The 143,381-nt window shown below is 44.1% G+C and overlaps 2 protein-coding genes across 4 annotated transcripts; one reads left to right on the top strand and one right to left on the bottom strand.

Annotated features, from left to right (window-relative positions):
• Positions 1-34,921: 34,921 nt before the first annotated feature.
• Positions 34,922-38,971, top strand: NXPH3 (neurexophilin 3). Its single transcript, XM_069542416.1, has 2 exons — positions 34,922-35,112; positions 37,489-38,971. The coding sequence occupies exons 1-2, from the start codon at positions 35,059-35,061 to the stop codon at positions 38,191-38,193; spliced, it is 759 nt and encodes a 252-aa protein (XP_069398517.1). The 5' UTR covers positions 34,922-35,058; the 3' UTR covers positions 38,194-38,971.
• Positions 38,972-56,262: 17,291 nt separating this feature from the next.
• Positions 56,263-138,528, bottom strand: SPOP (speckle type BTB/POZ protein). 3 transcript variants are annotated; one of them, XM_069603681.1, is made up of 12 exons: positions 138,228-138,408; positions 136,958-137,062; positions 94,812-94,857; positions 77,093-77,236; positions 76,339-76,460; positions 74,304-74,455; positions 74,051-74,178; positions 66,401-66,578; positions 63,453-63,508; positions 62,864-62,986; positions 58,782-58,924; positions 56,263-57,524 (listed from the first exon to the last, which is right to left on the bottom strand). In XM_069603681.1, the coding sequence occupies exons 4-12, from the start codon at positions 77,168-77,170 to the stop codon at positions 57,380-57,382; spliced, it is 1,125 nt and encodes a 374-aa protein (XP_069459782.1). In that variant the 5' UTR covers positions 77,171-77,236; positions 94,812-94,857; positions 136,958-137,062; positions 138,228-138,408; the 3' UTR covers positions 56,263-57,379. The 3 variants fall into 3 exon arrangements, with proteins under 3 accessions (XP_069459782.1, XP_069459783.1, XP_069459784.1); XM_069603682.1 differs by lacking the exon at positions 136,958-137,062 and having other exon boundaries at positions 138,228-138,528; XM_069603683.1 differs by lacking the exons at positions 94,812-94,857; positions 136,958-137,062 and having other exon boundaries at positions 138,228-138,528.
• Positions 138,529-143,381: the final 4,853 nt, after the last annotated feature.

Raw genomic sequence — 143,381 nt, 5'->3', positions numbered from 1 at the left:
AAATAGATGGGGAAACAATGGAAACAGTGTCAGACTTTATTTTCTTGGGCTCTAAAACTACTGCAGATGGTGACTGCAGCCATGAAATTAAAAGATGCTTGCTCCTTGGAAGAAAAACTATGACCAACCTAGACAGCAGTATTACAAAGCAGAGATGTTACTTTGCCAACAAAAGTCCGTCTAGTCAAAGCTATGGTTTATCCAGTAGTCATGTGAGAGTTGGACTATGAAGAAAGCTGAGCGCCGAAGAACTGATGCTTTTGAACTGCGGTGTTGGAGAAGACTCTTAAGAGTCCCTTGGACTGCAAGGAGATCAAGCCAGTTAATCCTAAAGGAAGTCAATTCTAAATATTCATTGGAAGGACTAATGCTGAAGTTGAAGCACCAATACCTTGGCCACCTGAAGCAAAGGACTGACTCATTTGAAAAGACTCTGATGCTGGGAAAGACTGAGGGCAGGAGAAGGGGACGGCAGAGAATGAGATGGTTGGATGGCATCACTGACTCGATGGACATGAATTTGAGCAGACTTCAGGAGTTGGTGATAGACGGGGAAGCCTGGTGTGCTGCAGTCCATGGGGTTGCATAGAGTAGGATACGACTGAGCAACTGAACTGAACTAAGTCTTAAAGTCAGATCTTCCAACTTTGTTTTTCTCCTTCAGAATTAAATTGGCTATTCTGGGTTTTTTGCCCCTCCATTCAGATTTTAGAATCAGTTTGTTGATATCCACAAAAAACTAACTGGTATTTTGATTAGGATTGCACTGAATCTGTCGGTCACACTGGGGATAATTGACAGCTTGACAAAATTGAGTCTTATTATCTATAAACATGGAATATCTCTCTATTTAGTTCTTCAATATCTTTCATCAGAGTTTTGTAGTTTTTGTCATATAGACCTTATACGTATTGATTTATACATAAATATTTCATTCTAGGGGATGCTAGGTAAGTGATAGTGTGTTTTTAACTTCAAATTCCTCTTGTCCCTTGGCTGAATGTAGGAAAGTGATTGCTTTATGTATATTAACCCTATATCTTGCAACCTTGTGATGATCATTTATCAGTTCCAGGAGTGTTTTTGTCAGTTATTTCAGATTTTCTATATAGATGATCATATAATCTAAGAAGAAACACAGATTGATTTCTCCCTTCTTAATACTTTTTTTTCCCTTCTTTTGTTTCGCTGCATTACCAAGGACTCCCAGGACAATATGGAAAATCAGAGAGACAGGGGCACCCTGGCCTTGTTTCTTGTTCCTTAACAGGAACAAGCGTTTAGTTTCTCATCATTTAGTATGAGGTTAGCTGTAGATTTTTTGTAGATGTTCTTTATCAAGTAGAGGAAGTCTCTTTCTATTTCTAGTTTACTAATAGTTTTTATCATGAATGGATGTTGACTTTTGTCAAATGCTTGTTTCTATGCCTATTGATGTGGTCACATGATTTTTCTTCTTTAGCCTGTAGATGTGATGGATTACATTAGTTGATTTTCAAATATTGAACCAGCTTTGCATATTTAAGATAAATTCCATTTGGTCATGGTATATAATTCTTTTCATACGTTGTTGGACTGGATTTGCTAATATTTTGTTGAGGATTTTTGCATCTATGTTCATGAGAGATATTGGTGTATAGTTTTCTTTTCTTGTATTATTTTTGTCTGGCTTTGGTATTCAGGTAACGGTACTCTCATAGAATGAATTGGAAAGTATTTCCTCGGCTTTTATCTTCTGGAAGAGATTGTGTTAGTAGAAAACTGGTATAATTTCTTCCTTAAGAAAAGTAAAGTAAAAAAATTCACCATCTGGGTGAACCCATCTGGGACTGGTGCTTTCTGTTTTGAAAAGTTATTAATTATTAATTAAATTTTGGTAATAGATATAGGTCTATTCAGACTGTCTGTTAGTGTTCTCAGTGCTTTTGAACTGTGGTGCTGGAGAAGACTCTTGAGAGTCCCTTGGACAGTAAGGAGATCAAAGTAGTCAATCCTAAAGGAAATGAATCCTGAATATTCATTGGAAGGGCTGATCCTGAAGCTGAAGTTGCAATACTTTGGCCACCTGATGCGAAGAGCCAACTCTTTGGAAAAGACCCTGATGCTGGGAATGATTGAGGGCAGGAGGAGAAGGAGACAACAGAGGATGAGATGGTTGGATGGCATCACTGACTCAATGGGTATGAGTTTGAGTAAGCGCTAGGAGTTGGTGATGGACAGGGAAGCCTGGGATGCTGCAGTCCATGGGGTTGCAGAGTTGGACATGACTGAGTGACTGACCTGAACTGAATATTCCACTGTCCTACAGTTTGTTTATCCATTCAGTTGTTTCTAGAATTAATTTTTATTGGAGTATAGTTGATTTACAACATTGTGTTAGTTCCCGCTGTACAGCAAAGTGAGTCAGTTATACAAATACACACATCCACTCTTTTTTAGATTCTGTTCCCATATACGTTATCACAGAGCGCTGAACACTCAATTGTTGAATGAAACATTTGCGCTGTCTCCAGATTTTGACTGTTACAAGTAAGGCTTCTATGAACTTTCATGTGTGTCTGTCTTTCTACATTTGCTTTTCTCTTTGGTCGACACTGCAGAGTGGAATGATTGGATGATACGGTAGGTATATATTTAACTTTTAAGAAACTGTCAAACTCTTTTCCAAAGTGGTTGTACCATTTTACATTCCCTCAACAGTGTATGAGAGTCCTAGTTTTTCCATATCCTTGCCAAGACTTCGTATGATCAGTGTCTTTTCTTTTTAATTAATTAATTTATTTTAATTTTAGGGTAATTAATAATTTGAGCTTCTTTTTTAAAATTAATTAACCTATTATGTTGTGGTATCTCACTGTAGTTTTAATTGGGCATTTCCATAATGACTAATATTGTTGAGCATCTTTTCATGAGCTTATTTGCCCTCCATATATTTTCCTTAAAAAATATCTCTTCAAATCTTTTGCCCACTTTTTATTGGGTTGTTTGTTTTCTTACTGTTTTGAGAGTTCTTTATTTATCTGTAGATACAAGTCCTTTATGAGATAATATGCTTTATAAATATTTTCTTGTGTTTTTAAAAATAAGCTTTTAATTTTAGAATAGTGTTAAATTTACAGAAAAATAACGCAGAGAATTCCCACATATCCCACACGCAGTTTTCCCTGGTGTGTTAATGTGATACATTTGTTACAAGTAATAAACCAATTGTTATTGTTCAGTGGCTAAGTCCTGTTCAACCCTGTGTGACCCCCATTGACTGTAGTCTGCCAAGCTCCTCGCCATGGGATTTCTCAGGCAAGAATACTGGAGTGGGTTGCCATTTCCTTCTCCAAGGGATCTTCCCACATCAGGGATTGAACCTGTGTCTTTTGCATTGCAAGTGGATTCTTTACTGCTGAGCCACCACAGAAGGCCAATAAACCAACACTGCTATATTAATAATAATTATTATTATTATTTTGGCCACACCACACGGTGTGCAGGACTTTAGTTCCCAGACCAGGGATTGAACCTGAGATCCCTGCAGTGGAAGGGCAGACTTAATCTCTGGACTTCTAGGAAATTCCCAGATTTCCTTACTTTTTATTTAATGTCCCTTTTCTGCTTCAGTATCCCATCTTGGACACTATACTTAGTCTCCTTAGACTTCTTAGGCTGTAACAATTTCTCAGACTTTCCTTGTATTAATAACCTTGACAGTCTGAGGATTTTGTAGATTATCCCTGGTCAAATATTTTGTGGTGTGTCCCTCCACTGGGGTTTGTTTAATGTTTTTCTCGTGATTAGACTGGGGTTATGGATTTGGGGTATCATTTTTATCATACTATATCAAGGGTATGTTAACGTTGATCACCTAGCCAAGGTTGTTTGTCACGTGTTTCTACTGTAAAAATACTCATTTCCCCCCTCTTTCCATACTGCATTTTCTGGAAGGAGTTCACACTTAAAGGATGGGAAGCTATGCTATACCTCACAAGTAGGATATGTATTATTTAGACTTCTCTGCATGAGATTTGTTTCTTCTCCTCTATTTACTTACTCAGTAAATTTATTTATATCAGTAGGGACTCATGGATATTTATTTTCTACTTTGAGCTATAATTCAACACTGCTTCACTTATTCTGTTGTGCAGTTTTTCCCAGCTTTGGCCACTGGGCTGTCTTTCAGTTTGGTCTGGGTTCCTTTGACATGTCTTCATGACTGTGTGTGGGGGGAGGCTGCCTTTTTGTGTGTTTTGTTTTGTTTGAGTAGTTTCTTTCTTCTGGCACTGCAAGATTCTCCAGGCTCATCTCGTATATTTCCCGTCCAAGTCCTGCGTGCGTGTGTGCTCATTTCGGTTGTGTCTGCCTCTTGGCGACCCCATGGACTGTGCCTTGCCAGGCTCCTCCGTCCATGGGATTATCCAGGCAAGAATACTGGAGTGGGTTGCCAGGGGATCTTTTCGACCTAGGGATCGAACCAGCATCCTGCATTTCTTGCATTGCAGGCAAATTCTTTACTGCTGAGCCAGGAGAGAAGCCCATTCATGGCCTAAAATCAATTTTCTAAAAATCCCTTGTTCCTTTCATTGGAGAATGGTATTAGAAACCAAGATCTGGGCACTAAAGTGCTCATTTCTAATAGTGTGTGATTGCTTCTAGGCTGTCTCAGTTGTTACAGCAAGGAAATATATGTATACAAATCCATGTATATAGATATGCCTATACATATTTCTATATATAACCATCTGTATCTATATTAAGTTGAACATGAGTTTATACTAATGTCTCTAACTGTAACCCACAAATCATTCTGTCATTCTAGCCTCCTCTCCTTGCTTACGTTTATCACTGCATAGTGAGAAATCCAGCTTCTACAATCCACTATCCATTTATGTAGCTGTTCAATCCCAGTATATACACATACCAGAATAGAACTGTGAACCTGTGCCCCTGCAGGAAATAACTTTACCAGCCAGAACCCCGTACTAAAGTACCATTTCTTCTGACTTTAATCCTATTGATGGGACTCATTCATAATCTCCTCTAGCGAGGTTGTTTCATACATTCATTAACAGATTATTTTGTCACAATCTGCATTCTTTTATAGCTGAGCTTGGGCCTTCCCAGGACAGAAGTCCCCATCATGTCCCTAGACTGCCCCCCTCTTGTTTGTAGAAAAACTTTAGCCTCCTAGGCCTTCTCCAAGTTCCAAAGAATAAATTTAATCAGAAATGTGAGAAAAACCCAAAAGAAAGGAAAACAGTCAAACAAGGCAAAATAATAATAATTTTGGCATTAAATAAGCTCAAAGACCTTTAGTTCGTCCTCATGGGCTATAGACAGTATTCTGGGTCATACACTTTGAGCAGTTTTGCAGATACTGAAACTCTCACCAGGTGGATAAAGTTTGCTGATCTCAAGCCATAGACCCTGATCTAGAAGGTTGGAACTAGAAGGTTGATGATGCTGACTCCTGATTACCTCACCATCAACCAATCAGAAAAATGTTCTTGAGTTGATCACACACTTCCCAACCCCTTCCCTCATCCTGTCTTTACAAACCTTTCCTTGAGAGCCATCAGGTCTTTTAAGCACAAGCTACCTGGACTCCTTGCTTAGTGCCCTGCAATAAACACTACAGTTTCCTTCACTACAACCCAGTGTAAACTGACTTTACTGCACATAGGTGAGCAGACCTGATTTGGTTCTGTAACACTTTCCTGAGATTGCTTAGTTCCCCAGATGAATTTCTAAATTTGCAAGCAGTATGGTTTACTCTTTGTGCTGTAAAGTAATGTGCATTTAAAATTAACCCATGACCTTTCTTTCATCACTGAATAATACTCCCCTGGATAGATGTGCATGGTTTCTCTACCCATTAACCCATGGAAACATCTTGATCACTTCCAGTTTGGGGCAATTATCAATAAAGCTGATAAAAACATTTGTATGTAGGTCTTCGTGTGGACATAAAGTTTCAAGTCAATTGGGTAAACACATAGAAGTGTTATCATTAGATCAAATATTTAGCTTTGTATGAAACTGCCAAACTGTCTTCCAAAGTGGCTGTACCACTTTGCATTCCCACTGGCAATTGTTTCTTATCCTTGCCAGCAATTGACATTATCAATATTTAAAATTTTAACCATTCTAATAGGTATGTCATTTTGTTTTAATTTTCAATTAAATTTAAATTTTCTTAATGACAAATGATGTTGAGTGTGTTTTCATATCCTTATTTACCATCTGTGTGTTTTCTTTGGGGAGGTATCTGTCCATATCATTTGCCCATTTTTTAATTGGTTGGTTTTATTTATGTCAAGTTTTAAGAGTTCTTTGTGTATTCTGGATACAAGTCCCTTTTTTTATACAAGTCTTTTTTTTTTTTTAATACAAGTCCTTTTTCAGAAATATGTTTTGCAAATACTTTTTCCTAGTCTGAGGCTTGTCTTCTCATTGTCTTAATGGTGTCTTCTGAAAAGATTTTTATTTTGATGAAATTCAGTTTATTAACTTACTATTTTATGTATCCTGGTTTTGATGTCATATATAAGAAATCTTTGCCTAACGCAAGATTATAAAATCAATGACCTTTTATTAATGTTAATAATTAACATTTAATTAATAAAATTAAAACATTTTCTCATGTTTTCTTCTAGAAGTTTTATAATTTTAAGTTTTATGTTCAGATCTATGACAAATTTTGAGTTTATTTTATATATGGCATGTTATGTGAATCAAGATTTTTGTTTTTTGGCTGTGGGGAGTTTTGGACATACAGATATCTGATCATTTTAGCACCATTTGTTTTAAAAACTACACTTTCTCTATTAAGTTGCCTTTGTAACTTTGTTGAGAATCAGTTGCCCATATATGTTGGTTATTTTTGGACTCTATTCTATTCCATTGATCGATTTGTCTATCTTTGTGCAAATACTATATTGTCTTGATTAGTCTGTCTAGTCAAAGCTACTGGTTTTTCCAGTAGTTATGTATGAATGTGAGAGTTGGACTATAAAGAAAGCTGAGCACCAATTGATGCTTTTGAACTGTGATGTTGGAGAACACTCTTGAGAGCCCCTGGGACAGCAAGGAGATCCAACCAGTCCATCCTAAAGGAAATCAATCCTGAATGTTCTTTGGAAGGATTGATGCTGGAGCTGAAATTCCAATACTTTGGCCACCTGACGTGAAGAACTGACTCATTTGAAAAGACCCTGATGCTGGGAATGATTGAAGGCGGGAGGAGAAGGGAGCGACAGAGGATGAGATGGTTGGATGGCATCACTGACTCAATGGACGTGAGTTTGAGTAAGCGCCAGGAGTTGGTGATGGACAGGGAAGCCTGGAGTGCTGCAGTCCATGGGGTCACAAAGAGTCAGACACGACTAAGTGACTGAACTGAACTGAACTATAGATTTATAAGTTCTGAAATCAGGTAATGTTAGTTCTCCAACTTTGTTCTTTTACAAAGACAGATTCAGAGTGATGCTCGGGCTACTCATTGCTATCACTGAAGTAAGACCTTCCTGCATAGTCTGCCCAATACTGCATGAATTATGAGTTTTTCCAGCCAGGCTGGTGGAAACAGGTGCTATTCCCAGATGGACACTGCTGTCTAATCCTTTCGGATTCTCTTTCCCAGCTGTTGGTAGTTTTCTCAACCGCATATGCTGACTGGTTCTCTGTCTAACACTCAAGAGATTCTCCTCTGTAGATCTAGCGGTAGCCTCTGAGCAGGTCTCTCCTCTCAGGTGCCCTTTCCTGTGACTCTAGACTCCTTGGCCTGCTTGGACTCTCGTGTCCACTTCTCCTCTCCAAGAGCCCCTCAGGCTCTGCCTCAGTCTCTCCTTGTGCATGGCCTGAAAACCCTCTCTAGGCCCAGCATGTGGTTTCCCATTTTGTCCAGTGCCTTGATGACCTTCCTTCACATCTGTCTGGTTGTTTGGGGTCGTTTTGAGGACAGGCAAACGCAATCTGTATTACACTATCCTGGGAAGAAGCTAAAGGATTTTAATGTCTCTGGCTCTGTCTGACCCAGGAGCTCAAACTCAACTGCTTGCAACTCTGTCTGCTCTGAGAGACCAACAAAAAAGATAAAGAGAGGGCTTGCATGTGGCCCAAGCCAAGCCAAGGGACCCTGCCAGACGCTCCTAGCTCCCAGGAAGAGCAGAAAAAGTGGGCAGAACTGGGCTTTGCTGGGTTGAGAAGGGCCTCTTCCCTCCAGAAGACTGAAGGGAGACCCTGTTATGTGAGAGGCTTGCCTCTGGAGGGCTCCCAGGAGCTCAGAGCTCCCCCCAGTGCCCGTGTGGTGCCAAGGACTGGGGGGGCAGGGGCGGTGTCTCAGGGTGGACACCTTGTGTGCTGAAGGTTCTGGGCGTGGGACAGGTGCAGCCCTGAAGTGTCAACCTGGCGACTTGCTGAATGTGCAGAAGCCCAGGCCCCTGCCACCCACCAGGATGGAGACTAGGATTCAGTGGGGCTGGGCCTCTGAGTCCCCAGTGAGTTTGTGGCAGCAGGTGGTTTGGGATTCCATTCTGAGAGGCCACGGGCATCTTTCATCAAGAGTAGATGAGGCTTGGGGTGCACAGGCAAGTGTGGAAGGAAGGAGGCCAGGTAGACAGGCAGAGGTGCGCTAGGAAGGGGGCAGCTGTCGGCACCCCTTTAAAGTCTGTTGAGCCCTGGGCTCCCTCTCATCCCAGATCTTATCTCAATGCTGGCCCCGGATGGTGCTTTCTCCAGGGTACCTTGGGATCCCTGGGGCAGGAGGAAGGGCAGATCAAAGGGCAGGCGCCCCAACAAGGGAACCTGAGATGGCTTCTTTGTCTGCACCCCAGCAAGGCCTGCCCTGAGACAGGATGGATGGGAGCCCTGGGCCAGGGGGTTGGGAGGGAGTGTGAGCAGAGAAACCAAATCCTGATGCATTCACTGTGGACAAAGGGAAGGGCTTGCAGAGGGGCTCAGCCTCCTCTCACAGCTGCTCTGGCTGAAGGCTTCCGGCACAGTCTGGGGACATCTGGGTCAGTTCTCTTCAGAGGCAAGAAGGACCCAAAGGGGGTAGTGGTTTGCACGCCTGTCGGTTGGGGACTTAGGCCCACTCACTAAACCCTGCTTTTAGCTGATTCGAGAGGGGCCCTAGGAGCAGAGCTGGGGTTAGGAGGAGTAGGAAGCAGCGCCAGCCCCCCATCCCAGACTCTCAAATCCCAGACACCCCCGACATCACCATCCTCCTGGGAAAGCAGCCTAGCCACTTGGGTGTAACTCTAACCCCAGGCTTGGGGCTCCCCCACATCTGGAGCCCCAGCTGCCGACCCACCATGGAGGCTGTGAACTCTTCCCCCCAAGTCTGCCTGGTCCCACCAACAGAAGAAAAGCCGAGGGAGCAGCAGCTGTCTCCCTGGGGCGTCGGGGCCACAGGCGGGCGCCGGTGCTCGCTCTGTAGGGGGGTGAAGGGGTAGGATCTGAGTTTCACTTGCTTCTATGGTAATTTGGGGCCTTGCAGTTGGTGTTAAGTTGGGGGTGTATTGGGGATACAGTTAACCTTATTGTAACTTTGGTCTGAATTCAAGGAGACCCAGAGAGACTAGGACCCTCAAACCATATACCCCTGCCCCTCTGCAAGACCCCTGCTGGTACCAGTTGGATTCCACATAAACTTACTGGTCCAAGCACCCAATTCAGCCAGGCCAGGTCTGGAGGTGGAGATGGGTGGAGACTGGGCAGGGAAAACCCAGCGGCAGCGGGGGTGTGAAGGCCTGAATTCAGTCCTCTCTCCTCCAGTTTTCTCACTCCCCTTGACCCTCCCCCTAGCATTCTGCCTGAGGCTGGTTGTTCTCAAGCCCACCCAGGCTAGTTACTGAGTAACAAATTATCACAAATTCAGCAACCAACAACAGTGCATTTATTATCTCATGGTTCCCACGAGTCAGAATCTGGGTCCAGCTTAACTGGGTGCTCTGTTTGGGTCTCACAGGCTGTAGTCAGGGTGTCTGTCCGGCTGCTTCCTCCGTGAGTTCGGCCTCTTCTGAGCTCACGTGATTGTTGGCAGAATTCAGTTCCTGAGGCTACAGGGCTGAAGTCCTGATTTTCTCCCTGGTTGCCAGCTGAAGGCTACTGTCAGCTCCCAGAAGCTGCCCACACTTCATTGCCATGGGGCCCTCTCCCAGCCCTCTCACTGCAGGACACTTTCCTTCTTCAAGATTAATAGGAGGATCTCTCTGACCTCAGTCTCTCTTTGGGGAGCTTTTATCTGATTAAGCCAGGCCCACCCAGAATCAGCTCCCTTTCAATGACTCATCATCCACTGATTTGGAACCTAACTATAGCTGCAAAACTTCATTACCTTTTTCAAATTCTACCAGATTCTGATCATGAGCGAGGGAGGGGATTATATGAAGGTTTGACTCACTGAATATCCCTCTTAGCCCTGCCTCTGCCACATCAGCCACTGAGGGTCTTTGTAAGGTGACTACCCTTCCTCCTTCTGTAGAGCTCCGCCATCTCTGGACTGTGGCAGCAAGAGAACCAATTACCTGGTCAGGGACCTGTGTGGACTCTTCTTTTCTTGATTACCTGTCAGCAAAGGGCTGAGATGTGTACAAGGCAAGGCATGGGGAGGGGCGGGGGGAAGTGGCAAGGCTGAGACCCATCGCTGGAACTCACATCCTCAGGGATGAGGCCAACCCCATAAAGAAGTCACTTTAGGAAGCTTCCAAGAGGAGGGATGGTCTGAGCTGACTCCGGTGGGATTTTGAAGGCAACCAAGCTTGGGAGTGGAGGAGAAAGGGCTGCTCTGGCTGAGGGACAGGCTGAGGGAGGTGAATTTGGGGAACAGTGTGCCTATTGACAACAGGGGCTTTATTTGTTTATTTGACCACACTGAGGCAGTGTGGGATCTAAGTTCCCTGACCAGGGATCAAACCTGTTGCCCCCTGCATTGGAAGCAGAAAATCTTAACCACTGGACCACTAGGGAGGTCTCTACCACAGGGCTTTGGCTGGAGAGATCAGACTAGAAAGCAGATGCAGGAGGGCTGAGAACGGCAGGCTGAGGCGGCTGTGTAGAGCCACAAACCTGAACCTCCATGAGCCGGGGGCGACACGACAGCCTGCCGTGACCACATCCTGGGAGGCCCGCGCCCCTTTCTAATTTGAGCCCCCACTCCAAGCCAGACACACACGGCTTGGTGCTGCGAACACAATATTGAATCAGCAGAGCGGGGATTTCAGGGATCTGAGAGACACAGACGCTAACCAAATCACCAATTCCATCTGGAATACGAACTCAGAGGGGAGAAAAGGCTGTCGTATGAGCAAAGACCTGGTCCCTGACCAAGTCTGGTGAGTCCGAGGAGGCCACGGAGGGTGAAGGTGGCTGGGTCATCACACCCCAGCAGAGAAAAGAGAAAGCCGGAGATTGGGCCCGGATTCAGACTGAAAGCAGCTGCCCTGTCCCCAGTTCTCGCCCTCTCTAATAGCAAAGGCCACCAGCACGTGCCCCTCCGGTGTGCCCAGCTCAGGGCCCTCCCTCTACCTTCACACGCTGGGAAGGAAAAGCCCTCCTCCCTGGGCACAGAGCCCTCCTCCCCGGGCACAGAGCCCACAGCGGGGTGTCCCCAGGAAGTGAGAGCCACTCTGTGTGACCACAGCAGGCCCAGGGCCCTTCCCCACCGCCTCGATGCTCCGCACCCCCAGCCCCAGCTGTTCTCACGCCCCATCGCCCCAGACGCAGCCCCGAGAGCTGCACAGCTGGTGGCCTGTGGGGCCGAGGGCCTGCCAATAGCCCTGGGAAGGAGGGCAAAGAAGGGACACCTCAGACAAACAGAGCTGGCTCCCTGAGCCAAAGCATATACTGCTCGCTCGGAGGCCTGAGTGAGCAGGCTGGCCAGGGGCTGGGCTTAACCCTTTCCCACCCAGCAGGGCTCCATGGAGCCCCGGGTACTCTCATCTCTGCCTTTCCCCTGCCTCCAGCCAGATGTCTCCACCCCTCCACCATCGCAGCAGACTCCTCTGGCTGGACAAAGGGAGTCCTTCCCTGCTCCCCGTGGGGCAGATTGATTCATTTTCACAGAAGCAAGACACGGGTCTTGTCCCCAAGGGGCCAGGGTCTGGAAGTTGTTTCTGCTGTTTGACCTTGCTCCCTGTCTCTGACTTGGTCACTGGCGTCCATCTGCTCCGGCAGCTGCTGACTCCCCTCCCCGACTGGCCCTGATCTCCAGGCAGAGGAACAGGAAACATGTCCGGGAAGAGCAGGGGCACAAGGGATGGAGGCAGGGTCTGGAGGCGGCTCCAGACCCTCGGTGTCCTGAGGGTGTTGCCTTGTTCTGGACGAGGCGCAGGGCAGCAGGTGAAGCCTGCACCCCCATCTCAACCCCCCACCCACTGACAGTGTGTCCCTAGACAAGCTGCCGAGGTCTCTGCTGACTTGTGTGTCAGATGGGCCAGACTGTTGGAGCTGCCTCCCCAGGGCTCCCAGGAAAAAAGAGGCAGTTCATGCAAAGCACCGCTTAGCCAGAGCTGCTGGCTGCTGCTCAGACGGCAGGGCCAGAAAGCTCCAGGCAGAGATGGAGTCTGAGCCATCTCCAGCTCACTCGCCGGGGGCCGGGGCCGGCAGTCCTCAAAGGAGATCAACCCCAGCTGTGACAGGTGATATAGGAAGGTACTCAGCAGGGTGAGCAAGCGTCTGGATGGATGGGTAGGAAGCAGAGTGGGGAAGGCTGGGTGTCAGACAGCGGCTGTTTGTCCATCTCTCTGTCTGCGCCCTGGCGAGCAGATGGAGACTTAAAGGTAAGTAGGTGCCAGGCCCTGCACCCAAGACAAATACTCAGAGAGACACAAGGCTACAGGAGCAGAGAGCAGACATCCTTCATCCTCGGGTGGGCAGAGGGAGAAGAGGCTCGGGGCTGTTGGAGGGAACGTGTGACTGGGACGAGATAAAGAAGCCCTGTGAGACCAAGAGTGAAAGGCTGTGAACGCCAGACAAGGAGCTGGAAGTGCGGAGCCATGGAAGGTTTAGGCCCAGAAGTGATTGTTCAGATGTGGGTCTTGGAAGGACCACTCTGACTGCCGTGAGGAGAAGAGATGGGAAAGGCTGGCCTGGGGGTGGCAGGGAGTCCAGATGGGCCAAGCCTGTAATTTTTGGAGAAAAACCAGTAGCTCCTGGCAACTGACTGGACCTGCAGAGGGGAGAAGACCTAGGTTTCCCTGAGCTGGACTGTGAGTGTCCCTGCCCTGTTCAGTCCAACACTTCTCAACACGTCTGCTGGGGGCCAGAGACAGCCGTGAACAAGCCAGACGTGGGCCTGATGAGGGCCTCGAGGAGATCCTAGCCAGTGGGGGAATCAGCTGTTATGCAAACTGCGCTGGGAATGCTGGCTTCTGAATTACCGCAGGGATGGGGATGGGCTGTTTGCTTTAAACTTGAGCTCCCTGAGGGCAGGGGCTGTGTCTCCCCTTCACCCTGGAGCTGCCTCAGGTCGGGGAATGTTTTCTCCATGAGGCTGGAGGCTCGCTGAGAGAGGCTCTGCTTCCTGTTGGCGCTGGGGCTGTGGTCTGGCAGCCAGGAGCCTGGCCGCTCCCCACACCTCCCGGGAGGCCTGGAGCAGAGGGAGCGGGTCATGTCCTCCTCCAATGCTCTCCAGCCACCCACCGCTTGCCAGGGAGCCCACAGCTCCCGAGGTGGCAGGGCCACCCCTCTATCTGAGAAGGGCCCCTCGGGGTGTGACCAGGCCAGGGGAGGGTCAGCTCTCCACAGGGGGTCTCCGCAGGGGTCGCCGCCCTCCCCGAGCTCCACCCTTACCTGCCTATTCTCCCCCAACTGTAAGCTCACTCAGCAGCCCATGGCAAGGGAGACTGCTAAACGGGGCCAGGTGGGAGCTGGGCTGAAGCCAAAGGCCTACACGCATCCTCAGGAGGGGCTTGAGGGCAGGACCAGCATGGAAGAAGACACGTGAGAGGCTGCCAGAGCAGGGAGGGTCTAGAGCCAGGAGACAGAGCCTCTGCCCTCAATTCCCAGGGGCCTTGGGCAGGCCCTTCCGTCCTATCAGCCTGTTGACCCACGAGGTGACGGGCCTGGGTTAGTCGCTGCAATCCCTCTGGGCTTCACTTTTTTCTTTAACTTTAAAAAATTCAAACAGGGACAATACATCTTGGAAAACTGTAAGATTAGGAGACCTCCTGTGAGAGCCCCAGGAAGCCCAATGAGAGGAAATGCTGTGCAGCGTGGGGGAGGTTTGAGGCTGACGCTGAGGAAGCCTTCCTGGGAAGAAGGAGCTTGAGTCCCTGGACAAGCCCGGGGTCGCTGCTGTCCAGGGCTCCAGCTGCCTGGGCAGCGGGAGGGACCTGTGAGCAAAGCAGTGTTGGGAGATACCTCTGCCCTGTCACTGGGATAGCAGGACTCTGTCCTGGTCAGGCTGGATGTCCAATCCTGGCCCTCATGAGATCTGACTTTCGACCTTTGGCTTAATCATAGAGTGAGGTTGTTTGTCCAGTCACCCCACACCATTAAGATTGTGCGGAGTCCAGTGCTGGCTCTGAGCAGGGCGGGAAGTCTGTCTGAGGAGGAGGCACAGCCTCTGCCCTCAGGAGCCCAGTGGAGGGGCAGTTAGCTCTCCCCCAGGGAAGAGACCTGTCACAGGGACAAACGACCTGGGAGGCAGGCGAGCCCCTCACCCCTCCTCTAGGGGCAGCTGGAGCCTGAACTGCATGTGAATCTGAAACTAGATCAGGGAAGAGCTGGCAGCATGCCTGGCAGTGGCAGCAGTGTTTTGGGGAGCTGGTGAGGGTGAGGAAACACCGTGAGTCCCCCTGTCCCTGGCCGTCTGCAGACAAGCCCTTGGATGTAAGGGACGAGGGCTGGGTGGGAGAGTGTGCACTGTGGGCAGATGTTCAGGCCTGGGAGAGGGGCGTGCTGGGCTCTCGGTCCTCCATGCTGGTGAGTGTGCTGCACGCAGAAGATGCACGAGGCATCGGTGACGATGTGAGGTGCAGGTGTGTGCACTGCTGGGGCAACACGTGTGGGTGAGCCAGAATGCAGCCCACAAGGGGAGCAGGAACTGGGCCAGTGTCTGCCCCGTGAGGTGGTGCTGGGAAATCTGCCCCTGCTCCCTGGACCTCAAGGCCCCTGCACACAGGGAGGGGTCGGCAGACGGCTGCGTAGGCGCCCCCAGCTCCACCAGTCTGTGCTCTGAGCATCTGCTCCAGGGGAGCCCCAGGGGCCCTGCCCGCCCACTGCCAGGCTTTCTGTCTCCCCTTGATCCCTGGCCTTGGCGCCCCAACAACTGTGCCTGACCAGCAAATGCAGACTGAGCCAGCTGTTGCTGTGACATCCATTCTCCTTGGTGGGCCTGGGCGCTCCCACCCAGCTCCCCTAGCTCCTGTCGCCCACCTCCCTCCCAGCTACACCCACATCTGGGAATTAGGCAGGGTGACACCTAAAAGCCTCCAGTGGCCGTGGAATCCCAGGGGGTTCTAAGCCTTAATCCACGAGCTGGGAGAGACCAAGGTAACAAGAAGTTCTGCTCCCAGCACCCTCAGAGCCCCACTTTCTCTGCCCCAGGGCTCGGAGGATTCCTGGGGCACCAGCCCAGAACAGGGAAAAGGCGCCTTATTTGCATAGCACTTTCATCTGATTTGCACGTGCCTCCTGGTTTGGTCATTTCTAAGCAACCCTAGAATTTGGATCTCACAGGATGCTGAGCCGTTTCTAGGAGCTAGCTTCTCTCCATCTCCCACTACCCAGGTGCCTCCTAAAGGATAGTCACATGAGCGTCCCTGCAAATAATCCACCTGCCAATGCAGGAGACGCAGGTTTGATCCCTAGTTCAGGAAGATCTCTTGGAGAAGGAAGTGGCAACCCACTCCAGTATTCTTGCCATGGACAGAAGAGCCTAGTGGGCTATAGTCCATGGAGCCGCAAAGAGTCAGACACAACTTAGTGACATCAAAGGACAGTCACATGCACAGAACTCTCCCTCCACTTAGCTGCACTTGCACATAGGCACAAGAGGATAGCAGCCTCCGCCTACAGGCAGAAATGCAGAGTCCTGGGCCCCAGCCCTGTGCACCCTCACCATTGGCCCACGGAATATACACTGAATATACACTCACAAGTGTAACTGCATACTTCTGTCTTCACACGCACTCAAAACTCACACACATTTGTCTACACACAGCCTCAGGGCACAAGCAAACACAACTCAGCTTCACATAGGAGTTGGGTGGGTTACACACAGTCTCTGTGCCAGGGTGGGCTGCCAGTGAGGTGCCCTATGCAACAGATCCCACCCAGCCCCTGAGATGGGCAGGACTGGCAAGGGCACTGCTGTGTGACTGGCTGGGAGGAGACAGCGCAGCTCAGGTGGCTATTTTTAGTGGCTTTACCACCAGCAGGTCCCTAGGATACACAGTCAATGTAGCAATCCTTTAGTCAGAGGTTTGTCTTCCCTGAAATATGGTTTCATCCTGCATTTGCTATACCATTTCTGGTCCCCCAACCCCAGGCCTCCTGCCCTTATTGGTCCCCGAACAGCTTCCTTGGGTGGGCCTGGCTTCTGACTTTATTCACCCTACTCCCTACCAAGCACACCTCCCTGCCTTCTCCAACATGGACACTCAACACCTTCGTTCGTGCCCTCTTCCTAGGTGGGCTTCCTTCCCTGTTCTCTCAGCACACTTCTATACATCCTTCAAGTCCCACCTTGAACGTCACATCTCGGGTGAATCCTTCTCCAGTCTTACCAGGCAGAAGTAATCTCGTTCCTCACTCTGTAAATCCAGAGGCAGAGCAGGGGGTAGAAAGACACAGTTGGCCCTGGATATCTGTGTAGAGGATGTTTAGGGGTTCAGAGGCTTTATTTGAAAGGAAGGGCAGGGGGCTTTTCAGAAAAACATAATTACATGGTGAGTGTCTGGGTGTAAATTATATTTTGTGTTTATTTTCGGGGAAGAGCATAGACACCAGAATCAGACAATGCTGCTTCGACCATTTCTGCTGTGCACCTTTGGGTGAGTGTTACAGCCTCTCAGGCCTCAGTTTCCTCATCTGTAAAATAGTCTCATGGGGGGATTATGAGGACCCCATTAGAGCTTAAATATTTATGGCTTAAATTCTCATTTCATTGAACAGTACAGAATAATTTGGCTCAAAGGATTTTTGCTCACTTCTCTGTCTCCCCACTGGACTAGAATTTCCTTTACAGCAAGGGTTATGTCTCCATCTACAAAATGGGGATAATAATAGGACAGACCTCATCTGCTTATTGTTCTTGTTTAGTCACTAAGTCATATCCGAGTCTTTGCAGCCCCATGCACTGTAGCACTCCAGGCTTCTCTGTCTTTCCCTGTCTCCCTGAGTTTGCTCAGGGACTCACGTCCATTGAGTCAGTGATGCCATCCAACCATCTCATTCTCTGTCACTCGCTTCTCTTCTTGCCCTCAATCTTTCTAGCATCAGGGTCTTTTCCAAAGAAGTTGGCTCTTTGCATCAGGTGGCCAAAGTACTGGAGCTTCAGCTTCAGCAACAGTCCTTCCAATAAATATTCAGGGTTGATTTCCCTTAGGATTGACTGCTTTGATCTCCTTGCTGTCCAAGGGACTCTCAAGAGTCTTCTCCAGCACCACAGTTTGAAAGCATTAATTCTTCTGCACTCGGCCTTCTTCATGGTCCAACTCTCATATCCGTACATGACTACTGGAAAAACCATAGCTTTGACTAGATAGGCCTTTGTCAGCAAAGTGATGTCTCTGCTTTTTAATACATTGTCCAGGTTTTTCATAGCTTTTCATCTGCTTATAGTGAGGATTAAACAAATCAATTCATGCAATACACTTAGAAGAGTTTCCTGGCACTACTCAGTATTTACTATTATAGTTATGACTACATACCTGATTTAACTCCTACAACAATCTTGTGTTGGAGATACTGCCTTTCCACTTTGTAAGTGGAAAGTGGACTCAGAACATTTAGGGGCTTCCCACGTGGCACTATTAGGGGCTTCCTCGCCAAGGTCACACAACGAGCAAGTATCAGAATCTAGATTTTAATCTGGATTTGGCAGAGTCTTAATCATGGGTCAGGATGTGACAGTTCTGGGCAGACAGATCAAATGTCCAGCCTAAGACTTCCTGACATAGCTTATTTGCCTAAGTCCCCGCCCCTTACTGTGTGGCCCATAGGCCTGTGTTTCATCTGGACTCAGCAACTGATCATAGCGTGGGGTCCAGGCTCAGAGAACCAGATACTCGAGTTCTGTGGACGCTAGTGTGACCAGGGCTGTAGAGAGGAAGATTTGGTTGATAGGGTCGCAGTGATGCGCGGGGCACACCCAAAACCTCAGCTTCAGCAAACCGCTCAGGGTAAGGCGATGCCGCAGCGCCCTCTGTTGGCCAGAGGATGTGGCCATCTTGAGCGCTCCGATGATGAGGGGGGAAAGAGATTGCTTGCAGACGCTTGCTGTCCAGTCGCTAAACCTTGGGCGACTCTCTGCAACCCCGTGGAGTGCTGCACAGCAGGCTTCCCTGTCCTTCACTACCTCCCTGAGACAGTGAGTCAGTGTCACTATCTCGCTATCACTGAGTCATAATAACTTACCGTCTAATCATCTCATCCTCTGTCACTCCCTTCTCCTGCCCTCAATCTTTCCCAGCATCAGGGTCTTTTCCAATGAGTCAGTGGCCAGCGTATTGGTGCTTCAGCTTCAGCATCAGTCCTTCCAGTGAATATTCAGGGTTGATTTCCTTTAAGACTGACCTAAAGGAGTTTGATCTCCTCGCTGTCCAAGGGACTCTCAAGGAATGCAAGCTTCCTAGGGCCCTAGGAGTCAGTGCCCACTGAAGTGGTCATCTGAGCTGGGAAAACTTTAGTGACTCCTACATCAATCCCTATTTTGTTGCTGGGAAAACTGAAGCCAAGAGAGGGGAGATGGTTGACCCCCCCAAAATAGCTGGGGCCAGGGACTGGATGAGGCTGGCTAAATCCCAGGGGTGGTGTCACGGAATGACCTAGGCACCCTCACCGGTCAGGCTCCCCACCAACCACCCCAGCACAACCTACAGACCACTCCAGATCTCCTAGCTCTGCCCCTTCCTCCTGCCCCTTCTACCCAGTCCCCTCTTGTAAGAATTCTAGAATCTCCTTGTCTTGTCTCTTTGCCACCATATTCTCCAGTCCTCTTCAGAAGCCCGTCTCAGGAGACTGCCCGTGCTCTCTTACAACCAACTTCTCATGTAAAACCTTCAGGTTTTTTCTTATTTTTACCCCCAGGAAATGAAAACTTTAATTTCTTTCTTTTATTTTTTTAAATTAACTTTATTGGGTTTTCTTTTTAATTACAAACCACCATACTACATGTTCTTTGTAACAGCTAAACAAACCACAGTTATCTAAAGAAAAACTTGATAAATTTCTCCCTCCCTTTCCAGCCCCACACCCCTGAGATCACTAACGTGGCTGAAGGAGGGCTGTCTTGCCTTATTGTTCTAAGGCTGTTCACTAAGCAGGTAGGAAGAATTGAAACCCACTATGTGCTGAGCCCTGTGCTAAGCCTGGGCTACGGGAAAACAAGACAACCACGATGCCCACTGCTCTCATGGGGCTTACATTCTAGTGATGGGGAGACAATAGAGAGTGAACATTTCAGATAGTAATGCAACCTCTGGGTGGGGGTTGGGGCGAATGGTGGGGTGATGGGTTGGGAGTGATGAGTTCTGGGGCAGGGACCAGGCTGGTTTGGGTGGAACAGCAAGGGAAGGGCTCTTCAAGGAGGGACGTTTGAGTTGATGCCCAATAGAGGGCGCTGTAGACCACTGTTTGAATGTTATTCTAAGGGCACCAAAAAGCCTCTGAGCATAGGAAGGGGTTGCACAGAGACCCCTTGGAAGAGTGGAATGAGGCTGAGCCAGTATGGCTGACAGGAGACAGAGGAGAGAGAGAGATTTCTTTTTTCAGATGTTCCTTCTTTTTATGTAAAATGGGCTCAGACTATATACATTTGCTCGTCTCTTTTTCCTTCCAGCGCTTTAGTCAGAAAATGCAATTCTAGTTCCAAAGGGACAGCAGTTCACACTCTGAGCAGCCAGCACCCCACAGATGCCACAGCCCCGGCTGTTAATCAGTCTTTTAATTTTTTCAATCCAAAGGGTAAAAAATACATCACAGGGATTTGAACAACAAAATTAATAAAGTAGTATTGGATTACAACCCAAAGCATAAAATAAATATACATGAGTCCATAGTGGTTTTAATAAATGATTGAATAAGTTAATAAAAGGGGAAAGAAGAATTCCAGGAAAATGATGCAGTCAGTTCATCCTAGAAGAGGGGCTTTTCATCCCTCCCTCCTTAACCGTGGGCTGCACATAACCACATCCTTTTAAAGAGTAGAGCATGGAAGAGGCAGGCTAGGGAGTGAGGGATAACTACAGAGAAAGAGCCTGACAAACGCTGCTGCAGCCAGGTAATCCAGGTCAACATCAACTGTCATAAGGCACGTTGACATTATTTGTTTCTGAGTCCAAACTGGCTCAGTCTGTTCACTGCACAGTTCAGTTCAGTTCAGTTGCTCAGTCATGTCCGACTCTTTGTGACCCCATGAATCGCAGCACGCCAGGCCTCCCTGTCCATCACCAACTCCCAGAGTTCACTCAGACTCATGTCCATCAAGTCAGTGATGCCATCCAGCCATCTCATCCTCTGTCGTCCCTTTCTCCTCCTGCCCTCAATCCCTCCCAGCATCAGAGTCTTTTCCAATGAGTCAACTCTTCGCATGAGGTGGCCAAAGTACTGGAGTTTCAGCTTCAGCATCATTCCCTCCAAAGAAATGCCAGGGCTGATCTCCTTCAGAATGGACTGGTTGGATCTCCTTGCAGTCCAAGGGACGCTCAAGAGTCTTCTCCAACACCACAGTTCCAAAGCATCAATTCTTCGGCACTCAGCTTTCTTCACAGTCCAACTCTCACATCCATACGTGACCACTGGAAAAACCATAGCCTTGACTAGATGGACCTTGGTTGGCAAAGTAATGTCTCTGCTTTTGAATATGCTATCTAGGTTGGTCATAACTTTTCTTCCAAGGAGTAAGCATCTTTTAATTTCATGGCTGCAGTCACCATCTGCAGTGATTTTGGAGCCCAAAAAAATAAAGTCTGACACTTTCCACTGTTTCCCCATCTATTTCCCATGAAGTGATGGGACCAGATGCCATGATCTTCGTTTTCTGAATGTTGAGCTTTAAGCCAACTTTTTCACTCTCCTCTTTCACTTTCATCAAGAGGCTTTTTAGTTCCTCTTCACTTTCTGCCATAAAGGTGGTGTCATCTGCATATCTGAGGTTATTGATATTTCTCCAGCAATCTTGATTCCAGCTTGTGCTTCTTCCAGCCCAGCGTTTCTCATGATGTACTCTGCATAGAAGTTAAATAAGCAGGGTGACAATACACAGCCTTGATGTACCCCTTTCTCTATTTGGAACCAGTCTATTGTTCCATGTCACTGCACAACAGGCCAGTAAATCAATGAGTTGTTGGGGCAAGTAACAGCCACTTAGCCAGCAGACCAAGATGGCGGACTAGTGTCCCAAAGAACCGTCCGGCCCAGGTATGGACGCTAGCTCCCTTTCTGGAAGAGAAGGGACAGTGAGGAGGTAAAAGCAGGAATAAGTTGCTCCAAATAACTCCTGGTTCTAGCCAGACCCTGGAGAGGATGTGTTCATTTCTTCTTTCTTTCAGCCATTCACAGATAGACCTGGTCAGGATACTACCTGATTACTAAACAAGGTATTTTAGCTTCATGCTCAGGCCAGGGAGGCAGGGTTCCCAGAGATGAGACATTATGTATATTTTAAGTTATAGGCAACATCCTTTCAGGGATTAACTTGTAGAAAAAAACAATAGAATACAGAGGTACAAAATAAAAGAAAGAGATCCAATATGGAGTCAGATTTGTTCTTCCCTAATATATATGTGGGCTTACCTAGTGGCTGAGTGGTAAAGAATCTACCTGTCAATGCAGGAGACGTGGGTTCAATCCCTGGATTGGGAAGATTCCCTGGAGAAGGAAATGGCAATCCACTCCAGTATTCTTGCCTGGGAAATCCCATGGACAAGGGAGCCTGGCAGGTAACAGTCCATAGAGTCTCAAAAGAGTTGGACACAACTTGATGACTAAACAATTGCAAACGTATCCTTGACATGATGTGATGAGAATGGCACTTCACTTCTGTGGTCAACCTCCCCAAAATGCATAGGCCCAGTCTATGAGAAAGAGAGCAGACAAATTCCAGCAGAGGGTATTCTACAAAAAATAATAATAATAATAATAGCCTGACCATACTCCTCAAACTGTCAAGTTATCAAAAATAAGAACAGTCTGAGACTAAATGTAACGAGGTATCCCGAATGGGATCCTGGGACAAAACATGGTAAAAATTAGGAAAATCTGAATACAAGTATGGACTTTAGTTAACAATAATATATCACTATAGGTGACTCAGACAGTAAATAGTCCACCTGTAAGAAGGAGATCTGGGTTCAGTCCTTGGGTCGGGAAGATTCCCTGGAGAAGGGAATGGCTTCCCACTCCAGTATTCTTGTCTGGAGAATTCCATGGACAGAGGAGCCTGGTGGGCTAAAGTCCACGGGGACACAAAGAGTCGGACATGACTGAGTGAATAACATTTGTGTGTAACAATAGTATTTCACTGCTGGTATCTTTAGTTGCAGCATGTGGGATCTAGTTCCCTGACCAGGGATCAAACCTGGGCCTCCTGCATTGGCACCAGAGAATCTTAGCCACTAGACCAACAGGGAAATCTTACTATTGTTTCATTAATTGTAACAGATGTACCATGCGAATATAAGTTGTTAATATTAGGGGAAACTGTATGGGGTGGGGCAAGGGATATCGATGAGAACTCTCTGTACTATCTGCTTAATTTTTTTCTATAAATCTAAAACTGTTCTCATGCAACTGACAAGGGCTTAATCTCAAAATATACAAACAGTTCGTGCAACTCGCAACAACAAAAAACATGAGCAACCCAATCGAAAAACAGGCAGAAGACCCAAAGAGATATTTCTCCAAAGAAGACATATAGGTGGCCAACAGTCACATGAAAAGATACTAAATCTTGCTAATTATTAGAGAAATGAAAATCAAAACTACAATGAGGTGCCACCTCACACTGGTCAAAATGGTCATCATTTAAAAATCTAGAAATAACAAGTGCTGGGGAGGATTTGGAATAGAGAGAACCCTCCTACATTGTTGGTGTGACTGTAAACTGGTGCAGCCACTATGGAAAACTCTATGGATGTTCCTCAAAAAACTATAAATAGAACTACCGTATGATCCAGCAATCCCATACCTGGGCATATATCCTGACTAAACTATACTCAAAGAGAAACATACATCCCTATGTTCGTAGTGGCACTGTTCACAATAGGCAAGACATGGAAACAACCTAAATGACTGGATAAAGGAGACGGAATACTATCAGACATAAAAAGGAATGAAATAATGCCATTTGTAGCAACATGGATGGGTGGAGATTATCACACTAAGTCACAAAGACAAATACCATGTGTTATCACTTGTGTGTAAAATCTATAACGAAAGCTGAGTGCCAAAGAATTGATGCTTTTGAACTGTGGTGTTGAAGAAGACTCTTGAGAGTCCCTTGGACTGCAAGGAGATCCAACCAGTCCATCCTAAAGGAAATCAGTCCTGAATGTTCATTGGAAAGACTGATGCTGAAGTTGAAACTCCAATACTTTGGCCACCTGATGTGAAGAGCTGACTCATTTGTAAAGACCCTGATTCTGGGAAAGACTGAAGGCAGGAGGAGAAGGGGATGATAGAGGATGAGATGGTTGGATGGCATCACTGACTCGATGGACATGAGTTTGAGCAAGCTCTGGGAGTTGGTGATGGACAGGGAGGCCTGGCATGCTGCAGTCCATGGGGTCGCAAAGAGTTGGACACGACTGAGGGACTGAACTGAACTGGTATGTAGAATCTAAAGTATGACACAAATAAACTTATCTACTAAACAGAAACAAACTCACAGACATAGAGAACAGATCTGTGGTTGCCAAGAGGGTGGGGAGATGAATTGGGGGTCTGAGATTTGCAGATGCAAACTATTAAGTACAGAATGGATAGCAAACAAAGTCCTTAGTGTACAGCCCAGAGAGCTATGGTCAATATCCTGTGATAAACCATAATGAAAACGAAAATGAAAAGGACTATATATATATTATTGGAGAAGGCGATGGCACCCCACTCCAGTATTCTTGCCTGGAAAATCCCATGGACGGAGGAGCCTAGTAGGCTGCAGTCCATGGGGTCGCTAGGAGTCGGACACGACTGAGCGACTTCACTTTCACTTTTCACTTTCCCGCATTGGAGAAGGAAATGGCAACCCACTCCAGTGTTCTTGCCTGGAGAATCCCAGGGATGGGGGAGCCTGGTGGGCTACCATCTATGGGGTTGCACAGAGTCGGACACGACTGAAGTGACTTAGCATATATATATTATATATACAAGTATAATTGAATCACTTTGCTGTACAGCAGAAATTAACATAACATTGTAAACCAACTATATTTTAATAAAATAAATTTTTAAAATATCTATCTCATTGTTTTAAATTGTATTTCCCTGACTCCTTCTGAGGCTAAATCTCTTTTCACATATGTGTTCTGTCAACTGCTTGTTTCTACTTCTGCCCACTCTTTTATTTTTTTGCTTTTTTTCTTATTGGCTTATAATTTTTTTCATAGTAAGGCTATTAACCCTTTGTTACACATGTGTGGCAACAGTATTTTTGGGGGGCTGTGCTAACAGTATTTTCTTAAGTCTGCTGTTGGCCTTTCTGTTTGTGGAAACATATGTCACCCAGAAAAATGTTCTTCTGTAAAAAACAAAAAATCTTTCTCTTTTGTAAGACTTCTGAGTCTTCTGTCCCTGCAAAGTTAAAAAATTATTCTTCTAATTTTTCTCCTAATATTTTTAGCTTTTATTTTTCACCCATCAGGGATCTATTTTGCAGGTGGTATCAGGTGAGAGGGGAGGATGTGGCTTTATTTCGTTCCAGATGGACCATCGATATTGGCAGCATCATTTATTAAATATACAGACTTTGCCACTAACTTGCCATTCCTCTTTAACGGAATATAAGTTGCCATGTAGAGCCTTAGATCTGGGTCTGGGAGACTGTTCTCCAAGCTGTCATCAATATCCACCTCAAGAACCCACACCCACCTTCTCCTTAAAAGCTATAACCCCCTGCCCCACTCCTCCCAGCTGGAATCGCCCTTATCCCCACTTGACCTCCCTTACCCCCAACTTGACCTCCTACGGAAGTCATTCATTCAAACCATACGCTCATATATCGCGCTCCTCCTGAGTGTTAGGCACTGGCCCAAAGAAGACTGCCCCTGTCTTCTAGGAATTCACAATCTGGGAAGAGAAAGGAGAACAAAGTGAGGCCAAGTAACTCTGAGGGAATATTGATGGGAGAGGTGTCGATTCCATTTCGGAAATCTTCAAGAAGGGCATGACACTGAGGTGGGTGAAGGGTCCAGTGGTGAGCAGGCGTTCACCAGTCAAGAAGGAAAGAGCTGCCAGGAGGCATGAATAGTGTGTACAAAGGCACCAAGGCAAGGCAAAGCTTGGTATGTTTGGGGAGATGCAAATGGTTCAGAGGCCCCAGAAAGGGGGTGCTGGCAGAGAAGAGAAAGTAAGGGGCAGGCTGGCATGGTAAGTCTGAGACAGACTGGGACCTAGGACCTGGGACCCTTCGCTGCAATGGTTGCATCTGGACAAAATACAGGGACAATATAAGGGACAAAAAATTACTGCATGCATGCAGAGTTGGAACAAATTATGGACAAGATATAAAAAGGCCAAAAAAACCCAGTTGCCACTTTTGAAGAGCCCAGAGCAAGGACAAAAGCAGGGTACCCTGCATGCCACTTGCACACACCACCAAAGGGGTAAGCAAGTCACCTAAGCCACCCCTCAGGTCTGATCCCTGGACACACTCCTACCCTCACTGCATGTAAGGAGCCAGCTTACCCTTCCTAGGTGAGCAAGCAAGCAGGGGGACCTGTTACTTGTTCTCATGCCCCCTTGCTGCAGCAGGGCCCCAGTAAAGCCTGAATTTCTTGTCTGGCCTCTGGTCAATTTCTATTGATTTAGGAGGTCAAGAACCCGCATCGGTAACAAGCAGGGCCAGAGTGCTCACAAGTGTGCTGCAGCGTGTCTGCCTTCTGCGAAGCACAGTGTGGCAGCCAGCGCACCAACTCTCATATCCCATCTCCACATTCTACCTGGCCTGTCATATACTTACTACTTTGCTTTCAGTTGGGCTTCCCTTGTACCACAGCTGGTAAAGAATCTGCCTGCAAAGCAGGAGACCCCAGTTTGATTCCTGGGTCGGGAAGATCCCTTGGAGAACCTATGGGCTACCCACTCCAGTATTCTTGGGCTTCCCTGGTGGCTCAGACAGTAGAGAATCTGCCTGCAGTGCAGGACACCTGGGTTCGATCCCTGGGTTGGGAAGATCCTTTGGAGAAGGGAATGGCTACCCACCTCAGTATTCTGGCCTGGAGAATTCCATGGACTGTATATCCATGGGGTCAAAAAGAGCCTTCTGAGTGACTTTCACTTTTGCTTTCAGTTAGCTAATCTTTTTCCCTAAAATAAAATCATTTTAAAAAGTCACTTTGTATCACCTCCATAAATGGGAAACCAGTATCCCTTGCTATAAATAAAATAAAATAGAAGAAGAAGCCTTAAATGGAAACGTATTTCTACAAAAACTAAAATTGTTCATCTGTACTATTTTTAAAAAAAAAAAGGAATATCCCAGCCAACACAACAAATACTTCACATTAGGACACACTGGTGTGCTGAGTGAAAGAATGGGCTGCCTGGGTCCAAATCCCAGCTCTGAAGAGTATTAGCTATGGATCTCTGGGGAAGCCACCTTATCTCCTGAAGTCTCTGTTTTCCCATCTGTAAAATGTGGCGATAATAGAACCTCCCCCACTAGGGACTGGCCACAGCCTGAAAGGGACCTTAGTTGGGCAGCTCTCAGGAAGGGTCAGTGCAGCTGTGAAGAGGCAGCAGGAAGGAAGCCAAGGAGGTGTTGTGTGATTAAATGAGAGAATTTGGGTACCATTTCATGAGTGTTCTCAATATGCCTTGGCTAGTTTGAGGCTGTAGGAAGTCCTCCAAGGATATGAAACAGAAGACCATCTCGTTTGTATCTTTCCTTTGACTCTGGAGTAGGTTAAGGAATGACTGGGAGAGACCCATCCAGGCTGCTGTGGTCCTAATGAGCAGGGATGGAGTCCTGAAGCCTCCAGTGGGTTGGAAGAGATGCAACTGGACATCAGGAAGAGAGACTGGGGGTAAGGCTGGCACCAAGATTCTAGCGAGGTAGATGATGGGGCCCTTCAAGGAAGGAAGAACACAGGAGGCAAGACCATGGTCCAGGGTGTGAGGAGTATGATTCTGTATACGTGGAGTTGGCAGCCTGTGAAATCCCACATCCAGAGTTGGCTGATGCAGGGCCTGACATTCAAGGGTGAGTAGGTTATACCTTTGGGCCGAGGTCAGTCCTCGCCCTTCAAGCCTGAAAGGCGGCAGAATCTCCCTAGTCAGGTGTGGGCACTCAGGAAACACCTCCATGGCGTCCTTCCTGCGGCCTTTTCACAGCTGCACTGATCCTTCCTGGGAGTTGCCTGACTAAGGTCCCTTTCAGGCTGTGGCCAGTCCCAGACTCATCTCCCAGTGTACCGCCCTACATTGAAATCTGGGAAGGGCTGGGGCACTGGAGGGGAGCAGTGATGACCCCAAATGGGGTGGAAAGAGAATACTATGGAAATCTTCCTCCTGAATTCTCTGGGGTCTCATTTGGCTCCCACTCCAACCCTGCCCCTTCCTGAGGGCCCCTGGACTACCCCTGCCCCATCTTTAATCGGCTTAGGAATTGGAAGGTTTTGATCCCATCTCCCCAACAGAAACCCAGGTCAGCGCTGCTCTGGGAGCCCGTCACCTCTGGGATCACCCTGACAGTGTCTGCTCCACATCTCAATGCCCCCTAACACTGCCCGCCACTCCCCCGCACCCCCACCTAGGGGTGCCCAAGAGTTTAGATAGGAGTTCCTTAAATGGAGGGGAGGTCCCGGTAGTCCTTCCTTCCACCGCTAGGCGTCACCATCGGCCTGGAAATGGAAGGCGCAGCCAGGCCCTCTGGACGCACGCCTGGGGGGCCGCGGGCCCCGGCTAGCTCTATGCCGGGTGCCAGGGACCCTGCAGGAAGGACGCCTCGACCTCCGGAGGGCTGCCATTGGGTGCTCTGGACCCAGTGTCCGTCGGGGGTCCAGAGGGGCACGTGTCCCGGAATTCTGGCCGCTGTGACCTGGAGTGGAGACGAACTGGAGGGCCAGGGCGCATGTGAGCGTTGGAACCTGAGGGCGCCCCGCCTCTCCGCCCACCCTGCGCCCCTTCCGTGAAAAGAAAGTGGAATTTGTTCAGTTACGGATGTTATGCTGACCCTTTCACAAATAAAGAACTCGAGGCTCCCTTTCTGTGCCCAGGTGGACGCCCCCTCTCCCTGACTCAGTCGCGACCATAACTACCCCAGAGCCGCCTCCCTGCCAAGCTCCTGATCCGACAGCGACGTGTGAACACCTGAGGTTGAATGAGTAGCCGAATGCAAATATAACGACAGGTGGCACTCACTGAGCACTTTCTATGTGCCAGACGCTGCTCCCAACAAGCTTATACGTGCATACTGTTAACTATCCCCATGAACAGGCTGGGCACAGAGAGGTGAAGGCATTTACCCGTCACAGTGACAAATGAAGGATTGGGACCCAGGCAATCTGGCCCGAGAGCTCGATTGCTCAACAACGCCTCCGAGCCGGACAGGCCCTCCCTTGGCTTCAGCAGTTTCCACCAAGCGCTTGGGCGCCAGGCTCTGGCGCTAGAGAGAGACAGAGGAGCACAGCGGGCGGGTGCGGCGTCATCTTCCTGGCGCGGCAAAGCGCCCCCAGGCGGCGCCGCGAGTGACCACCAGGCGGCGCGCTGACCCCACTCGCGTCCCACTCGACACGCCCGCGCGGTCTCCGCGTCCTCCCGGTGGGAGCTGGCGCTGACCACGGCGACCTGGGGCCAGCCGACAGGTGGAGAACAGCTGACCTGGTGTCAGGTGTGGGGTCCCTGCCAGGTGCCCCGCGGTCTAGCGGCCCAGGGCCTGTTTTCTTCCCCTTGCTTCTCACCTCCGAACATTCTGGTTTGTACCGTGAAAGGAGCACAGGCAGACTCCTTATGTTCAAGGGCTTCACTGTTTACAAAGCTCTTTCCACCAGCTCAGTGCAGACAAAAGACCGAGGTACTCTGTGCCCACTGGGAACCAGATGTTCTCACCCTCGCAGTCCTCACCCGGAGAGAGGGGCAGTGCCAGCTCCCTAGACTGGCAGTGCCAGCCCCCCTAGAAGACAAGATGTTCTCCCAAGATCACCCACACAGCCAGTCTCAGGGCCAGGCCCTAATCCAGGGATCCTGGACCCCACGTTCTTACCCTTTCCTCTCAAGAAAGCACGCGTGGGTGTACAGCCACGCAGCCACGTGTAGAGCCCTCCTGGGTGGAGAGTCCCTTGAGAGGCCGGGGCACAGACAAAATGACCCCTCAAAGAGGCAAGCACAGTGTGGGATGTTAGTGGGAGCTTCCCTCAGGCCTCTGGGGCCGGGGGATTCCCGCCTGCTTCCTGGCCCCCCTGTTCCCGCTGCGGTCACTCCTCCCTGCATAACTGGCCCTGGCATCCCACTGTACCCTCACTGTCCGTCTTTTGGGAGTCCCTCACACTCTCACCTCTGATAACTCTCGAGGTTTGCACACCTCCCAGCCTGAACCTTCCAGTGGGACCTCCACCCTGCACCCAGCTCTTCACTGCGCCTGAGCACCTGAAGCAGTTAACACCGCCTGTCCAGGGCAGGGCACTGCAATCTCCCGCAAACCTGCCCTTCATCCTGTGTCCCCGGGCTAGAAAGCTGGGGGCATTTCTGACTCCTCAACCACTGTCCTAGAGCCTAACTCCTCTTCATCCCACTACTTACATGTCTTCCAGGACCATCCCCTCCTCTCCATCCCCAGGGGATCTGCCCTAACTCAGGACACCAGCACCTCCAGGCTCCTAGTATCATCCACTCTCTTAAATCTACTGCCAGCAGAGTGATCTTTCTAGTGATCATTCTAAGTGCAAGTCTGCTCCCTGTTTAAAACTTGTAAATTAGAAGTTTGTAATACAAAACATCGTAATCATAGGACAAAACCCAAACCTTTCACCAGCCCTGTAAAGCCCTGGGCCATCCAGGCCCTGCCCATCTCTTTGCCCCCTTCTCACTCCCCACTCCTTCACTGCCTTCAGCTCCTCCAAAGCACCAAACTCTTCCTAGGCTCTGAGCCTTAGCATGCGCTGTTCCCTCTGCCTGGAAGGCCCCTCCCTAGCTTGATAGCTGGCGAGGCCTCCTCACCCTTCTGATCCCAGCTGCAACCTCACATCTCACAGACCTCCCCCTGACCAATTCCAGGGAAAGTGGGACCCCTCCTTAGTTCCTCTCTCACTCAAAACTGGCTGGTCTTCTTCCTTCACACCACTTGTCAACATCTCAGAGCTTGTATTTTCATATGCTTAGCTATTTACTCTCTGTCTCTCCCAGAGCCCAAATTCTCCACTTGAAGGACTGCCATCTCTCAATCACAGCTGTACCCCCACACCCAGCCCAGGACCCAACATAAAAGTAGACATCCGATAACTATTTGTGGAACAAATGAATCTTTCATCTTGTTCTCATCAGAACCCCATTCCCAGCCTTTCTTTCATCTCTGGCCTTTGCATGAGTTGCTTCCTCTACCTGAAAGGTTCTTTCCTTCTCCCACCTCAGCTGATCCACATATCATAAGACTAGTTTCTCTAGGATTTGTCCTTGGCCTCCTCATTAGAATTAGGGTTTCCCTCTGGGCTCCCCTGGTTTCCTCTAATAGCATTCTATCATAACACTCAAAAATTGCAAATTTCCAGGTAAACAGGAGAGATTGTTAGCAACAATGATCTACTCCCGCCTCTCCCGCGACCTCTCCGCTCCAGCTGGCTCAAGGGCATCCATTCTCTGCCTTTCAAACCATCAGGAGCCCCATTTCCTATTCATTCAATAAGCACTGATCAGGCACCCCTGTGTTTTTTTTTACTGCAGCACTGGAGTGGCAGAGAGGAGGGGAGGGATACAGACAGGATTCTTCCAAAGGTGAGACTGAAGCAAGTGAAAGCATCAGAAGTGCTAAGCAAATGCCCAGCCAACCCACATCCAGGGTGCAAGAAGGCACCAAGGAGGCTGGGGGCCAAGGGCAGGACTAGCACATTGAGTTCCACCCTCTTCACTGAGCACCTGCTGTATGCCGGGTGTGACGGGTGAGAGGGTTAGGGATATGGAGAGGTGACCCTGAATGGCAGACACATCTGGGGTTAGTCACCTCCAGCACAGCTGTGCAAAGGTCACTGAATTTGTGGTCTGTCTTCCCATCCTGGGAGCAGCTGGAAGAAACAGTGTTGGGGCCACTTCCCAGAGGACCCTCTGCCAAACCCTACAGTCTCTTTTATGCCAGGCTGCTCTGCTCCTGTGAGCTGCTGCTCATTCCCTCTTTCTTGACATTCCCCACACATCAGTTTATCAAAGTCCAGAGGCCATTACCTGGGAAAGGGGCAAAAATGCATGGTCCTGAGCTCCCGTCTGCTGACCCTGGAGTGGGACCTGGCATCCGCATGTGTACAGTTGCCTCAGTCTGGCACACTCATGTGAGAGCCCCACTGCTTCTGTTGCTTCTGGGATCAGCCCACAAACCCTCCTTGCCCCTGGCTGCCAGCTTCTGCCCTCTGCCCACCCCTTAAATCCATCCAAGCCCCTTGTTCTACTTGCACATCCACACTCTAGTACCCCAGGCTAGACTCTGTTCTGCCTTTGGTTGGCTAACAGCACCCAGACTTGACTTGACCAAAGCCAACCCCCCGGGAACCAACCTGCCTCCCCACCGCTGGTAATGCCCACTTCAGAGAGCATCCTGCCTACTGTCCAAGCCAGAGACTTGGTTATCAGACTTGACTCCCTGTCTCCCTTCCTCCCTTATTTCAGCAACAACTCAATCCTGATCTGCCTCCCCAGCATGTTTCCAGTCTCCCCGTCTCTCTCACCCCAGATTGCATTTATCCCCTAACTGGTTCCCTCCAGAGCACTAGTCTTTCCTCTTTCTTGTGAATTCTCCAAAACGTTCTAAAATGCAAATCTGACTATAATTACCAGCCCCCCTTAAAACCCTTCAAAATGTTTTCAAGGTCCTAACCCCCTTGACCCACAGGAAAGACCTTGGATCAGCTGTTACCAGCTTCCTGCTCCAACTTCTTCCCCTCCCCTCTGAGCTCCAGTAACAGCAAACTGCTTCTGGTTCTAGCCTCCAGATCTTAGACCATTCATTCGTCCTTTGGCACCACCTCCTCCAGGAAGCCATCCCTCTCCACCCACACCCACACGGTCCTTGGAGTATACGTACTGACTGCTGGAAGGATCTTTCTACTCACCACACCGAGTTATAATCATTGATTTTCATGTCTCAGTTCCACACTAGCCAGTGAGATCCTTGAGGGCAGGGATGGAGTTCCATTCATCTGTGTATCCCAACCCCTGGCCTGGTGCCTGGCACCAAGGACAGGCTTGGCCAGTGGTTGATGGATGAATGCGGAGTGGAAACTTGAAGGAAGAGAGAGTCAGTCAGGAAGGACTGAGAGGGCAATGAGGGCAAGCCTGGCAGGAGGCTCAGCCAGAGCAAATGTGTGGGCAGCAGAAAAGAGCTTCCCTTTATCGCACGCCATGACTGCCCGCAGCCACTGTGCCTGCACCCTGCTTCCACATTCTGTCTCATTTAGTTCTTGCAACAACAGATCAGGAAACTGGCTTCAGAGAACCAGAGCAACCTGCCCAAGGTCACACAGCCAGGCCCGGAATGGAATCCAGGACTGTCTGGCCTGAAAATCTGTGCTCTTTCTGCTGGGTCACACTGCTCTCCTGGGGATAGGACCTTCTGGAGATGGACAAGGAGTGGGCCCAGCTACGCCTCTGCCTAGCTGAGCGCCGGAACCAGCTGCCCACGCTCAGGCCAACAGCTTCTTCCTCCCAGCCGGACCAGAGGCTCAGAGGCCAGACAAAGATTTATCTGTTCCTTCCTCCCCTGGCTTTGCTGGGGTGGGGGGTGGTCTTTGATTAGACATGCACACCCCCCACCACCCCCAGAGAAGGGCTGCTGTCTCCTGTACTGCCCAGGGTGCCTGGGGAATGCAGGGGGCCCTGTGACGCTGTCTGGGTTCTGCAGAATCTGTCTCCCTCATCGCACTTGGCCCAGGCTGATATTAAGATTCATCTGCATTCCCCATGCACCCGCCTGGCAGATGGTGGGGGAGGAGGCTGGGTGCGTGCTGGGGGCTGCAGCCAGAGACCAAGCTGGGCCTCGAGGGCCACAGCAGAGTGCCCACCCACCCTGCCCCATGGGCCAAGCCCAGGCTGGGGCTGTTCCAAATGCTGGGGTACCTCCTCAGCCTCACAGCCTGTGAAAAGTGCTGGGTGCTGGGACTTGACCTTTGATTTTTCTAAGGACTAAAGGGGCCCTGCAATTCCAAGAAGACAACGTGGAGATGTGGGGCAATGGGGGATGGGCCCCACTTTGCAATCTCGAATGAGGGTCTTTTTCTTCCTTCTTGCCCTGGAGGGTTGCAGAAACCTGAGACAGATACCCTGCTGGCATAGGAACCCCACATCCCTCATAGGAAGGGCAGAGTGAAGAATGGAGGTACAGCCTCCAGGGGCCTTGCTCACCTCACTTCTCAGCTTCTCAGGAGGCTTACCCTTGACCCCAGCCCCAGATATCCAGCCTGGCCCCTAGCTGCCTTTTCATCCCAAGACTCCAGTCAAGTTTCCTGTCACAGCGACTGGACTGAGAGGTACTGGGGGGAGGTGGGGAGGGTTATCCCAGCCCCTCTGAGTAAAGCAGAAGAGGATAGGAATTGAGATTATAACCAAAGGAGTTCAGGCTAGACACCCAGAAGAACTTCCCCCAGCACAAAAGCAAGTCTTGCAGACAGAGGTGGACTTTGGGCTGTGGAGACGGAAGGAAGACCTTCTTTTCTGGCTCTCTTGTAACGGGGTTTGGGAAAAATAATCTTTCCACATTCCAGGTCTCTTGGGGTTCAGGGCAGGGCAGCAGATTCTCAGTGCTCCTTACCAGGAACAGAGGCCCTGCTCAGGGTTGGAATTAGTAGGGTTCCTATCCCCGAGGTCACCACCCTCTCCCTGCCTCGCGGAGTGAACTCCGCCCCCAAATCCTGCCCCCTGCGTCCTAAATCCCCGGGTTGCGGGCCGGCAGGGGAGGAGTTAACTGCGGAGGTACCGGCTGGGCTCACAGTACCTGCCGCCGCCGCCGCCGCCGGTGGTGGGAGGGACGAGGAAGCGGGAGCCGCCTGGGCGCCAGGAGCGCTCCAGTCTGGCGGGAGGCAGCGCGGGTAGCGGCGGCGGGGCTTGGCGCGGCCAGGGGCGTCCGCCAGGGGGCGCGCCGCGACGGGGCGGGAGGGGCCATCTGGCCCGGGGAATTAGCTCTGGGGCGAGCGCGCGCGCGGGTCCCCAACACATCTGGGCGAGAGCGACGCCGCTGGAACCGAGGGGGCATATCTGCGGCCGCGGAGCCACCGCGCAGCTGGGGCCCTTCGAGGCGGTCGGGGCGCACATCTGGGGCCGCGAGAGGGGGCCGCGCCGCGCGCAGCTGGACCGGGGAGGGGGGCGGCGGCTGCACAGCTGGACCGAAGGGGGCGGGGTCGGTCCTGGGCGGCTGGCCGCGCGGAGGGCCGCCGGGGGCCGGGGGACTGGAGCATGGGACGGCGCGCCTGAAAGAGCGAGCAGGGGTGAGGAAGGGCCTGGGACCCTGAAGGGAACAGACGCGAGGAAGGGGCACGAGAGCAAAGGAGGAAGATGCAACTGACTCGCTGCTGCTTCGTGTTCCTAGTGCAGGGCAGCCTCTATCTGGTGAGTGATCCGCGGGGAGCGGCGCGGAGGGGCGGGGGCTGGGAGGACTGGGGGAGAGCGCGGGATGCTTCCGAGCCCGAAAACTTTCTCCCTTCCCCCCAACATCCCGGGGATGGAGGAGAAGCCTCGAGGCTGGGGGAGAGGGCGGGTCCGAGGCCGGAGACTGTACAGGAAGGGTTAATAGGGGCGGGGAGAGGGTGCTGGGCTGGCCCACCTACTCGGCCGCTGGTGGCGGGAGGTGCGACGGGCACGAGGGAAAATGCCCGCAGACGTCGCCAAGGGTCACTCGACCTCTTCCCGGGCCCCGGGCCGTGCGGAAGGGTAGTGGAGGGTGGCTGTGGAGCTGATGATCTGCCAGGGTAGGGGGCATGGGCTTTTCCGTGACCTCGGGGACGCGGAGGGACCCGGAGGGCCCCGCGCTCTGGGGCCCCCAGCGCACGAGCTGGCCCAGGCGGGGGGTGGCCCCCGCGTCCCTCGCTCCCGCCTTCCCTCCCGCTCCCTCCCTCCTTGCCTGTTGTTTTCCTCTCCTCTCCCGGCTTCGCGCAGCCCGAGCCCCACAGGACCTGGGCAGGCGGCTCCCGCCCCGGGCGCTCGCGGCAGCTGAGCGGAGCGCCCGAAGCCCGCTCCCCGTGCGCTCGCTCGCGTCTTCCTGGCGGCCCAGGACGCGGGGAATCCACACCAGACCCCAGCTCAGGGCGCGAATCCCCTCCGACCGACCGCCACCTACCAATCCTGTCGTGGAGAAGCCTCAGAGCCACATCTGGGTCTTCTCAAAACAATAATCCCCTTTGCCATTGTGTGGAAGAACCCTTCCCTTGTCATATCTCCCCCTAGGGCCCTTCTCTTCATCCTCCAGACATTCAGCTGTGACCCCCGCCCCCTCAGGGTTAAGTACACGCACACGTCTTCTGCCTTGACCCCAGCCCCGCGGCCCTCCCCTCCTGCTGTCCCTTTCCCCCACCCTTGGGTCCTGGCAGGCAGGGACACCGCGCACAACCGCAGACATGGCCAGGGCCAGAACAGGGGACATGAAGACCCCGAACCCCTTTGTAGCCGTGCGTATGACAACCTCAGGCATTCCACATCCTTATCCCAGGTCCCAGCAAGTCCAGATGCTGCCCAGCTGTGAGCTGGTGCACCTGGCGCTGGCTATGAGACACAGAGGGCCTTTCTTGAAAAGCTGAGCATACCCACGCTGGGCAGCTGTCCTCAGGGAACCTGGTCCATTCCCCGGTGCCCTCCTGAGCTGTCCTGTGTTTGAGCTTGTCAGGCTGTCCTGCTGACCCTCCCCACAGCTCCTTTAAGAAGGCTCCCCAGATGTTGCCTGTCAGTAGAGCGGATGCCGCAGAGGCCATCCGAGCCTCCGCAGAGCTTTCCAGAGATCCAAGATGAGGGTAGGGTTTGGATAAAACTCCCATAGAAGGACCCATCTGGTCTGAGAGCCTGGGGGTATAGTGGATTAGGAGGACTGACCCTGAGGGACCTAGTCTTGTGGTGATGTACACTGTGAGGCTGGTGTCCCCATCTGAGAAATGGGAATAAGAAGAGCTCCCTCCTAGTATGTCGTGTCCTGGCATGTTATCATCAGTGGAGTTTGGTTATCCTGGTTATGGAACTCACCCAGGTCTCCCTCAAACCCTCCCATTAAAACCTAAACCGCATTTGTGCTTGAGAGAGAACTTCACTGGGTTGTTTTCTTCTCTATCCTCTGTTGGTTCTCTTTGCCTCTGAGGGTAGAAACTCCCCCAGTGCAGGAATGGCGTCTCATTCAGCAGACTAGAAAGTTCCCGAAGGCAAGGGCTGTACCTCCCCTGTCAAACGAGGGGCTCTCTCAGCAGAGAGATGGAGCACCCCGACCTGGCTTGGGGCTCTTTGAAGGCAGACAGTGTACCGCCCCCATTAGCCTGGGAATATCACAGAGGTGGAGACTGTATCTCTCCTAGACAACAACTGCTCTGTCAACGGAGGGGTGTACTGCGGTCTGATGAAGGCTCTCCCGAGATCAGGAGCTGGGCCTCCCCCTTTAGACTTGGAGCTTTCTTAAGAGGAGAAGCTGGGTACCTCTGCAACCTTGGTCCCGGGAGAGAATTCCCCACCATCCTTCCAGACTTTGAATAGTGGCCAGAGGCAGCACAGTGGTGAGAGGAGCTAGGCATGACCTGAGTGTCAGAACGTGAGATGGAACCATGACACAGGCCAGAATGCACACCCAACCCCCAGTGTAAGTGAGCAATGTGCCGGGGCCCCTCGGCCCCAAGTCAGAGTGGAAGGGAGGGGCAGAGAGACGGTGCTGGTGGTAAGGAGTGGTGGGCTGGAATTCCTGAGTCCTCAGAAGGAGGACCCAGGTGCTCACTCTCCTCCCAACTCCCTCTGCAGGTCATCTGCGGCCAGGATGACGGCCCGCCAGGCTCAGAGGACCCTGAGCATGATGACTCTGAGAGCCAGGCCCGGCCCCGGATGCCTCGAAAGCGGGGCCACATGTCCCCTAAGTCCCGCCACATGGCCAACTCTACTCTCCTAGGACTGCTGGCTCCACCTGGGGAGGCATGGGGGGTCCTTGGGCAGCCCCCCAGTCGCCCAAACCACAGCCCCCCGCCGTCAGCCAAAGTAAAGAAAATCTTTGGCTGGGGTGATTTCTACTCCAACATCAAGACGGTAGCCCTGAACCTGCTGGTCACGGGGAAGATCGTGGACCACGGCAACGGGACCTTCAGTGTCCACTTCCGACACAATGCCACAGGCCAGGGCAATATCTCCATCAGCCTCGTGCCCCCGAGTAAAGCTGTAGAGTTCCACCAGGAGCAGCAGATCTTCATCGAAGCCAAAGCTTCCAAAATCTTCAACTGCCGGATGGAGTGGGAGAAGGTGGAACGGGGCCGCCGCGTTTCGCTCTGCACCCATGACCCAGCCAAGACCTGCTCCCGAGACCACGCTCAGAGCTCAGCCACCTGGAGCTGCTCCCAGCCCTTCAAAGTCGTCTGCGTCTACATCGCCTTCTACAGCACGGACTACAGGCTAGTCCAGAAGGTGTGCCCGGATTACAACTACCACAGCGACACTCCCTACTACCCCTCTGGGTGACCCTGGGCAGGCCACAAAGGGCAGGCCAGGGCTGGAAGGACAGGCCTGCCCACACAGGAAGCCATCTGTCTGGATACTGGGCAGGGAAGGGAAGGGGCCTCAGGCAGGGAGCTCCGGGGTGGAGAGGAGGAGAGGCCAAGTGTGGCCAGAACCGGGTCTCAGGTGGTGGGGAAGGGGTTGCAGGTGCTGGCCCCAACCTGAGGCTGTGGAGCGAGCAGGACACAGGAGCGCTGGCCAAGGAGTGGGTTCTCTGGGTGGCCTCACAGGGCTTTCCCACTGAGCGACAGAAAGATGCCGGGTCCAGGAATCCCCTGGGGCAGGCAGACCAATAGTTATTGAGAGGAGCCTAAAATCTTGGCTCCCTCCTTGCCATCCTGAGAAAGAACAGCAATGAGGAGATTATTTCGTCAGTGTGGTCCAAGTGAGCACCGCAGGATGGTCGAGCTGGGGCGTCCTGGCAGCCAGCAGCAGGAACTCTCCAGCCCCACCCAGGGGGCAGCCCTGAGCCCCGATCCTGGACTGTGGTCTGAGCTCGGCTTGAGGCGGAAGTGGTGACCCTTGGAGTCTTTGATGTTTTGGCAGAGAGGGAACCTGCTCCTAGCCAGGCCTCCCCTTTCCAAAATCGCTTCTCTTGCCATTCCTCCCCACCCCACCCTCGAGCTGAAGTACCCCTCTGTCCGTAAGACAGGACAATGGCGATTCTCCCAGCACCAAGGCCACAGGTGGAAGCCTCCCGTGAGCTGCGTGTTCCTCCCCCGTCCTGCCCCTGCTGGCTCCTCTGGGAGTGACCTTATCCAGCAAGTGAGCCTTCCACAGCCAGCCTTGCCCATCAGCCCAGGGCTCGCCTGGATAAAGATGCTGCCTCCCTCGTGGCCTGCTCAGGGTGGGCGAGGCCACACTGTGGTGGGTGTGCTGGACCTGTCCCGTAGTGTCTGTCTGTGGGGGTGGGGGTGGGGGGGTGGGGTTTGTGAAATCACTTGATGGTCGACTTGTGTGTGCAGACTCTTGTTCACCGAGCAGGGAATAAAGCTTTCCTGGATATCGGACTCTGAGTTGTTGGGGACAGGGGGGTGGGGGGAGAGCCCCAGGTGCCCAGTGTCTGGCCGGCGTCTCTCAGATGTCAGCAGGACATTTCCTGAGGCCGAGCTGCAGAGCTCCAACAGCTGCTGGAGCTGATGCTCCAGGGCTTCCCTCCCCGCCCCCACCTAGCCCCAGAAGCTGGGCTGATGCTGGGTGGGCCTGGCATTTGCCAAGCACCTGGGGAGGAAGAATTAGCAGGTGGGTGGGCCACACAGGGTGGGTGATCCTGGTCACCTTCCTGGGTTGCCATTTGGGTGGGCCCACTGGGGTACCAATGCTCTGTCAATATTTGCTCTGTGGCTTTGGGCAAGTCCATTGTCCTCTCTGGTTCTGTTTTCATTCTTCTCTATAAAATGAGGAGCTTGCCCAGCCCAGAGGTTCTCAAATGTGATTGGGCTTCTGAACCAAGAGGGCTGTTAAAGCACAGACTTCCGAGTTCTACCCCTGTTTCTAATTCAGCAGGTCTGGAGCGCAGCCTCAGGAGTTGCCTTTCTAAGGAGAAGCGAGTGCCCAGGTAGACACTGATGCTCCTGGCCCAGGGAGCACACTTTGAGGGCCGCACACGTCCTCGGAGTCCCTTTGTGGCCCCCTCTGCGGAAGTCTCCTGGGAAGGGTCCCATCAGAGAATCGGGTATTTGGTTTCCAGTCTAACATGCTTGGGGAGGAACAGGCCGGGGCGTTGGGGGAGGACAGTAGGAGCTTGGAAGCGGCTATCTCTGTGCTCTGGCCCACAGGAGGGCACCTCATCTGTGAGTCAGCTGGGCCCTTTGGGGGTTCATGAGGGGAAGGCAGGAGCCAAGGTCGTGGTGCCCCCTCTGGAGGCCACTCGAGGTCTGCTCTCCTGGGAGGGCGGCACACAGGCCCCCTGCCTCCTTTGCGGCCAGGTAGTCGGAGTGAGGAGAGTCCTAAGGTGCTCTGGCCACCCCAGCCTATCTCCCTTGCCCAGCAGCACTCAGCACAGACTATGCCCTCACAGCACAGAACAGAGCTTGTGGGGCCATAGAAACCATCTTGCTGTCACCCCAGGTTGTAGGAAGTGACCCAGGAAGGGCAAGTGACCGGAGCCCATGCTCCCATCCCAGCCGCTTCCCCACCCACCACACTGTGCTTCCCAGGGCCTCTCTCCTCAGCAGAGATTTGAGAGCTCTTCCATGCCTCCCACTTCCTTCCCACCCTGGGGACAGGGGCCTGGCCTTGCCCTTGGGGGTCTGGGCTTGCTGGATTCTGCTGCATTGTCCCACCTGTGGACACACACTGGACACCAACCCTGAGCAGCTCCCTCAGCCCTGTGGCTGTACTGGGCTCCTCCCCCGTCCAGCCTGGCTGAACTGTCAGCAGGGCTGGGGGCACTCTGACCCAACCTCTCTGGCTCCTCTCCTCCTGCGGAGAGCCAGATGCTGCCGACAGCTGGAGGGCTGGCCTGCCTGGCACACATTCCGCCTGCACAGGGGTGGGTTCATTTTAATAACTTCATTTCACCCGTGTGCACACTCTGCTGCCGCATCCCTCCTTTTCCACCTTCCCGGTAACCGGCGGCTCCTCTCAGTTAAGATCTTGCTAACAAATTTCCTCCCGAATCATAATTCTTTTGAAATAGTCCTTGCGCCCTGCTGATCTTGCAATCACCAGACACTTCTGCTCCCACCCCCGATCCCCACAAAGGGTAGGACACTAAGCATCTGGCTATGAAGGTGCCAACCTTTGCCCCCTTGATGAACAATGCCTAGGGCATCTGCCAAGGAGATGAGATGGACCCCCAGTTCCCAGCAAGTGCTTGGACCACTCATGCCATTCAAAACTCACAGGAGAGCAAATTCTTCAGGAACACACCTGTCTCCTGTCCCAGAGAGAAGCTCTAGGTGCGTATCTTTGCCTACACCCTGCTGCCGCTGCCTGCTGTTCTTGCGGCCCTGCTCTCCAATTTGTTCAACTTGGCTGGGGAGCCAGCCAAAGGCACGGGCCTTATCTCCTCCATTTGAGTGGAGCCTCTGGGACAAGCCCTCCAGACTGGGGGCTCTTTGGGAACATGATTTGTAAATCCCCGCCAGCCTGGGGAGCCCCTGGGGCCAGGGTCTGTACCTCCCAGGTCAGACTGAAGAGCTTCTGATGCCAGGATCTGTGCCTCCCTCATCAGACTGGAGTCTCTCTGAGAGCAAGAAATGCATTATTGATGCAGCAGGGAAAGCTTGTTCTTTTTTAAGTATTGGAACAGCTGGAGGTGGCCTCTGCCCTCATCCTGGTGCACATCGAGGCAAGCATCCCCTCCTGAGCCTCAGCATCCCCATCTCTAATGGGGTGAATCTTCCCAGTGGTCTGTGAAGCTAACAAGAGGGAATACATGTCAACTGGCAACGATGGTGAGTCTTCCTTTTGGTGACGCTTAAGGCAAAAGCAAATGGGTGCCTGGGCCCCTCCTCCCTCCTCTCTCCACCCTTCCTCCTTACCCTCTTCCCAGGGATGAGCAAGCAGGAACTGAGTCACCCTCTTTCCCATCCTTGGCAGGAATGCTGGTGACCTTGCATATGGCAGACTTCTGTGGTGAGGCCCATTGCTCACAGATGACTGAGGTGGTAGGTGGGGAATCTGGGGAAAGGTGTGTTTGGGGGTGGAGTGGCCAAGGTTCTGGATTATCAAGTGGGTATGTGTAGGGGGTTGTGGGAGACACAATGAACCAGTTGCTCTGTGCTGGGAAGTGATCCAATGTCAAGGTTGGGAATAGGAGAGAGAAATGTTACTTCCAAAGGCTCTGAGTCCTTTGGTACCGCCAGGAAAACCGGGGGCTGGGTGATGGGTCAAGGAGAGGGACCACCAGCCTCGCTAGATGGAGCCAAGATCAGCTGTGGGCAGCACTTGCCCTTTATACCAAAGTCCTGGAGAGGCAGCTGCTACCATTTCCAAGGCGCAATGCCACAGGAGACTGGCACTCAGCTGGGTGCTTGGTTCTGGTTCCACAGGAGCCTGGTTTCCTGTTGGTCTGCCAAACTCAAAGGCTGACCTGATAACAATCCAAGCCAAGGTGTCTCGTTCAAAGCCTCCCAGTTCATTTCAGAGCCACTTGGCTAGATGGTCCCAGGGGAACAAACAAGCACCTCCTGAACCACAGAGGCTACCAAGGAACTGCCAGCATGACAGTTGCAGAAAAATGTGTCTGGACCCAACTTCTGAGTCTGTAATTTACGAGCTAGGTGCCCTGGACAAATGACACAATCTCCCAGAGCCTCCTTAGGTGAATATCTAGGGGTCTCCCTTCCTTGGAACATTGTTGGGAAGGTTAAATGAGTTGCTCAACAAATGTTACTTTCTCCTGTTTGTTTCTGGATATGGGTTTGTGTTCACTTCAGCCTTACTCCTAGTGTGGAGAAGTGGAAAGGTCCCAGGCTGGAGGTAGGAGACTTGGGTACCCATAATGCATGTGGCAGAGACCACTAATATCTGTTTCCCCTTTCTACATACTAATAGTAATAGAATTCCCCATTTTACCTGGGCAGTTGGAGGTCTGAAAAAAAGATTTAATTTCACTGCCTCTCTTGCACCTCAATGTGGCCATGTGACTTAGATCTAGCACGTGACATGTGAGCCAGTTACTTGGCAACTTCCAGAAATCTTAAGACTTTGCCCCTTCTTCTTTATTTCATCCTGCTGCCTGGACTATATTGCTGAAACTCTGTCATCTTAGACCAAGAGGGATAAGAGCCATACCCTAGAAGTGGCAGACCAATGAGCTGGAAGAAGACGCTGATTCCTGAAAATGTTCCGGAACAGAAATATCATATCAGGGGCTTCTCTGATGGCTCAGAGCTAGAGACTCTGCCCATCAATGCAGGAGACACAGGTTCGATCCCTGGTCCAGGAAGATCCCACATGCCACAGAGCAGAGCAGCTAAGCCCATGGGCCACAACTACTGAGCCTGTGCTCTAGAGCCCACGTGCTGCGGCTGCTGCAGCTTGCGTGCCCTAGAGCCTGTGCTCCACGCCAAGCCACTGCAACCAGAAGCCCACTCACTGCAGCTAGAGAGGAGCCCCCGCTCACCACAACTAGAGGAAAGCCTACACAGCAAGGAGGATCCCACGCAGCCGCATAAATAAATAATTTTTAAAAAGAAATATCACACCAGTCCTAGGCTCCTACCTTCAGACTTTTAGGTAAGACAAAAATCAAAATTTTATCTTAGTGGGTCTCCATTTCCAGCAGTTAGGTCTAGCCCCACTTGATTCACAGGATGTGGTTGAGTGCTTCACTTCTAAGGCTCTCATCTGTAGAAAGGAGAAAATGCTCACCTATCTTCCCACCCTTCCAAGAGGTTCTATCAACTCACAGGCAAGAAGGAACTTGGGAAAGCTCTGGTATTCTGCCCCCTCTCTGGCACTGAGGGGCATAGCCACCATTTGGCGGGTATAACAAGTTGCTGCCGCATTGCAGGAGGCCCCTGAGAAACCCAGAAGGATCCTGTATCCCTCTCTGAAAGGCCCCTCATCCCCAAAGTTAGTCCCCATGCGTCTGAGTCCCTGTCCACATTTAGAGGTTGGTGACATACAATCATCGTTAAGGGCCTGACTGGTCCCAGCCAGATGGGATCCTAATTTAATTAAAACCCTTTAATTACCTGCAACAACACAGCTCTGGAAGTCCAATGCAGAAGGGGGCATGTAATGAGAGGTGGACTGTTGACAGAGTAGGGGCTGCCCTTTCATCACTCTGGGGACCTGGGCTTGTAGAGCGTTTCTCCCACAAGGGTGGGCACAAACTGAATGGAGCAGCCTGTGCGGCCTATGCTTCTGGTGTGGTGAGTTGACTGCCAATTGGGGAGCGAGGCAAACCAGGCCCTTGGGGACAGAGTACCAGGCTCCTGATCCTGAAGCTGTCAGTGTTGGTTTTGTGTTTATACTGAGACCAGCACAGGCTGTATAAGCTCCGATTTGAGCTCCCCAAACCAGTCTGGGTAGGAGCAGGCATGGTTCTAATTTCTCCTGAATTGGCCTGGCTTAAGAAACAGGGGCACTTCTGCTTCCACCCAGGAAAAGCAATGCCCCTGTGGACTCAAAAGGTGTTATCCACCTGGGGAGGGAGATGAAAGGGGGCGACTCAGGTAGGCTGCAGAGGGACCATGTGGTTTCTTGGGGTCTAGCAAGGAGCCCCCTTCCCCCAACTTGGTGCTGGCCCTCAACTGGCTTCTCCCTGTGAAGGCAGAAGGCACTGGCCCAGGCCAGGCTGGAGCCTGCCAAGCCTTGGTGGGGCAGACTCAGAAACCTAGACTCCGTGAGTTGGGCTATTTTTAAGCCTTGTGGATATAATACATTAATACCCTTCTGTTCTCCCTTAGTATTTATTCATTCAACAAATATTGTTTAATAAAGCCTCTGAAAGTTCCAGCTGGTCTCCATGGGGCCAGATCATCAGGGGAAGAGGTTTCAGTTCACACTTGAACCAGAGCCTTAAAGGACATATTCTGCTGTGGTCAGCGTGATGTCAATGGCTAGGATTGAAGCAAGAAACCTCAAGAAGAGGAAAAAACTCAAGGAAAAAAGTAGGAGCCATGAGTCCCCACCACTCCATACCCAAATGTTCTCCTTTAGAAGCTGAAGCCAAGAGCACTGTCGTTGAAAATGTTCCCCAGTACCCAGGCTCTGGCCTTCCCATCTTCCTCCTCCCGTCCAGCATCCAGCCTCAACTCTCCATTCCACCTTGCTTCCTCTCTTATCCCCCGGCATCCACGGTCCTCTCAAAAGAGCCTGCTTCTACCTTTGACTCAGGTTGAGTCTGGAGTGCTATGTAACTGCCAGCTTGGGGACTGTCCCAGCAGGAAAGTAGGTGTGGCCCCAGATTAACTGGAAACTGGACACAGGAGCTGTCATTCCCCATCAGATTGGAGACTCGTGAGGGCAGGTCCTGTGCCCCTGTCCACCTGGCCTGGAGGCTCCCCAGAGGCAGGAAGGCCTTCCTTTGAGGCATATCTGCTCAAAAGTGTCCTGCACACATCCTCCCCCTGGGAGGTCATCCCTGATGGGCCTCATTGGATGGTGCGCTGAGGCGTGATTACAGCCTTTGCTCTGCCAGCTTGGGAGAGGAAGTGACAACGGGGGGACAAGCTGCCGCACTGTTCTCACTCCAGCAGCCTGGGTCCTCCTGGCTGGGGGAGAGGGTGTGCAGGGAAGGTGAGGCAGCATGTCAGTGCTGGCACACCCCTCCTCCCACCTGTCCTGTTAGCGTATGCTGTCTTCTCTAGAACAGTCTTCAGAGACCTAGGTTATCTCCGGGGACTCAGTGAGGGGCATTGTGCGTCACAGGAAAAGCCAGGGTCTTTCAGCTCTTAACCCAGTACCTGCTCTTTCCTGACACCAGGCTTCCTCACCCCTGATCCTCTTCGTGACTTGAGGAGTGGTCCCACCTGGGGAAGGATGGTCTGTTCAGCCCCAGGGAGATTGGGCTCCCCCACCTTGGGGTCAGAGCAAGGCTATTCCCCAGTCAGGATGTGACTGGCTTGGTTGCCATGTGACCTTGTTCTGGTCCCCTCAGCCCTCTGGGCCTGGATGGCAGTTCTTTCCCCCACCAGCTCACAAGTTTCCCTCAAGGAACAGCTCTGGTGCAATCGATCTGGTCCATGTAGGACTGTTGCCATCTGGCTGGGCTCACAGGCATGGGGGAAAAGGGCTGATTTTTCGTCTGTCCAGGGAAGGCTGTGGAGGGCAGCACTTGATCACACCAATGCTGGGGTCAAGTTGCCTGGATTCAAGTCCTTGCTCTGCCACTTCCTAATTGTAGAATTTTGGCAAGTTATTGGACATCTTTTTGACTCCTTTCCCCATCTGTAAAATGGGGGTGATCTTTACCTGTCAGAGGGCTGCTGTGAGCTGGAAGATGTAAAGCAGTTGAACTGTGTTTGGCACAGCTGCCCTGAGCACAGTCCAAGCCTGTAGCCCTCTGAGCCTGGCCAAGCCTGGGTACAAGGGAGGGAGAAGAATGGCCATGGGCGGGAATGTGCAGGAAGAAAGATCCACAGGGAAGGTCAGAAGTCTGTCCTGTCTACAGATGACGACACATATGAAGGAATCTACTGATTCTGGTTCAGAAGCAGAGCTCTTGGTTGCGTTCCTACTGCTCCTTGGGCCCCAAATCCCCCTTCCACACTCCAGAAGCCCTGGGGTATTTCCCCCGGGACTTTGATTGGTAGGTACAAGGCTTGGGGAATGCAGGTGGCCAAAGGGTCTTTATTTAGAAGCAGAGTTAAACTCCCAGAGCAGTCAGCCAAGCGTGCTCCCAGGGCTGATGCAGCCTCCTTGGGCCTCTCCTACCTCACTTTGCCCCACCCCCATCTCATCTGTCTTGATCACCTCCACCCAGTGGATCAATTTCTCATCAACTTGGATGGTCTGTGGTCCCTCGCTGGTACTCCCGGGAACTGGGTGTGTGAAACGTGCCCATTTCAGACTGTACCCTGAGGGTGAGTCCCTGAGGACTGGGCCTCTGTGACCCATTTCTTCCACACTTCGAGAAGGTCCAAGGGCATGAGGTAGACATGGGGCCTGGCCGTAAATCTTGTGCCTCACAGATGGCTCTGAACTCTATCATGGGAGTCTTTCACAGGAACAGAGAGAAGGGAAGACACAGGTCAAGAGGCAGCTGAAACCCTGCCCTGTGGCATCTGCAATAAATGAGGAGGATGCTGTTTGGGGAAATTAGGGGTAGGTGGAGGATACTAGAGTGTGGAAAGGTATATAAATGCCCCATTTACCAGCCTTGGCAGCTCCCAGGCCAGGGGTAGGAGGGAGCCTGCTCTGCTCAGTCAAGCTCTGCCATCTGCTGCATCTCAGTGGAGAGCAGCACTGGAGGGCTCGTTGTAGGCAGAGTTTCTTTTTTTTTTTAATGCGACAGGATCAGGCTCAAGATGTCACTCTAGTGAGTGGTACTGGAGACAGGAGAGAGAACTGTCTGGAAAACAGGGGAGAAATAATAGAAGCTTCCATGCTCCAGGAGGAGGGAAGGTCAGAGAGCAGAAAAGGAAGGGAAAAAGAAAAGAAGCCAAAATGGAAAATTGTGTTAAACAGAAAAGTGGGATTGGATTAGCAGGTATGCATCATCCGTCACTCCCTGGGCCCTCACGAGGCAGCGGCCATCCAAGACCAGGGCTCGAGGGCCCCCAGGTTACTGACATCCTCTCCCCAAGCCCTGTTTCACACCCCCAAGCTGAAGTGCTTCTGTCCTGCCTCTTACCTTCCTCTCTGGAATGCCCAATATCAAGCACTCCTAGCTTTTGGCAATTATAACAATGACAGTGGTGACTGTAAACGAAGAATGGAAGAGCTGATCCAGGTGACTGAAAGGCTGGTGCTGGCACTCTTCCTGAGACTCCCCCCGTTACAGCAGGTGAGGGCCTCAGAGCTTGCAGGATGTGGGGCTGGCCAGTCCATGCAGGATGCTCTTCCCACAGGTAATTCTCCCTCAGAAGATCCCCACACTCTCAAAGGGGCCCACTTCAGGGTCCCACTGCAGACTGACATTCCATTTCAAGAAATCCTAAACAGCAATGGACTCAAAAGGATACATATGGCTTAGGGTAGGACCAACAACAGTACCCAGCAATAACAACGACATCAGCAGCAGTTTACTTTCCTGGAGCCCATGAATGGCAGTTCCCATGTTAAGGACTTGATATATATTTAACTCATTAATTTCCCATGGGAACTCTATGAAATATACCCATTTCACAGATTAAAAACAACAACAACAACAACAACTAAGGCTTATACTTGCAGGCGCTTTGGCCAAGATCATGAGTGGTGGCAAGAGATCAGAGCCAGGCTCCTGAACACCAACCCTGGCTGGACCCCCAGTGCTGCCTGCACTCTAACTCCTCCCCAGCAACTAGTTCCAATCACACCCCCACCCCCTTCCCAGGAATTCTCTGCCACTAACCTTATCTCCTACTTAACACATGACAACATGTAAGTCACCAGATACAACCTTGCTCAACTTCCCACTGAGACAAAGCCCCTTTCTGCAGGACTCTCCTCCCACCCAGAAAGGGTGTCCCTAGTCTTTCTACTCGTGCCCACCAGCCTGCTTCTCCTCCCAGCTCTCTTGGACTTCCTGCCCAGATGATCCTTTCTCTGCTGGATCACAAAGCTTTAACTGCTTCCTCTCTACTGGATCCCTCCTGGTGACTTGAAACATGCTTCTCTCTCTCGTCCACACAATAGGAAAAATGGAACTCCTTCCTCTACTAATTTTCCTCTTTCAGTTTTGCCCCGACTTCGTTTTTCCATCACAGCCATACCTTGAAGACTTGCTGTACTCTCAACTCCCCATGACTCACCACTCCTCACCTCGCCCCACTCAGGTCCCTTCACTGAAATGGACCTGGCTGAAGTCACTAATGACTTCCATGTTGCTAGCTCCAACGGGCAATTTTATTCTTATTCTATAGCATTTGACACTTTTAACAGTTTTGTATTTGTCCCCTGACATGTATTTCAATTTCTAGCCAATTCTTCTCCTCCTTTGTGGTATTTTTTTTTTTAAACCAGCCCTAAAATATAAGCGCTTCTTAGGGTTTACTCCTGGACCTCCTTCTCTCTTTACTCTGTACTCCTTGATGATCCAACACACCAAGGGCTTCACAACTACACCTCTAAACCAGTATATTCCAGAACCTTCTCTCCTCTGAATCCTAGGCTTGTAAATTCAATAGCTGGCAAGATACCTCCATTTGGATTTCTCAAGGCATCTCATGTGAAACTCAGGCTTCCCTGATAGCTCAGTTGGTAAAAAATCTGCCTGCAAACCACGAGACCCCAGTTTGATTCCTGGGTTGGGAAGATCTGCTGGAGAAGGTATAGGCTACCCGCTCCAGTAGTCTGGAGCTTCCCTTGCGGCTCAGCTGGTAAAGAATTCGCCTGTAATGCGGCAGACCTCGGTTCCCAGAAACTTCTCTCCTTGGAATCCTAGGCTCACAAATTCAATAGCCTGCATGACACCTCCATTTGAATTTCTCAAGGCATCTCATAATCAACAAGTAAAATGAAATTGATCATCCAGTTTCCCTGCTTATGTTTCCGCTGGTCTCTATTTGGGTAACCTAATCACCTCTGTCCTTTCTCTATCCAATCATCAAGTTCTGACAGATCTGTCCCCTAACCTCTCTCTAAAGTATCTCTTCTCCAGCTCTGCCATCTCTGTGGCTCAAGTTCTATTTCTTGCCTTCTTCCATCCCCACTCACATTGTTAACTTTTCTACACTCAAGCCAAAGTTCTATTAAAATGAAAATCTTATCATTCCCTCCTCCTTAATAAAGTGCTTCCAAGATTTCCCCACTGTTCTTAGCATAAACACCCAGACTCTGAATGTGACCTTTGAAGGTCCTGCCAAGGTCTGGCTTCTAACTTGCTGTCACACCTCTCCATATTCCAGCCACTCAGTCTTCCCTGGGTGTCCAGAATGCAAGCACCATGCTCCCTCCTGACTCTGGGCTTCATGCAGGTGACTTCTTGTGTGTGGAATGTGACTCTCCAACTTTACCACGTTGACAGCTCTTCATCCTGCAGCTCTCACTTCCAAAAGTCGTCGTAGGGAAGCCTTTCTGGGTCCTCCAGAAGAGATTAACTGCCTACTCCAGGCTCTCACGGTGCCTATACATTTCTTTCAGAGCCCTCCCCACGGCTTGGTGTTATGGATTTGTGAGATTATTAAGGGCCTTCTCTCTCCATTAGACTGTCAGGTCCAATGAGGACAGGGAGCAGTTAGTTTCCTACTGTTTATCCCTAGAAATTAGCATAGCTTCTGGCACATCACATATCAAATTTTTAGCAAAGAAAACAAAAAGGGCTCTAAAAATTAATTTTTAAAAGGCCAAACCCATGCAAGGTTCTTAAATTCTGGTGGGTGCAGAAGGCCCTGGGGACTATCCATTGTATGCTGACCATGCTCAGATGCCTCTTTAACTTTTGTTCAGAGGTAATGAAGACATGAAGGATACCGCGTGGAGACCACATCCCTGGAATGACTTAAGATTACACTGGAAAATTTACTGAGGGCTGTGTGTGCGCCTATTTTCCATTAGTGTGTCGATAAACACTTTCAATACCTCTGAGAGATAGAAATAAAAGTATTTATTTACCCAGAGAGATTAAAATGTGTAATATGACTATTGGTTCATGTATCTTCATGCATCAATGTCAATCTATCTATAAATTTCCAAAGAGGCAGTACTTCATTTTACCATTAAACTAGTAAGTGCATTCTAGAGTGCTGCAGGATAACAGGAAATAAAGCACAAAGAAGCTGCAGGACAAGCTTGTAATCACACCAGTGGTATGCTGGGAGCTGGTTCACATTGGCTCCATAGAGCCAACTGGGAGCTGGTTCACACTGGTTCCATAGAGCCAATTGTTGAGGGCTGGTTGTTAAACGGTCAATTAAAAGTCAAACTGTATTAATGTACAACTAACAGCAAAAGTAATGAATACTCAAAATTCATCTTATTTATCTTACACTTTACCATTGCCTATGGATTGAGGAGGAAGCACAAGCTGGAATCAAGATTGCCGGGAGAAATATCAATAACCTCAGATATGCAGATAACACCACCTTTATGGTAGAAAGTGAAGAACTGAAGAGTTTCTTGATGAAAAGTGAAAGAGGAGAGTGAAAAAGTTGGCTTAAAGCTCAACAGTCAGAAAACGAAGATCATGGCATCTGGTCCCATCACTTCATGGCAAATAGATGGGGAAACAATGGAAACAGTGGCAGAGTTTGTTTTTCTGGGCTCCAAAACCACTGCAGATGGTGACTGCAGCCATGAAATTAAAAGACGCTTACTCCTTGGAAGGAAAGTTATGATCAACCTAGACAGCATATTCAAAAGCAGAGACAACTTTGCCAACCAAGGTCCGTCTAGTCAAGGCTATGGTTTTTCCAGTAGTCATGTATGGATGTGAGAGTTGGACTATAACGAAAGCTGAGTGCTAAAGAATTGATGCTTTTGAACTGTGGTGCTGGAGACGACTCTTGAGAGTCCCTTGGACAGCAAGGAGATCAAACCAATCAATCCTAAAGGAAATCAGTCCTGAATATTCATTGGAAGGACTGATGCTGAAGCTGAAGCTCCAATACTTTGACCACCTGATGTGAAGGACTCACTGGAAAAGACCCTGATGCTGGGAAAGACTGAAAGCAGCAGGAGAAGGGGATGACAGAGGTAGATGGTTGGATGGCATCACTAACTCATTGGACACGGATTTGGGTAGACTCCAGAAGTTGGTGATGGATAGGGAGGCCTGGTGTCCTGCAGTTCATGGGGTCGCAAAGTGTCAGACATGACTGAGTGACTGAACTGAACTGATGGACTGAGGCTATATACATCTACTGTTATCTGTTTGGTGGCAGTTAATTGACAACAGGGAGCTGCGCTTCCCCTTCCAAGTCTGCATCCAGCAGTATCACTTTGAAGCTTGAAATGGCCACAGTGGGAGTATTTACACTGGAAACTGGCAAGTACTACCAACCAGGGCTTGTATTTTGGGTAAGTGAATATTATACTTTTAGTAGCACACCACTGAACCAAACCACTACCCACAGAAACATTTTAAGGGTCTATAATAAATGTGAAGCCAACTTTTACTTGGAGGATGGACAGGATAAAGTATAGAAACATGTCTGTCTTCAGGAAATCATTCTCAAATCTGTGGGTTTCCCTGATAGCTCAGTTGGTAAAGAAACCCCTGAAGGGATAGGCTACCCACTGCAGTATTCCTGGACTTCCCCCTGGTGGCTCAGCTGGTAAAGAATCCACCTCCGATGCAGGAGACCCGGGTTCGATCCCTGGGTTGGGAAGATCCCTGCAGAAGGGACCGGCCACCCACACCAGTATTCTGGTCTGGAGAATTCCATGGACTATATAGTCCACAGGGTCACAAAGAGACACAACTGAGCAACTTTCACTTTTCTCAAAACTGTGTAAGGGTTGAAGGTAATTGTTTTCTCAGTTTGAGGCTGTAATTATTCTACAGACATGATTTTTGTTATAAGCCATCAGCCACTAAAGTGTCTGTAATTTTATGGAACCTGTACACCATTACTTCTAGACAAAAGTGTTGACTAAATTGAGACATAAGTTCTTAAGAGTGGGAGAGATTCCCTTCCTCTCTCCCTGTGAAACTTCTAGAAAGAGTAGCTTATAGTCAAGCCATGTTTGCTTACCTTCTCATCAGTCTTGGCTTCTGCTTCCACCACTTGACAGAAACTGCTCTAAGGGAACCGCTGACCTTATTGCTAAATTCAAGTTTTTCAGTCCTCGGTGCTTTGACTTTCCGGCTTTGTTTCTGTGGGCCACTCCCCTCTCCTTTGTTAGACTGGATTACTGTAGTGAAAATCCTACTCGCCCACAAGCCTAGCCTAGCACAGTGTTTGGCACTTTCTGGATGCTTAGGCATCATTTGTTCAGTCAGTGGCCTCAGTATCTCACTTCTCTGGATATGTTTATCTCACACATGAAAAGAAGATGAATTACGTGGGGACCCCCTTTTATCCCAGCAGTTTGTCAAGAGCTCATCTTTTAGGGTCTTGAGTTGGCTAAAGCTCACCCCATTTCAACTGAGCATTATGAGCTGGTGTGTCCACTGAGGCAAATTCTTAGATTTTTCACTTTTCTTTGGTCTGCAGGCCTATGCCCCAAAACTATTCCTTTGCCTTCTGTTGCTTCTTGGCCAAAAGCCAGGGTGAATGACCTTGAGGATGTTACATTATCACCTTGGGATGAATGGGAGTTGCACAATCCCAAGACAAACGGCAAGTGCTCAGAACTCTGCTATTCCCATACTTGAGTAATGCTTATTTCATCTTAAAATGTTTTCCCCCCAGAGTTGATCCCCTTCAACTCCTTAGTCATTTCTGTTGCTTGTACTGAATTCTCTCAAGTCTAAGATTCTCTTGTCCTAGAGCTGCAGGAATCAGAACCAAACAATATTTCAGATGCCACTTTCCACTCCAGCATTATAGGATTTACAAAGGGGGAGTGATTATCTTGCTAATGGCTTAGTGGCATAAAGATCCCATCAGTGAACAACATTCAAGTTTCTGCTCTCATCTGGAGGTGAAAGCTGCTCATTTTCCCAGCTCATTTTCCCAAATACTGATCATCCTACATTTGCTTCCATGCTCACTGTCTCCAGGAGGTGTCCACCTATTGGGTCAAAGGGCCCAGTATGGCACAGTCACTTCTGAAATCAAGAGGGGAAACACATCCACTTTGTGCATAAACATTCATAAAGAGCAATCTAACAACACTCACCTGAATGTTGGATTAGTCAGCTAGCCATTAGAAACGAATCTGAATGATCTAGGGCAGAGTTCAGGGAAAAGTCATGAGATAAAGGAAACACACAGGCCCAAGCTGATTAAAAAGATAATTAGTTGTGGAAAATAAGGTTGGGTTCCAGCCAAGAATTTTTCTTTGACAACGATAACCCAAAGGATCCAATACAGTCATGTTGGGGGGATTTAACTGCTGCTCTTTTATAGGAGCTGAACACCCAGAACAAAGCAACAGTCAGTTTCAAAGTGCAGCTCAACTCTCCACACCCCCACCCCCTGCCAGTTTGTTGTTTTGCTCATAAACATACAAGCTGTTTCCTTTCATCTGCACAGGCTCATACAATATGGAGAACCCACAATAGGTTTAAGCCAGAATTATAAATGACTGTGCAGAGTGCTGGTCAAACCAAAGATCTTTTGGCCTAAGAAAGAATCTTGAGGTCCCTGGCTGGAATCTAAAAAAGAGGAGATAGAGAGGAACCTTTTAAAGACCTAAATAGGCCAGCAGACAAGTAAGTGATAAGGAAAAGCAAAACACCTCTTACCTAAATTATTAAATGCCATAAAGGTGCCTGAGATGCCTAATAATCAATACAGGTTTAACCTTCACTTAAGGAATAAGAAAAATGTTTCGTGAATGGCCAATTAGAGGGAGCTGACAAGGAAGGAGGGGAGTTGGGGAATGATGCCAGATAGTATTTGGACCTGAAACTGCAACTCCAAAGGTTCTGTGAAACTATGTGCTTGAAATATTGTTTTGATAAATAAGCCATATCCTAGTGGAATTTAAATCTCCAACTGTTCCACTGGCACGGACATCTCTGCAGTGACAGCACATGCCCCAGATTGTGGAGTTAACTTGAATTAAATTTCAGATGTGGGGGAGCTAAAGGAGAGGGTGGTGGCAGTGGGAGGTTTACAAACAGTATGCTGGGGCTCTGATGTTGTCATAACCAGATGGCTTCAACTGTATCATTTAAACAAAAACAAACATGTCCAGAAAGGATGACGATAGCAGAAGCATCGAACCGCTTCACCTGTACCCAAAGTCCTAACCCCTCTGTTTCCATAGTAAAGCCCATAGTGGAAATCCCATAAACACTGGGAAATCTCAGAAGAGACCTTTATCTTGCCAGGAGCCTGGTGACCAAATTGCTACCCTCCTGAAGACACAGTCCCTAAACCCAGCAACCCCCCAATCCACAGCTTTCTGTGAATGAAGAAAAGCAAATCTGAAGCCCGCTTTGTCCTCCTGGATCCTGAGTAACAGGCCAGCTGAGGCACCTTTATAGAGTTTTTGCTCTTGCTATTCCCACACGAAGAAGCTTTACCTCAGATTTCAGATATGGAACTTCCCCCAGTTACTTACACAATCTTTTCAGGGTATCATTAGAACTCTTATTCAAGTTGTGTGACCGTAGGCATGTCCCTCAGGGTTTCAATTTCTCTCTTCTATAAAATGGGAAGATGTTCTCTCTTACTTGTCCTACCAAACCCTTCAAGCTGTTGGGAAGTTCAAATGAGATATGTTATAGGAAGGTTTGCTGAAACCTAAGCAGTGTTGAGCCAGTGCAGTTACTTGAGAGACAACGTGGGTAGAGGAGATCCTGGGTACACCTCAGCCCCCAGCTCCGTGTGCTCATCTGGAAAATGAGAACTCAGGAGGCACAGGAAGGCAGCCAGGACATGGAGAACTGGGCACTTGCTCACACAGGTGACACTTAGGAGGAAGCCAAGAAGTGCAGAGGAATGGTTTCTAATGAACAAATCCTGCCTTTGATTATACTGATAATGTGAAGTGAAGTCGAGCTGCTCAGTCATGTCCGACTCTTTGCGACCCTGTGGACTATAGCCTACCAGGCTCCTCCGTCCATGGGATTTTCCAAGCAAGAGTACTGGAGTGAGTTGCCATTTCCTTCTCCAGGGGATCTTCCTGACCCAGGGATCGAACCCAGGTCTCCCATATTGTAGGTAGACGCTTTACCGTCTGAGCCACTAGGGAAAGATATACTGATAACAGTCGTATCTATTTCATTTCAGGAGGGACAAGATAAAATGAAAACTGGAAAGTCTGCAAAGGCTAAAGTCACTGGAGAACAATGGAAGGTGAAATGCTTTGAGTCTCCATCTAAGGTCAAATAATACACACCTTGGCCCAATGGCTGATGGTTCTCCAGTGTACCCCTCTGTCCTGTCCAACACTGCCATACGAAAGCAGAGTGGGAGCTCCAGAGCACTCTTGTGAGCTCAGTGGGAATTCAGATACTAAGTTTTCTGAAAACACATCCAGTCAGTGACAGAACCAGTCAGAGATAAGAATTTCCCTTTATTAAATCTCCACATTCATGTCCCCTTGATACTTTATAGTTAGTTAAGGGAGATGGGGAGTCAGGTCTTAAAACACACAGGGTGCAGAAAAGTCCACTTCTATTACTTGCCTTGGCAGTAGGAGCCTGATCCCTCATTAGGATGTGGACTGTGAGACACTCAGGAAAGACAAGGGACGGGCAGATGCTGGAAGCTCACAAAGGAAACTTGAGATTAGGGACACACAATGAATCCCTATTGGTTAGACATTTTGAGCAAGTTAAAGGATCAAACTAGGCCTTCAAAATCCCTTAAGGAATTCGGACCCCAAAGACAAGCCAGGTGAGTCAAACAAAAGACCAGAGATACCACACAGTACAAAATAGTAATTATTTATATTTTCAAAAAGAAAAAAATTTAACATTTGGAAGTTCTCCCCTGCAGGAAGAGGGGTGAATTGGAAGGAACAGGACTGGCTCCTATGCAGGCGGCAAGTCAGGTACAAACAGCTGAGCAATCTTGGGCTGGGAGGTTTTTCACATAGCATTAATAATAAAATTTCCTTTTCTTTTCTCTTCTTTTTGCTCTGTTATTGTTGTGTGTATTTGTGGGTTTTTTTTTAGAAAAAGGAGTGGGGGAGATGAAATAAAATCAGAGAAAAATGCCAAAAAACATTTTCCACAATATCTAAAAACAGAGAACCATAGTTCTTGTCAAGACAGTATGAATTCTGGATAAACTATTTTTTCCAGTTTCAACACCAATAAAGATTTTTTTCCAAAAGCTACCACATCAGAACACTCATCTTCTAGGTCAAATACTCTCCTTCCCCTTTCACCTCTGCTGGCCATTTTTCATCAAAGGGCAACAGGACACATTCTGTTCTTGCAAACAATAAGTGCTAACCACAAGAGAGCTCTTCTGATAACTTGCATGTGAGGAGTTTTCACAAATATCCAAGTTTTAGCACAGCTGGATGGACTAAAATTTCTCTCAACATAAATACTACTGGAATCCACAAACTGATTTTTGAGAAATTCTGCAAAAATCCTTTCTTCTTTCCTTTTCCCTTCTCTTAAAACTACATGTCCTTTTTAAGTTTTCTTTTTGCTCCAGGCACCTGACGATTTGTTCTGCTCAGTCAGATGCAGACAGGTTTCTCCAAAGTACCACCGCGGGGATGTCCTCAGGGCCAGCGCCTAAACTGAATCCCCACAGTATCAACCTTGGCCAGGCCAAAGGGGACACAGTGGCGCAGCAACAGGGTTTTCATTAGGTAGAACAGCCCCAAGTCTTGGGCCCTTCCCTCCCCCCACCCCCACTTCCCCCAAGTTTATTTAGTGCTGTATTAAAAGTCTGGGGCCACAATGCAGTCTTTTCCCCCCACAATAGAGTAAAAGCTCCACAGATTGCGCTGTCTACCTGGTGGTCAGTGGCAGCCATGATGGCTGCTGCTTCTGGAAAATAAACGGAGTCTTACAACCGGCAGGCTCTTAGGACTGCTTCAGGCGTTTGCGTGGGGGTCCCAGAAACGGGCACTGTGCTGAAGCCAGAGAGCGGTACGCCTCAGCCACCAAATGGGGATGTGACACCACCATTGACTTCCACCCGGAGGTCTCCAAGACATCCGAAGCATGGCTAGGAGAAACGTGAGAGATGGGTTACCAAAGGAGTATGCGAAAGATGAGCGAAACAGCCATCTAGAGAGCCCAGTTTCCCAGGGTTTGCTGTCTGGGTGTCAATGCAAGACACACTCAGACAGAACCCTTAACATGCAAGAGAATTTGCTTGTTAGACAATAGGTAGACAGGTGACCAGGTTATGGCTCTTGTAAGCCTGAAAACCAGAACTTTGAGCCACTATATTCTCAATTACAAAAGATGAAATGTTCTTCAGGCTTTTCTCTAAATCATCAAGGCTCTTTATATTCCTGATAAAGAGCAGGAGTTCTCTGGGTCAGACAGCTCTGAGTTTCCATCTGGCTTTGTCATTTACTAGTCCCATAACCACAAAGAAGATCACAGCCTGAGGCTTATTTGGTTATTGAAAAAGAGAGGCCAATTCCCGCACTTCGTTGAATGGTTAACATCTAAAAAGCACCAAGCAAGTGTCCAGTACAGAGTGAGCACTCAGGATAAGGAACATTTTGCCTCCATTTGGTACTCCTTCAAAATAGTCCTTCAGCCTTACAGAACATGTTTCCTTGTTTCAGGGCATTTTCTGTGTTAAATAATGTTTACTCATCTACCCTGCAACCTCTTAGACCTGTCTTACTCCAGTATGGCTATTGTGGGGGCTTCCCTTCTTGAGGTTTTTTCCCAAACTTTTGCCCCTCATTAGGCAAAGCAGAACATAACCCACTGATAATTACTTCCCACTGAGAAAGTAATATGGCCAGGTCACTTGTCATTTAGGAAGAAGGAACAGATGTACTGGAATGGATACTTCTTTCTCAAAACAGTATTCCAAGATTTCATCTCCTAATTATGTTTTCTCTTTTCCCCATTCTGCGGTCGACCACTGGACACCCTTACTAACTCATAAAATCCATTTCTGTTTTCCCAGAGATCTGCAAGTCTTTTTGTAATAAGCTGGTGAGTGTGAAGTAAAGATGCTATTGCTTTGGGGGACAAAGGTTTTTCAGACCAGCGAGTTGTCATTTTCATCAATTCTCATCCTGCAAGGTAGTAAAGCACTTCACTCACCAATCAGATTAGACTGATGAAAGCAAAGCCATTTTTCACACTGTCAAGCTGAAGGAAAAGACAGACACTCTCTACTTACTCCTGAAAGCTTAATGTTACTCATCTGTTTCACACACCAATTCAAAGTCTTTATTTTTCACTCTCTAGCTAACCCAACTATCCTGAAAGAACTTTGAAGATGGCAACTCACTAGTTGATGAAATCCACTGCCTGAGTTTTCAACTGATCTGCGCTGTGGAGGTCAGCCAGGATGAGAATTTCTGCGGCGTTCTCCACGGAGAGATTACTGCAGAGAGCATCCTCACACATGACCTTTAAACGCTCCAAGGCGTACTGTAAAACACAAGCGTGCTGCTGTCAGAACAGGAAAGGCTCTGAGCTGATTGCTACTGAAGTAGTTTTCTTCAACCATACCATCACGTAACTGGATACCGGAATAAAACTCTACAGACCATGAAAAGGCAATTATAAAACATAACCATACGCTGAAGGCTGAAATGAAGATGGCTAAAATAACTTGCAGAGCTGCCACTCAAGTTCTAAAGTCTATTAGAAAAACAGCAATATGGGACTATGCAATAGACCCACATCTTCAAGTTCTCCCTTACCCTGACTACGATTAAAGTCTCTCTTAAACAATCACCACCTACCCTTACAATGAGGTATTTCTCTGCTTCAAGTCAATCGGGACATTACATTTTAAATTTCTGCCATCCTTTTATTTAGAGCCAGACTAGGGTGCAGCACTGCCTTTTTACTTAAGTACTGTCACCAGCCCAGCAGGATATCGGGCTGTGGAAAGGAGCCCTGTGGTGACTTTTACCAGCATCTCTGCCAGTAGTTGTTCCTGTCAACCAAAGGCCTCCTTTTCAATAGAAAAGGACAAATGGAGCCCTATTTTATTGGGGTTGAGGTTAAGATTCTGAGGGTAGAAGAACAAAGCAAGAGAGAACCTGGATTTAGTTTCAGTCTTAAAAAACTTCCTGTTTTTCAAGTAAAGGGTATAAGTAAATGTTCTAGAAATGAAGGTCTAGGTTAATATTGGGCACATCTAATCTACTTGATATGTTTTGATGCAACTGAAATATATCATGAACTTACTAAGAAATTTCAGGGCAAAGAGGGAAGATGGGGAAAAAAGGAGGCACAAAATAAAACTGTCACTAATTAGTTCACAGGAGAATGATTTGGTCTGAGGGAATCCACAGTCTCTGTACAGGTCCCATTTTAACGGCCTCAGAACTCAATGACACAATACTCCTCTGGGCTGAATCATGACAATCAAACCAGGACAATTTTATTTTTATGAGTTCTGGGTGAGGAGGCATATCTGCCGGCACTGTGATCTCCTGCAGCAAAAAGAGAGTTTTATTGGTTTTGGTGCAGCTTTAATTTCTTACATTTGAGTAACTGGAAAACAGTTTCCATGGAAAACAGGAATGACACTAGACAAGAAAGAAATTAGGTTGCCATTTTTGTTTTAGAAGACTGGAAAAAGTTGAGTAAATATTCAGTCTTCACTCAGTGCTGTGAAGAACATTCATCTTATCCTTTTTCTCAATGTATTCTTTTAAAAGGACTTTTGCTGTGAATAGCTCTGATCCCTGCTTCATAATTAGACAAAAGTAGCCATTTTTGTCCCTTGGGGACAGCTTTTTTTTCTTAATTATGCTTCTGAAAAACCTGCCTAATGGCAGTACTTACCCAAGAGGTTGAAATTTTGTCTCCTAGGCCTGGGCAACGTGTTTTGTTTTGTTTTTGGTCTAATTACACATGTCCCCAGGAGACTGGAAAAGCTCAGAAGAAGCTGTTTTAGTCTCTTGGGTAAATTCTAGATGTTTAGATCCTTCCGTGAAAATTTATTATTCTGTTTTCCTGAAGCTCACAAGGAGGTGTAAAGGTAGAAATGTTTTAAAATAAACTTAGAGCGAAGATTATCTTATCTAATGCAAAATTCTGAAAGGAACTTGAAAAATGAACTCTTCAGTTACTTCTCATTCATAAACTTAAAGCACTGCTGTGATTCAACTGCTTTTCTTACACACTGCACTGAAAATACCACCTTGGGATGTCAGTTCTGGCTGATCCCATGCTCTCTATACTTACAGTAAGTTCCCAACAGGCTCTCTGGCTGAGGAGCAGGAATGAAAGCCCAGGGACACAGCTGTCTAAACCTGGCTCTGAGAGTGTACAACTCTTAGTACTTCTGTCTGAAAACTGGACCTTGTGATACTATTCATCTTTACAGGAGCTGTATAATGAGAGGGGTAAAAGCCTGGTATGTATAAGCACAAGTGACGGCTTCACTGAAAATCAGAGGGCAGGGAATTCCTTGGTGGTCCAGTGGCTAGGACTGCAAGCTCTCAGGATGTGTCCAGTATTAACCAGAAGTTCAAACATTTATTTATACCCTCACCCAGAACTCTTCCTGAGGTCCTTGGTTCACAATCTGATTGGGGAACTAAAATCCCACAAACGGAGTGGTGTGGCCAAAAAACTGCTGCTGTTAAGTCGCTTCAGTCGTGTCCGATTCTGTGCGACCCCACAGATGGCAGCCCACCAGGCTCCCCGTCCCTGGGATTCTCCAGGCAAGAACACTGGAGTGGGTTGCCATTTCCTTCTCCAATGCATGAAAGTGAAGTCACTCAGTCGTGCCTCTTAGCGACCCCATGGACTGCAGCCTACCAGGCTCCTCCATCCATAGGATTTTCCAGGCAAGAGTACTGGAGTGGGGTGCCATTAGAGGGCAAATGAGGCATAATCACTATAAACTCAGTTTATGAAAACCAGCCATTTGAGCCATGTGTTCTACTTTCCCAGACCTCACAGCGAATGTTTCCTTTCTGTTTCCACTGAAAGCCAAGTTTTCTCTGGTTAGAACTGAGCTAGCCCGGAAGGGTACAGGATGTTTGCAAATGCCTAATTATACTTAAGAAAGTTTTGCAAGTTGATAAAACAATACAGTTATTATTCAATCCTCTCCACTGGAGGCATTGATTGGGTTTATGTGCCTCATCCTCTATAAACACGGCAAAAAGATCATCAGTAAAGATAAAACCAGCACTGTAAACACATTTTCCTCAGGAGTGTAAAGGGAGGAGGAAGGAGATGACTCCCCTGAGTGAATCCTGCAAAGCCTCTAGTGCCTTCAGGTCAGAGACAGCTGGGACCCTCAGGCAGCCACTGCAGCAGCAGGGCAGGAAAAGGAGGCACTTGCAGCAGAGACCACCTCTCAGAGTCTACTCCTGGCTGGGCTTATGCCCTTTAACACTCTTGCCTCAACTGCTCCCCAACAGAAGAAAAGTTTCCACGGGATAAACAGCAACTGTTTCCCCCACCCAATCCCCCCATTTCCTCACACCACAGGGCCTTGGAAGAACAGGTCACTGCTCTCGCTGGTGTATCTACACAATGAAAGTCAGTTTCCCAAACTGTGTTTTGGGGAACACTAATCCCTGGAAGGGATCCTTGAGAAAAGTGATTCTGGGTTAATGAAACTGGAGATATCTGTTTACCGTATTCTTTTTTAGAAAACACACAGTGCACACTAACATACTAAAGGTCCTGAGAAATGTGGTTGTAAAAGAGCAATATAAAAACCCCAGTTTGACTTGAGTTTCATTAACCTTTTCCCCACTCAATCCTGGGAATCACTTGCCTGTTGTTTTAGTAATTACAACAATTCATTAAGGCTAAGATCTATATTATTATTTTTACAGTTTTACATTTCTCAAATCAAAAATGTGTCTCACACACACAAAAAAATGTGTCCCACAATCAAAGTGTATGTTTATGGTAGAAGTATCTCTCTTACAATTTTGAATATGATATATTTCAATAACTTCTTAGGGAAAAGCTGCAAATGACCAGAACACTATGTAAAAGTTATTCTCTTACTGACAAAACTTAAGTAAAAGTTAATGAACTCAAGAACATTTTTGTAAACTACAAAGCCAAATCATAAATCCAAATGTTAATCTGAATCTTTCAAATCACTGAGTTAAATTTGAGATGGGCAAGAAAGAGAGGTAAACCTCACTTCTTTTCCATGGTGAGGGTGACCATATGATTTACCATTAAAAGGAGGACACTTTTGAAAATAAAAAGGGTGCTACCGATAACTGCTGGAACACGAGTATGAACCAGGACTGTTCTGACCATACTAAGATATACGCTCATCCTGCCCACAAAGCAACATAAAAGCGCAGTCACGAAGCTCAAGAGGCCACCAAAACTCCTAGTCTTGTTATTATTTTCCTATTCCTATCTCACCTTGTCAGCTGCTGCCAGCAAATCATCAGCCATTTTGTCGAGGTTCGGCGCCTTCCCCGTGTAAATGAAGCACATCATTTCCTTAAAAACTTCAGGCTCCACATCATTGATTTCAACCCGATTCTATGCCAAAAAAATTAAAAATGAGAAACATTCCAACAGAACAAAATTCCTAAACAATCTTCATGATTTTAAGTTCTGAGGAAGAGAGGAGATCATATCATTTAAAATCTAACATCAACAGAAACTCCTCTATGCTCTATTTGATTGTTAATAGCCTTTTCTGCCATCTTATGTACTACCTCTGCTTTCTCAAATACACAGCAAGACAACTATATCTTTGATTTTTCACATTTCTTTACAAAACACATGCCTAATACCCCAACTCAAGACTATTTGAATGATCTGCTTGGAACAGTGAGTCTGCTTTACCCAGAATGCTTCCAGACCACCTCTCTCTGCTTTTAGAAATTGTCTGTTCAGGGTACTGTACAAACAACAACCAGGAAAATAAATCTGCTTCCAAATTGGGAAATAATCTGATTCTAGCCACCTAGCTGAAAAGACATATTTCTACCCTGTTACATACCTTTTTGCTTTCCTCCATTTCATGTTCAAACATGGCACTAAAAACTGGAGAACGAGCTATGAAGTGAAAGGAAAACAGACATAGATATGGTTATCACACCAAAAGCTCTTGGTTCATCTGTTATAAAGGAGAGATTGTTTTTTGGCCATGCAAAGTGGCTTGTGGGATCTTAGTTCCCCAACCAGGGACTGAACCCAGGCCCACAGCAGTGAAAGCATCAAGTCTAACCACTGGACAGCCACAGAACTCCAGGAGAAGAGACCATTTTCTTTCCTATCCCACCGCCAGAAATGGTCTTTTATATTCATTATGCCAGAACTATAAAATTCCTTTCTTTTTATATCAATGAGTGAATAATTATACATAGGGGGAAAAAAGACCACTCCCGTCAAAGTAATTTATTAGCTCCACTGCAACTATGATATTTCAAAGAGATTACTCAAATTACCTATGTTAGATGACAATGATATCCTCTGGGTAGATCTGGGGGTTCAAATGGAAGGTCCTTCAGGGTCTAAGCAGGGTGTCCTGATACCTACGTTTTTGTTTGGAACAGCGATACCTACTTTCTCCACTTCCAGAGTCCACATAGCAAGGAGGTCAAGAACAGGACTAAAAGGCATTCATTAACTACATGAAGTACAGACTTATTTATGACTGCTCCTTAAAGCCGTGCATTATCAACAGAGATTATCACCCCAAAAGGTGAAAACCATCTCAGGTACCACAGTCATTTATGGCCCTTCAGATTTTAACCCAATAGGACAAAATCTTATTCCTTAATGTCTCTTAAATGTTTTCCTCAGGGGTGGGAATCACAAAGAAAGGTTCAGAAACAATGTTCTAAACAGTGTGTTCTGATCCCTCTAGACATCCCTCTTTGGACACTTCCTCTTTATTAAAAGCACCAGCCCTTTAGTCTTCAGCTTCTGTATGTATTTATATAGTGCCTCACAGTGCCATATATACATATATATTACCACGCCCATTCTAGTCTAATGAACACTATGAAAAATCAGTAAACACAATTGCAACCATAAGAGTAATGAAATGGCTGGGAACTCAAATTTTATCATGTTGTCCAATAAATCAAGGATTTTGGTGAAAGTTGAGACTTTCCATCTCTACCTAAGAGAGAAGGAACAGATGAAATATAGGAGTTTCAGCTAACAGGTACCCAGAACTTTGACCTAATTTATGACAGAAAAGGTTAATTTTAAATTTGCCATTTTCTAACCATATAATCTTAACCCTCTAAACCTCAGTATTTTAATCTAATTCCAAAAGAATATCAATCCTCACTGTTCTTATCTCTGAAAGGTTATAGACTATACGGTACTATATAAATACATCACAGAAGCTGAAGACTAAGGATTGGTGCTTTCTGCAAGGATCCAAAGCCAAGAGATGCCTATAGGGGTCAGTGGATAGACAGAAGCTGATGTTAAATCACCTAGGGAGATTAAGTAGAGTGAAAAGAGAACTAAGGCAGACTCTTAGGGAATAACAATATTTAAAGGGTGGGTGAAGAGGAACTGAACTGAACTGAAGAGGAAGGTCACACATTAGAAGTAGCCAGAGAGCCAGCAAGAGAAACCAGGAGTCAAATAATACATAAACTGAAAAGTTCCTCAAATTTAGGAACTAGCAGGTCAATATAACTTTGGAAAACTGCTTTTGTGTCATGCAGGTGAACTGAGGATAAGTGTGAAGAAAGAGTCGAGAGAGGTAATATGCTAGCTCAAGAAACTTAGCTCTGGAAAAGAGAGAGAGAATAACTAGAGGGAGAAACTTGAGCATGATTTAGCCTGAGGGCGAACAGGCAATAAGAGAAAGAGATGACGAAGATATCATATAACAAGGGTGTAACTGGCAAAGTAAGGCTTCTGGAAAGGCAGTGTGTGAAACGGAACAGCTGCAGAAAGTACCGTTTGCTTTGGACACTCCTCCTCCACTGAGAATGCAGAGAAAATGCAGGTAAGGGGACAGCCAAGAGCCAAGAGATACAGGCCTCAATTTTCTCCTGGAAGCAGCAGCAAGGTCATTTTTCAGGAGGTGGAGATTAAAGGAAGTGGTAAAGGTCTCAAGTGTCTATTGTTGAGAAAAAGAAAGGGAGCTGACTAATATCTGTATAAAGAGGTCTTGGCAGTAATGTGGGTCTGGCTGAGTGTGGAGACACTAACATAAGCGTTAATGACTTCCTTTAGCCATTCTCAGTACCATTCAGCTGAGAGGGGGCACAGTAGGATGGTTAGATTGAGCCAGACTGAGGCTTTGCCAGGTGTGCATTTTAGAATGACAAGGCCGGGGGTCTTGGTAAGAAATCTGTTGCCTGAAGGTTCATGTGATTTCCTCTCACTTATCATGGCCTGAATGTAAGTTTGAAAGCTATGCTTCCCTGTGAGGTAAAGGCCATCAGTCTGCTTTATCAGTTCCCTCCTGGGAGTCAGTCTTTCTGGTCTTAAAGACCAAGGGCCTATTATTAGAACAAGACCTGATCTTCCATGTCACTGGGAACATTCTCATTCTTCTATTGTTTGTATGCAAGAGACGGCTAAAACCTCCAGGGCTGGGGACTTGGCTATGTGGTGGTTTAGTCCTGAGTCCAGAATCTTCTCCATTACATCCTAAGTCCTTGTCTAGGGGCTAATACTTGCTCTTAACCAGTGTTTGGACATCTAACCTCGAGGCGCAAAGGCATCTAATACACATCATCAACCGTTCCTTGAAAATGGTGGTCTGAGTCCACTACAGAGAGAAAAGCAAGGTAGCACTTTATGGAAAGTCTTTTTGGTTTTGACAACTAATGTCACCACAATATAAAAATATGTTTAGCTGAAGTTTTTCGTTACTAGTTCAAAAAGTTTAAGTTATTCAAAAGGTGATTATGCTGTCTACTGGTTTTCCCTGTTTAACCAAAACGAAACTCCCCATGAATAAATACCAACCTGCTAAGATAGCTTTGTGAGCCTGGAATTCCTGGCCAGCAACACACAAACAACAGTCTGTGAACCGGGAGTTCTCCCACAGTCCTCCTAACTCGTCTGCCAACCGGCACTCAGGAACCTTCACCATATTCATGGTATTCTGGCCAGAAATGTTGACGGAATCTTGCACCACACTCACCTGTGAAAGACAAGAGAAGACAGTCCAAAGCTTTTGTTACCGGGAATTTCCGTCCCAGCAGGAGGAGAGATGACTTTCACCTTGCTGTTGCAGTACATTTAGAAACTAAATAAAAATTTAGTCATATTCTCTTGGTTTTTAATCACGGATTTATCCTCGATGAAGTAGTTCTTAACTGTCATAATCATACTATCCTACAACATCTCAAGACAATGAGGAGAGAGCCCCACAAACTCCTCTCTTCCAAATGTCTCATAAGCTATGCCTTCCCTGCCCTGAATGTGTGCTGGCCGCTCAGTCGTGTCCTACTCTTTGCAACTCCATGGACTGTAGCCTGCCAGGCTTTTCTGTTCATGGGATTCTCCAGGCGACAATACTGGAGTGGCTTGCCATTCCCTTCTCCAGGGGATCTTCCCAACCCAGGGATTGACCCCGGGTCTCCCGCACTGCAGGCGGATTCTTTACCATCTGAGCCAACAGGGAAGTACCTGGTCAAATCACCACAGGGAAAAAACAGACAGAAACAAATGTTGAGCCTTAAATATTTACCTTATTTTCCCTAAGCAAAAGGTTAAATACAAAGAACTCCTATAGAAACTCCCGTTTAAACTCTCTTATAAGCCTAAAAGCACTTCACTGATTTCCGCTGGGTCTAGAACATAAACATAAAGTACAGCTTCTGTTTTTGTTGCTGTTCAGTCGCTAAGTCATGTCTGAGTCTTTGTGACCCCATGGACTGCAGAAAACCAAGCTCCTCTGTCCTCCACCATCTCCTCAAGTTTGCTCAAATTCATGTCCGCTGAGTCAATGGTGCAATCTAACCATCTCATCCTCTGCTGCCCCCTTCTTCTTTTGCCTTCTATCTTTCCCAGTATCAGAGTCCTTTCCAGTGAGTGGGCTCTTTGCATCAGGTGGCCAAAGTATTGTTGCTTCAGCCTCAGTCCTTCCAATGAATATTCAGGGTTGATTTCCTTTAGGATTGACTAGTTTGAGCTCCATGAAGTCCACAGGATTCTCAAGAGTCTTCTCCACTACCACAAATCAAAAGCATCAATTCTTTGGTGCTCAGCCTTCTTATGGTCCAACTCTTACACAGGGCATAATAACTGGTATTTCCTCACCAACGCTAACGAACAGGACTGAGCCTGGAAGATCTCGGGTAGTGATAACTGGGTAGGTATTCCATATCATTCACATGCTTATTCAGTCACTTGTGACAATGACACATAAGATGATTGGCTCCAGCTAGGTATCCTCTTATAGCTTTGGAACAGAATGATGACGAGTTTACAGAGAAATCCAACCGGCCACTTGGCTTCAGCAGCAGCCCTGTTTTAACTGTTTGGTCTAAAGAATCTAAAACCCTGGTACTTCTAGATAGGTCAATGAAATTCAGATAAATGTGTTAGAATACAAAATACAAGGACTGAGGCTTCCCTGATGGTTCAGTGGTTAAGAATCTGCCTTGCAATGCAGGGAAAGTAGGTTCAATCCCTGGTCAAGGAACTAAGATCCAACACGCCACAGAGCAACCAGGCCTGCACGCCACAACCATAGAGACCATGTACCGCAATGAAAGATCCTGTATGTCACAGCTAAGACTCCACAAAGTCAGATTAATTAATTTACAAAGCCACAGGAATTTATAAATGATATAACACATTATAAGATAAGTGTAAATAACCCAGCTGAAGATGAGACCCAACAGACCTCAGTGTTCTGCCTGACAACCCTAGCTATGCTTCCTCTTCTACATCATATTAGGTTAGAAATGTTAAAAAGAAAGAATTCACAAACCTTGAGAATCAGCTCCCCACTCTTGCTATTCCTATGAGTTAGATGAGAAAGACAGCTAAGGAACATCCTAAATGACTCAAATTTCTTTTAACCTTCAAGATGCAAGTCATCCTTTAAATGCAATCATAAACCCAGACATGGTTAACGCCCCATCCAAATGGACTGGCGGCCCCTTCTGTATAAGAGTGAGATGTTTACTTCAGGTCAAGAAGTTTATTCGATTGTCTCAAACTGGCTGTTATGGTCCTGAACAATGAAGAGCTGAGCTAATTGATCATGAATGTGCTCAGCATTAGTAGCACATTTATTAGAGCCAGAATATAGTATTATTTTAACAGCCCAGGACCCAACACAAACCACCCCAGAGACTGTCCCGTGTCAGATCTCCAATCTGGTTCAGCAACTTTCTCTTATTAACATCCTTACTTGTTTGATATAATATTAACACCAAAAGTAGAAGCAGCCTATTCCCATTTTAGCTTCAAAATACTGCTGATTTAAAAATGAACAAACAAAACACCAAGGACATGCCCAATTAAATCCAACTTCCTCAGGAAAGGCAGGAATCTTACGGGATGGCCAATGAAAGGAACAGAGAATACATCTGGCACTGGGCTCCTAAGCTTGAATTAAACCAGTCTGACAGGAGCCCAACGTCATCAACACTTGATGGCAATTTACTAGACTGGGTAAAATGAACTGGCAAGAGCTAAGCTGATTTTCAAACTATGGTTACCAGTGGGCTCTGTGCTGGTTACATGTGTACTTGGTAATGAGTGGGGCCCAAAGCCAGTGACTCCTCTCACTGGGGTAATTCCTCTTTCTAGACTCAGACAGGAACACAGCAGGAAGGAGAATGTACCTTTACTGTCTGAGCCAGACTTGTTCTGCAGATATATGGATGCCTGGAGTCTCCAGAGCTCTGAATGTCTGGCACCTCTTACCAACATTAAATACGCTTAATTAAAAATAAATTTTAAATGGCATTCACAAATGAGTCTTCAGAGCCCAAACTTTTAACTTAGAAAGGGATTGTTTTCCTCTGCAAATGATGATACTAAAATGATACCATTTTGAGAAAAACTAAAGACTTTTTTTTTTTTAATGTTTATAAAGTTGACTATGGAGACTCATTCAGAATTGCAGCTGTGAAGACGACATTTATGTCGTCTTAGACATGATGCATGAAAATGTCTCAGGAAGGCTCTATAACCCTCTAAATTTCAAGTTGTAAAAGGATCTCACTTTTAAAGTCAATTCTTTTCCTTAAAAAAAGAAAATTTCATCAAAGATTATGTCATTTCTTATATATTTTGTCCAAACATAGAAAGTCAAGGTAAAAAACATTGGAAATACATTTTTAACTTCCATATAATTGAAACAATCTAGAAAAATAGACTGTATATAGACTGTTTATAGCAGCAGCTGACACTTTGCCAACAAAGGTTCATATAATCAAAGTTATGGTTTCTCCTGTGGTCATGTATGGATGTGAGAGTTGGACCATAAAGAAGGCTAAGCACCAAAGAACTGATGCTTTCAAAATGTGGTGCTGGAGAAGACTCTTGAGAGTCCACTGGACAGCAAGGAGACCAAACCATTCAATCCTTAAGGAAATCAACTCTGAATATTCACTGGAAGGACTGATACAATAACTGAAGCTTCAATACTTTGGCAACCTAATGCAAAGAGCCAACTCATTGGAAAAGACCCTGATGCTGGGCAAGATTGAGGGCAGGAGGAGAAGGGGGAGACAGAGGATGAGATGGCTGGATGGCATCACCAACTAAATAGACACGATCTGAAAAAAATCCAGGAGACAGTGAAGGACAGGAAAGCCTGGTGCGTTGCAGTCCATGGGGTCACAAAGAGTTGGACACGACTTAGTGACTGAACAACAACATAGCAGCAGCACTACTTCTAATCAAAAGACTAGCAACTCTCTAAACGTCTATCAGTAAGAAAGAGTAAACCAACCAATCAGATGGGGTGTGGATATACAACAGAATTCCGCACAGCATCAAAATCAATGAACTATAGTTACATTCACAATGTAAATAAATCTCAGAAACATAATGTGAAAACAGCAGGTCCTAGATGGCTACATACATCCTGAGACCATCTTCATAAAGCTCAAAACAAGCAAGCCTAAGCAATATATTGTTCAGGCATACAAATAATAAACAATGGAATGAATAATAAATAGCTCAAAAGAGCTATTTATTATCACTGTCTGAGTAGGGAGACAACAGGTTTAAGGGATAGGGAAGAAGCATATATAGGTCGGTTCTAAGTTACTGGGGGTAATGCTGGGTTGGGTAGGAGATTTACTACATTATCATGTTTTATAACCTATAATGACAGTACACATTAAGTCACCATTTTTGTAGGTCAAGAACAATCAATTATTATTAGCATTTTCTTTCAACTAATATATACAAATAATCCATTAATAAATAGTAAAAGAAAAAATAGACCAACATATTTAAAATTTGGCAAAAATATATATTCCCAGGCTTTGAAGAGATATTGTTTGTTAAGGAAAGAGACATTTTAATAATTAACTAGTATCTGGATATTTCATATGGTATTTAATATTTAAACTTTAATTACAACATTACAAACAGGAACTGGAATCTTCTACCTGTCAGAGGCATATACAATGAAGATGGAATACATGGATCTTTACTGCTAACAGCTACCTGCTTTCAGTATAAATAAAGAGGATCAACAAAAGTGAAGCATTTCAAGTAGATTTTCTGTGGTCCAAATTATAAAAGAGAAAATTAAAAGTGTAAAGCTTTCATGATTCTTTCATTACCAAAGAAAACTCGGTAGAGCCCATGTTTCCTGGGGTGAATGGTGCTCAGCTCCACTTTAGCGTAGCACGGCAGACTAGAGATGGAAAGTGGAGAGCTGCTACCAATTTGCTGCACAATGTCAGGAAGAATTACCTGACCTCCCTAGGCACTGCTTCTCCCCCAGTAACATAAAATGAATCGAAAAGAACTAACCCAGCTCAAAGGACTGTGATAAAAGACAATTGAGGGAATGTGTTAACTAAGCAGTATCAACTTGGAAAACTCACCACATTTCCTAACAGTCAGAAAGAAAGATCAATAAGAACCAAAAGTGAACCCAGTGTGGCACATTACAAACGAGACTACCCATTCGGCATTTTTCATCAGCTTCATTAACGGTTATACAGTTATACGGAAATACAGCCGAAACACACCAAGGTGTGATTCTCAGTCCTTCACCTTAGGATTCCCTCTTGTGGCCTCTGGGAACAGACCAAAAATATTCACGAAACAGCTGTACTTATTACATCAGGACAGGACAGAAGTACCTGAGCCAAAAACTGGGTAAGGAATAGAACAGTGCAGTACTCATAATTTAAATTTGTATGTGGACATCAACTTCAAAGAGACCTCTAAATTTTAAGAAAATGTAACTAAACCAATAATAAATAAAAATATAAATATGAACAAAACAGACTTTTTAATAAATATTCCATTGATAGAAGGGAGCAAAGGTCAAAGGGACAGAATTTTCACCAAAGGATGATCTAGCTCTGAAATGCACTAAGAACTTAGATGAGCTGCAGACATTTTTAAAACCCACACATCCAACACACACCCCTACGCAACTGTCTTGCAACGCTGAACGCTACTAAGTCCACAGAGAGTCTTGGAACAGAAACGAATCTCACTAGGCACAAGCCCAAGAACGAGAAGCAACACTCAGCACCTGTGGCCAACAGAGAAGTGTGAGAGGAACAGATGGCACACCTGGTCCGATGGTAAGAAACCGATGGCATCAGCAGAACCCAGCCAGACGTTTCCCTGCTCAACATCTCCTCATTTCCAAAGTGTCATCTCACTTCCCTTCTAAGTCAGTAAGGCATTTCTAAACTTAACCACAGAATTTCTCCTAAGAGAATTTCATAGGGGAAGCAAAGAGAGAGTGCCTCAGACTCAACCACAGGATGAGAAATTGCCAAGTGAGGGCAGGTCAACTGGTTTCCAAATCGAGAATGTCAATACAAGGGCTGAAGCAGATGGAATGGATCTGGGTGGGGTGAGGTGCGGGGGAGAGCATGTAAGAAAACGCTGGACGCACTGTAGACTTAAAAATGTGGCAATAAAGGTTCTGGTATTGCCTAAGACACCAGATGCATTATTTAGAGGTGATTTCCTTCAGAGAATAGTTCAAAGATTGGCTTTCATTTCCAACAGAAATTAGAATAAACTATTTTAAATTTTTTCTGAAATACAGGATCTCTAAGGTGGGTGAATATTCAATTGATAGTCTGTTTACATAACATTCAATCTCACACAAAACCACCCAATTGTTCTTGCTTTCATTTCTCCACTTGGGCAATTGAGTATGATCTCTAACTACTTGGATTTATGTAGAATTGAAATTCCAAGATAAAAAATGACTGCAACATTTTATAAAATTTAACTGCAACTTTTTATATATTTTTACAGATACCTTCACTCTAGTATTTTATTCCTTTTCACTTAGCAATTAAAAAGGAGAAAAGGTAGCTATTATGCAAACTACATTTTATGTATTCAGTGTAGTATTTTAATAAAATATACCTCACAGGTTTACTAATCATCAGCAACTCTATGAAAATATTCAATGAGCTGTGACTTGGAAAAGAAGCCAGCTACTGCTGGCCAGGCTTCTTCTACAACAGGGCAAGACTCCTAAGGACACCTTCCCCACTGTGCAGGTGGCGACATGCTATGCCTTTGGAGCTATTGTTAATGTTAACTTGCACTGTGGGCCTATTATTTGACAGAGTACACTGTTAGTTGGGAAACTTGCCTGCATCCTCCCCATGAAAGCACAGGAGACATTCTCTTGGTGATATTGATCAGGAATACAAGGAACACCAACATCCCAGCTGACTAGAGGTTTTACTCGTTTCTTACACTGTAAGCTTATTAGTATTTATAAATGCATTAATAACAGCATGAAACGACTAATTAGTATACACTCATTAAAGAAACCATTTTCCAACTCACTCTCAAGGAATTTTATCTCTAGGCTTCTCCTATAAACCTGAAAAGGCTCTTTAGGTCATTGGGGCTCTTATAAGGCTTCTCCTAAATGACTAGATAACCCTCTTCACTAACAATGACTTAGCTTTACATAACCTCCACTCTAAAAATAAATGGTTCTTACCTTCCTATTTCACAACTTCTTCAGCAAGACAAACCAAAGACACTCAACAACTGATAAAAGTCATCTAGTTCAAAGAGGAAAAAGAAAGTGCTCTATCAAACACACGTGGATCTCATATTCAAGGAGGAGCCAGAAAGCTCAAGGAATAAATACACTCATCCAGTTGCTGGTCATTCTCCTCAGTGTAAAGTAATAGTCCTTCCAAATGCTTTCTGAAAAATTTTGCAATGAAAAGCCAGAATCATGACCCAAGATAGTACATACACAATCTTTGTTTTTCAGAAGAGTAACAAGTGGAAAACTGAGCTGCCCAACAACCTTGAAAACACGGCACAGCTTTCAGTCGTGTCAATAATATTCGTGCAGCACCACTCCACTTGGGGATTTTCTCACTCTCCATCCTTGATAACAAGACATCTACCGATACCCATCAGGTCTGGGAACTGCTACTCTCACAGCAGGGTAAAAGGACTCACCTCACAGAAGAGGGTAAGCTTGTCATCAGGAAGAAGCCCATTGGCCTCATCCAAGAGAAAATCTCTACGGATGAATTTTTTGAATCCCCAGTCTTTCCCCTGCACAAACCTATATGCCCGTTGACTCTCTGGAGTGAAAAAAAAAAAAAGTTATATTTAGGGTTACTCAAAAAAAGATCAAATCAAATCCACAACTTGTCAATGTATAAAGTTGCTGGATGTGAAAACAGAGTCAAACAAAGATAACATTTACCCATAGCTTTGGTTTCTTCTCCCTTGGCATTCAGGATGGAGAATTTGAATTTTGCTCGAACTTCACTCTTTGGACAGCTGACGAGTAACAGGTAAAGTGACAGGTAATCTTTGCTTTCTTCATCTAGTCCTTTTGGGTTTACCCGCAAACACCTGCCCAAAACAGAAGGAAAAAAAGTCAAAAGCATCCACGTTTGTAGGCTCATGAAGTGATAGGAGGCAACTGGAACATAAGAATCAACAGGAGATGTTAAAAAACAAACCCAGGCCCCACAGCAGGATGTTTTGACTCAGTTAAAGGACTACTTAGAAATCACTTTTCTAGAGCAACCTGAGGCACCTTTTAAAAAGTAAACAATAAATAGGCATCTTAGAATCTGACAACACATCCCTTGCATCTCCGCCTCTTTCCTCATAATCTCCCAAATCACTTTTCCCCCCTAAAATATTTTGAAATTCAGTCAAGTCTCAATCTATTTTAATCCTCAATCTCAGGAAAACCAGCCCCTTATTTTTTTGGGACTGCAATGAAACCAGGAGGAAAAAAGTCAGTGAGCCTTTCAACACCAATTTGGGAGAGAAAAAGAACTCTAGAGAAGTAAGTAATCTTTTATAGATATTTTATCAATCTGGCGATAATACTCTAAGATTAAAATAAAAGAGGCAATATGGAGGAAGCACAGACAAAGGTAAACTCCCATTATGCGGGGCAGAGTTCCAAGTCAGACTTCTAAGTAGAGTTAGCGATGCCAATCTGTTACCAATGGATCAAAACAAAATTCAGACAGAATTTAACAGGTTGAACTCAGTTAACTTATAAATGTCATTAGCTGAACTGCATGTGGTTCAGACACTGTTTTACCACGTATAATACATAGGCCATATGCATCCTTAGGCCTTGCCAGTATTATGACACCTCTCTCAAACAGGTGGCCCAATTCACTGCTTCTCTGGAAAGTGCATACGCCAGACATCACAACACATTGTGCTGAAGATGTTAATTTAAATACAATGCCTAAGAATGCTTAAATACAATGCCTAAGAATTCTCTCAGCACCTAGTAATTCACTACTTAATGTACATGGCCTACAAATACTAAATGAATGGAAAGTCATTGAACTTTTCAGTGGGTTATCAGAGGTCAAAATGGTGGTTCACAGACAAGTATCCTGGTCTTTGTAGAGTACATGGTTTTATACATAACAGCCTGCTCCTCAAGAGAAGACAACTGGAAGGAACTGACCCACCCTCCCAGATCCTATTTCCCTTGCCACAGGGATCAACTGAGGGAACCTAGATCTAAACCAATCAGTGCACGTCTGACACATTCTTGGCCACACAGTTCACAGCAAGTTTTAAAGACTTTTGGATGGTAGTGGAAGATGCCCATTGCTACTGTCAGTCAACTTTTAACTACAAGGGAAGATAATCTTGAGATGCCAAAAAAACAGTGTGGAGAGCAGGGCAGAGCAGAGAGTGCTGGGGTCCTTAATCTAACCACTGGGCTGGCTCTTGGATCAAATTACCTTAAAAGATATCCTATACCCTGGACATTCAGTTACAAGTAAATAAACCTCCTTTGTTTAAAAACAGGCAATCTAAAAATCAAGAGATATTACATTATAAAATCTAGATTTTCTGTTCTTCTTAAAAAATCAGAGAATCTGACAATGGTGAGACCTTATTCACATGTGGCTATCGTCAGGGGGAGCTGAAGCCACCACTTCTTTTAGGACACTTAACTAGTTTGCAAAGTGGTCAACATTCACATCAGGTACGGATATTATTTACAGTACTAGCCGTCTTAACTCACTGACTTTACAGCCATTTGAGCTTGCTGACCTCGATATACTCACTGAACTAATTCAACAAACATACAGTGAGTATCTGTTATGTATCAGACACTGGGGAATAAATAAAGAACAAAACAAAGTCCCTGCCATCAAGGATCTTACGTTCCAGTCAGTCTTCCATGAAGCCAAGCAAAACAGGTAACTTTTAGAAACATTTTTACAGCTAAATGTATTCTTCCTCACCATTTCAGTTTATCATTGGCTCCTGATGAAAAGGTTGAACTTTTAATGACTTCACCCATTTCCTCCCGGCAAAAGCTAAAGTTATTGATGGTCCACATGTAGGAGAACTTCACTACCTTGATCTGTTGATAGAAAACCAGGAAGTAATTACATAGGAAGTGAGCAACCTGAAAAACAGGCTGGAGATCAGATAATTTCCCCCTCCCTCCCTTTGCATAATCCCATAGGAAGACAGCACTGTTCGGCCAGCAGAGAGGCTCAGCCTTTTCCATCCCTCATCTACATTTTAAGAAATCTCACAGTGATCAACTGCTTCCACTGCTTTTCTTTTCAGTTTCTGAGAAATACTGGATGGAAAGTGAGAAAAGCACAGACAATGTTGGGAAAGCATGTGATTAAGCCACTCCTAAAATGAACCTCTGCTCAGAGCAGTGTTTAATGATTTAGATATTGATACCACTGCCTGGGGTTGCAAATCTCAAACCTAGTTTCCCCTTGAGTTGCCCAACAAAGTCACTCATTACCATCAAGGAAGATGTAGAGAGTAGATCTAGTTTCAAAGATTCCCCTCCTTCAACCTCCTGTGAAAAACAGTGGCCTAGGCCATTCAGATTCCTCGTAGAAAACCAAGGAACGGAAAGCTGACATGTACTTTATCTATTTGACATGTATGACTCAGAGAAAGCAGGAAAGCCAACATAGAAAACAAACCTGATTCCTTTCGTCCACCGAAATCCTCCCAAGAAGCACCTACCTGTGTGTAGCACCAGCTCTCAGCCACAGGGCCACTCGACATTTCTGCCGGAGGTGGAGGACTTGGAACCCTTGACATCGCCAGTTTGAAGGTTAAACAAGATTTCCGAAGTCAGGGGACAAAAACTTCTATTGTTTCTTCACCCTGGTTGATGCAAGAAGCGAGAGAATTTTATTAGCATACTACCCTACTATTTCCATTTGACCTTCCAAAGACTGGAACCTTTGTCTCCTGCCTGGAATGCTTTCCCGTTAGCATTCAAATGACTCCTTAGCATTCAATGTTAACCTCAGAGAACATCACCTAACCTAAGGCAATCTCCTCATCACAAGGATACAATCCTGTTTTAATTTTCTGCACAAAACTAATTTAATTATTTATATAACTTATATATAATTTATATAATTATAAGATAATTAATATTATCTTACCAAATGAATTTACTTAATGGGTACTTAAAGTAGGGTCTTCCTTGATGGCTCAACAGGTAAATATGCCTGCGATGCAGGAGTCACAGACGACACGGAGGAGAATGGCACCCCACTCCAGTACTCTTGCCTAGAAAATCCCATGGACAGAGGAGCCTGGTGGGCTACAGACCATGGAGTCACAGAGTCGGACACGACTGAGCGACTTCCTGAAGAGTTAACAGCATGGTGGACCCCACACAGCTTTACTACTGACTCCTCCCCTTGGGGGTACAAATACAAATGCTCCTAAAGGAAAATAACCTTGTTACCTTTCCAACTACTGTCTATCTTCTACACATCAGTGGAAACTTATTAATAAGAATAGTCCTTGGGAGGAAGGTTCACAATGAGGGGACCAATGTATACCTATGGTTAATTTATGTTGATATATGGCAGAAACCAACACAGGATTGTCAAACAATTATCGTCCAATTAAAAATAAATTTAAAAAGAATAGTCTTCTGTTTCTTAACCTACTGTTAGCTGCTCTCTCGAAGGGTAACATTTACCCATCTTAGATGTGTTCCTTTCTATGTAGCATTAACGACCTCTCGTTACACTTCACCAGTATCTGATTTTCCAGATTCTTCTCCTTGCCTTCTCTGTTTTCTGATCATTCCTCAATATCTTTTTTTGGATTCTCTTACTTCACTGTTGTTCCCATGGTTTAATATTGAATCATTTTCTCAAACTACATTCTCTTTTGTGGTAATTTTATCCACAACAGTGTCAAATTTCTGTCTTTATATAAATGCTTTCCACATCTCCAACTCTGACCTCTCTCATAAGCCTCAGACCATTCCTAAATAATTGCTACACATCTCAACAGGGTGTCCCAGTAGCAAACCAAATCCAACTCAAAACTCTCCCCTTCAGGGTCTTTCTAAACATAAAAGACATTAAAAACAGTGGTGAATACAATTTTTAAGTACTATGAACAAAGCCAAAAACAAACAAAGCTTACAATACATGGCAAAGAGTTAGCTGTATTAACATAAGAAGTAATATATAAATTGTTTTTACAAAATAAATAAGAAAAAGACCAACTATCCTATGAAAATACCAGCCACAAAAAGTAAATAAAATAGCTCTTTGTTTAAACACTGTATATCTTTCAGGTTTGGAATGGGTTCAGGAATTTCTATTTGTAACAAGTCTGGACATGGAACAAAGGACTGGTTCCAAATAAGGGAAGGAGTATGTCAAGACTGTACATTGTCAGCCTGCTTATTTAACTTATATACAGAGTACATCATGAGAAACGCTGGGCTGGATGAAACACAGGGTGGAATCAACACTGCTGAGAGAAATATCAATAACCTCAGATATACAGATGACACCACCCTTATGGCAGAAAGTGAGGAAGAACTAAAGAGCTTCTTGATGAAGGTGAAAGAGGAGAGTGACAAAGTTGGCTTAAAGCTCAACAGTCAGAAAACTAAGATCATGGCATCTGGTCCCATCACTTCATAGCAAATAGATGGAGAACAGTGGAAACAGTGGCAGACTTTATTTGCTTGGGCTCCAAAATCACTGCACATGGTGACTGCAGCCATGAAATTAAAAGACACTTGCTCCTTGGAAGGAAAGTTATGACCAACCTAGACAGCATATTAAAAAGCAGAGACATTGCCAACAAAGGTCCATCTAGTCAAAGCTGTGGTTTTTCCAGTAGTCATGTATGGATGTGAGAGTTGGACTATAAAGAAATCTGAGTGTCAAAGAAATGATGCTTTTGAACTGTGGTGTTGGAGAAGAGAGTCCCTTGGACTGCAAGGAGATCCAACCAGTCCATCCTAAAGGAGATCAGTTCTGAGTGTTCACTGGAAGGACTGATGTTGAAGCTGAAACTCCAATAGTTTGGCCACCTGATGCAAAGGACTGACTCACTGAAAAAGACCTTGATGCTGGGAAAGATTGAAGGCAGGAGAAGGGGATGGCAGAGGATGAGATGGTTGGATGGCATCACCGACTCAATGGACATGAGTTTGGGTAAATTCCAGGAGTTGGTGATGGACAGGGAGGCCTGGCGTGCTGTGGTCCATGGAGACACAAAGAGTCGGACATGACTGAGTGACTGAACTGAACAAGTTCCCAAGTGACCTTGATGTGCTGGTCCTGGAATGTTTTGAGAGCCACTGCCCTAGAAGATCCCAGGGACGGGGGAGCCTGGTGGGCTGCCATCTGTGGGGTCGCACAGAGTTGGACATGACTGAAGTGATTTAGCAGCAGCAGCAGCAGCCCTAGAAAAACTGCCCACAGGCACAAGAAGACATGGACAAGGTCGTTCAATGTGGCAGTTATAAACAAACTGAAATCCAGTAAGAGGGAAACAGGTAACTAAATGGGGTTATTTCCATACAATGGAAAACTATTTCAGTATTTAAAAGCAATGAACTGCACCAAGGAGATGAGATCAAACACAATACTAACGAAAAGAGAGTTTTGGAATGTCTTGTTCAGTACATTATTTACACAAATTTAAGATTTATATATTATTTACAGATATCTGCATACAGTTCAGTTCAGTTGCCCAGCCATGTCTTGACTCTTTGCGACCCCATGGACTGCAGCACGCCAGGCTTCCCTGTCCGTTACCAATTCCTGGAGCTTGCTCAAACTCATGTGCATCGAGTTGGTGATGCCATCCAACCATCTCATCCTCTGTCGTCCCCTTCTCCTCCTGCCTTCAATCTTTCCCAGCATCATGGTATTTTCAAATGCGTCAGTTATTCGCATCAGGTAGCCAAAGGATTGGGGTTTCAGCTTGAGCATCAATCGTTCCAATGCATATTTAGGACTGATTTCCTTTAGGATGGACTGGTTGGATCTCCCTGAAGTCCAAGGGACTCTCAAGAGTCTTCTCCAACACCACAGTTCAAGAGCACCAATTCTTCGGTGTTCAGCTTTCTTTATGGTCCAACTCTCACATCCATACATGACTACTGGAAAAACCACAGCTTTGACTAGATGGAACTTTGTTGGCAAAGTAATTTCTCTACTTTTTAATATGCTATCTAGGTTGGTCATAATTTTCCTCCCAAGGAGCAAGTGTCTTTTAATTTCATGGCTGCAGTCACCATGTGCAGTGATTTTGGAGCCCAAGAAAATAAAGTCTGTCACTGTTTCCATTGTTCCCCCTTCTATTTGCCATGAAGTGATGGGACGGGATGCCATGATCCTAGTTTTTTGAATGTTGAGTTTTAATGCATACAGTAGAAGTGAAAAAAAATCAATGACAAGCTATGTAGCAGATTCAGGATGGGGGAGCAAGAAAGAATGAAGTTGGGAAAAGAATGCAAGACATTTCAAGTTGATCTCTCAAGTTTCTTTTAAAATTACAACGACCTAAGGCAAATATGACGATACAAATGTCATTTAATTTGGGATAACAGCTACTATTGTGTATAATATCCTCTGTACTGTTCTACTTTATCTTTAAAATATATTAATTGCAGGAATAATATAAAAAGGATATACTTATTTCATTATATCATATATTGTCTAGTTTATAATATACAAGGAAGAAATTTCTTTCCCGAACTCCCAGTTTATTTTTAGTTAGGGACTGACAATATGAATCTTATAAATGTCTGTGTTGTCCTCTGTGCTTGACTACTATGAAGCTCTGAGACAAATCTGTCTTGAAACTACAGGCTCACATGCTCATTCTATAGTCTATTATATGCTGCTGCTGCTGCTAAGTCGCTTCAGTCATGTCCGACTCTGTGCAACCCCATAGACGGCAGCCCACTAGGCTCCCCTGTCCCTGGGATTCTCCAGGCAAGACACTGGAGTGGGTTGTCATTTCCTTCTCCAGTGCATGAAAGTGAAGTCACTCAGTCGTGTCCGACTCTTAGCGACCGCATGGACTGCAGCCTACCAGGCTCCTCTGTCCATGGGATTTTCCAGGCAAGAGTATTGGAGTGGGTTGCCATTGCCTTCTCCGATATTCTATATAGCTCATATTATTACTGTTCAGTTCAGTTGCTCAGTCATGTCCGACTCTTTGCGACTCCATGAACTGCAGCACTCCAGGCCTCCCTGTCCATCACCATTTCCCGGAGTTCACTCAGACTCATGTCCATTGAGTCCGTGATGCCATCCAGCCATCTTTCATCCTCGGTCGTCCCCTTCTCCTCCTGCCCCCAATCCCTCCCAGCATCAGAGTCTTTTCCAATGAGTCAACTCTTCGCATGAGGTGGCCAAAGTACTGGAGCTTCAGCTTCAGCATCATTCCTTCCAAAGAAATCCCAGGGTTGATCTCCTTCAGAACGGACTGGTTGGATCTCCTTGCAGTCCAAGGGACTCTCAAGTGTCTTCTCCAACACCATGGTTCAAAAGCATCAATTCTTTGGCGCTCAGCCTTCTTCACAGTCCAACTCTCACATCCATACATGACCACAGGAAAAACCATAGCCTTGACTAGACGCACCTTAGTCGGCAAAGTAATGTCTCTGCTTTTGAATATGCTGTCTAGGTTGGTCATAACTTTTCTTCCAAGGAGTAAGCATCTTTTATTTATTTATTTTTTTAGCATCTTTTAATTTCATGGCTGCAGTCACCATCTGTAGTGATTTTGGAGCCCCCAAAAATAAAGTCTGACACTGTTTCTACTGTTTCCCCATCTATTTCCCATGAAGTGATGGGACTGGATGCCTTGATCTTCGTTTTCTGAATGTTGAGCTTTAAGCCAACTTTTTCGCTCTCCTCTTTCACTTTCATCAAGAGGCTTTTTAGTTCCTCTTCACTTTCTGCCATAAGGGTGGTGTCATCTGCATATCTGAGGTTATTGATATTTCTCCCGGCAATCTTGATTCCAGCTTGTGCTTCTTCCAGTCCAGCATTTCTCATGATGGACTCTGCATATAAGTTAAATAAGCAGGGTGACAATATACAGCCTTGCCGTACCCCTTTTCCTATTTGGAACCAGTCTGTTGTTCCATGTCCAGTTCTAACTGTTGCTTCCTGACCTGCATACAGATTTCTCAAGAGGCAGGTTAGGTGGTCTGGTATTCCCATCTCTTTCAGAATTTTCCACAGTTTATTGTGATCCACACAGTCAAAGGCTTTGGCATAGCCAATAAAGCAGAAATAGATGTTTTTCGGGAACTCTTGCTTTTTCCATGATCCAGCGGATGTTGGCAATTTGATCTCTGGTTCCTCTGCCTTTTCTAAAACCAGCTTGAACATCAGGGAGTTCACAGTTCATGTACTGCTGAAGCCTGGCTTGGAGAATTTTGAGCATTACTTTACTAGCGTGTGAGATGAGTTCAATTGTGTGGTAGTTTGAGCATTCTTTTACATTGCCTTTCTTTGGAATTGGAATGAAAACTGACCTTTTCCAGCCCTGTGGCCAGTGCTGAGTTTTCCAAATTTGCTGGCATATTGAGTGCAGCACTTTCACAGCATCATCTTTCAGGATTTGAAACAGCTCAACTGGGAATTCCATCACCTCCACTAGCTTTGTTCATAGAGATGCTTTCTAAGGCCCACTTAACTTCACCTTCCAAGATGTCTGGCTCTAGATTAGTGATCACATCATCATGATTATCTGGGTCGTGAAGATCTTTTTTGTGCAGTTCTTCCATGTATTCTTGCCACCTCTTCTTAATATCTTCTGCTTCTGTTAGGTCCATACCATTTCTGTCCTTTATTGAGCCCATCTTTGCATGAAATGTTCCCTTGGTATCTCTAATTTTCTTGAAGAGATCTCTAGTCTTTCTAGAGATCTGCTGTTTTCCTCTATTTCTTTGCATTGATAGCTGAAGAAGGCTTTCTTATCTCTTCTTGCTATTCTTTGGAACTCTGCATTCAGATGCTTGTATCTTTCCTTTTCTCCTTTGCTTTTCGCATCTTTTCTTTTCACAGCTATTTGTAAGGACTCCCCAGACAGCCATTTTGCTTTTTTGCATTTCTTTTCCATGGGGATGGTCTTGATCCCTGTCTCCTGTACAATGTCATGAACCTCATTCCATAGGTCATCAGGCACTCTATCTATCAGATCTAGGCCCTTAAATCTATTTCTCACTTCCACTGTATAATCATAAGGGATTTGATTTAGGTCATACCTGAATGGTCTAGCGGTTTCCCCTACTTTCTTCAATTTGAGTCTGAATTATTACTGTACTATAGCTTTATTATTTTCTTAACACTGTAACTAATTTTGCTGTAAGTCCTTAAACTGTTTACTCTTTTGATATGTTAAGTATTTCTGGAAACTGCCTCAAATCCTTCATAGAAAGAGGTATAAATGAATAAATTTCCCCTGCCCCTAAATCACTCAACTCATACACATTCAGTAGCTACTTAAGTAATAAGCATGGAAGAGTATTAATAAGATATAGGGCAGCCTCACGGAGTAATACCACTAGTATTATTAGTCCCTACTGGTTTAAACACTATCCTACATGTGTTTATAATTAAAATATCCCATGTAATGACAGATGAAGTTAAGACTTATACACATGATGTGCTATTTTACTTAAGCCAGCAAACTAAGCACTGCAATGGCCTTTGGGTCTCCCTGGTTTATGCAATTCAAGATTTCATGATAATATCAAGAAAAGAGACCTGTGATCAAGATAGGCTTGCACTTGATGGAAAACACATTCTCACCCCGTGGGCTGCAGCCTGCCAGGCTCCTATGTCCAGGAATTCTCTAGGCAAGAATATTGGAATGGGTAGCCATTCCCTTCTTCAAAGGATCCTCCTGGATCCAGGGATGGACCCTGGGTATCTCCTGCATTGCAGGTAGATTCTTTACCATCCGAGTTACCAGAGAAGCCCATTTATTTGTCTAGTAGTAAACGCATCTTAGGTAGTTTTATAAATCCAGTTACCATTACTGCTAGTAGGAACCAGAATGGAATTTCAAAATTCCCAATTAAAACTATCTTTTGGGCAGGCTGGCAATGAAGATGTGAATTTTACACGTTAGTTAAGAGCATAAAACTTGGCTCTGTGGGTGTGCAGGCTCAGCTCTATATTGATGGATCATAAAATACTAATTTTAGTTTATTGTTAAAGATTAAAAAATACTTCAAACTTACCTAACAATTAATAATTTAGGAATTCTCTAGGCCTAAGAAAAAAAACAAGCTTAAAAGCCAGCTTATTTTAATGGATTAACTATTGCTACAGAGCTATGGTCCATTATCACAACCAGAAAATAAAATACAACTTGTCTTGGCCATTGTTTCCTATCTTTTTTGTTTCTCATTTATTCTGTACACAAGTCTTTGTGTTTTTTTTTTTTTAAATAGTATCACCCACCCATCTTCCAATTGTTTAAAAATGTCTACCCAGCAGTCAGCAGAACTAGAGAATCAGTTTTAGACTCTAAGGAGCTCTAACCACACTACCTGCCAGAAGGGAAATTGACTAGGATAGCACAGCCCTAATTAATTTCACTCAGAGTAGGCACCATGTGCAAACATGTTCATCAGCAAAGCAGCCTGGTGGTACATGAACTCTTCAGCACTTCATGCCAATTGCCACAGATGCCCAGCAGAAAAACAGTTTTAGAAAAGAGGAGGTCTATTTGAGGGTCATGATCTGAGAATCTTTAGGAGACAACAAGCATCAACATAGACTGTTCGTGGCTTCAAACAAGTTAAAACACGACTTCCCAAGTTCTCTAACAAGAAATTTATTTTCCAAAGCTTAGCAAACTTCCCAGTATGCTGACAACTCGGAGGCTGAATGTATCTGTTACATGCGTGCTGAGCTGCTTCAGTTGTGTACGACTCTTTGCGATCCTATGGACTGTACCCTACCAGGCTCCTCTGTCCGTGGATTTTCCAGGCAAGAATACTGGAGTGGGTTGCCATTTCCTTATCCCAGGGGATTTTCCCAACCCAGGGATCCAACCCAAGTCTCTTATGTCTCCTGCACTGGCAGCCGCGTTCTTTACCACTAGCGCCACCTGGGAAGCCCTATCTGTAATACACTACCATTTATTTTCCTGTTCACTCTATTAAATCCTGACCTGTCAGTCTACTCTTCTGAGTGTATCTTCATTCTATAAGATGAAAAAGATTGATTATTTTTCCCTTCATTGTGAAGACATAAATCAGTAATTCGAACTGAACTCTTATGTAATCAGGATACTTCCCAATAGTGTAACCTGTGGTATATGCTAGAGCTAGGCTAGACATTCTCTGCAAAATGTTATACAGATAGCTTGTGTAGTTTTCTTTTTTTCTTTCTTTTTAGTGGAAAAGGGATTCAACCCTTAAGGATTTAAAAAAAAAACTTTTTATATTGTATTGGGGTTTAGCTGATTAACAAACAATGCTAATAATTGAGAATTCCAGGTGAAATTATCAATGCTAAAAAATGATAATTTCAGGTGAAGAGCAAAGGGAATCACCCATACATATATACATATCCATTCTCCTGACAGCTTGTGCAGTTTTTAAATCTTTTATTCCTTATAAGCATTCTTCCATCTTTAATCTAATCCAATCATCCAGAGAATTAAAAAAAAACAACAAACAATTAATACAGGCATATCGCATATATGGTATCTTTATATCCATCAGTCTTAAAATTACAAGATAAAATTATGGAGATACTGGACTGAATCATTGTTTTTGTAGGCCAAAGACAGTCAAAAATTGGCAATTTCATATGGTTTAATACATAAACATGCACAAGCTAGAAGGCTGGGAATATGGCTTCTTGCCAAAGCATAGTTTTTTAGGGACTTTTTAAAAACCTGTAACTTTTTTTTTCATGGTTTAAAGCCTGGTACAGTTTCCAAATAAGGAAAAATACCAATGTCGTTAACTATTTTAAACTTGAGAGACGTCTGCATTTTCCAAAACAGAAGATGCCAAAAGACTGTTCACACACACACACAGAACTATAGAAAGACTTGGGTATATTCATTTTTAAGAAACTGTTGGGACCTCAAAGGAGTGTCTGTATTTCTTCTGTTACATATCCTCAATCATATACAGCCCAGGAGGTAGTATCTTTCTCATTACCCTATAAATTACAGGTCATACTGATTTCCTCTGCTGCAAGGTTTGAATGACTTTTGAATATCTGTTATGAGTAAACTTTTTGCAGTTCAGTCTAGTTGGTGCCCTGCTTAGTCGTTCAGTCATGTCTGACTCTTTGCGACCCTATGGACTGTAGCCAGTCAGGCTCCTCTGTCCACTGGGATTCTCCAGGCAAGAATACTGGAGTGGGTTGCCATGCCCTCCTAGAGCGAATCTTCCCATCTCAGGGATCGAGCCCAGGTCTCTCGTACTGCAGGTGGATTCTTTATCATCTGAGCCACCAGGGAAGCCCTCAATGTAGTCTAACAAAATACTAAATGCACTTAAAAACAAAAAATTTAGAGACACTTCTTAAAATGAAACTAGGGGCAATCAAGAGAGATTTCAATCAGCAAAGGAAGACTGGGGTTTCTCATGTCTCATATTAGGTACACGCTTTCTAAAATTTACAAGTTAAAGATGACTGCTTTTTTAAAAAAACCTGAGATATAACTGACATGTAACACTGTATTTTTTTTTAATCCTGTAACACAGGGATTTAGAATTGAGTGACTCTAAAGAGCAAGAAGAAAAAAATCAATAGCGTAACAGAAAAATAGGCAAAGAACAGCCAATGGTTTACAGATAAGTAAATATCAATGGCTCTTAAATATGTGAAACAAGTTCAACTCTCATTTATAATGATAAATGCAGAGTAAACCACACATTAATTCACCCAGTGAGTCTGGAAAGATTAAAATGTTTGATAACACTTGCGGCTCAGGCGGTAAAGCGTCTGCCTACAATGAGGGAGACCTGGGTTCAATCCTGGGTCGGGAAGATCTCCTGGAGAAGGAAATGGCACCCCACTCCAATATTCTTGCCTGGAAAATCCCATGGATGGAGGAGCCTGGTAGGCTACAGTTCATGGGGTCGCAAAGAGTCGGACACGACTGAGCGACTTCACTCACTCACTCACTCAGGATAAGAAGAGCATTTCTGATTGGAGTATAAACTGTTATAAACTCCACAAAGAGAAATATATATCAAAATGAATAAGAAATGCATATACCCTTTGATCTAACAGTCCCATATAGAAATTTATCAAACTGATATATTTAATATGATAAATATAAAAGGTTTTTCAATGTAGCACTATTTGCAATCACAATAACTTAAAAAAAGGAAATAACCTGAAAGTCCATCAACAGGGGATTGATTACATAAATTATGATATAGACAATGCAATAATAATATTTATTTTAAAAAGGAATGGGGAAGCTCCTTCTATCTAAACACGCCAAAATATTTAGTGTGTGTGTATAAAATATCTCTGTAAAGCTACACAAGACTCTAGGGACACTAGCTACTTCCAAGGAAGGAAACTCCTTCCTTCCATTGGGTGGGAAGGAGAATTTCCAGTATGTTCCCTTTTGTACTTACTGAATTTTGAACCATGTGACTATATTACCTTTTCAAATAGTGAGTAAAAATATCTTAAGAGAATTAGCAGACTTTACAATTAATTCCTCTAAGGTATGAGATGGCTTATAAATCAGACCCTTATGAGAAACAAGACAGGAATTCTTCAGTGGCTTCCACTGTTATCCAAATAAAATCTGCCTTTTGTCATGACGGCCAAAGCTTCAGTATATCTCTTGACCTCACCTAACACTTACTCTTCTCAGTCATCAGACTTTAGTTACTCAGGCCTTTAGTGAACACATCAGGCTCTTTCCTCACCCTGGAAATCTCTTTCTTCCCTCATATTTTTTCACAGCTGGCTTCTTCTCGTCATTTAGGTGTCCTGTCAAATGTAGTATCCACAGACAGGTCATCCCTGACCACGGGTTTAGAAGCAGTCCTCACTTACAGCCTCTTTCATCACATTACTCTGTTTATACTTCTTTTTTATTTTTTTAACTTTAAAGTTTTTATTTTGTATTGGGAATATGGTCAACTAACAACGTTGTGGTGTTTCAGGTGAACAGCGAAGAGACTCAACCATACATATACAGGTATCCATTCTCCCCCAGAGCCCCTTCCATCCAGGCTGGCATATAACACTGAGCAGAGCTGCATGTGTTATACAATACGTTTTGTTGGTTATCCATTTTAAACACTGCAGTGTGCAGATGACCCTCCCAAAGTCCCTAACTATCCCTTCCCCTGGCAACCATGAGTTTTATCAGACAGAGGAGAAATATCCTATGACACCCCTTACATGTGGAATCTAAAAAGAAATGATACAAATGAACTTACTTTACAAAACAAGGAAGACTCACAAATTCAGTAAATGAACTTACATTTTTTTAGTACCACTATCTGAAATTGCCTGTTTTTATATTTTCATTTGTCTACTGTCTCTCCCACTAAGAAGTTAAAGCACAATGAGAGAACAGCATTCCCCTATGCCTAAAATGGTATCATAATAGGTATTCAATAAATATTTATTCAATGAAATTGCTACCGACTAACTAGACTACTGTCTTTTGGGAAAGTATTTTTCTTTAATGAGCTCTAGTTAATAGGAGTTGCTGAATGAGTAACAGCTATAGGAATCCAAGCATACTTTTAAAACAAAATATTTTAGGGACTTCCCTGGTGGTCCAGTGGTTAAGAACCTGCCTTCCAAAGCAGGGGATAAGGGCTCACTCCCTGATGGGCAACTAAGATTCCACATGTCGCAGTGCCACTAAGCCTGGGCATATACTCTGAAAAAACCATAATAAAAAGTGACACATGTAAAAAAATATATATGTACACATACTCCACCAAATGACACACGCACCCCAATGTTCACTGCAGCACTGTTTACAACAACCAGGACATGGTGACTCAGATGGGCAAGAATCCGCCTGCAATGTGGGAGACCCAGGTTCAATCTCTGGGTCGGGAAGATCCCCTAGAGAAGGAACGGCAATCCACTGCATACCCTTGCCTGGAGAATCCCATGGACAGAGGAGCCTGATGGCCTACAGTCCATGGGGTCGCAGAGAGTCAGCCTCGACTAACAGTTTCACTTTCAGGACAAGGAAACAACCTAAATGTCCCATCTACAGATGAACGGACAAAGAAGACAAGGCACATGTGTACAAGGTAATATCACTCAGCTATAAAAAGGAACAAAACTGGGTGGCTGGTGGAAATGTGGATGGACCCAGAGTCTGTCATACAAAGTGAAGTTAAGTCAGAAAGAGAAAAATGTCATATATTAATGCATATATGTGGAACCCAGAAAAATGGTACCAATGAACCTATTTCCAGGGCAAGACTAGAGGCACAGACACAGAGAATGGACACGTGGACACAGGGAGGTGAAAGGAGGGTGAGACGAGTCAGGAGATTAGGACCGACACACACGCTACCATGCGTAAACAGCTAGTGGGGAGCTGCTGCACAGCACAGGGAATTCAGCTCAGTGACCATCTACGGGGGTGAGGCGGAGGGCGTGGGGGGGAGGTCCAGACGGAGGGGATATATGCATGCACACAGCTGATTCATTTCACTGTGCCACAGAAACTAACACAGCAGTGTAAAACAATTATACTATAAAAAAAAAAACTAACGGTTCATCTTCAGTTTTAAAGAACTAATTGAACATATTTCAAAACTACGTTCTTCTTTGATTAAAAAAAAATCCAAGAAAAGTTGAGAAAAAAGAGAAATGTGCAGGGCTAAATGGGAAGTTCCTGAACCCACAACAGTTAAGATAAACATCTTCCAGTATAAGTCAATCCTGAAAGTATCATCATAGCAGCTGTCGCAAACTCATGCTAGACCTCTCAGTTATTCCAAGTTAAATTCTATATGGTAAAATTTCCATATATGGATAAAAATGAGGTAGATTATTAGCATTTACTTAGAACTGATCTATATTTTCATGTCTGACACAGGGCTTGATTCCCTTAAAACTGACATGTAGAGAAATGATAATTAATATTAAATATATGCATGTGCAAACATGTGTATAGAAACAAATATACAGAGAGAGACACGGAGATAGACACATCCACCTTTAAAACATGTCCAGACACATTACTAAGTTTTTTCTATACCAGGCTATGATGCAGAACATATTTTCTACCATAGTCAAATATTTATCTAAGAGTTCAACTGTTTTTATATTTGTTGCATATAAGGAAAACTTAGAAGAAACTTCTGTATATAAGGAAAACTCAGAAACAAGTATAGTATTACATATGCATGTCAGTACCATTAAGGTTTTCCTAGTTTATAGATCTCTTCGGAGAAGGCGATGGCAACCCACCCCAGTACTCTTGCCTGGAAACTCCCATGGACGGAGGAGCCTGGAGGGCTGCAGTCCATGGGGTCGCTGAGGGTCGGACTCAGGGTCAGACTCGACTCAGCGAATTTACTTTCACTTTTCACTTTCCTGCTTTGGAGAAGGAAATGGCAACCCACTCCAGTGTTCTTGCCTGGAGAATCCCAGGGATGAGGGAGCCTGGTGGGCTGTTGTCTATGGGGTCGCACAGAGTTGGACACGACTGAAGTGACTTAGCAGCAGTAGCAGTAGGCAAGCATGGACTCTAAAATGACTGTGAGGATTAGGTATGCTTTTGAACATAAAAAGACTATTTTTTTCTTCTTCTCAATGTATTGTAAGAGTTTTATAGAAATAGCCTGGCTAGTAAGGCTCATCCAAAGTTAAAATGAAGATGAACAAGAAGATACATGAAAGAATTTCAAGTCACTGAAAGCAAAGGAATAAACAATAGACTGCTCCCACTGACTCCCAACCTCAGCGTGTGCTGGCTGTTTACAGTCTTAGTGCCCTTCTCTATAGGTTATAAATAACTACAAAGTGTCCTTGTCCCCAAGGAGACCTCAGCAGCCAGCTCAAAGGTTAAAATATGGGATACTTCTCAATCTGGATGCAACTTTTCCAGTTAGAAAAAAAAAATCAAAGAGCAGAAAAATTTATTGCCAATTCAAGTTAAGGGCTAGGGAATCATTCCCTCTCCCCCCAAACTATCCATTATGTAAGAGAAGTTAATATAGACCTATTAGCATAATCCCCTACCCGAAAAATATGTCCAGGGAGAGCATGTGCGTGGGTGCATACTAAGTTGCTTCAGTCATATCGGACTCTTTTCAACCCTATGGACCCATCAGGTTCCTCTGTCCACAGAACTCTCCAGGTAAGAATACTGGAACGGGTTGCCATGCCCTCTAGGAGATCTTCCCCACCCAGGGACCGAACTCACATCTCTAATGCCTCCTGAATTGGTAGGTGGGTTCTTTACCATTAGCGTCACCTGGGAAGCCAGCCCCCCAGGGAGGGCATGTTCTGCTCCAAATGCAGAGGTCTGCCCTGGAAAGAGGTAGATGCCACTCACCAGTCTTGTAGGACTGCATCTCCTTAGAACTTAAAAAGACTTCTTGGGTTTTTGTTTTGCTTTTTAATTCAGGCCCAAATAACTTGTATCTACATAACAATGTAAAAGAAAAAAAAATTCCTGTCTCCACTTGAATGGAGGATCCTGCAGAATAAACCATAAGTACAACAAGCACAGGTTTCACAAAGTCTGGGTTCTTTCATCAGGTGATATGCTGCTGTTGTTAATCACTAAACCTCTGCTAGGATAAGATACAAAACAAACAAACAAAAAGCCGACTTCCTCCAACTGCTTTAAAAAAAAAAAAGGCAGACAGTGTTCATCAGATTAAGCTTCTCCACACATCACTTTCAAAACCCATTATTTGGGAGATGGCTAAAATAGAAAGACATGAATTCAAATCAGCAAACAAATCTGACTATAAAGGGGCTATTTCACTTCAAAGTGGATCTCAGCTCCAAAGGAAAACACCTTTAGAAATGAAGTTAGACAGGCAGAACCAAACCACCAGCAACTTCTCTCTCTTCACAAATAATAATAATGTGTATTCCACTGATGGCTTGGGCACAAATCTCTAGGGCCACAAAGAGCAAACTTAGGAAAAATGAAGATTTTAACACATCCCACATGTTATCAAAGACTTCTCCTCTAGGTTGAGAAAATTTATTCTAAAACAAGAGCTGGAACAGAATTTTAAAAAAAGAAGAAGGAAGAGGAAGAAGAAGAGGGACAAAACCTTATGGTTAAGAGACTATTATATAATTATATAAAGCTTTTTTGAGATTTGAGAAGTTACATTTTTTCACCTTCTCCCCTCAACCTCAACTATGAAGAACCTTATAAAATCAAACAGCAAACAGATGAGTGGCTTGGTCTTAATACAATTTAAGCATGTCCAATCTGTAATGAATTCAAAAACTAAACAGTCATTTTATGCAACAAACAGGCAGAGGCTGTATAGCCTCACAGGGTCTTCTGGCCTTCGGAGAAGCCAAATTCAACAAGCAGTTCTCTTTGCCCACCAATGTTTTAGTCAAACCATTTAAAAATATTTCTTGCTAACGCAATCTGGCTAGAGAAGGGGCCCAAGAATGCATACCAAAGAAGAAATTCTAAGCTGGCCCTGGGGTATACAATCTGGGGTAACTTCATTAACTCAGAAGCTGAAGAGACCCACCTGCTCCAGAGGATTTGGTCTACTCAAGGGCAACCAATCCTCTTCAGCATTTACGACTGCATACTATGTAGCACTGCAGACGGTGACCGCAGCCACGAAATTAAAGGATCCTTGCTCTTTGGGAGGAAAGCTATGACAAACCTAGATAATGTATTAAAAAAGAGACATCACTTTGCCAACAAACGTCCACATAGCAAAGCTACTTAGTCATGTACAGATGTGAGAGTTGGACCATAAAGAAGGCTGAACACCATGGAATTGATGCTTTGGAACTGTGGTGCCAGAGAAGACTCTTGAGAGTCTTTTGGACTGCAAGGACATCAAACCAGCCAATCCTAAAGGAAATCAACTTTGAATATTCATTGGATGGACTGATGCTGACACTCTAATACTTTGGCCACCTGATGCAAAGAGCCAACTCACTGGAAAATATTCTGATGTTGAGAAAGATTTAAAGAAAAAGGAGAAGGGGATGGCAGAGGATATGATGGTTAAATAGCCACCACCAACTCAATGAACATGGATTTGAACAAACTCTGGGAGATAATGAAGGACAAGGAAGTCTGGTGTGCTACAGTCCATGAGTTTGCAAAGAGTTGGACTCGACTTAGCGACTGAACAACAACTACTATCCAGTAGTATAGAATTCAGTGTTCTCTGGAAACTTTTGATGAGAGACATCTAGACCTCTCTGTAACCGCAAAAGAGACAACTGAGGTATACGTGTGCTTTTATTTCCTTCAAGTGTGGTCTGAAGTAGAGAAATCTGATGACTGTTTACATTGGATCCATGTTCCCTACCTAAACCCACCTGCAAAAAATAAATTCTCCTTTCCAAAGTTCTTAAAAATAAGCCAATTTCTAGGTTCTAACTAAACTAAATGGGACAAAGGATGAGCAGGAAGTTCTCGGTTTTAAGTGTTCATTCCAAAATTCATGATGCAAGGAAAAAGTAAAACCACACAGGCAGACAAAACAGGTCAAAGTTAAAATGTCTGTCTTAACACAATTTCCTGGCTCCTGATGACTTGGCAGAATGTAAAAGATTAAAATGCAATAACATCTTTTTACCCAATAAAACTGTGTAAAAACATACATAAGCATTTAAGGTAAGAACCTCATGCCACAAGCAAAACTTTCAAGATGGTAGGTAGCGAGAATGGTAGAAATATCTAAGTTACACACAGAGAGAGGAGTTCTGAGGTACATACACACAGATAATTTGCTCAAAATCAAACTCCTTTTATATAGAGTAAAATGAAGCCCTTTTCTAAAATGAAGATCTTTTCTAGGGAGAAAAATAATCTTACTCTAAAAATGTCCAGATCATGTATTATCAACCATTAATTAAAAATTAAAACATCTTTTCTCATCTCCATCATTAGTGTAAAGCCTTATCCTATATATAGCAGGCACCAGAGAAGACCTGAATAAATAACTCTGGTTTACTCCAGGAAAGAATATTCATAATTAGACCTCTTTTCATAAACCAGTTGTGAAAAATGTTTAACATTGATTGTAATGCTCATTATTAAAAAAAACTTAATATTATCACCTTATATGACTTCTAACTTTACATACTATTTGCACTGAAATGAGACAGAAGATTGCACTCAAGATGTGTACTTTTTAAAGTCATGATAAACACTTCTATGCATTTCATTCCACTTCTATCCTCATGATCTTAAACTATGTTTAAAATAAAACTATGTAAAAACTCACCAAGTCAGTAGGAAGACTCTAATTTGTCTTGTCTAACAGGAAATCTCTGTGGGAAATAGAGATGATGAATCAGACTTAAGATTCTCAATCTCATACAAGTCTCCACTTACCTAGGCTATTTTGAAAAGAGAAAATTTCACAAAAGCAAGTGATACATTAGGTGGGATTTACTAGTCAAAACTGCCATTCTTGTATCTCAACACCAGTTCTGAGTGCTCTAGTTACTAGTCATCTCTCAAAAAGGTTATACTTAGAAATTAAAGTCAGAAAAATTCAAGTTAATTCTTCTAATGAACTGGCCTATGAATACAGCAATAATGAAATAAGTGACTTGCCCCATGTCAACATTTATAAGAGGAGAGCAATCATTTTTGCCAGCAACTGCACAAAATGCTTTAAAAACTACTATCAAGTTTTTATGTAAAATATCCCTTATAAAAAGTGCTCTGTGGGTCAATTACACCGAAGCAAGATGCATTTAAACAAAGCTATGTATCCTATGGTTTTAATAAACAGCTGCCACACTGAGGTTGCTGTTGAAGACCAGTGAGATATCTTAGCTAACCACCACCACCACCACCCTAAATAATTTACCATATCCTACAAAGTCACTCAAAACAAAAACAGCGATAAAAATGGTTGCTAGGCTTCTAGGAACATAAGCTAGGCAGAAAATTCTGGTGCTATCTTCCTTTTTATGAGAAAAGGAAATACTGCCTACATTGGGGGTAATCCCTAAAAAACAGAATATTTTCCTGAAAATGTAGATGTTATCTTTAACTGATACCCTGGTACAAATAAGCTCCTCTTACTTTGGTTAACCAAGTCTAGTTACTATCAGCAGTGGATTTGAGCCCTCACCAAAAACCATACTAAACTACTGAATCTAAACATGGACAAGGCATGATTAGAAGATTTAAAGTAGCAAGAGTCAGGTCAAATTTATCTAGCGGATATTTACCGAACACCAACTGCGTTTAATATTTTGGTTTCTCAGTTAATTAGAACGCACACTTTTAGGCCTAGTGGACAGGCAAAATTTAGTGATAAGGACTAGAAGGAACAGGAACACTTTCACCCTGTTCTGTGGGTAGAAAGACAAATCAGTACAACCATTTTGGAAATCAGTTTACTCTTACGCCACCTGGGAAACCCCTAACTAAACTAAAGATCCAACAATTCCACCCCCAAATATGGCCCAGAGAAAGTCCTGCACATGTCCATCGCACATATAAATGAGAACATTCACAGCAGCAATGGTACTAACAACTAAAAATATCAACAGAACAGATACACAAACTGTGATACATTCATGACAGGAATATATATACATGGCAATTAAATTACAGTTCTACGTAACAACACAGATGAACTTTACAAAACATATAGTTAGGTTCTGAAAGAAGACATGAAAGAACACATGTAATGTTATCCCATTTAATTACATAAAGTTCAAAAACAGACAAAACTAAGTTATACTGGTCTGCAATGAATCCTACGTGGTGAAATCACAAAGAAGAATCTACTACCACAAATGTCAGGTCAGTGACACCTCTGAGCAGTGGTAGGGGCTATGATCTAAAAGGGGCTATGATCTAGAATACAACAAGCTTCTTCTAGGTGCTAGCAATGGTATTTATAGGTATAAACGGTGGTTATACAAGGCATTAACATAAAATAGAGTATATATGGTATGTATATATCTCCTCCAATGTCTAAGGGTGAATACAGTGTCTTCCACAGAATACATCCTTGACTTGTTTTGCAAGGCAACTCAGGGTAAGAACTTAGCAATAAAGCAGGGCCACTCAGGAATGAATATCTATAGACAGGCTTTCCTATTATACTTCCTTTCTCTGAATTTAAATGTAATACTTAAGATCTGTATTTCTGGGAAATTTTCAGTACTGACACAAATGTTTAAATCTTTGTACGACTGCTCACCAGGAGCCATTAGTTAATACCCGAATTATAAGAAACCATAACTTTTGAACGTAAGTATTTTTTGCCATTACCTTTTTAGTTTAATCATGGATGAAACCTCCAATGATTTCCATCTCACTCTGAGTAAAAGCCAAAGTCTTTAAAATAACTGAAAAGGCCCTGCACAATCTGGACCTCATTACCTCTCTCGCCTCATCTCCAATTATGTTCTCTGGAGCTCTGTGTTCCAGCCACATCGCTCTTCTCTGCTGCTGTTTCTCAGACAGAATAACGCTCGTTCCTGCCTTAGGGCTTTGTACTTGCCCTTTATCCTACCTGGATAACTCTTTCCCCAGATATTCTCTTGGCACACAACCTCACCATTGTGGGGCTTTCCCTAATAATCACCAGCTCTGTGAGGCCTTCCCTGACACCTTTAAACATGTCATCCCCAGCCCCCACAGCCACAGTCTCATTTTTCCTTCATTTTTTTCTACAGCACGTAAGGTCATCTATCATACTTTACCTGAGATGTAGGACGGCAGATGTCTGTTTTGTTGCTATACCCAGACAGTGTTTGGCACATGGAAAATCAGAAATAAATACTTATGTAATAAATGATTGAATTAATCTGCTCTTTAGATTTCTATCCTTGAAAGATTAGACAGTAACGTCATACATTTGAAAAAAAGGTTTCCCCTCTCTAGAAATCAAATTTATTAATAAAGTTTTACTAAAAAGATTTAGATTTCTACTCTTATCACTACTGACTTATAGGTAAATAAAAAGTCGATATGAACTAAATTGTATCTTCCCCTAAAACAAATGTGCATCCCATGTTTTAATGATGACAATGCTGGGAAACCCCACAGCTCTCCTGTACTGCTGGTGCAGAACTAAGTCGCCGTAACCACTAAGGGAGCTACTAAGACTGAGGGACTGTTCCCTTTAGTTATACTTTCTATTATTTTAAAGTTTGTTGTTGTTTTTTTTTAGTGAGCATATTTTCATAAAATCAAGAAAAAGATGTTTTAAGTAAGAATTATGCAAACAAAATATAATTCAAGAAGAAGATTCTTTATATTCTGATGCCTACAGAAACAGTAAAGTCTTTTATCATGGATCCAGATGAAATATCCCAATACGGTAACTATGGTTCCAAGAACAAATTATTTTTGACTTTAGGAACTAAAACTTTTTATAGCAGAGTTTCTAGAGTGGAAGGAAAAACAAAACTTCATGGTGCTGGTGTTCCACAGAAGAACATATTTTTATTCTGAAGAAAGATTTAAAATAGAAGCATTTCTCTGCAGCATAAAACATAGGACTAATGTGATAAAGAGCAGGTAAGGAACTCCATTCAAACTTGGTGATTACAAGATAAGGAAGGTATAATTCACTGAACAAAACTGCCTACTGGGTGATCAGACAGATACTTCTGAACATACAGATAGAAGTTATACTTTCACTGGAACACTTCACCTACAATAAAGTCAGAACAAGCCTAGATCCAAAGGTTACTTTCCAACCACAATAACTTGTGACTTGAACTATTTCTTAAGGATATAAACAATATCTGGAAGAAAATACACAGCCACCTGATATTCTAGTTATATTTATTACATTTCCATTTTAAGGTCTTATCAACTGCTTTTAAACACACTTAGCACATAAATTCTTAAAGATATATATTGTGTCTTAAAAACATAAAGTTGATATATTCAAGAAAGGAAGTCCTACTAAAACACTTCAGCAGGTGGTAGGGGTTGCGGTGGGGCGGGGGAGCGGTATATTATTAGAGAAGAGAACCGGTTTTCCTTTATAACACTTTAGCATTCCAAGTGCTCAAAGCTCTGAATGGGAATCCAGCTTTTAAAAGGGGGTAAGAAACATGCAACATAAAAATTACAAATACGCCCAACCTCACAATAATGACTAAAGTACAGTGGATTAATGGAGAAGGAACTGGCAACCCACTCCAGTACTCTTGCCTGGGAAATTCCACGGACAGAGGAGTCCTGCGGGCTACAGGCCATGTGGGCACCACTGTGGGAGCACGCAACCACACAGCAGATTAAAGATTCCAGAAAAAGATGCAAGTGAAACACTAGTCACTGAATCATATGATCCCTAAACAAAATTTACCTGTGATAGTTCTAAGGTAAAGGCTTACACTTTTAAAATGTTTACTTTGGCTAAGAATGCTACAAGAAACTCTTTTGTAAGTATCAGCTACATTTGGATCATGGTGAATTTATAAGACAATATAAGAACTGCATGAACTGGACTGGAGATCATTAACTACCAGTCCTACATTTAATGGGTGAGACGTATTCTACCAGTCCTACATTTAATGGGTGAGACATATTTTAGGAGTTAAAAAGTAATAAAACATATAATGTTTGAGAAAGGGAAAAGATGAGCAGTCACTGATGTATATGAAAATCAGCTACTGGATATGAAACAATAAAAATACAGAACATTAAATGCAAAGGTTGCCATATTTATCCAAGTCCAGAGAGAATCCACAGGAAAAGAACATTTCAGAGCCTCTGGTCTTAGTAAAAGAAAACTGGCAAAATGGGAGAATTAAAATAAGATATTTTGGATAAAAATCAAACCAAAAAAGCAATAACAAGGAACGAGGAGGAAAAAACGGTATGAGGCGGTTGTTCAATGAAGTTTTGTCTGTAATGGCAAAAAGAAAAATGGAAACGATTTAAATATCCATCATGGAGGTTTGGGGATTTGGTAAACTGATATATTCATACAGAAGGGTAAAAAGCTAAAACAAGGTACCTAGATCTCTGTGGAACCACGTGGATCTTGAAAAAATAGAATAAATAAAAAAAGTGACTGTGATAGAATTTATATGTTCACACAAACACCCCGTACTGGATGGATACGAAATTCATGGTCAGAGATTAGAGACTGTCTCTTGGGAGTGACGTGGGAAAAAGAAACTGAGAAAGTCAATCAGGAGGACTTCAACTGAAGGTGTCACAATCTCTCTACTTCTTGTTAGGCTTCCCCACTCCCCCCCACCACCCCCCAAAATAATAAATTCAGAGGGAGCTGTAGGTTAGAAAAGCTTTAAAAAAAAAATCAACATCACAGCAATATGTTAAATACACAATAACATAGTCTGAACCAAACCAAAAAAGCCAATGAATTCAGTCCAGTTCTTCTCAATAATAAAAAACTTAGCTCTTGGTTAAATACTGCCCCCAGTTAATGGGAACAGAGCACTACGGTTACTTAAGCAGAGGGAGCAAAGGGACTGACTTTATACTTCAATAAGAATAACACACAGTAACCCAGGACATGCTCAGTCAGTTCTCACGTTTCCACAGAGCACCTTCTCCTTCCTCCTCCTCATCTACCTCTAACCTCCTGAAAGCCTGTCCTCCATCTTTCCCTTTCACTCACTCTCCTCTAAGACCAACCCCTTCTTCAGTCACCTCAAAGAATAGTACCTGAATTCGAAGACAGATTTTTAAAAAGAAAACTTGAGCCTTCTGGAAAATGATTTAAATGCTTTTTCTTGAGCATGCCTTGAAATCTGTTTTTCCTCCTTCTTGCTTCTCATTTTCCATTCCCCAACCTGTATTCCCCCCCCAGCTTTTCTCTTGCTGACCAACAGCTGCTTTCAACTGCCAGCAAGCCTCTGGCATGTTTACACTTCTCCTTTCTTAAGAAAAAGATACTCCAAGTAAACCAAACAAAAGCTCACTCCATAGCCCAAAGAGCAAATAAAGGGGGAAAATTTTAAGTAAAAAATACTAACCACATTCTGCTGCCTTTCATTTTCATTATGTCAAGGAATAAAATTCTAACTACCAAATAAGAAAGCAAAACCAAACTTTCATTATGTCATCCTCATCGCATTAATCTGGGGTTCTCTGTTTCACAAGTCATTTGGTTAATAATTACAAGGCCACATAGAATAGGTATACAGAGTTGAGTACTACTACAGTTTAATGGAAATCATAACCTCAAGATTCACAGTCAAGATATAGCCTGAACACTCCCACCACTACCTTCCTTGTCTTTTTTGTGGAGGAGGGGTATGCTAATCCTCTCTGTATCGCTGTATTGTTCAAATTTTAGTATTTGTGCTGCTAAAGCAAGAACTTCTTTGTCATCTTTAAAAGGACTTCTAAGGTCCTTTTGTGGTAAGTGCTTTAAGCTATATAACCATTTCCTTACAAGCAGTAGTCAGTGCTTCACTGTCTTCAAAGTACTCTCACATTCATGATTTTCTTTGGGATTTTTTTTTTTTAACAGAACTGTGAGGCATGCAGGGCAAGTATTTTACAAATAAGGAAACAAACAAACAAAGAGAGACAATACAAATAAGGAAACAGAAGTTAAGGGGTTTACAATCTATCATGGTTCAGTTCAGTAGCTCAGTCCTGTCTGACTCTTTGCGACCCCATGGACCGCAGGATGCCAGGCCTCCCTGTCCATCACCAACTCCCGGAGTCCACCCAAACCCATGTCCATCAAGTGGATGATGCCATCCAACCATATCATCCTCTGTCGTCCCCTTTTCCTCCTGCCCTCAATCTTTCCCAGTATCAGGGTCTTTTCAAATGAGTCAGTTCTTCTCATCAGGTGGCCAAAATATTGGAGTTTCAGCTTCAACATCAGTCCTTCCAATGAACATTCAGGACTGATCTCCTTTAGGATGGACTGGTTGGATTTCCTTGCAGTCCAAGGGACTCTCAAGAGTCTTCTCCAATACCACAGTTCAAAAGCATCAATTCTTCCGTGCTCAGCTTTCTTTACAGTCCAACTCTCACATCCATACATGACCACTGGAAAAACCATAGCCTTAACTAGACGGATCTTTGTTGGCAAAGTAATGTTTCTGCTTTTTAATATGCTATCTAGGTTGGTCATAACTTTCCTTCCAAGGAGTAAGCGCCTTTTAATTTCATGGCTGCAGTCACCATCTGCAGGGACTTTGGAGGCCAGGAAAATAAAGTCTGACACTGTTTCCACTGTTTCCCCATCTATCTGTCATGAAGTGATGGAACTGGATGCCATGATCTTAGTTTTCTCAATGTTGAGCTTTAAGCCAACTTTTTCACTCTCGTCTTTCACTTTCATCAAGAGGCTTTTTAGTTCTTCTTCACTTTCTGCCATAAGGGTGGTGTTATCTGCATATCTGAGATTATTGATATTTCTCCCAGCAATCTTGATTCCAGCTTGTGCTTCCTCCAGCCCAGCGTTTCTCGTGATGTACTCTGCATATAAGTTAAATAAGCAGGGTGACAAAATACAGCCTTGATGTACTCCTTTTCCTATTTGGAACCAGTCTATTGTTCTATGTCCAGTTCCTGACCTGCACACAGGTTTCTCAAGAGGCAGGTCAGGTGGTCTGGTATGCCAGTCTCTTTCAGAATTTTCCACAGTTTATTGTGATCCATACAGTCAAAGACTTCGGCATAGTGAATAAAGCAGAAATAGATATTTTTCTGGAACTCTCTTGCTTTTTCGAAGATCTAGCGGATGTTGGCAATTGGATCTCTGGTTCCTCTGCCTTTTCTAAAACCAGCTTGAACATCTTGAAGTTCATGGTTCATGTATTGTTGAAGCCTTGCTTAGAGAATTTTGAGCATTACTTTGCTAGCGTGTGAGATGAGTGCAATTGTGTGGTAGTTTGAGCATTCTTTGGCATTGCCTTTCTTTGGAACTGGAATGAAAACAGACCTTTTCCAGTCCTGTGGCCACTGCTGAGTTTTCCAAATTTGCTGGCATATTGAGTACAGCACTTTCACAGTGTCATCTTTCAGGATTTGAAATAGCTATCATGGTTACACGACTATTAAGACAGCGGACTGAGTTCAGAACTCCAAGTCTTTCAGCTTCTAATCCAATACTTTAATTCCTGTGACCAGATGATTCTTAGATCAAGGATTATTCAACATGGAGGAATTGGATAAACACCCTGATAGAAGATACCTAACTATATATCCTAACTTTCAATTCTGATTTCATTTTCAAGTGGTAACTCTGTTGAAAATTATGCTCTTTTGTTCTAACAAATTCTGAGCACCATTATTAATGACACCTGGGCAAACCGTTGATAGGCTCAGGCCTACTTTCATGACTAGAACCTGGGAAAAAAAATCCCATGTCCTAATACTTTTTAATAACTTTCTATATTTTAGCACCTAATCGTTAATTTTTTAAAATGAAATCTCTACTGTTCTAATATGTCCGAGTTTTCTGAGTTTACCAAAAACAAACAAACACTGTCTTTTCCAGAGGAGATCTCTCTCCTTTGCCAGAAGCTTACAGAATTAAAAAGCACAATTTCTAACATTCCTTAATTATATTCATTTGAGAAGTCTAACATGACTAAAATACTAAATGGCACCATCTTCTATCCGGTTGCTCAAGCCAAAACCCCTATCTTTCCATATCCCATCTATCAACAAGTCTTGTCAGCTGTACTGCTTCTCTAATGTAATCTACATTAATCCATTTCAAAGTTCATCCATTTTTGTGCAGTTTTCTCTCAGTGGCACCAATGTTACCTGGTTTCTAATTGATCTTCCAATCTATTCACCACAGAGCAGCCACAGTGAACTTAAAACAGTAAACCAGTGTCAACAATTCACCTTGTAATGCAGAGGACACTGGTTCGACCCCTGGTTGGGGAACTAAGATCTCACATGCTGTGGAGTAGACCAGAGCATGCGCTACAACTAGAGAGTCCTTCCAGGGAAACGAAGATCCTGAATGATGTAGCGAGGATCCCACATGCTGGGACCGACACAGCCAAAGAAATAAATACACATATTTTTAAAAGTAAATCAAATCATGTCACACTTCCATTTATCCACACTTAAAATAAAATTCTGTCTCATTTACCTGACCCTCAGTTCAGTTCAGTTCACTCAGTCGTGTTTGACTCTTTGCGACCCCATGGACCACAGCATGCCAGGCCTCCCTGTCCATCACCAATTCCTGGAGTTTACTCAAACTCATGTCCAGTGAGTCAGTGATGCCATTCAACCATCTCATCCTCCATCATCCCCTTTTTCCTTCTGCCTTCAATCTTTCCCAGCATCAGGGTCTTCTCCAATGAGTTAGCTCTTTGCATCAGGTGGCCAAAGCACTGGAGTTTCAGCTTGAGCATCAGTCCTTCCAATGAATATTCAGGACTGATTTCCTTCAGGATGGACTGGTTGGATTTCCTTGCAGTCCAAGGGACTCTCAACAGTCTTCCCCAACATCACAGTTCAAAAGCATCAATTCTTAGATGCTCAGCTTTCTTTATAGTCCAACTCTCACATCTATACATGACTGCTGGAAAAACCACAGCTTTGACTAGATGGACCTTTGTTGGCAAAGTAACATCTCTGCTTTTTAATATGCTGTCTAAGTTGGTCATAGCTTTTCTTCCAAGAAGCAAGCATCTTTTAATTTCATGGCTGCAGTCACCATCTGCAATGATTTTGGAGCCCTATAGGGTCCTAATGGAGAAGGCAATGGCACCCCACTCCAGTATTCTTGCCTGGGAAATCCCATGGACGGAGGAGCCTGGTTGGCTGCAGTCCATGGGGTCACTAAGAGTCGGACACAACTGAGCGACTTCACTTTCACTTTTCACTTTCATGCATTGGAGAAGGAAATGGCAACCCACTCCAGTGTTCTTGCCTGGAGAATCCCAGGGACAGGGGAGCCTGGTGGGCTGCTGTCTATGGGGTCGCATAGAGTCAGACACGACTGAAGCGACTTAGTAGTAGTAGTAGTAGTATAGGGTCCTAATAGAAACTGGCCCATTATGCCAAAGTCATCACCTACCCCTTACTCCAAACACACTGGCCTTTCTATAAATAAGCCAAGCCCGTTTTCCATCTCAGGACCTTAGCACTATCTTCCCTCAGCTTGGAAGACACTTCTAGATATTCATATTGCTTGCTTCTTGTTATTTACTTTTAGCTCAACAGTCATTTCTTTTTAAAAAGGCGTTCAGTGACCACAATCAAAGTAACAGCCCCATCCTCATTCGTCCATGGATTTGTTTTCTGTGAATTAATTCTCTACACTGTCTACAGTTTATATAGCCTGATCATATTCTGAATGCACTTATAATACTGACATTCTGGTCCTGCAGATCTGAAACCAGAACCTAAACAGTGGGAGCTCTGGGAAGATAACACCCAGTTCAAAGTCAGAAGCAGTCCCCTTGTCTTTCTCTTGTTCACGTCCAAAAGACAATTAAACCTTCTTTTTCTTTTGGGTGTAAAAATGTTTAACAAAACCACCCTTGATCTTTGAAAATCATCTTATTGCGTCCACTTAGGCTTCTCTTTTTAAAAATGATAATATCAAGCCTGGATTCTATCTTGCCTAAAACAAATTATTAGTTTTTCTGACCACTAAGAAGGCTTCAAGTACACAGTTTATTTTCTACCAGTTAAGGAAAACAGCTGATCATAATGGGACTGACTGGGAGCTGAGATCTGTTTTTCCTGAAATGAGAAACTGGTTTACAAGTAGTAAAAGAAAAGGTACACATAAAAGCATTTTTGGAGATATAGAAATAAATAATAACAAAAACTGTAACAAATCCCTTTTGAGTGATACTAAAAAAACAAGAAAAGTTGTAATACTACTTGATTCAAGGGAGCCTGAATACTCTTTGAGGGCAAGGGACATGCGCCCAGAGAATCCTGTATTGTACCTGGCACACAGAAGGTGCTTCATAGACATCTGCTGAATAGAGGAATTAGGAAAATATTCTAGAGGTAGAAAAGGATATAATGAATATCCAGTAAAATGACTGTTTTCCAGTCATACCTAATTCAACTGCTTAACTGTCAGGCTACCCAATTCCACAGGTCAGTTTGCATTTACAACACAATTAAACTGGCTACAGAAACTGGATTCCTCACCAAGGATATGAGGTTACAAAGATAAATTTTCAACTCTTTGTCCCTGGCCCTCTATAACCTTTTCTTCCTTTCAATTCAACCAAACCTTAACTGATTAAAACTGCAGAGATATTTGACTCTGATCCTCAAGATCTAAAAAGACTCCTTGATTTCTTGAAAGCCCTTTCCTTTCAACCACCAAGTCATCTTAGCGGCCAAATCAAATTATTATCAAATAGAGATCCCATCTGGGAGAGATCTATGGATTATTTAACTTTTGGAAGACTGTTTTTCCCACCTATACAACTTGTCACATCAAAAACAGATTTTACTTGACATCCAGCAACTACCCTTAGCATTAATAAATGTGTTTCCTGGAGAAGGAAATGGCAACCCACTTCACCATTCTTGCCTGGGGAATCCCATGGAAAGAAGAGACTGGTGGGACATGACTTAGTGACAAAACATTGTTTGAACTTAGTGACGAAACAAAAAACCATTGCTTGAACCCTAAAGTCAATCAACCATAAAAAATATTCACTGACTGCAGTTTGGATGTCCAGTCTGAAGCTAAACCACCAGTCTCAGCAGTATCAATTTCTTTGCTTGGTTTGAATTAAGAGAAAATGTTTCTGGCCCTGAAGAGCCCAGAAAAGACTCAACTTACAGTTAAAAGAAGAACTCATATTTTAAAGAACTGAGAATTCATCTTCAATGTATAAAATTCCTCCATTAAACAATTTCCCTATCATCTTTTTCAGTACACTTGATCTTTAAATAGCAAGCCACTTAGAAGACACAAAAAGTATTTATCCATCTATTCACTCCTGAAAATTAGGTGGAGCAAAACCTCATAAAATCATTTTAAAAATCTAGGATAGTCAGCTAGTACTCAAATAAAAAAGAGAAGGTTTGAACTCATTTCAAATATTAAAAACTTACAGAACTCATAAATAAACTCTCTTTTAAGGATAAGTTACAAATGTAGGTAAGAGTTAACACTACCATTTTACCTTTATTGCCAGAGGTAGTTACATTAAGATCTGTCTTACAAAGGTCAACATTTTGCTGTGTCTTTCAAAATCAATTCTTCACAATGAGAAATGGACATCAGTTAAATAAACTGTCAGAATAAGAACAGAACATATCAATATATTCATAAGCTCCTGAAGTCCTTTAGATCCGAATTCTAGCGTAGGTGTTGCTGATACTTTCCTAAATCTAAGTTTTCTTATACTTAAATTGAGGTCAACTATCCAAGGTTCTCTAAGGTCCCTGCCAGAGTTAGAGTTCTATGACCCTTTGGAAAAACTTAAAATTACATTTGCCTCTCTTCATGTATGCTTTTTAAAAACTAAAAGCAACATGTATTCAGTATAAATAATTTCAAAGTCACAGGAAGCTAAAATTGAAGAGTAAAAGTTACCTTCCAGACACCCAAATCCTCTTCCTTTGCCAGATCCCCAGATTGGGAAATCTGTTTTGTGATCAAGACCATCCTCAAGAAAAAGAAATGCAAAAAGGCAAAATGGTCATTTGAGGAGGCCTTAACAAACAGCTGAGAAGAGAAGCTAAAGGCAAAGGAGAAAAGGAAAGATATAGCCATTTGAATGCAGAGTTCCAGAGAATAGCAAGGAGAGAGAAGAAAGCCCTCCTCAGTAATCACTGCAAAGAAATAGAGGAAAATAATAGAATATGAAAGACTAGATATCTCTTCAAGAAAATCAGAGATACCAAGGGAATATTTCATGCAAAGATGAGCACAGTAAAGGACAGAAATGATATGGACCTAACAGAAGCAGAAGATATTAAGAAGAGGTGGCAAGAACACACAGAAGAACTGTATAAAAAAAATCTTCATGACCCAGATAACCACGATGGTTTGATCACTCACCTAGAGCCAGATATCCTGGAGACCAAAGTCAAGTGGGCCTTAGGAAGCATCACTATGAACAAAGCTAGTGGAAGTGATGGAATTCCAGCTGAGCTATTTCAAATCCTAAAGGATGATGCTGTGAAAGTGCTGCACTCAATATGCCAGCAAATTTGGAAAACTCAGCAGTGACCACAGGACTAGAAAAGGTCAGTTTCATTCCAATCCAAAAGAAAGGCAATGCTAAAGAATGTTCAAACTACTGCACAATTGCACTCATCTCACATGCTAGCAAAGTAATGCTCAAAATTCTCCAAGCCAGGCTTTAGCAATATGTGACTGTGAACTTCAAAATGTTCAAGCTAGTTTTAGAAAAGGCAGAGGAACCAGGCATCAAATTGCCAGCATCTGCTGGATCATGGAAAAAGCAAGAGTTTCAGAAAAAACATCTACTTCTGCTTTATTGACTACACCAAAGCCTTTGACCATGTTGGTCACAACAAACTGTGGAACATTCCTTCAAGAGATGGGAATACCAGACCACCTTACCTGTCTCCTGAGAAATCTGTATGCAGGGCAAGAAGAAACAGTTAGAACCAGCCACAGAACAACAGACTGGTTTCAAATAGGGAAAGGACTATGTCAAGGCTGTATACTGTCACCTGCTTATTTAACTTATAGAGCACATCATGCGAAATGCCGGGCTGGATGAAGAACAAACTGGGATCAAGACTGCCTAGAGAAATATCAATAACCTCAGATTCATAGATGACACCACCCTTATGGCAGAAAGCGAAGAAGAACTAAAGAAACTCTTGATGAAAGTGAGAGGAGAGTGAAAAAGTTGGCTTAAAGCTCAACATTCAAAAAACTAAGATCAAGGCATCCGGTCCCATCACTTCCTGGCATATGGATGGGGAAACAATGGAAACAACAGACTTTATTTTCTTGGGCTCCAAAATCACTGCAGATGGTGACTGCAGCCATGATATTAAAAAGCAGAGACATTGCTTTGCCAACAAAGGTCTGTCTAGTCAAGGCTATGGTTTTTCCAGCAGTCATGTATGGATGTGAGAGTTGGACTATAGAGAAGGCTGGGTGCGGAAGAATTGATCCTTTTGAACTGTGGTATTGGAGAAGACTCTTGAGGGTCCCTTGGACTGCAAAGAGATCAAACCAGTCAGTCCTAAAGGAAATCATTCCTAAATGTTCATTGGAAGGAATGATGCTGAAGCTCCAATACTTTGGCCACCTGATGAGAAGAACTGACTCACTGGAAAAGACCCTGATGCTAAGGAAGACTGAAGGCAGGAAAAGGGGGTGACACAGGATGAGATGGTTGGATGGTACCGCCAACTTAATGGACACGAGTTTGAGCAAGTTCTGGGAGTTGGTAATGGACAGGGAAGCCTGGCGTGCTGCAGTCCATGGGGTTGCAAAGAGTCCGATACAACTGAGGAACTGAACGGAACTGATGTAAACATCAGGGAACTCCAGAGGGAACACATAAGTTTCTAAAAACTGATACATATAAAAGTTTACTTTTCTATAATGTGCTATTTTAAATACTTATTACATCTGCAGTTGTAGTATGCTATCCCATAGGGGGAGAAACAACTTGGGACTTTCACTGAAATGCAGAAAAAAAATTTTTTTTTAATTTTCAAACCAGGAAAATGAGGTATATCTAATGCAGTATGTCTGTTTTCAACAGAAGCTCCCTCTAATTTTATAAGAAAAGTGGGAAAACAGTTTAGGAACACCCACTATGAAATTACTCCTGACATATTTTTTCCTTTCCTCACCCAAGTAAATCAACCACACCCAATATTAAATCTCTTAAGAAAACTGCCACCAGTTTCTTCTTTTATCAGGGGATCTCTAAAATATAAAAAAGCATCACAGTTTTAAGCATCAACAGGAAGCACTCAAATCAAAGCCAACCTTACATACACCTACACGTAAAACTCACCAAACATAGCAAGTCCCACACTAGGGCCAGAAGGATCTTTCAAAACGAGAGAAGTCTTCTTAGTGCTTGCTCTGACTACACCACAAATTATCAGTGGGGTCCAACTCCAGACTCTGGGTTCAGAGCAGATAACCTAGGTATCCAACAAGGCATCAATTGGGAAAGGAAGGAGCAGTTGAACTAAATGGGACATGAAGTCAAGTATAAGGGTTACTTGGCAAGGATCCTGCCCGTGATATTATCAAAAAAATCACGTGGGAAGTCACAAAATGCCATCACTAACAACAACAATCGAAAAAAGAAAAAACCCTTACCTGTAGGCCCTCTAAGACTGGCTGCAACTGAAATTAGTCTTCCAGGTACTAGCAAAGTCTACCTATTGGAGTTCAATGTTCCATTTAAGAGAATGAACTCCACGAATTAGTAGATACAAATTTTAGGTTTAACAGTTTTCAAATAAAAATGATAAACCACAGAAAAAAAAATTACAATCACATAACCAAAGAGGCAGGTCTCAGGTGGAGATGAAATTACACCTTTCAATACAGTCTACTGTTTCCAAGACACTTAAGAATCTGTTTCTTGGACTTGAGATTGGTATTAAGTGGCAATGGATCAAGAAGAGAAAAATGACTACTTGAAACTAAACCAAAAATCAAACCCAAAGACACTCAGTTTAACACTGAGCTTGCGCATACTGTCGAGAATAAAGCGATCATTAGTTGAGTTGCTATGTTAAATGGCAAACGACTATGATGTAAAAGAAAATAATGGTTCAAAATGGGCTGCAGACAATCTGACAACCAATGTGCGTATTTATTGGTTACTGTCCATACTGGCCAGAAAAGTTTATCCAGTCAGATAAGGTAACGCAGATTACTTCCAAAAGTAAGTAGTAATGTGTTTCTTTCCCCCATTTTATAAGTTTTTAACGACCACATACTCCCTACAAGGCAACACTGTCAAGGCACTGTCGAACAGAGAAAAGGGAGGTGTCTGAGTTTTCCATTGCTGCACAACAAGTTATTAAAAATGGAAACTACAAGTTCAATGTCTTTAGGTCTTCCACATAATTTATAATCAACCCAATTACTCCTATAAATATCTCATATCTATAAACTTTGACTTTCCCAACTTTAGCTAATTCAAACTATTTTTATGAGAGGGGCCTGGCAAAGAGTCGGGATCCACAGGGTCACAAAGAGTCGGACACAACTTAGTGACTAAACAACAACAACAACAAATCCTCATTCTTTATTCTAGAATGAAATTATAACCTTATTTCAATTCCTACCACACATACCTGAGAGAAAAATATTCAAAAAGAAATAAGTATCCACAGAACTCTGGAATAAACTCTGGATGAATTTACTTATTTAGCAATTTTTAATACAATAAAATTTACCTTTCTGTGTACAAACTGTTTGACAAAATTGACATGTAACCACCACCACAATCAAAACACAACAGTTTTTGTGTGCATTTTAACATAAGCACAAATAAGAATTACTAAAGCACTTACTTAAGCAGACAAAAAAGGACCTAAAAATTTAACAAGGATTTACTGAAAACAGAAGAATAATGGTCCCTCTTTTTTTTGCCCCTGCCTTCTAGACAATCAAAATCACTATAATCACCCCCATTTCAGTAATTTCTATGGCTTTATAGTTACCACAGACGCTCCTGCCTAGCTCTTCTGCAATGCAAACCAACTTCCTGCCATGAGACGTCACATGGCTATCTGGTTGACATCTCAAACTAAGTTAAGTCCAAAATGGAGGTCCATCCTTCCTCAAAAAACCTGCTGTCTTCCAGTGATCCCACCATTCATCTAAGTACTCAAGCTATAAACATTAGCTTCAACTTCTTACTCTCCCTCACTTCCCTACCTCCCCCTCAACTTAATCATCATGTCTTATCAATTTTACCTCAGAAATACATCCCAAGCTTGTCTGTTTCTCTTGATCTCCAGGAACAACAACCAGTTTAATTAATTCAGAACATTCGTATACTGCAATACTACCTTAATTGTAAGATTTTCTTATTTCATTCCTGCTGAGTAAGCTGTTTTGACCATACCATCTCTGCATTAAGGTTTCCTCTACCTAGAACGCCTTTCTTTCTTCTTTGGAGAGGTAAACAGCTACTCTAATCTTTCCAAGCAGAATGAAATGCTTCCTTCCTATTTACTCTCAAAGTGTAGCTCTCTTGCTATTATAATTATATGTCTTTCCCACTAGACTGAGTGACCCAGGAGGGCACTTAACCTTAGTAAGCCAAGTATTTAGGCAGTGCCCAGCTAATAGTAGGTGCTCAGTAAATATTGAAAAAGGAATGAGTGAATAGATCATGATCCAGATAGACTAGCTTCAAGGATTTTTACTTCTCTTTGCTAAGTTTCATGCTTACCAAGTGATTTTTTGCTTAGAACAACACAGTAGTTACTAGTTATATGATCTCAGGCAAGTTACTAAAAAAAAGCCTCTCTATACCTCAGGGGCAGTGGCCGAGAGGAGCTACCCCACATCCAAGGTAAGGGGCGGTGGCTGCACTTTGCTGGAGCAGCAGTGAAGAGAGACCCCACATCCAAGGTAAGTGAAACCCAAGTAAGACAGAAGGCACTGAGAGAGGGGATCAGAGGGCAGACAGACTGAAACTACAATCACAGACAACTAGCCAATCTGATCACATGGACCACAGCCTTGTCTAACTCAATGAAACTAAGCCATGCCGTATGGGGCCACCTAAGACAGATGGGTCATGGTGGAGAGGTCTGACAGATTGTGGTCCACTGGAGAAGGGAATGGCAAACCGCTTCAGTATTCTTGCCTTGAGAACCCCATAAACAGTATGAAAAGGCAAAAAGACAGGATACTGAAAAAGGAACTCCGCAGGTCTGTAGGTGCCCAATATGCTTCTGGAGATCAGTGGAGAATTAACTCCAGAAGGAATAAAGGGATGGAGCCAAAGCAAAAATACCACCCAGTTGTTAATGGGACTGGTGATAGAAGCAAGGTTCGATGCTGTAAAGAGCAATATTGCATAGGAACCTGGAATGTTAGGTCCATGAATCAAGGCAAATTGGAAGTGGTCAACAGGAGATGGCACGAGTGAACATCAACATTCTAGGAATCAGTGAACTACGATGGACTGGAATGGGTGAATGTAACTCAGATGACCATTATATCTACTACTGTGGGTAGGAATCCCTTAGAAGAAATGGAGTAGCCATCATAGTCAATAAGAGAGTCCAAATGCAGTACTTGGATGCAATCGCAAAAAGGACAGAATGATCTCTGTTCATTTCCAAGGCAAACCATTCAATATCACGGTAATCCAAGTCTATGCCCCAACCAGTAATGCTGAAGAAGCTGAAGTTGAACAGTTCTATGAAGACCTACAAGACCTTCTAGAACTAACACCCAAAAGAGATGTCCTTTTCATTATAGGGGATTGGAATGCAAAAGTAGGAAGTCAAGAAACACCTGAAGTAACAGGCAAATTTGGCCTTGGAGTACAGAATGAAGCAGGGCAAAGGCTAATAGAGTTCTGCCAAGAGAAGGCACTGGTCATGGCAAACACCCTCTTCCAACAACACAAGAGAAGACTCTACACATGGACATCAACAGATGGTTGACACCAAAATCACACTGATTATATTCTTTGCAGCCAAAGATGAAGAAGCTCTATACAGTCAGCAAAAATAAGACTGGGAGCTGACTGTGGCTTGGATCATGAACTCCTTATTGCCAAATTCAGACTGAAATGGAAGAAAGTGGAGAAAACCACTAGACCATTCTGGTATGACCTAAATCAAACCCCTTATGACTATACAGTGGAAGTTAGAAATAGATTTAAGGGACTAGATCTGATAGACAGAGTGCCTGATGAACTATGGATGGAGGTTCGTGACATTGTGCAGGAGACAGGAATCAAGACCATCCCCAAGAAAAAGAAATGCAAAAAAGCAAAATGGCTATCTGAGGAGGTCTTACAAATAGCTGTGAAAAGAAGGGAAGAGAAAAGCAAAGGAGAAAAGGAAAGATATACCCATGTGAATGCAGAGTTCCAAAGAATAGCAAGGAGAGATAAGAAAGCCTTCCTCAGTGATCGATGCAAAGAAATAGAGGAAAACAACAGAATGAGAAAGACTAGAGATCTCTTCAAGAAAACTACAGATACCAAAGGAACTCCTTTTCCTATTTGGAACCAGTCTGTTTTTCTATGTCCAGTTCCTGACCTGCACACAGGTTTCTCAAGAGGCAGGTCAGGTGGTCTGGTATGCCAATCTGGTATGCAAAGATGGGCTCAATAAAGCACAGAAACGGTATGGACCTAACAGAAGCAGAAGATATTAAGAAGAGGTGGCAAGAATACATAGAACTGTACAAAAAAGATCTTCACGACCCAGAAAATCATGATGGTGTGATCACTCACCTAGAGTCAGATATCCTGGAATGTGAAGTCAAGTGTTCATCACTATGAACAAAGCTAGTGGAGTTGATGGAATTCCAGTTGAGCTATTTTAAATCCTGAAAGACAACGCTGTGAAAGTGCTGTGCTCAATATGCCAGCAAATTTGGAAAACTCAGCAGTGGCCACAGGACTAGAAAAGGTCAGTTTCGTTCCAATCCCACAGAAAGGCAATGCCAAAGAATGCTCAAACTACCACACAATTGCACTCATCTCACTTTGAGCTAGTAAAGTAATGCTCAAAATTCTCCAAGCAAGGCTTCAACAATACATGAACCATGAACTTCAAGATGTTCAAGCTGGTTTTAGAAAAGGCAGAGGAACCAGAGATCCAATTGCCAACATCCACTGGATCATCGAAAAAGCAAGAGAGTTCCAGAAAAATATCTATTTCTGCTTTATTCACTATGCCAAAGTCTTTGACTATGTGGATCACAATAAACTGTGGAAAATTCTGAAAGAGACTGGCATACCAGACCACCTGACCTGCCTCTTGAGAAACCTGTGTGCAGGTCAGGAACTGGACATGGAACAACAGACTGGTTCCAAATAGGAAAAGGAGTACATCAAGGCTGTATACTGTCACCCTGCTTATTTAACTTATATGCAGAGTACATCACGAGAAACGCTGGGCTGGAGGAAGCACAAGCTGGAAACAAGATTGCTGGGAGAAATATCAATGATCTCAGATATGCAGATAACACCACCCTTATGGCAGAAAGTGAAGAAGAACTAAAAAGCTTCTTGATGAAAGTGAAAGACGAGAGTGAAAAAGTTGGCTTAAAGCTCAACATTCAGAAAACTAAGATCATGGCATCCGGTTCCATCACTTTATGGCAGATAGACGAGAAACAGTGAAAACAGTGGCAGACTTTATTTTTTTGGGCTCCAAAATCACTGCAGATGGTGACTGTAGCCATGAAATTGAAAGATGCTCACTCCTTGGAAGGAAAGTTATGACCAACCTAGATAGCATATTAAAAAGCAGAAACATTACTTTGCCAACAAAGGTCCGTCTAGTCAAGGCTATGGTTTTTCCAGTGGTCATGTAGGGATGTGAGAGTTGGACTATAAAGAAAACTGAGCGCCAAAGAATTGACGCTTTTGAACTGTGGTGTTGGAGAAGACTCTTGAGAGTCCCTTGGACTGCAACCAGTCCATCCTAAAGGAGATCAGTCCTGGGTGTTCATTGGAAGGATTGATGTTGAAGCTGAAACTCCAATACTTTGGCCACCTGATGCAAAGAGCTGACTCACTGAAAAGACCCTGATGCTGGGAAAGACTGAGGGCAGGAGGAGAAGGGGATGACGGAGGATGAGATGTTTGGATGGCATTACCGACTCAATGGACATGGGTTTGGATGGACTCGGGAGTTGGTGATGGACAGGGAGACCTGGCATGCTGCAGTTCATGGGGTCGCAAAGAGTCAGACATGACTGAGCGACTGAACTGAACTGAATACCTCAGACTCCTCACCTGTAAAATACAGATTAATACCCCCTCATAAGGTTACTGTGAAAATTAAATGAGCTAAATACAAGTAAAATGGGCTTCCTCAGTGGTTCAACAGTAAAGAATCCACCTGTAAAGCAGACGACTTGGTTTTGATCCCTGGTTTGGGAAGATCCCCTGGATAAAGAAATGGCAACCCTCTCCAGTATTCTTGTCTGACAAATCCCATGGACAGAGGAACCCAGTGGGCTACATACAGTTCATGCAGTCGCAAAAGAATCGGACATGACTTAGCAACTAAACAACAAGTAAAATGCTTAAAACAGAAGCTGACATATATTAAGTGCTCAGTAAACATCAGCTATTATTATTATTTTTTAAAATACTGTGACACTAGGAGGGGAAAGGACTGAGCAGACACACGTTTTCTAGATTATGGAAAGGACTTCGCCTCAATGTACCCAAATAAAACCTTCACCATATAACTTAATAACATGGCATTCTGGGGCCTTCCCAGGTGGTCCAGCAGTTAAGAATCTGCCTGCAACTGCAGGAGACATAGGTTCAATCCCTGATTTGGGAAGATTCCACATGCTGCAGGGAAATAAGACCATGTATCCCAACTACTGAAGCCTAGTGCCTAGAGCCCGTGATCTGCAACAAAGCAGCCACTCCAGTGAGAAACCTGCACACCACAACTAGAAAGTAACCATGGAAAGTAACCACAACTAGAGAAAGCCTCTGCATAACAATGAAGACACAGAGCAGCCATGAATAAATAAATACGTCAGTTCAGTTCAGTTCAGTCACTCAGTCGTGTCCGACTCTTTGTGACCCCATGGACTGCAGCACACCAGGCCTCCCTGTCCATCACCAACTCCTGGAGTTTAATCAAATTCATGTCCATTGAGTCAGTGATGGCATCGAGCCATCTCATCCTCTGTCTTCCGTTTCTCCCGCCTTCAATCTTTCCCAGCATCAGGGTCTTTTCAAATAAGTCGGCTCTTCGCATCAAGTGGCCAAAAGATTGGAGTTTCAGCTTCAACATCAGTCCTTCCAATAAACACTCTGGACACATCTCCTTTAGGATGGACTAATTGGATCTCCCTGCAGTCCAAGAGACTCTCAAAAGTCTTCTCTAACACCACAGTTCAAAAGCATCAATTCTTTGGCACTCAGCTTTCTTTATAGTCCAACTCTCACATCCATACATGACCACTGGAAAAACCATAGCCTTGACTAGATGGAACTTTGCTGGCAAAGTAATGTCTCTGCTTTTTAATATGCTGTCTAGGTTGGTCATGGCTTTTCTTCCAAGGAGCAAGTGTCTTTTAATTTCATGGCTGCAGTCACCATCTGCAGTGATTTTGGAGGCCAGGAAAATAAAATCTGACACTGTTTCCCCATCTATTTGCCATGAAGTGATGGGACCGGATGCCATGATCTTAGTTTTCTGAATGTTGAGCTTTAAGCCAACGTTTTCACTCTCCTCTTTCACTTTCATCAAGAGGCTCTCTAGTTCTTCTTTACTTTCTGCCATAAGGGTGGTGTTATCTGCATATCTGAGGTTAGTGATATTTCTCCAGGCAATCTTGATTCCAGCTTGTGCTTCATCCAGCCCAGCGTTTCTCGTGATGTACTCTGCATATAAGTTAAATAAGCAGGGTGACAATATACAGCCTTGATGTACTCCTTTTCCTATTTGGAACCAGTCTGTTGTTTCATGGCCGGTTCTAACTGTTGCTTCCTGACCTGCACACAGCTTTCTCAAGAGGCAGGTCAAGTGGTCTGGTATGCCAACCTCTTGAAGAATTTTCCACAGTTTGTTTTGATTCACACAGTCAAGGGCTTTGGCATAGTGAACAAAGCAGAAATAGATATTTTTCTGGAACTCTCGTTTTTTCAATGATCCAACGGATGTTGGCAATTTGATCTCTGGTTCCTCTGCCTTTTCTAAATCCAGCTTGAACATTTGGAAGTTCATGGTTCATGTATTGTTGAAGACTGGCTTGGAGAATTTTGAGCATTACTTTACTAGCATGTGAGATGAGTTTGAACATTCTTTGGCATTGCCTTTCTTTGGGATTGGGATGAAACTGACCTTTTCCAGTCCTGTGGCCGGTGCTGAGTTTTCCAAATTTGCTGGCATATTGAGTGCAGCACCTTCACAGCATCATCTTTTAGGATTTGAAATAGCTCAGCTGGAATTCCGTCACTTCCACTAGCTTTGTTCATAGTGATGCTTCCTAAGGCCCACTTGACTTCGCATTCCAGGATGTCTGGCTCTAGGTGAGTGATCACACCACTGTGATTATCTGGGTTGTGAAGATCTTTTTGTACAGTTCTTCTGCGTATTCTTGCCACCTCTTCTTAGTATCTTCTGCTTCCGTTAGATTGTACCATTTCTGTCCTTTATTGAGCATCTTTGCATGAAATGTTCCCTTGGTATCTCTAATTTTCTTGAAGAGATCTCTAGTCTTTCCCATTCTATTGTCTTCCTCTATTTCTTTGCGCTGATCACTGAGGAAGGCTTTCTTATTTCTCCTTGATATTCTTTGGAACTCTAAATAAATAACTGAAAAAAAAAAAAGGCATTCTGGTTTATCCCTCAGCCCAATGTGAGCTTGGCTAGCCACTTTTCTCTGAGACCAATCAACTCTGGTGCACCAAAAAAAAACAAGTGCGCTTGAAAAACTAAGAAATGGATCCTAAATCCTGAAAACCCCACCAAGTTAAGAGCATCCTGATAAGGCTTGTCAAAAGAGCTAGACAGTCAAACTTACAACCTTGGTTCCATCTAAAAGGCAACACTGGTTGAAAATGACTCAGTGAAAAGAATGTGATGCTATGCAGGAGATACTTAAAGTATACCACAAATTGGTTTTATCATGATTGTATAAAGAGAAACTCTTAGCTTTAAGAAGCACTAGTCAGGGGCTTTCCTGGTGGTCTAGTGGTTAAGAATCCACCTTACAACCTTGGGACATCAGTTTGATCCCTGGTCCGGGAAGATCCCACATGCTGTGGGGCAACTAGGCGCCTCTGCCACAATGACTGAGCCTGTGCTCTGGGGCCCATGTGCAGCGACACATGCAGCAACCACTGAAGCCCTGAGCACCCTAGAGCCTGTACTCTGCAACAAAGAAGCCACCACAATGAGAAGCCCATACAAAGAGTAGCCCGGCTCTCTGAAACGACAGGAAATCTGCGCACAGCAACAAATACCCAGTGCAGCCAAAAAATTAAATAACAAATGTTTATAACTACAAGTTTTCAATTATCTATACTAAAGGAGGTGCAATGTCGTGTAAATAAGTCAAAACAGACAGTAAAGGAAGAAATCCTAAACATTTCACTTTGGAATGTATTATGTAATTTTTCCTATAGATGTATAACCAAAATTGCATATGGGCTGAATAATAAAATGTATTTACACAGCTTGGCCATATATTAAAGACATCATGGAAGTGAATTCAGAATAAAAGAAGAAAGCCAGCGTGAGATAAATTCCTATAGATAATTTACATGAGGATCATTTAAAACTATTATTATGTTAATAGTTCCTCTCAACCTCACAGCATCCTCTTGAGGCTCAATCTTAGGCCACAGATTCTTTCAAATGAAAATCTGTAATTGTCATTTAGAAATACAAGGTGAGAACAAGTGAGTTTCCAAAAGTGAATGAATCTAGACCTGGGGAGCCATGGGACAATCATGCAACTGATGGGTTTTGCTCCCACAGATATGTAGGTGCATTACTGTGCCTACAGAGGTTGCCATTTCCTTCTCCAGGGGATCTTCCTGACCCAGGGATTGAACCCGGGTCTCCCACCTTGCAGGCAAAAGCTTTAACCCCTGAGCCACCAGGGAAGCCCAAGTATCAACCTAACTGCAGGTCAATTTATTTCAAAAAATCAAGCTATTCTTGAAAGTTTATGTAACAATTTCAAGTGCCAGAAAGGACTTCAGCCATCACCCTGTTTAAACCCTTTGATTTTACAGAAGAAACTGAGATACACAAAAGCTGGAACATGTCTGTCAAGCTATATAATAAAGTGAATATTTAAGTATCACTTCTTTATTGAGATATAACATGTAACACTGTGTTAGTTTCAGCTACACAACATAATGATTTGATATACACATATATAGTGAAATTATCACCATGATAAGTTTAGTTAATATCCATCATCACAGTGTCACAAAAAAAACTGCATGTGATAATAACTTTTAATATCTACAGGAAGTTCATTATCTAAATAATTCACTTATATAAATAAATAACCTATATTTCTTGTAAAAAGAGACTTTATTTTGCTTAAATTGGACCACATTATCTGCTTTATCTTAAAGTTCCCTACTGTACAACTTCAGATGTACCAAAAATAAAAGCAGTCCTCTGGAATAGAACGTTACTCCCATAAAGCCTCTCCACTATAGCACAGCAGGAACCCTCCTTTCCGATTAGTCTAACCACCTACTCTAGCCTATTTGTCAGCTCATACACGCATTCCTCAAATTTGTTATTCCACTCTGAAGGCTAGGAAAGTTCTCCTACCTCGTATGTGAATACCACTCTTCTGGATCCAGGTCACACTTCACCTTGCCTCGAAGTGTTTCCTAATCACCTCCGTTCCCTCTGAATTCCCATCATGTTTACTGTCACTTTCTTGGCAGTTAGCAAATGTTACTTAGAATCCCTTACCTGATCATTAATATAGGATGCCCAGAGCTATAATTGCATGTGTTTTTCCCTACCCTCAATTATCTTTTGGTAGGTGTAGTGAGAACTTAAAACAGGCACATAAAAACCAAAACAAAAACAGTTGGTGAAAAGATAAAATCGATTTTTTCCCCTTTACTAACACGTCCTTTAATGCTGTTTATCTTTTCAATCATAAAGATACTAAAAGAATAATTATGGGAAATGGAATATTATATAACACATCTTTAACACAGCAATTCCACTTCCACTTTAAGAGTCCATCCTAAGGGATCGATCTGATCAGTGTATAAAGATTCATCACAGCATAATTTATAAGCAAAAATTGGAGAAAAAAGTTCATTAGTAGGGAATTCACCACATAAAATATGATGCCCCCGTATAACTCTATTTTTATGTAGTTATTTTAAAAGCTTATTTTTAATGACATGAAAATTTTTAAGTTTTTTCTATTTTTCTCTCCACGATTTAATAATCAGAAAAAAGCAAATCTTCTCACTCTGAAAAAAATAGAGGGTAGATTTGAAATAACATACAACTCTTTATCACTTAAGAAGTAAGACATTCGCTTAGGAACAGAAGTAGTCCCTAACAATGTATCAAAGTCAACATATAATTATTTTCATAACTAACATGTTGCTTCTTCATGCCAGAAATTTCTGAAATAATTACCCACAACTGTTCACCTATTCAGAGGACATCTCTGTAAGTGGTGACAAGACAGCAATGAGTCATCAAGTCAAGTCAACAGCGACCACCACTATCATCCCATCATCAGACCAAGGAGGCAGAGGGGAAATCCACTTATTTAGCACCTATGATCAACAGATTTGAATACTGAAGTACACGAAGACCAAGATGGTACTCAGCTGCCTTTTGCTGACTGGACTTCAACTTCAGTGGCTCCCACAGCCATTCCATCTCAGGCCCTCGTTCACTCTCATACACTAGCAAGGATCTCTTGGAATTGTTTCTAATTTCCAGATGCTAACTTCTGAATTTTTCTCTCTGAACTTCTATTCTGTTTACCAAGAGGAAGGGAAGACTCACGATGAGAAAATAAGTAGGACCTAGCTGGGCATACTGGAGGAACAGAAGGAAAGCCTGTGTAGCTTGAACATGGTGCACAAAGGAAAACGCCACAAAGAATAGACAGGGACCCTATCACAGAGAGCCTGACAGGTCATGATAAAGTCTCTGGATGTTGTATTTTCAAAATTTTTTACACTCCCATGGTGAACTAATTTCATGTAAATAAAACACAGGTCTATGTTGCAAAGCTCACCTGCTCTTCCAACAGATTAAACTGCCTGCCTGCTAAGCAGCCTCTCTTAAATGTCAATACATGCAAAGCCAAATGCTTTATTTATATCTGCTAACAGACTGGGCTTCCCAGGTGGCTCAGTGGTAAAGAATCTGCCAAGCAAGAGCCATGGGATCGATCCCTGGGTCGGGAAGATCCCCTGGAGAAGGAAACAGCAACCCGCTCCAGTATTCTTGCTTAGAAAATCCCATGAGAGAGGACCCTGGTGGGCTACACAACTTAGTGACTAGGGAACAACAGACCATTACCCAGGCTTGACATCTCAAAGCTGTCTTTCATTCCTTGTCTGCTGTCCACCCCCACCACCTAGGGGCTTCAGAGGCTTCCAAGTCTCCAACCTACTCCTTCTTTTCTAGTCCCAAAGCCACCATCCTAGTTCACACCAGCACCATTTCTTGGTCAGATTGCTGGAACAGTAGCCACTTTCTAGAGTTTCAGTTCCTTCCACATCAAATGTATCCTGTGTGATGTCGTTTAGTTTGAAGACCATCAGCAAGCAGGTTATATACAAATTTATTAACTGAAATCCTGACTTCACTTCAAGCTCCACTCACATTTCTGCCTACTTAATATATTTATACTCAGCCTCATTCACATCTCAAATTTTAACAGGTCTAAAACTGAAGATCCTGACTTCTGATCTTCCCTCCAAACCCTCACCTGCTCCTCCCATTCCTATCTCCTGCTTCCATCTCAGTAAGTGATACCTCTACCCACCTATATATTTGAGACAGAAACCTGGAAATCATCCTTGACACTTTCTTCTCCCAAACCCCCACATTCACTCTAAAATTTGATAGAGTCTCTGACATACTTCTCAAATACTTCTCTCCATCACCTCTGCCACTGAGTTCCACCTGCAAAGATTCTTATTTAGGTGTTATAAGGTGCAGCCCAGGCTTTAGGAGCTTCAAAAGCTCCCCAGGTGATTCTAACATGCAGCTAAGGACTCATCCACTGTTCTACAGGTCCCAGACTCCTACTAACCTCTCCAAGGTTATTTCTACCACTTTCTCCCTTGTTCACCTAACTCTAGCCACCCTGGCCTCCCTGCTTGTTTCTTGCACATGCTGGGCACATATATTCCTCCTGGCTTTTGCCCTTGCTACTCCCTCTGCCTGGAGGGTACTCCTCCACTTTCTACTTCTACAGATATTACTCAAATATTACCTTTGTAGTGATTTAATGAGACAGTCCCTGGCCATTCTATCTAAACTTGCAATACCCAACTCCACCCAAACACTCAGTATCTCTTTCTCCAGCTTTATTTTTCTCCTTGGGATTTACCACCTTCTAACATGACTATATATTTTATTTATCTTGTTTACTGCCTGAATATGCACTTCATGAGAACAGAGATTTTTATCTGTTTTGTTCCTTCACTATATCCCCAGCACCTAGAACATCATCTTGCACAAGGCAAGTACTTGATTAAAAATTTAACTCTTCAGCAAGGCCTTCCCAGATTCCTCAATTAAACTTAATTTCCCCATTTACCCCCCCCATAGTAATTTATTCCCTTCCTTCATAACATTTACAGTAATTTGTAATTATATTTTATTTATTGAAGTTCCTTTCCTAGAGTGGAAATTCTCAAATATGGATTTTTTGTTTGGTTCACCATTATATACAGCATTTCTCATGCTTAAGTGGCACAGAGCAACTATTTAAAATTTTTTTGATGAACGGACTAATAAATGATTGAGGTCAAATAAATTTTCTGAAAGCACATTCTGATATTATTTTTTCAAAACATTTCAAAGTCTCTCCATCACTTACCACATTAAACCCTAACTGCCTGGTCTTGGTAGAAAGTGAAAGTCACTCAGTTGTATCCGATTCTTTGCGACCCCATGGACTGCAGCCTGCCAGGCTTCTTCATCCATGGGATTTTCCAGGCAAGAATACCGGAGTGCGTTGCCATTTCCTTCTCCAGGAGATCTTACCGCCCCAGGGATTGAACCCAGGTCTCCCATATTGTAGGCAGAAGCTTTACCTTCTGAGCCACCAGGGAAGACCGCCCATATTCTGAGCCAATTTACTTTCCTTTTTTATCTCCTATTTTCCCATGTGTCTTCTCCTTCAGCTACACTACACTGCTCATTATTTCCAGTACACACCCTATACTAACAATGCATTTACCCACCTCCACATTTTTGCTCTCGACATTCCTTCTGCCTGAACTAACTTTTTATTTCTGCCTATCAAAATTCCAGCCTTTAAAATACCTACCCTTCAAAGTCCAGTTCAAATGCAACCTTTACAAAGACAGTCTTTCCACCCTAACTTTCCCAACTGAATGGTGTCTTCCTTTTGTTTTTTTTTGGCTGCACCACACAGCATGGGGGACCGTAATTTCCTGGCCATGGGTCAAACCAGTGCCCTCTGTAGTGGAAACACTAAGTCTTAACCACTGGACAGCCAGGGAAGTCCCTCTTTCCCTTCTAAACACCAAAATACTGGGTTGGCCTAAAAGGTCAATCGGGTTTTTCCATAACATCTTACAGAAAAACTTGACGACTTTATACAACACTTTATATAATACCACAACAGAACATATAATATTGGTTTAATTCCCCACTCATTTCAGAACATACCCTTTACCAAACCTTTTGTTTACAGTCACTCAATAGGTATCTGTTGAAGTCAGTTAACACCACCAGTCCTGTCTCTGTCATAAAACATATTTAAATTTGGGGGGAAGGGTGTTTCCTTTCACAAGACTCTTAAATGACCAAAAGATTTAAAGCTGCAGTAACAGATTCTTAGCCTTAACCTTCCCTTCTATGCCTTTTCTGGAAAGGTAAGATCTTCCCAAAAGCAATTTTTGCAGCTCAGATTTTCTAATTTTTATTTAAATTTATTTATTTTTAATTGAAGGATAATTGCTTTACAATATTGTGTTGGTTTCTGTCATGTATCAACACGAATCAGCGACAGGGTATACCGGATGCCCCCTCCCTCTTAAACTTCCCTCTCACCCCACCCTACCAATCTGGGTTATCACAGAGCACCAGATTTGGCAGCTCCGATTTTTTTAATGTATTCAACTGCTTGGGAAAAAAGTGTTAAGCTACATGTGCTACTATGTGACTAAACTCCCACAGTGAGAAACTGAAAGTGAAAGTCACTCAGCTGTGTCTTACCCTCTGCGACCCCACGCACTACAGTCCATGGGATTCCCCAGGCCAGAATACTGCGGTGGGTAGCCTTTCCCTTCTCCAGGGGATCCTCTCAACCCAGGGATAGAACCCAGGTCTCCCGCATTGCAGGCGGATTCCTCATGAGCTCAGCCACAAGGGAAACTCCATAAGCCATGTCAAAATTGGTTACCCTACGATTATGACATGTTTGAAGGACTAGCTGAAAATCTGAATGCCTTAAATTCTGCTGTTTGAAAACAATAATTACTAGAAAACTATTTTTGTTCAAAAAAAATCTCAAACTTTTTAGAATCTTTCAAGTATCCCATTACTTTGCCAACAAAGGTCCATCTAGTCAAGGCTATGGTTTTTCCAGTAGTTATGTGTGGATGAGAGGGTTGGACTATAAAGAAAGCTGAGCACCGAAGAATTGATCCTTTTGAACTGTGGTGCTGGAGAAGACTCTTGAGAGTCCCTTGGACTGCAAGGAGATAAAACCAGTCCATCCTAAAGGAAATCAGTCCTGAATATTCATTGGAAGGACAGATGCTGAAGCTGAAACTTCAATGCTTTGGCCACCTGATGTGAAGAACTGACTCATTTGAACAGACCCTGATGCTGGGAAAGACTGAATGTAGGAGGAGAAGGGGACAACAGAGGATGAGATGGCTGGATGGCATCACCAACTCAATGGACATGAGTTTGAGCAAACTCCAGGAGTTGGTGATGGACAGGGAGGCCTGGCGTGTTACAATCTATGGGGTTGCAGAGTCGGACACAACTGAGCGACTGAACTGAAGTATCCCTTCATTTCTCCATCACATTAAATATTGTTAAGTAACAGTACTAGCAATCCAGTAAAATTCTACCATGAAACACTTGTTGTACCTCAAATAATATATACCTTTGTTACCCTACCCACTGTGGTTCCCAAAGTGTAGTTCATAAATCCCTGAAAGCCCCTTTCAGTGAGTTTGCTGAAACTACTTTCACAGTATTAAGAAATTTTTGCCTTTTTCATTGTCTCGGCATTTGCACTGGTATACAACGAAATCGAAGCCTTAGTATAAAGAAAGGTAATGGCATCAAACTGTACTAGAGTCATGCGTGTCTTTTACCATCATGGACTATTCTTTTGAAAAAGTCAATTTCACTTGAAAATATTCCTGAGGAAGCAGTATTAATTTTATTAAATCTGAGCCCTTGTATGGGTCTTTTAAATATTCTGCATGATGAAATGGGAAGTACGTAGATAGCACTTCTATAGGATACTCAAGTACATTGGCAGTCTCCAGGAAAACCTCTTGTGGCTCTTGATTTGTGAGCTAAACTAACTGCTTTTTTCATGGAATACTACTTTTACTTGGAACAAAGGGCAAACTGTGGTTATTCAGACATGAATATTTAGCAGACATTTTCTTGAAAATGAAGTGATTCTGTCACTTCAAGGAAGACAACTGACAGTATTTGTAACTAATGGCAAAATCAAACTTTTTAATCAAAAATTAAAATCTTGGAAATATTGTAGCTGCATACATTCCCAATACTTAAAAATCTTTCTGATAAGGAGAATGATATTAGCTAATGTGGGTTTTTGGTATCATATTACGAAATGTGTCATTTGGAAGATGTGTAACTCAATGAACCAACATTTCCAAACAACCAATGCATGATATCATAAAATCAAGTATCAGTTAAAGATCTATTTAAAGTACAAGAAAAACCAATGAATTTTAATATACAACATGATTTCAGATTCCACACTGCAACGTAACTCATGAAGAAACTACTGATTATCAAGTTTTGGTGTAGTATCAGAGAATATGCACAGCTGTCTGAAAATGCTCCTCCCTTTTCCAACTACAAGTACTTTGAGGACATATTTTCTTCATATATTTCAATCAAAACAATCTATCACATCAGGTTGAATATAGACACAGACATGATAGTTTAGCTGTCTTCTATTAAGCTGGATATTTAAGAGATCTGCAAAAGTCTAAAAATGCCACTTCTAACTTTTTAGTTACTTTTCATAAAAATATATTATTTGTGTTAATATATTTAAAGTAATTGATATTTTAAAATGCTTTATGTTTTAATCTCTAATTTAGTAACTATGAATAGATATAAACTACACAAAGAAAAACTCAAAACTCAATTTTTAAGAGTGTAAAGAGTCTGAGACCAGAAAGTTTTGAGAACCACTGCTTAAGAGAACTTGCTTCTGATTCCAGCCACCCTCAAAACTGCTTTGTGTATCCTCAACCAGAGTTGAACCTGAGGCAGATATCTGGTCCGGGGGAAGCCAAACCTTAGACTGACGAAATCAAATATTGCTCAGGAATCTGAATTAAGCTTCATGGATCCTAAAGGTCTGTATGTGGTGGAACACTAGAATCTATTAAGTCTAACTGCTAAAATACCTGAACTGTTTCAGTGCCAGCCCTTTCTGAAGCCCTGGTCAGCTTTTCCTCGGATTCTATAACAGCTATTTCCTTTTGATAAATCTTTTATATGAGCTATTTTAAATAGGCTTATTTTCCTTATGATCAAGAGAGTCTTAATACCATAGAACCTCAATGTCATTACAAAAACCGTTTAATTTGGGTCCTTATATGAGACAACAAACTATAACAAGGCTCCCCTCCATTTGAAGATAATATTCCTATATAAAAGTATCACTCCAACAAAATTAAAAACTGAATGGAAATTATTGGTTCACTCAGAATAAGAGACAAACTTAATACCCAGCTGTTACATAAGAGAGGCTTGATAATTTTCTCTTGGAGAAGGCCCTTATATATATTATGTCAACATAATTTAGACAGCCTATGGTGTCATTAAACCACACCAATCTGACAGGGTTTTTCACAGAGGCTGATGAACCAAAAAAGAACAAGGTAGTGAGACCTGCCCTACCAGACAAAACAACTATTATAAAGCTATGACAATTAAGACAGTGTAGTATCAGCACAAAATATGCAAACAGACCAATCGTACAGAATACAGAGAACACAAACACAAACCCTCATGCATTTGGAAACATGTTAAGTGGCATCATGGCATCCAGTCCCATCCCTTCATGGTAAACAGATAGCGAAACAATGGAAACAGTGACAGACTATTTTCTTGGGCTCCAAAATCACTGCAGACAGTGACTGCAGCCATGAAATTAAAAGACACTTGCTCCTTGGAAGAAAATCTATGACCAACCTAGACAGCATATTAAAAAGCAGACATTACTCTGCCGACAAAGGTAAGTCTAGTCAAAGCTATGGTTTTCTCAGCAGTTATGTATGGATGTGAGAGTTGGACTAGAAAGAAAGCTGAGCGCCGAAGAATTGATGCTTTTGAACTGCGGTGTGTTGGAGAAGACTCTTGAGAGTCCCTTGGACTGCAAGGAGATTAAACCAGTCAATCCTAAAGGAAATCAGTCCTGAATATTCATTGGAAGGACTGATGCTGAAGCTCCAATACTATGGCCACCTGATGAGAAGAACTGACTCACTGGAAAAGACCCGGATGCTGGGAAAGACTGAAGGCAGGAGGAGAAGGGGACGACAGAGGATGAGATGGTTGGATGCCACCACGGACTCAATGGACATGAGTCTGAGCAAACTCCAGGAGTGATTGGTGATGGACAAGAAAGCCTGGTATGCTGCAGTCCACGGAGTCACAAAGAGTCAGACATGACTGAACTAAACTGAACCGAAATGTTATCATAAAGTTATAGTGGGCAAACATCACTATTCAACACATGATGGTGGCTTACCAGGTGATCTTTATGGAAAGAAAATTAACCCTATTTTGGGTTATCCTAATAAAAAAAAATTAGATCTCTATGTAACACCGAACATCAAAATAAATTCTAGATGGATTAAAAACCTAAATGTGAAAAGTGTAACTTTAAAACTTGTAGAAGAAAACACAGGATGTAACTATTACCTCACAAAAAACATACACCATAAAAGAAAAAAAAAAATCTTTAAAGTTTAGTTTCAAAAAAAGATAAGGCTAAAAAACACATTAAAACATACCCATTAGGATGGCTACTATTTTTTTTTTAAAAAAAAGCATAGGATAACAAGTACTGCCAAAGACACAAAAACTGGAACCCTAGATTGTAATACGGTGCAGCTACTACATTAAACTGTGTGGAGGTTCCTCAAAAAATGTAAAAATAGAATTAACATATGATTCAGCAATTCCACTTCTGGGTATAAACCCAAAAGAACTGAAACCAGAGTCTCAAAGAGATATTTGTCCACCTATGTTCAGAGCAGCATTATTCACAAGAGCAAAAGGTGGCGGCAACCCAAGTATCCATTGGTGGATGAATGGATAAACAAAATGTAATTATATACAAACAAGGGAGTATTATGCAGTCTCTGAAAGGAAGGAAATTCTGACAGCATGGATGAACCTCATGGATGTCATGCTAAGTGAAATAAGCCAGATATAAAAGGACAGGTACTACATGATTCCACTCATATGAAGTATCTAAAGTAGTCAAAATCATAGAAACAGAAAGTAGTACCTGTTTTAAATACCAAGAAAAGGACTGTGTAAATCTCAAATCAAGGTGAATGATTACACATACATCTCTTTTTCCTTACAAATAAACAGACTGCTAGGAGGAATTAGAGGCCTTCAGAGAACTACTGCAAGCTCTTCGCTGATATAGCTGGTGCCTCAGCCCGAAGATTTATGCCAACAGCTTCTTAGAAAGCAACACTAAAGAATAAAGGTCTTTGGGAACTGCCTTGGTGGTCCAGTGGTTAAGACTTCATGATTCCATTATAAGGGGTGCAGGTCTGATCCCCGGTTGGGGAACTAAGATCCCATATGCTGCACGGCACAGTAAAAAAAAATTTTTTTTAATTTTTTGAATTGTTAAAAAAAAAAAAAGAATAAAGGTTTTCACAGTCAAGTAAGGGTTACTGTCCAACTGTATAATTCCCATTTTGAGGTCTGCATCCAGCATTCCCAAAGCTGCATGACCAACTTTACCACACACAGCAACTGCACAACTCCTGCCAATTCTATTAAAACATGACCATAGTCGCAAGAATGAAGGGCCAAGTGTTTCCTAAAGAGGCTAAGCTTCAAAATCTTTTTTTACTAGAACAGGAGCTTGTCAAAAACAAAAGTAAAGGAAGCTACTGGAATGATTCACCATAACTGAAAACAAACACAAGAAACAGGTGTGCTTCCCTGAAAACACAAGCAAAATTTAATAAGGAGCCAGTACTGTTATGAAACCAGGTTGAGAATAAGCTTATAAAATCTGAAAGTAAATATGACAAGACAGCAAAAAGAAAACTGAATTTCAGATAAATATCAGAATACTGTTATTGTCAGGCTTTGAGTAACCTGAAATCAGTAAGTTACTCAAAATATCACTAAATGGTTAAGAGTCTTAGAAATCATTTTCTGCTAAGGCAGGAACATTTCATGCAAAGATGGGAACAATAAAGGACAGAAATGCTATGGACCTAACAGAAGCAGAAGATGTTAAGAAGAGGTGGCAAGAATACACAGAAGAACTATACAAAGAAGATCTTCATGACCCAGATAATCGTGATGGTATGATCACCAACCTAGAGCCAGACATTCTGGAATGCAAAGTCAGTGGGTCTTAGGAAGCATCACTACGAACAAAGCTAGTGGAGGTGATGGAATTCCAGTTGAGCTATTTTAAATCCTGAAAGACGATGCTGTGAAACTGCTGCACTCATTATGCCAGCAAATTTCGAAAACTCAGCAGTGGCCACAGGACTAGAAAAGGTCAGTTTCATTCCAATCCCAAAGAAAGACAATGCCAAAGAATGCTCAAACTACCACACAATTGCACTCATCTCACATGCTAGTAAAGTAATGCTCAAAATTCTCCAAGTCAGGCTTCAACAATACATGAACCACGAATTTCCAGATGTTCAAGCTGGATTTAGAAAAGGCAGAGGAACCAGAGATCAAATTGCCAACATCCGTTGGATCACTGAAAAAGCAAGAGGGTTCCAGAAAAATATCTACTTCTGCTTTATTGACTATGCCAAAGTCTTTGACTGTGTGGATCAAAACAAACTGGAAAATTCTTCAAGAGACGGGCATAACAGACCACCTGACCTGCCTCTTGAGAAATCTGTATGCAGGTCAGGAAGCAACAGTTAGAACCGGCCGTGAAACAACGGACTGGTTCCAAATAGGGAAAGGACTATGTCAAGGATGTATACTGTCACCTGCTTATTTAACTTATATGCAGAGTACATGATGAGAAATGCTGGGCTGGATGAAGCACAAGCTGGAATCAAGATTGCCTGGAGAAATACCAATAACCTCAGATATGCAAATGAAACCACCCTTATGGCAGAAAGCAAAGAAGAACTAAAGAGCCTCTTGATGAAAGTGAAAGAAGAGAGTGAAAAAGTTGGCTTAAAACTCAACATTCAGAAAACCAAGATCATGGCATCCGGTCCCATCACTTCATGGCAAATAGATGGGGAAATAGAGCAAACAGTGAGAGACTTTATTTTTGGGGGCTCCAAAATCACCACAGATGGTGACTGCAGCCATGAAATTAAAAGATGCTTGCTCCCTGGAAGAAAAGCTATGACCAACCTAGACTGCATATTAAAGAGCAGAGACGTTACTTTGCCAACAAAGGTCCGTCTAGTCAAAGCTACGGTTTTTCCAATAGTGACATATGGATGTGAGAGTTGGACTATGAAGAAAGCTGAGTGCCGAAGAATTGATGCTTTTGAACTGTGGTGTTGGAGAAGACTCTTGAGAGTCCCTTGGACTGCAAGGAGATCCAACCAGTCCATCATAAAGGAAATCAGTCCTGAATATTCACTGGGAGGACTGATGCTGAAGCTGAAACTCCAATACTTTGGCCACCTGATGTGAAGAACCGACTCACTGGAAAAGACCCTGATGCTAGGAAAGATTGAAGGCAGGAGGAGAAAGGGACGACAGAGGATGAGATGGGTGGATGGCACCACCAACTCACTGGACATGAGTTTGAGTAAACTCCGGAAGTTGGTGATGGACAGGGAGGCCTGGCATGCTGCAGTCCATGGGGTTGCAAAGAGTTGGACACGACTGAGTGACTGAACTGACTGACTGAGGAATTAGTTTAGACCCTAAAACAAGTTTAGAATATAGCTCCACTGTATCTTTCCCTTGTATTAACTTTCATTAGTGTCATGGGTTTTCAGGAAACACTGAGGATGTATCAACATTTTTGAGTCCACAGCACACAACAGAAATCCACAGGATTTAGTGCTGTTCCAGACCATGTGTTAAGACAGCTAGATATTAGAGCTCATGGCCTATGTGAAAATTTTCCTTAATTGTGAACAATTTGTCACTTTTCCATGATGAAATCTAGTGACAATGAAAAATATATGTTATTACAGCATAATCTTACATAATACTCCAACTGTGCTGGAGAAACGCATGTAAATAAGGAAAAGGGAGGAAAGACAAACACACACTTATACATGTACGCACAAAGGTATATAATGCTCAAAACCCCACATCTCGAAAATATTATATACAAATTTTGTTTATAAGTTTCATCTTGTATTTCATCTCAGAAAAAAAGCAAGTTTGCTCATGAGAAAAGAAATTCCCCAGTCTCTTCTATGCTGTGCTGTGCTTAGTCATGTCTGACTCTCTGCCACCCTATGGACTGTAGCCCGCCAGGCACCTCTGTCCATAGGAATTCTCCAGGCAAGAATACTGGAGTGGGGATTCATGTCAATGTATGGCAAAACCAGTACAGTATTGTAAAGTGAAATAAAGTAAAAATAAAAATAAACATAAAAAAGAATACTGGAGTGGGTAGCCATGCCCTCCTCCAGGGGATCTTCCTAACCCAGGGATCGAACCCAGATCTCCTGCATTGCAGGTGGATTCTTTTACTGTCTGAGCCACCAGGGAAGTCCAGTCTCTTCTATAGCTAACGTTATATTAATGATGTGGGGTTGGGAAGCAATGCTCTCTTGAGATACTAGCTGTTTTTCACAAAGAGTACTCAAGATAAGAAATCTGTGAGGTCTAAGATTCAGAAACCAACAATGCCAGTGACACAGAAATGAATCAAACACTAGGTGCACTGTGTTAAAAGGACACCTTTAATTGTCAGAATTGGGGGCCAGCAGCTCCATACGGAGATGAACAACACAGTTTATTAAAATGGAAGGAAGTGTACTATAGATACATAAGCATACAGAGGTGAGGTGAGGGGACATCTGAGACAAGAAAAAAACAAAGTGATTCAGCGACTTCCTCTCTTAGAAGCTCATACACCAAGTGTAAAAGGCTCCCAAAGGTCAAACATGGGACATTTTGAGCATCCCCCCAAAAAGTCTGTAATTATTGGTAAAACACAGAGTAAATTAAAATCCATGAGTTTATAAAGATACCAAAACAGAGCAAAAAAAAAAAAATCATTTCCTATCATTAGAGGTATACGAACTTCTTACTCAGAAAATTGCTAAAGGATTCTGAGTAAATTAAGAATTTATCTGAACTTTTGGAAAGAAATTATAATCTATTCCTAACTGATGAGAGGTATCTTCACAGATGATGGAAGGCTAATCAATGTAAAAGGAATGCTAGAATTAGAAAATTACCATTTTGTAATAACCAAAGAAATAGCTGATTCAGGCAAAGATTGTTATCAGTAGGTGATAAAGGCTACTGAAGAAGCATAAGAGTATTGTGTCAAAGTGTCACTACTCTACAGATTACCTGCTAATTACAAAGTCTTTACAATGGAGAGATCTGGTATTTATCATCTTGAACAAACAAATCCATCACCATTCACAGTCAGACATTATGACGTGATGTTTCTCTTATTGTGATGTGACATGAGGCACAGAGCATCACCTATGAAGTATTATTACCAAAAATGTTTAACTGAATCTAACCAAGACTTCACTGCCAGTTTGTAAGGAAATATGGGGATAAAGGAATAAATTAAATGAAACTAAGAGGAAATTCCAGTTTCTCAGAAAACTCTAGAAGTGATATATTATACAAGACAAATGGCCTGTCTGCAAAAGGAAAGACTGCATCGCTCCTAAATAAAGTGTTCTAGATTTAAAACAAGACTAAGGAAACATTTTTGGAGAAAAAAATACCAATAGCTAACAAGTGTTGTGTTGGAGACAACTGGGAAAACCTGAACATGAACTAGATATTAGATGGTACTGGAAAAGTATTGTTAATTGCCTCCGTTGTGACAATGTATTGTAAGATCAATGAACTAAAACAATGTCTATTTTTAAAAGATACACCAAAGTATTTAAAGTATTAAAGTATTAACATGTCATGACATCTACAATGTAAAGATTTATATATTATATATAAACACTTATGCACATATAAAGTGGCTTCCCAGGTGGCTCAGCAGTAAAGAACCTGCCTGCAATGCAGGAGACTGGGGTTCGATCCCTGAGTTGGGAAGATCTCCTGAAGGAGGGCATAGCAACCCACTCCATTATATTTGCCTGAAGAATCCCACGGACAGAGAAGTCTGGTGGGCTACAGTCCATAGGGCCACAAAGAGCTGGACACAACCAAAGTGACTGAGTACGCATGCATGCACCTATACAGATAAAGCAAATACAGTAAAACATGAAAACCTGCTGGAATCTAGGGAGTAATTGGTATAAAGATGACAACTGTACTATTCTTTCCATTTTTCTGTATGTTTACAATTTTTTACCTAGACAGCTCAAAATGCACTTCCTTTCCTCCAGGAAGGCCTCCCAAATGAACTCTCTGCTCTCTCACAATTCATAGTGAAGCGTACATTCTGCAACTATCATTAAGAGTACCAGTAGCAATATTCTGTGCAGGCACTCAGAAAAGCATCTTAAATAACTGGGTTAGTCTTTTAATTTCTCAACAGAATAGCAGTTCACTTGTATAAACAATCTTGAGTCACAGCTCTCAAAGGGAGATCATCAAACATCACTTATGGGCTTACAGAATTTCCCATGGAGAAACACTCAGCAAGCGTGATAGGGAGAAATTAGAATACAGGTTCTACATGTCTTCCTAGCATTGCTTTTAAAAAGCCATGCTATCCAGGCATATGACTTTATTCTCATGAGATTATTCTTCAGTCCAACACTATCTTTCACCACGACCCCTGATCTGCAAAAGTGACAGTATTTATCCACAACTCCAGGGGATAATGAAGCTTAACAAGCTACATAATGAACTTTAAAATCTTACACAAAAGAGTGCACAAAGTTTTACTGTTTTTGTTGTTGTTGTTTTGGCTGAATTGTGAAGCATGCAGGATCTTAGTTCCCTGACCAGGGATCAAACCCATGCCCACTGTACTGGAAGCATGGATTTTCCACATTGGACTGCCACGTAAGTCTCCTGCAGGAAGTTTAAAAAATCAGATAGTACAGTGCTGGTGAAGAAAGAGCAAGATTCACACTCCTGGCAGGAATATAAATTAATACAACTTTTATGAAAAGCAATTTAGCAATATTTAACAACATTAAAAATCCATATAGCTTTCCACCTGGAATTAATCCAACAGACACCGATGTACATAAAAAGGACATGTGAGGAATTAATTGTAGCACTGGAAACAACCTAACTATCCAATAAAAGCTGGCTGGATAATCGCACATCTATACATCAGAATATCTGCCAGCTTTCAAAACGGAAGAGGAAAAAAGAAAAAAAAAGGGAAGAGCTACTCTATGTACTGTATGAAATGACAGCCAAGATATACTAAGTGAAAAAAGGAAAGTGCAGAATAGTAGGTATAGAATCTTACCATTTGTATAAACAACAATTAAAAACAAAAAACACCAAAGAATATACAGTTGTATATGCATGTAATAGCCTTATCTATGACAAGGTACACAAGATACAGGTAACAATTTCCTTCGAGGGAGGTATCTAGAAGGATGAAAGGAGGACAGAAGAGGAAAGGAGGACATACTCCATGTAGTTTCTGATTTTTGTATCGTATGTGTGTACATGTGTTATCCATTTTAAAGAGTTATTTTTTTAAACAAGGCTCTACACCAATTTAGGGCTTCCCAGGTGGCGCTAGTGGTAAAGAATTCATCTGCCAACGCAGAAGACATAACAGATGTTGGTTCAATCCCTGGGTCAGGAAGATCCCCTGGAGTAGGAAACTGCAACATGCTCCAGTGTTCTTACCTGGAAAATTCCATGGACAGGGGAGCTACCGTTTATGGGGCAGCAAAGAGTTAGACAGAACTGAGCGACTGAACACACTGCACCAATCTGAATTATTTAATTAATACTTATCTTAACCTAAAAGCATTTCATGTCTTCACACCATACAACTTTTTTATGAGACTTCAGTAAATTCAACCAAATAAAAACAAAGCACCCTATATGACAGAAGTCTACCGAGAAGAAAAATGGACATTTATTGCCTCCATTTTACTTCAAAATTTTACCAGACTAGGGGACTTCCCTGGTGGCCCAGTGGTTAAGGCTGTGCTTCCACTGCAGGTGGCCAGGGTTCAATCCCTGCTCTGGGAACTAAGATCCCGCATGCTGCATGCATGGCCAAAACTTTTAAAACTTAAAGAAATAAAAAAGATTTTACCAAACTACCTGACAGAAGTCTGGACATAGGCAACATTAAACATCTCCAAGCACTAAACTAACCACTACGAAGAGCTCTAAAAGGATAAGTCCCAAAGTATCAAACGGACATCAACCACCCCCAGCCTAAGCACGAGGTGGTCACAATAACTTATACTTCTCAGTCTTCACACAAGAAAAAAGATGAATGTCCAGCTCTTTCAAAGGATACAAGAAGATATATGCCCCCCAAATTCTTGCCCTTCCCGTGTCATTGCTTGGCTCTAGCTGTAACCATGACAACAGAAAACAGCAGGAAAGACAGCTGAACCATGCAAAGGCCAGAGTAAAATGAGGAAGTAAAAAAATATATATATATTTTAAAGCCCAAGAACTTAAGGCCCTAGAGTTAAGAATGACAGCCCTTTCTCCCCAAAAAAGCCTTGAGAGATGAGTATCAAAGAAAGAACACAAAGGAAAGAAAAGAGAAAATAAGGCTTCCTAATAATATGTCTGACTCAATGGACATGAGTTTGAGTGAACTCCAGGAGTTGGTGATGGACAGGGAGGCCTGGCCTGCTGCAATTCATGGGGTTGCAAAGAGTCGGACACGACTGAGTGACTGAACTGAACTGAACAATGTGTCCCATTCCTAAGTTATCCAGACAGGAAGCAAGGTTGGCAAAGACAACTAAAAGAACACAGAAAATGTGCACCACCACCAGCCCCCAACAATTTAACTATTCACTTCAATGCTATTCAGCAAACCTTTTGCTTGTAAGAGTTTATCATCTCTTCATCCTGTTCTGATGGCAGCAACTATTCAAGAGTGGCAACACAGGAGCAAATAAGGGACCATGTATAATCTGCCAACTGAAAACACAGGTTCTAGATCACTGCGATATTACTGCACCTTAAAGTTCATTTTAAAAATTGCTCTTTGTTATTTGCAAATGTGAAAGAAACACCACTGTTGTTACTTAAAACTTCCACTGGCTAAGTTATTGTTCACCAGTAGTTTCAGATTGCTTTTTTCATGTGCTATTCAAAACATCAATAATGCACAGCTAAAAACGGAAGCACTAAAGAAGATCTTTTACCAAAAAAGAGGCAAATAGGTCAAGCCGAGGAGGGCTAGAGATCAGAGAACACAGATGTCTTGATTTACAGTTACTACTCTAAGCATTATACTCTTTGCTCTTTATCTGGTTCTGTGAGAATAATAAATAATTTTACTAAAAGGAATCCCCCCTTACTTTCTTTTTTATGGCCCTAGTCCTCCTTAGAAAGGCTACCAAAATCCCTTGCCAAAACAACTGCCACCTACTCCTAAATTTAGAGGAGGTTTGCATTAGCGATACAACATGACGATGGAAGAATCCGAGGAAAGAAAACGAATACCAGAACTATAAGTTCCAATGACAGTTTCCAAAGAAGGGTCAGCGTGGGGAATGCTGGCTCTCGGAGGCGTTTGGAGCCTGGGAGTCCCTATGACAACACAAGACGTGAAAGGTGCTTTGTCATAAATTCCCTCAAATAATTTACACCCTCCCTTTTGCAGAGAAGCAACAGGCCCACTATCTGGCACCAAGTCTAACCCACTGCCTAGGAAGAAGGCGGGCGCGCGGTCAAGTGGCTCTTTATCCCGCAGGTCCCTGCAACACAGCGATGCGCATGCGCCCCGAGGGCAGCGACCAAGCACCCCTAGCTCGTTCACACTCGAGCATGCGCAGTCACCCATCTCGCCGCAGGCGACAGCTCACTATTTAGCAAGGGGGATGGGACTGGGAAAATTATGGGGGGGGCCGAAGGCAGGGGGCGCGTTTGTGTCTCCTGAATGCTTGGAATTAGAAGAAGGCACGACTGCTGGCATTCGCAGGCCATGTAATCCGGGATGTGGGAAATGGGGCAGAAAAGAGTCTATGTGCGGCGCGGGGTGGTGGGGGGGGAGAGTGGGGGGTCAGTCACCTCTTAAGGGAGACACCCCCCCCACTCAGACAGGACAACCCTTTCCCTCGACTTTCCTCCCCCCACTCACCTGAGAGCGGCGGCGACAGCTGCTGGTCCCCGTCCCCCTGCGCTCGCCTCATACTGTCCGCAACATCCGGGACCTGCGAGACCGCCGATACACAAATACACACACACAAGGAGCGCGCACACTCACACACACACACACACACCGAAACACACCGGCCGGGGCGTCATGGCGTCAGCACGTCGACGCAGCGAGCGCGTACCCGCCGGGGCCCCACCCCGCGCGGCCTCCGCCTCCTCTACTCCGCTCCCCTCCCCTTGTTAGATTCTCCAGCTCCTCCTCCCTCTGCCTCAAGACTCCGCCTACCTTCCCTAGTGCGCATGCGTCCCTTGTGTCGCCAGGGCCCGAAGATTTGAAGGGAAGGAGGGGCTTGGGAAAAAAGAGGCGGGAAGTCGCGGAGGGTCGCGTGTAGGGCGAGGCAGGCTGCGCAGAGGTGCGAGGACGAAACAGCGACTGACCAAGATTGGGAGTCGGGATGAGCGTAACAATAAAGGCATTTAACAACAGCACCTTATATTCGCTAGCAGCTTGTGGATTACTAAGGACGTTTACATATATTATCTCATTTTTCTAACCAGTTCTGTGTCAGTAAAATATTTTGAACTTTTTGAAGATGTTAGACACCTTTAAGTAACTTAAAAACTTGAGCTTTTGGAAACAAAAACAAAAAGGCCCATTCTTTTGTGGTAAGGTGGGCATGTAGGTGGCTTAACTGATAGCAATCTTATTCAGGGACAATTTATTTTCTTGGACACCTGGGTCCCCAGTTGGTCTCACATCCTGTCTCCTAAGGACTATCATTGATTGCTGAGTTGAGTAAAAGAAATATATCTTAGGGATTTCCCTGGCAGTCCAGCAGTTAAGAAAGACTCTGTGTTTCTGCTGCAGGGGGCACTCGTTTGATCCCTGGTCAGGGAACTAAGATTCTGCTTGCATGCTGCATAGTGCAGTTAAACAAACTTAAAAAAAAAAAGAGGTCTCAGAGCATCTGGGAGAAAGAAGTTACCTTCACCAGTGATGGAATATTTCATCTGTTATTGCTACAATTCTTGCCTAAGCTTAAACTTTAAAAATTTTATTCTTACTGAATCGAGCCAAATAATCTGGAGCAGGCACTGTCTCTTTTCCATACTGAGGTTGTATCATTATGTAGACACACAAACACAAACATGTGAGGAAGCATCTTATCCAAAAAAGCAACCAGATAAACCTGTGGGTCATGGGGGTGACAAAGTATGAACCCTGCCTTGGGGATAGCTACTGGAAGCTCTGCTTCTGTGGGACTGTCTCCAGGACACAGTGCTCACTATGTCCTGCCACATGTGTCCTGGGGCCCCTTGGCTGGTGAGTCTGTTCAGCAGGGACAGCTGGAAGTACATGAGCCAAACCACATGGGAGGCTGTGACAGTGCCAGGCTGTTGTCCACTTTCAAATACACAAGCAGACTCTACAAACTATCCTTGGAATGACAGACAAAACACTCCTAAAGCTTCTTCAACCCATATTTTAGCCAAAATGATCAAGAAATGGAGATCCTAGACTTCCTGGTGGTGTATGGATAGGAATCCGCCTGCCAGTGCAGGAGATGTGGGTTCAATCCCTGGTCCAGGAAGATTCTACGTGCCTGGAATCAACTAAGGCTGTGCGCCACAACTACTGAAGCCTGTGCTCCTAAAGCCTTGTGCGCCACAAGAGAAAGCCACCACAATGAGAAGCCTGCACACCACAATGAAGAGTAGCCCCTGCTCACTGCAGCTAGAGAAAGCCTACACAAAGCAACAAAGACCCAGCACAGCCAAAAAAATATTTATTTTAAATGGAGATCCTAAATTCAACAATGGTGTGGTTACTATCCCTGCACCACTTAAAACAAGTACTTTTGTCACCTATTAGGCTGATGCTTGAAACTTTCCAACTAGATTTCACTCACTCATCGTAATCATCAACAAACATTTCATTCCATTATCTGAAGGCATCAAGGGTTTTGGTCCTTGAATAAATGTAGAGTGCCCCACAGGCAACCCAGTAACCAGCTACAAAGAATCGATTCCTAGTGTCACTGAAGCTGTTAATTTCCTGTTCTCTTGACTTCAGATTTCACAGGATGGCAGGGAAGAAAGAAAAAGTGTACCACTCCTTGGATGGAGAAGTATGGAAGTGGGGAAGGGATGCTCAAAGGGGAGCAAATCTGCCTGCAATGCCAGAGACCTGGCTTCAATCCCCGGGTCGGGAAGATCCCCTAGAGAAGGAAATGGCAACCCACTCCAGTATTCTGGCCTGGAGAATCCCATGGACAGAAGAGCCTGGTGAGCTACAGTCCATGGGATTGCAGAGTCGGACACAACTGAGTGACTAACACTTTCACTTCTTTTCATTCTCACTTCTTGGAGGGGGAAGCATGGAGGTGGGGAAGGGGTGCAGAAGGAGAGTACTGGAGGCATGGTCAACATACTTTAGCTACCTCACAATTGGGGCTAATCATTACAGTTTAGTGAGGTTCTGCCTGGGACCTGGGAAGTGACACCTCAGAGCTGGTGAGTCTGCACTAGCAGCTTGTCCCAGCTGGCCCTGAATCTCTAGAGATCTGGAAGGACGTAAAAGTCCTATGCCCATCTGTGGCCTGGTGTGATGAGGCTCCCATTCTTCTGTGTGGACCATACCGCCCACCTGAGACGTGATCCCACCAGCCTCTGTACAAAGGGCTTTGATTTGGTGTGGATCTGATTAAATGACTGTAGATGTCCTTGGAAGCACTACGTGGAAGAATTTTAAACAGCTTCTCCTTTTTAATATGCACTTCCTCTTCGGTTTTAATTATTTTGTTCCTACATTTTCCCTTTCAATTTACTAAAATCTAGAAATGTAATTAGAGCAGAGGCTGGGCTCAGAGAAAGCTGCCAGGATTTCTACAGCATGATTAAATATACTAGGCATCCCTTTAGTGTGGGACTGAAAAATAGGATTCTCATTATTATCTTTCCTTATCCAGGAAAGAATCAGCACCACGTACAGATATGGATTTATTGAAAATGCAGCACTAATTAAAAACTCACCCAGTCTCTTGATGAGGATTGGTTGGGGCGGGGGGAGTGCAGTTATTTAAGTATTTCCTCCATTGACTGTTTTGTTGTTGTAACCACAAGCAAGAAACCCCCCCCCATTCTTCTATCCTCAAAATAAAATTCTCTTCCTCATGAGGGACTTAATGAGGCTTTTATCTATGCCACAACAATCAAGCTTACAGTGGCACCAATTCAATTCACTGCTCTTTGTGATGGTAGGAAACACGCAGAACTCGTTTTCTTAATCCAAAACACAAATGACACAGTGTTCTTCGGCCATCATGAGCCAGGTCTGGGCAGGGAATCTGTCCCAAAGACCCCTAAGATGTCTGGTATTTATTCTGCCTACGAGGATCTTCAGTTCCATTTTACAGTCCAATAAGCAAAGGCATGGTTTTCGAAGGGGTAGGGGAGGCAGAGGCAGGCAAGAATGCACAGAGCATGAGCAGAGGCGTAGGAGAGGGAAATGCAGGAAGGAAGATCCTTAGGAGCGGCATGTGTGTGCTCTCAGTCTCTCAGTTGTGTCTGATTCTTTGTGACCCCATGAACCAGGCTTGTCTGTCCATGGAATTTTCCAAGCAAGAAGACTGGAGTGGGTTGCCAGCAAAGTCCTGTCTAAAGAGGCAGATGACACCCCCTGAGATGCGGGTGTAAGACTACACTCAAGGAAGCATACCAACAAGAACACACTGATTAGATCATGCTAAGGCTGCGATGGGGTTAATAGAAAATTGACAGCGACAAAATATTTATTGATTAAATTTCATAGTGGAACAGCTGTGGCTTAATGAATGAGCTCCAGGCGCTTCGCCTGGAGACTCAAGTTCAAACCCAGCACTAACGCTTACTAAATATAAACTTGGACAAACCTCATTGAGCTTCAGTTTTTCCATATGAGCAATGGAGAAAATAATGTCCACCATATCATGTTGTTGTGAGAATTAACTGAAATCATATTTGAACATATCACAATCACTATACACAGACTAGGATAGACCCCACTTATTTTTAGATGTGTGACTGAATGTGGATTTGGGGTAAGTGTTCACATGCCTGCTGGTCTTCAAGCCTCACTCTAATTGGTGTGCCATCCTTGCTCGTTTCCGCTATGCCCTTCTTTAGATTTGTTCAGGAAGCATGGAACCAAGGAAGCAGCATGGGCTTCTCAGCCAGAACACTGACACTTGCTAGGCGGGGCCCCTGACAAGCTCCTTGGAGTCTGTTTCCTCAGAGATAGTCAGGTTTCTTGTTGCAAGAACTCCCCGAATACTGGCTGCATCAGCCCCAGCTGGAATTTACTGAAGACATATCTCTGGCTCCCAGAATGGTCAGGAGTGGAAGAATCGGAAATTCAGCAGAAACCAAGGACTAATAGAGGAAGAGCAAAATCTTCTTTAGCAGGACCTTATGGCCAGGAGGTCCAACCACTGAGCACTGCCAGAGTGCCACCACCAGACACAGTTGCCCCTGCTGCTGCTGTTGCAAAGGACATCTAACCTTCTTCCCATCTGTGTGCCTCAGGCTGCAAACCCAAAGCCCCCTGTTGACTAATCCTAGACCACATCCCAGGCCCTGACCACCTTGGTGATGGTAGTGTTGGGGGTGGGGGGTGGGAAATGAAAAAGGCGTCGCTGCCATAGTGTCCATGGCGTCACCTTCAGCACTCCTCTTCAAGATGCTGTCCACAGCAGGGTACTCATCCCAAGCAGGAAGAGAGACAGATGCTAGACCACCAACCCTGCCACCTCATCTGTGAAATGGGCATTCATCATAGGGCAAAAGCAGCAGTGAATGACATGCTTGTTCAGAAATGCTTGGCATATAACAGACATTCTCTTACTTTACTTCCCTCTTTTATAAAACAAAAGACTTGAAATGGTATACTTATCCGAGGATTTGATCAATGAGCTTATAGATATTGAAGTTCTGAGTTTTTGACCTGGAGAAATGGTTAGGAAAGATGATGTCGGAACAGTGGAGGATCAAGCAGAGCAGATGCAATGGGAAAGAGAGGAGAGGAAATGGCAAGTTTCAGTCCAGCCTGTCTTTGATTTTTATCCTGGACTGGCCACACAGTTCCACCTCCATCTTGTTC

This window comes from Ovis canadensis, chromosome 11 (assembly GCF_042477335.2).
Source record: "Ovis canadensis isolate MfBH-ARS-UI-01 breed Bighorn chromosome 11, ARS-UI_OviCan_v2, whole genome shotgun sequence".
NCBI lineage: Eukaryota > Metazoa > Chordata > Mammalia > Artiodactyla > Bovidae > Ovis > Ovis canadensis.
The sequence above is the reverse complement of the archived record's forward strand: the minus strand, read 5'-3'. Positions and strand labels throughout refer to the sequence as shown.

Coding starts and splice junctions, on each gene's coding strand:
- SPOP (XM_069603682.1), bottom strand. CDS start 77,170: ATGTCAAGGGTTCCAAGTCCTCCACCTCCGGCAGAAATGTCGAGTGGC. Junction 76,461..77,092: donor AGAGCTGGTGCTACACACAG/GTAGGTGCTTCT, acceptor TTCTATCAACAG/ATCAAGGTAGTGAAGTTCTC. Junction 57,525..58,781: donor GCAGTGGATTTCATCAACTA/GTGAGTTGCCAT, acceptor CGTTTCTCCTAG/CCATGCTTCGGATGTCTTGG.
- NXPH3 (XM_069542416.1), top strand. CDS start 35,059: ATGCAACTGACTCGCTGCTGCTTCGTGTTCCTAGTGCAGGGCAGCCTC. Junction 35,113..37,488: donor TGCAGGGCAGCCTCTATCTG/GTGAGTGATCCG, acceptor CTCCCTCTGCAG/GTCATCTGCGGCCAGGATGA.